General features: G+C 43.1%; 1 protein-coding gene across 1 annotated transcript; it reads left to right on the forward strand.

Moving 5' to 3' along the window:
* The first annotated feature begins 215 nt into the window (after nt 1-215).
* On the forward strand, nt 216-86571 carry ENG (endoglin). Its single transcript, XM_077478715.1, has 15 exons — nt 216-612; nt 36976-37130; nt 40863-40994; nt 42041-42197; nt 45024-45201; nt 49766-49892; nt 55557-55734; nt 57526-57638; nt 61281-61424; nt 65100-65129; nt 66701-66805; nt 69768-70013; nt 73754-73817; nt 76552-76653; nt 79674-86571. The coding sequence occupies exons 1-15, from the start codon at nt 558-560 to the stop codon at nt 79790-79792; spliced, it is 1905 nt and encodes a 634-aa protein (XP_077334841.1). The 5' UTR covers nt 216-557; the 3' UTR covers nt 79793-86571.
* Nucleotides 86572-125859: the final 39288 nt, after the last annotated feature.

The raw sequence follows: 125859 nt of genomic DNA on the forward strand, positions 1-125859 counted from the left end.
TGTTAACTGACGAAAATAGCCCATTGTCAGAGGCCACACAGAATACAAACAGAACAGAACTTCAGAGTGACAAAAACATCAAGTTGATCCTCCTCAGTGGGGGTCCCAGTACACCCCGCCTTCTGGACGTGTGTGAGGAGGAGGGGGGTCTGTTTTTCTGGTATTTGGGCTCCTTAGAGAATGTCTTTACTTGTGTAAAAGGCATTTCCTCCTCAATGCTGTCCAGCTGCATAAGACCTCCCTTAGTCCTGCTTATTTCCTGCACAAGGCTCATCACACACAGTGTTGTGTGAGCACAGCAATCTGCACAGCTGTCCATTGCTATCTTTGCTGTCACTTCTCCAACTTCCCTTCTCTTCTTTATCTCTTGCTCTCTTCTTACTTATAAGCTGAGAACTCTGCTGTGGAGGAACAAAACCTGGAGTTCTCTGACTCCTTGCCCACACTCAGCTCTGTGTCTGTCTGTCCAGCTGTGCCTGTGCTACGCTGCTTGCTGAGGGCTTACTGGAAGCCAGCGCCTTTGGATACCGGCTGAGGAAGGGCAAGGCAAACCCAGCATGATGAAGGCTCTGATGCTGCTGATTCTCAGCTGTCTGAGAATGGGACAGCCAAGTAAGTCCCTTTTCATTTCTACATGTGTAATCTCAACTGGAGCTCAGGGTCTTTTGTTTCAGCCTTGACCTCCGCCTTGATCTACAGGGACCAATTTGAGGTTTTGGTGCTTTGTACCTTGAAAGTGAATGGGTCCCCGGTTTTCAGTTTTTACTAACTGTACCAGAATATTCTCTATCTTCAGCTTCGTAGATTTGTTATGTATACTTTTTTCTGAAGAGAGACCAGACTTTTTTGTACCTTTATGGTTCTGACCTCTGACAACAAAGCCTGTCCCATATGGACTTTTCAGAATTGCATTTCGGTGAGAAATGTGCCTGGGCTTCCCATCTCCAGACCATTAGTATATTAGCCCAATGACACTCTAACCTCTGATCACTATCTATATATCCAAATTTTTTACAATAACTGTTACTACTCAAGAAAAAAAATAGCTGTATGGTTTTATTTAATTTTTTTCCTTGTTCTTCTTTTGACTGTGGTTTTCAGAATCATTTTCACAATCGTATATCTAAGGAACGAACCCAATGGGTCCTGAAAGCTTGTGTATTTAATAACTTAAGTAAGCCAATTAAAATCCAAGTATCATTTAAACTCTAAACTTTCTGAAACATCTATTTATGATAGGCTAGCCTTTTTGAAGATCGTTATGGACATCAATTGTGTAAATTAATAATTGTATGAACTTGGGATCCCCTGTAATCATCCAGGTCAATGCTAAATGTGTTAGGCTATGAAAATAAAACAATTTTATTGTTAAGTTCAAGTTTTCCAGAATACCCACCCAGACTGGCGATCTTGCATCTCCATTGTAATACTACATGGAATTTTATTCCTAGAGCCCCTCTATTTTATCTCAAATCACCTGGAAACTTTACGCATTATAATTAAATTCATTCATATAATATCACTTTGGGCCTCAGGATTTTAAAAAGGCTTGAACTATAATATATTGTTAGCCAATAAATGTTACCATCTACTTTATTTGTACTGTTCTACTACTAGTTAACATGATACCAAATATTACTGCCACAACAAAGCATGGCAGCTGAACGTACTTGGAGTTTTAGTTTGAAATATTGGTACGTGTACTTTAGTCCGGTCTACCCACCAAAGCCTGACATCATTTGTTCTCAATACAATCGTGTTCCTTATCTAAGACTAGCCATAAACTTTGATTTTTAAGGGATATAAGACTATTGATAATTAGAACTTATCCACATGCTGGAAATTTCTTATCATTTTGAGGCAAGGGTTCTGAAATCCATTTATCACCCAAGACACTAAGTCCAGCTCTGAAATCGCTTTATTTTAAAATGAATTATTTGTCACAAAGGTACTACATCACCAAATATACAGTGCCCTGATGGGGCTGGGTCAATTACAAAATACTCGTCAACTAGACGTTCCAAAAGATCAATCCATATATGATGCAAGATTCACACCATGGCTCAGCAAAATGAAGTGGACACATTAAAGCAACTTTTTAAAATGACACTGCTGTGTGAATTTAGCTTGTATGGTTCTTCAAAGTAGGCTATACTATATATACACACAATATTTTGTATAGAACTGCAGGTCCCAGCATGTCTCGTCTGTCAGAGGCTTTTTAAAAACCCAAGAACATATTTTTTTTCTCGATTCTTACTGCTTTTAGTATCCTTAGATGCTCTGTAGGTTAACCGTAAGCATCTGTAAACAAGCGTTCATCTTGTAACCAACTCTATCATTATCTGATTGGCAGCTGTGCCGAAAAACTGTGGTCAGATTACTGCTGAAATCTCATGATTAATGTGGGGGTTCCACTGCTGCACAAGGTGAATTTAGGCAACATTCCCACTTCTGCATTATGCATGGGGTAAAGTTTGAATTGCATTATAGGGGCCTTTTAGGAAGGTTGCATAGATGTTTAACATGCATTATCATTCATTGCTATAAAAGGTGCAATTTGCTGTCAACTACCCCAAAAGGTGAAGTAAGCGTTTTTTTTACTGCTGCACTAAAATGCAAACATATCAATGCAACCTTATCTGAATGGCAAACTTTTTAATATATAAAATCTTTAACTATGAAAGTGTTAAACATTTTTTATATCTAATTGGGTGTTCAAACAGCTATGTCCAGTATTTTTTTTTTTTTGTAGAGTATGGGGATGCTGGAACCATTGTCAGCTTTTCATTGCCGTCTGTGCCCCTGTTGTAGATTTGTCCTCATTTCCTGCCTAGTGAAACTGCTGTCACCATCGCAGCAAGTAAGATGTGGTCTTACTAAAGAATGTCAATGAAGGCCTAACAGGGGTTCTAATCCTTCACCACTTTTTGCAATTTTTATTTATTACAGGTATTTATATAGCGCTGAAAATTTACGCAGTGCTTTCCATAATGTACATTCACATACTTTCCTGCCCGAAGTGAGCTTACATTCTAAGGTCCCTACCTTATATTCATACATACACATACTAGGGCCAATAATAGAGAAGAGACAATTAACCTACCAGCTTGTCTTTGGGGTGAGGGAGGAAAGCGGAGTACCCGGAGGAAACCCAGACATCCACAGGGAGAACATGTAAACTCCATACTGGTAGTGTCATGGTTGGAAGTCAAACCTAAGACCCTCGTGCTACAAGGCAGAAGTGCTAACCACTGAAACGTTTTGGCTGTACTTACACTTTAAAGGTTATTTATCTATACGTTTTTTTCTTCATTTTAGATCTGCTTGATTTGATTTTGATTTAATGAAAGTTTTGCAATTCAGCAAAGGTCAATAGGCCATTGTTTAATAAGTGTGTGGGAAAGATCTGCTTGAAAACTCTGAGTCAATTGACCATGCTGTGGTTTTAATGCCAGTCCCACACAGCGAGTGACATCCTGTAAGAGGGGAAAACCTGGCGCCAAGTTCACAGCTCGTACACAGACTACAAAATAGTCTAGGTGTGTGTTGGGTACAAAAAGGGACTTTTGTTGGGTGGATTGTTTTCTGATGTGATTACTGAAGTCATTGCCTGTGACCACCAGGCGTAAATTTGGTATGGCTGAATGATGTATATGGGTGAATATGTAACATCTTTAGTGAACGTCAAAACAGAAGAAATAAAAGGATTTGGGTGGCTTATTAAGTGGAGATATATTGCTACACGTGGCTTACTTCCTGCCTATGAATCCCTTAGAATAAGACAACCAACCATCACGTTATTGCCTTCTTTTCCCGAACATGGCCGCGGAGATGGAAAACTAGCACAGCAAAGTTATATAAAAGTCCCATAGTTCAGAGTGTCTGAAGATCTGTGTGTGTGTGTGTGATTGTGTGTGATTGTGTGTGCTTCCAACATCCGGAAACCTTATCTGTCAATCTCAAGTTAACCCTGCTCATCAACCAAAGTCACCACAAAATTGTCTCAAGCATTTTTTAAATCTGTAACATCATTTGATTGCATCATGCACCTAAAAGCAGACCATACCCATTGCATTTCAAGTGTACAACCCTTTTTACATCTATCAACAGCTATATAGTTTGAGAGTACACCTGAACGGATAAAACTGAATGGATTGTGTAATTAGACTCTTACATTACATGGTTTTGGAAAATCCAAAGAATACAGAGTTTGTAAAATCAAGTTGTATTATGCATGTTAATCTTAACAGATCATACTGTGAGTTACTATACATCAGTTCTTTAGGATGGCTTATCTCAATATTTTTAGAATATTGGAACCCCTAAAATACATTTTAGACTGCAGGGAACCCTCAGTAAGAATTATTATTTCTACAGAACATAGGACATTATTATGATCAGTGAGTTGTAGATAGAATAGGAAATAAGATCATTAACAATGGAGTGCACCTAATGTATGTAATACAAAAGATGACCATTTTGTATTACATCATTGATCTATATGACAAAATGTACTAGTGGTCTACAGAGCAGAACCCCTTTACAATGGTAATCAATGGAGAAACACCCCTCTTACATTGGAGATCAGTGGTACATTAGAGGTCATGTCAACAGAAAAAGATCCTCTTACCTTGGGGGCCAGTGGAGAAGGAACCTTTTACATTGGTAATCATGCCCCAATGCTCTTGAAAATAAGTTGTCTGCAAAGAATGGTCCCCTTACATTCATGATCATTGTAATTCCCTCTAATATTGCTGGTCAGTAGAAATGTGCCTACCTAAATTGGTGGTCAGTGGGAGAAGTGTTCCCTTATATCATCGGTCAATGGAAAAATGCCTGAATACATCAGTGCAGTGCTTCTTTACATTGGTGGCCATTGTAGTTCCCGCCTTATTTGGTGGTGAGTGCAGAAAGTCCTCCTTACATGGGTAGTCAGTGGAGAAGGCCCTACTTACATGGTTGGTGTTCAATTGGTGGTGAGTGGAGAAGGGCCCCATAAACTGATACTCTGTAAGGGAAGTGCTTACATGGGTAGTTAGTGCAGAAGGGTCCCCTTAGATTGGTGAGAACATTCTGAGAACAGTTCTCTTGGTGGAATAGGAAATAATGATGTCTTAACATTGTTGGACAATTTAAAGAATGCTCCCCATAGACAGCTAAATGGATCACTGGTGTCAGTGGTTATTTACCTGAGAGTTGAGAGGCACCACTGGTCCCATGCATCTGGCCTTATCAAGCGAGGCTTCTAGAACTATGCAGGCACCATAAACCAGGTGATCAATTCACTACTTCTCATTGCTCAGAGAACCCCTAGTAAATTCTAGAAGAACCCTAAGGTTTCACAGAACCTAATTGAGAAAGGCTGTCCTAGAAAGTGTTCTACGACTCATTGGCTGCTTGCCATATAGAATGCATTCCATTCCAGTTATATAGATATGCAACACACATATGGACTCTAGTATTTCCAGGATGTTACAAAATTTCTTAACCCTATTAGTCATTAAAGGGGACCTAGCTAATGGAAAATCAAAGCAGATATCTAAGTTGCACACATTTTCAAATACAAGTGGTACTGTACATTTCTGTATCATGTGGTCTACGCTTATTAGGGCACCAACACTTATGCCCTGTACACACGGTCAGACATTCCGACAACAAAATCCATCGGATTTTTTTCGATGGATTTTGTGCCAAACTTGTCTTGCATACACACAGTCAGACAAAGTTGTCAGACTATCCAATCGTTTGTAACGTGTTGACATTTGTTGCGTACGACGGGACTACGTAGAGGCTAGTAGCCAATAGCTTTGGTCTCGTAATTTGATCTGAGCATGCGTGGCACTTTGTCAGTCAGAATTCTCTACAAACGATCGGAAAAAGTCTGATCGCATTTTTTTGTCAGAAAATTTTAGATCCAGCTCTCAAATTTTTTTCCGATGGAAAAAGTCCGATAGAGCCCACACACGATCGGATTTTCCAACAATATAATCTGATCGGACCTTTTCCATCTGAATTTCCGACCATGTGTACAGGGCATAAGACATAATATAGCACTGAATAAACCGGAGGAAAACTCATCTGGAGGCCACACATGTGTAAGCTGCATGCGGTAGAGGTCCCTTGACACAGCATGCATCTTTCACATCTTCCAATGTATTTTAAATTAGGAACAGATTTTATGTGTCCTCTTTATTGCCTAGTGGGTCTGTTTGCTTGAAAATGTTACCCTATACTGTATTATGCAATAGACAAAGTACCCCTCCCATCTTGCACTGACCTCGTTAGTTATATATTGATTGAGCGGCTGCCATTTTTACTGTCAGTTCCCAAGCATTCTAAATCTCCAAGATTTCATATTCTTGTAGTCGCAAGCCCTATTTTAAAAGAATGTTTGGAGAATGATTATGATCACCAAGGCGAAATACCCAAGAGGACCAGGCAATGCATGCAAACAGATGGTTTATAGATTGGGAAGAGGTTTTCGCCTCTAAAGCCAAAACAGGAACAAAATACTTAAATGAAGAATATTTCTCCCACGTTAAATCCTGACCGCTGCTTTATAAGGGCAGAGAGGACCTTGTTGAGGTTTTAATTTATATCACTTTAGTGGGAAATTGTCCATCAGTGATACAAGAAGGCCTAAATTCAGTTAGGGAGCCATTAAAGGAAGCCTGAACTCAAGAAAATTATGGAGCTTGTCATTAGGGACTGAAAATTCTAGTTGCCTGACTATCTTTGGCTTAGTACTTTCCGAGCTGCTGATCTGCAACATGTATGCAGACCCAAAGTGTGGACCGCCTTGATTTCTCTGGTTGCATACTTGCAACAATGACTGAAAAAACCGAGACACACAAATAGCATTTTGGTGTGCGGTGCAGTCTGGCCTGATCAGTGCAGTGCTCATGCGCTGATCTCGGTGAATTGCACTGTTCCTTTTTTTTTCTTACACAGACACCTCATAAAGTTCAACTGCTGGCCACACTGACCACGGTGCAAGGCGATGGATTGCCTTGCACAGCACTGTGCTGGACAAACTTACTGTACGCAGTACTATTTTTTTTTTTAAGAGTAGACCTTACGCCCTCCACCTCAACACAGTGGTGTGAACCAGGAAAAATAAGGAGACAAAGCATTCTGCCCTGTCATGTGATGGGACTGAAATAGCCACCCAGCATAGTACCACCAACTGGTGTGAATGGGCACTCAGTAATGGCCCAGAACCCACACTTGCTGCAAGTTCTCACTTGGTTTCCCATTGTTGCTCATTCCTTAGCCTCCTCCACAGGTAGTTGTGGTCAGATCTGAGAAATGTTAACATTTATCACAAACAGATCTGTCGCGAAAGACACAAGAGCTGTCCTTCATCCTGAACAGCGATAATAGATTTTAGGATAAAGGGGGCCATATGCTAGAAGAATGTCATTCTTTTGTTTCAGGAATGTTTGTTTGATTTTCAAATCAGTGGGGTAAAATTGATGATCGTTTCCAACCGCAGTGATGAGAAAATTTGAAGGAGCAGGAAGGAACATTTTTTTTCAAATGAACAAATGTCCAACAGTGATGGTATTCTTCGTTTGGGAAATCAAATTACTTCCAAAATCAAATGCTAACAGCAAACTAAATTTTGAAGTACTTTCAAATTACATTCGTTAGGTCATCAAATGTACTAATGCATTTTAGGATGAATGTTCGTATGAACGGTCATTCAAAAATTTCATAGTGTATGGCCAGTTGTAGGATACATGAAGATGACAGCTAACCTTGTACCTGTGGGGGCTTGCTGCCGAGCTGGATCATCCACTATGGAACTTAGGCAGGAGTTTAAGGCTCAGTACATGTCCAGGGGGCCCAGCTACAACATTCATGCTCCTGCAGTAAACCAGGGGGATAGGGCAGTTGGCCGATGCTTCGAAAGGTGAAGATGCATTTGTAAGTAGTTGGTGTTCAATGGAGTAATATCAGTACAGATAGGAGCTGCTTTTCTGTGCCCTCTGCAATCCTTCTAAACTTCAATTAAGGTGATGGCAAACCAAAACAGCTACCTTGCCTAGAGCCTCACTGTTTCAATCACTATTGTCCCCTGACAGTGCCTTCCCTTTTCGTCCCCACTGATTAACAGTTGTAAGATCAGAAGAACCAAGCATACAAATTTATGGAGCTCTAACGACAATTAAGCATAATTCTAAAGCATGCACTTCTAACCCCCCCCCCCCCATCTGCATGTTGGGCACCGTAATTATTAAATTGTACGCTACATGGGATCCTAGCAGGGGCAAGCCCTATTTGTCTGACTTAATGTAGTTCACTCTGAATAAATTGTTCTCATTTGGACTCTGGAATATGTCATTCATGACAACATCCAGATCCCATAGAGCTCAGGGACATTACTCATGTCTGCCTGCAACGTGCTCCCCATTTCAGAGACTAAGCAGATCACGGGAGAAACTGCTCTTGTATTGGAAATGGGTGTATAAGAACTGCTGGTATATATTTACTTAAAATAGAACCCATGTTAAAATGTCACAATTTAAAGTAACATCCTAAATAGAAAGCTGGCAGTGAAAAAATATCAGATTGCACCTTCCAATACAGCTCATAGGTCTCTTGTGCCTATGCTGATAATAGATTTCAAAAGTCTGTATATGTATAGGTGTAGCTCCCTGGTCTCCTACATGCCAATGCCAATGACTGTTTATAGGCCTCTTAGATGTACAAGGGGTGTGCCTCTGCTCCACTGTCAGAGTGCGTATAACCCCTAACACTGAACCTCAAGCTAACCCCAAATCAAATTTGTAACCTAAACTATATCCCTAAATGTAACCCTTAACCCCAGCCTAACCCCCTAACCTAATCCATAAAGCCAAATTTAAACCTAACCCTTCATTCCAACCTAACTCTTAACCTAATCCATAAAGCTAACCCTAAATCCCACCCTTAATCCCAACCCAACCCTAACCTAATCCATAAAGCGAACCCCAACAACCTAAACCCTTAAACTAATCCATAAAACATGTGTATGTTTTGAATCTGTTGAGCTGACTTTGAAGCTAATGCGGATATTTAATAATTGTTTCTAGCATACGTACTTCACTGTATCTAGCTTTACCCATACCTTTATTTGTATAGTGCAACTGTTGGTTAAATAAAGGAATTACAAAAAAAAAAAAAAAAATCCATAAAGCTAATCCTAATCCCACCCTCCATCCCAACCTAACCCAAAATCCAACTCTTCATCCCAACCTAACTCCTTACCTAATCCATGAACCTAACCCTAAATTCCACCCTTCATCCCAACCTAATCCCTTAATTTATCAATAAAGCTAACCCTAACAGCCCATAATCCCAACCTAACCCTTAACATAATCCACAAATCTAACCCTAAACTCTTCATCCCTAACTAATCCATAAAGCATCCCATAAAGTTAACTCAGCATCCCTAACTAACCCTTCACCTTATCCATAAAGCTAACCTTAAATTCAACCCTTCGTCCCAACCAAACCCCTAACCTAATCCATAAAGCTAAGCCTAGATCCAATTCTTCATCCCAACCTAACCTTTAACGCTGAACTCCAGGTAGAAATAAAGAAGACAATAATGCAGCTGTGTTCATAGAATACGTATCGGCCTAAACTGAGGAAAATTTTTTTTTTTTTTAATATATTTTTTTGGGGGTATTTATTATAGCAAAAAGTAAAAAATAATGCGTTTTTTCCAAATTGTCACTCTGTTTTTGTTTATAGCGCAAAAAAATAAAAAAACACAGAGGTGATCAAATATCAGCAAAAGAAAGCTATATTTGTGGGAAAAAAAGGACGTTAATTTTGTTTGGGTGCAATGTTGCACGACCGCGCAATTGTCAGTTAAAGCGTCACAGTGCCAAATCCCAAAAAGTGCTCTGGTCAGGAAGGGGGTAAAATCTTCCGGGGCTGAAGCAGTTAAGGAACACAGGAGGTGTTATCAGCATGGATGCCATTTAGAGCAATAAATGCAACATGTTCTCTGATTAGACGAGGTGGAGAGTGTGACACCGCCGCCCCCTTAAGAAAATGCTTTGTATTCATTGAGAAAATGTAAAGTGTTCTCTGAATGGAGTTTAGACTAAGAGAGCAACCTTTGTGTTCACTTTGCAGCAGGGCAGGCGATGGGCACAAGAGCTGGAAGATAGCAGCAATCACTGTAGAGGTGGAGCCTGCTACAGTCATTTCCAGCTTCTACAAGGACCGACTAGGTATACTATAACACATACTGTACACATTAACATTGGTCCAAAATAGTTCATGCCCAATGTTGCCAAACTCTCGCAGCATTTTTTAATTACAAAACTTGGAAAATTTACTGATAGAGCATATTTTTTTACTGACAAGTGACAACCTGCCAAATGACAGAACTATTAAAAACTAAGACAACTGATATCTAAACAGTATAAACAAAATAAGGAAACACTGAAAATACCCATAACAAATAATCTGCCTGGTTTACACTCAAAAAGTGAACACAGCATGACAAAGTATCAGCCCCTGATATTTACAGACAGTTGCAGTGGCAGCTGGTGCTCAAATTTTTTTTTTGGAGGGGGGGAGGGGTTCGGGTGAAAAACAAACCTGCCCACCTCACTTGCACAAACATGACCCCCAATCACCCCCCCCCCCCCCATGGGAAACAGATGGGAAGGCAGCGATCAGACGGCGGTGGGCCGTGATCGGAGGCATCTCCACCTGCTGCAGTTTGCCAGGCCATTGCTTCTCCCCCAGGCTGAACAGGAAGTGGCACCTGAGACCCAATTGGCCGGGAGTCCTAAGACTCCCTGGCCAATCGGGTCTCAGGATCCGCTTCCTGATTGGCTGGGAGGAGAAGCTGGAAGACATTAGTGAATATTAATTTGCTAATGTCACACAGCTAGGGTGGGCTCTGGGTGCAGTGCTCTGCGCCATGAACCCACCCTTTTTTGAAGCCAATTAGAGCCTCAGGCTCTAATCATGCACGCTTCAAAAAAGAAAAAATATTGAAATCCATTCATTCGGTGGTCTGCATGTAGATTTGGAGCCGGACGCAAGGATTAGCACAGGGGGCAGCGCCCCTGTGTCCCTAATGGAGCAGCCACCACTGGACAGTTGTAAAACTCACAGATTTTTATAAACTGTTCGTAAATTTACTGACTCATGGCAACCCTGTTCATACTTAAACTTCAGATTTAAAGTGGTTCTAAAGGCTGAAGTTTTCTTTTTTATCTTCATATATTCTAAAAACCCTCTGTGTACAGCAGCACCCCCCCCCCCCCGCTAATATTTAACTGAACCCCCTCTTGATCCAGCGACGTGCAAAAGAGCATCAGCCCTCTGAGGGCTCTCCTTCCTCATTGGCTCCCCCTGCTGTCATCCACAGCCAGTGAGCCAATGAGGAGAGAGAGGGGTCAGGGCCGAGCCATGGCTCCGCGCCTGAGTGGACACACAGAGCAGCAGCTCGGGACCGTGCAGACTTGGGTGACCCCAGTGCAAGCTGCTTGCTCTGGGTGCACTCGAAAGGAGGGAGAGACCAGGAGCGCCGGAGGGACCCAAGAAAAGGAGGATCGGGGCTGCCCTGTGCAAAATCACTGCACAGAACAGGTAAGTATAACACATTTGTTATTTTTTTTATTATTGTAATATCACTTTAATGCTGAACCTCAGAATTTATGTTCCTAGTGTAGATGATATTATGTTGATGACAATTATATGATCATCTTTGCCATTATTAACTACAATTATGCTGCAAAATATTTATGTGCCAAAACAAATATACGGTGAAATAGGGCAAGAATAAAAAATGCTGGCCCTGACTTACCATAGGCCAGGTTATTGGAGCACACATCAGAGTGCCTGCTGTGCTTAGTGGGTTCTTCCTTACATTTATATATGTATCAGAATAGGACAGCCATATAGGCTGCTTTATATGGGGGGATGATTGAGATTCATGGAATAATTGTTAGGGAGGATGCTGGATAAGTGTAGAGTTCCGATCCCTTAACCAGTGCCAGTGATTAAAATACTGGCCAGCCACATAAAAACACCGACCATGAGAGTCCTTCACACTCTGCATCTGATGGCTGTAATTTTTGCATCTCTGACGTCACGCTTCGCAGCAAAGCATAACAGAAACACAGGATGTCACCAAAAATAAACCTTTTTTTTCCCGAATAGGCTGCGGTTTTCCTGTTTACTCTATCAACACTAATACTATAGGGGATGGTGGATTTTTGTCTTGGCATCACCCTGGCAAGGCCGGTGCTTTTTTTATTTTATGGTGTGGTTTATGAGTTTTTTTTCCAAACGTAAACCCAGAAAGCTGCAAAAGTCAGAAAGAGAAAGCAAGCAACCTCAAGATTTCAACTAGGTAATTTTGTCCTTGTAATTAGAAAAACAAAATTACTTTATTTTGAGTGTTGGCTCTCTCTCTTATTGGTTATTACGGTCCAATAATACGCTGCTCCAGGTTGGTCCATCTATACCAGCGATGCCATGGCAAACCTGGCACCCTAGGTGTTTTGGAACTACATTTCCCATGATGCTTATCTACACTGCAGAGAGATGGGCATCATGGGAAATGCAGTTCCAAAACATCTGGGGTGCTAAGGTTCAATCACCATCACTGGTCTATACTCTGGCCCCCAAATCCCCACAGAAAGGTGCTGGTCCGGCTTCCAACCCTGGAAACTTTAAAAAGAGAGGTGGATACATGGAAAATCCAGAGGCTTTATCAAAGTAATCTATAAGGCTGCTTTCACACTGGGGCGAGAGCAGCGTCGGCGGTAAAGCGCCGCTATTTTTAGCGGCGCTTTACCGTCGTTTTAGCGGCGGTGCGCGGGCGCTAGCGGGGTGGTTTTAACCCCCGCTAGCGGCCGAAAAGGGGTTAAACCCGCCCGCAAAGCGCCGCTGCAGCGGCGCTTTGCCGGCGGTATTGCCGCGGTGTCCCATTGATTTCAATGGGTAGCAGCGGTATAGGAGCGGTGAATACACCGCTCCTTCACCGCTGCAAAGATGCGGCTGGCAGGACTTTTTTCACCGTCCTGCCAGCGCATCGCTCCAGTGTGAAAGCCCTCCGGCTTTCACACTGGAGTTAAAGGGGCCGGTTTTTTTCAGGCGTTACACAGGCGCTATTTTTAGCGCTGTAACGCCTGAATACCGCCCCAGTGTGAAAGCAGCCTAAGTAAAAAAACAAAATCACAGCCACTCAAGAAAAGGAACAAACAATGACACATGTCATGCTTAATCAACGCCCATCACCTGGTGTTGCCCTTTGAGGGTCTTTGGGATCCCCAAAAGTGAGTTATATTTGTGATATCTCTATTCTTTCCCCTACATAATAGTGACAGACCTTGCTTGGGAGGGCCCGTTGGGTTCCCAACAACCAGTGGCAAGAAAGTAAACAGAGTAGGGGAGAGAGAGGGGTTTCAGTACTGAGAGCGTTATTTATTGCTCATAGATGATACATAGATGTACAATAATATATTTCAGGCATACCATCATCAAAAGTCTGACTTGATGAAAGGTAGGTGTGCCTAAAACAATGCCGTATATTGTTATTTATCTACGAGAAATAAATTACATTTACATTATATATATATATATATATATATATACACACACACACACAGCAAATATATATATTTGATCTTATCCAACAAATAAAATTCTAAATACTAACAACTTACAAAACCATCCACAACTTGGCCCCCAGCTACATCACTAACCTAGTCTCAAACTAACAACCTAATTGTTCACTTCACTCCTCCCAAGACCTCCTTCTCTCTAGCTTCCTTGTCTGCTCCTCCCATACTTCTCTTCAGGACTTCTCCCGAGCATCTCCTATCCCCTAGAACTCCCTACCCCAATCTGTCCAACCATCTCCTACTCTATGGACCTTTAGGCGATCCCTAAAAACCCTTCTCTTCAAGGAAGCCTATCCTGCCGCAAACAACTGTATTTTTATTTTCTCCATCAGCTGGTCCCCCACAGTTAGTACCTTATGTATCACTTGACCATTCCTTTTAGATTGTAAGCTTTGACAAGCAGGGCCATCTGATTCCTCCTGTATTGAATTGTATTGTAACTGTACTGTTTGCCTCAACATTGTAAAGTTATGTGCAAACTGTTGGCCCTATATTGATCCTGAATAATAATAATAATAAAAAATATATACAGTATGTTATATATTTCCATTAGCAGAAGTGTGCTCAAATTTTGCATAGGATGTATGGGCAATCCTATTGGTATGAATATACAGCACAGGAAGGTATACAGATAGCAGTGGTGCAGACTGTCATTAACAACTCAGTATAAAGAACCCCAAGGGGCAGACTATGTAAGGCAAAATGTACAGTACAATGCACAGAACATAATGGTTTAGCCCAGGAGGATAAGGAGATACCGCTGCTTGCCATAATGCAAACAAGATTTCCCACATTCAGAAAGTAAGGAGAAATTTATTGGAGGTGAAATAAAATGAGTTAGTGACTCATTAGGTAGTATACCTTGTATCTCGGATAACAACCCTGGTGCCTGCATCATTAAATAAGCAGCGACAGCCCCCATATTTCTATCTATCCTCACAACTTCACTTAGTGGGCTCAGTCACTGTATTTTCTGAGTTTCCAAGTTCCCACCTGTACTGTGCCACTACAAGAGGAAATTTCTTTCCAAAAAATGAACCTGAACTCCCACCGAAGAGAGCCAGGGAACACATTGAGGGAATATTGCCTGTAGATTCATTAAGGAATATAAAAAACAAAGGGGTTCATTAGCCCACCCGCATACATCTAGGAATTTTGGGTGGACTGATCCTATCATCATTACGTAGTCAGGTTGAAAAAGACACAAGTCCATCTCGTTCTACCAATAAACTCCTACAATCCCATATACACAATCTTATACCCACATTTGATCCAGAGGAAGGTGAAAAACCCCAGAAAAGCGTGACCCAATTTGCTACAGCGGGGGACAAAAAATTCCTTCCTAACCCCCCCAAGAGGTAATCTGTTTTTCCCTGGATCAACTTTACCTATAAATGTTAGTACCCAATTATATTATGTACTATCCAGGCCTTTTTTAAAGCAATCTACTGAGATGACCAGAACCACCTCTGGAGGGAGTTTATCCTTTAAAGTAAATCTGACAAGAATTACATAATGGAGGGGCTACTGCTTGTGAAGACACCAGTTTCCCGACTGGTAAGCTATCCTATGGCTTCAATGTTTTCTGGGAAGTTGGAGAAATGTTAGAAGTCCTTATCTGCAAAATGGTTTCAGATCGGCAACTTAAAATACTGAAGCCAGAGTTTTATGTAAATTGGCAGGAGGATAGGTCAGCAATGGCAGTTTCCATATCATATTATGGCAAATCCTTTTAACTCAGGATGGAGCTTGCCAGTAGACCTTGTATGACCAGTTATGTCAGAATCAAATTGGTTGTTATAGCCAGTGGAGTCAATTTCCATTAAAAACCCCTCAATGTTGGCAGATAATCATATTATCAATAGGGAATAAACTGACTGAGCATATTGTGGTACAAACTAAGTCCAGCTGCATTATGAAATGTAGATGTAAGATCACTTGACATGTCCTAGACTGTTTTGTGTGCCGTAGCTGAGCGACTGATAAATAACAATGAGGAGAGGATATGAAGGAGGTGGCGACATAGCGGAGCCTGAACCAGCTTTGTTTAATTCACTTGTAATTTGTCAAATAACGTCAATGTGTTTACTCAGAGCTTTGGAGCAGATGGTGCGGAGGAGAGGCCAACGATACTTAAGGATCCTCAGAGACAATGAAATAAGAAATACATTCTTGTAAATTATCAGAATCTAATGAATAGCCACAGTCGTGTATGTGTGTCTGGGCGATTCACAATGAAATAGCCCTATGCACAGATTCAGGCAAATTAGGCATGCTGGGTTCAACTTTTACTGTAATGCCCCGTACACATGATCTCACATTCCGACAACAAAATCCATGTTTTTTTTCCGACGGATGTTGGCTCAAACTTGTTTTGCATACACACGGTCACACAAAGTTGGTCGGAAATTGTGAACGTCAAGAACGTGGTGACGTACAACACGTACAACAAATAATGAAGTTCAATAGCCAGTGCGGCTCTTCTGCTCGATTCCGAGCATGCGTGGAACTTTGTGCACCAGAATTATGTACACACGATTGGAATTTCCGACAACGGATTTTGTTGTCGCAAAAATTTGACATCTCAAATTTTGTGTGTCAGAAATTCCGATGGAAAATGTCCTACACGCGGTCGGAATTTCTGACAGAAAGCTCCCGTGGAACATTTTCCGTCGGAAAATCCGACCGTGTGTATGGGGCCCAAGAGAACAGACTTTTTTTCTTTAAGCCCAGTGTGCATGGAGCCTAAAGGTGGATGTGCTCTCCCCCCGCTGCCACCTTGCAGGGCTCTCTATTGGTCCTTTAATTTGATGGACGGCTTTACTAACAGCAAAGTCTGGGAGAAAAAAGGTAAAGCATTTGATTTTTACAGGTTTATTGGAACAGTTAAAATTATATTTCCGTTGAGTCAATGGTAGGTTAAATCGCCCACTGGCTTGCTTGGTATAAACATAGCTCTATCCACAAACAAAAATATTTAAAAAAAGGGTAGACTCAATGGACAATTGATATTTTTTATGCTATGGAGTTGATTTACTAAAGGCAAATAGGCTGCTCACTTTGCAAGAGGATTTTTCCATAGCCTAGCGAATGTTCTTTATTCATTAAGGTAAAGGAAAATTCCCTAGCAAAGTGAAAAGCCCGTTTTTTTTGTTTTTGTTTTTTGTTTTTTTTTTAGTAAATTAACTCCGGATATCTTTTTCTCTGGCTTTATAATTGCTACAGTCCTTTGCTAGCAACAAAATTGCCAGGGGCGGAATCGCTAAGAGCCTGCCTGTTTGTCCCTATGAAATTGCTCTCCAGAACTCTGCATAAACCTTTATAGCTAGCCAAGAGGGTGACAGCCAGCAAGGGAGCACATCCATAGGGACATTCAGGCAGCCTCTTTAAAATTCTTCCTCTTGGGATTGCAACCAATAGGCAGCAGCAGAATCACTAGCAGCAGAGTCCATTGTTTGACCTTATGGCATCTAAATTGTTAAAATTAAAATTCTACCTATAGGAAGAAATTGTGTAAATGCTTACCTTTCCTGCTGTCTATGCCAAATGCCTCTGTGATGAAGAATTGTCTTTGCAGGAACCGACACTTCTGGGAGTGTCGCTGCCCTCTGCTCATAGTGCTAAGTGGTTCCTCCTGCCAACCCCTGTGCCCTGTTGTGATCTGGAGTTTGGTGTCATGAACCACTAAGCACTGAATGCAGAGCTGCTTAAAGCGGTTGTAAACAGCTGGCCTTTTTTTTTCTTACCTGCAAGGCAAAGGCATAATGAGCACATTATGTGAAACTTACCTAAAAATTAAGCCTTCCAGTGATGCAATGCATCTTCACTCGTCTTGCTCCTGGGTTTGCGAACTCCGGCTCTGTGACTGGCTGTTGGTCACGGCACAGGGCTCTGAAGGAATGGCAAAAAACAGCTGCGTGGCAATTCCTTCAGAGTGCATGCGCCAGTGATGTCACTGGCTACACTCCGAGTCTTTTCAGTACTCCCGATGATTTCATTTAGTTGCGGATTTATTGGTTCTGCTATATCTGTTCACTGTTTTCATATATTGTACTCAGGGGGCAGTGGCTGCTGCTCATGCAGGGCTCCCCCCAATCCATGCGCCCGGCCCCTGATCTACATGTGGGGCGCCGGATGCAAGGATTCCTATGTTTTTGTTTGTTTTTAAGCAAATGATTAGCGCCAGAGGCTCTAATTGGCTTCAACCCAGTTGTGTGACATTAGCGAATATTTGCGAATGTATTCCTGTTTCTCCTCCTGGCCAATCGGGAAGCAGGTCCTGAGACTCGATTGGCTGCCAGTCCTAAGTCCTGACTTGCCAGGAGGAGAAGCGCCCGCCGGTACTCGGAAGGAGATGCAGGGGGAAGCCACGACCTGGATGGTGTAAGCGTGGGGCTAGCGGGCAATGAGCGAGCACACATGGAGGGGAAGCAGCAATTGATTGAGCGCCAAGAGGGGTGAGGGATTGTTTGGTTAACTGGCTGATGTGGTGGTCACAGGTTTTCCCCCCAAGAAAAATTGAGCACCAGCCGCTATTGTCAGGGGCTATGGGCTGGTGTGGTTGTAGCCCTACTGTTTTATATGTACCTTGTACTATGACATCCATATCATATGGCTGACTCTATTCTATTTTCTGTGTTTTTTTTTTATACAACCAATAACATAGGTAACATAGAAAAATGTTTTAATGGGACCTGCACTTTATTATACATTTTTAAATGTAAAGTAAAAATAAAGTTTCACCAGGCCTGACATTCCCTGACTTGTTGGCTACACCAATTGCTATCATTCTTCCCAATTACAGTACCTCTAATAACCAGTAAAAGATTAATAGAACTTTGCAACTTTACATTTTGTTATAAAATGGATAACAATTCAAATTGATATTTTATAGATAGGCAACTCCTATGCTCATATTGATTAGTGGTTTCAAATTAACAATAACTACTGCAGTAGGGAACAGACACAAAAGATACGCTCAGCATCTTTCCAGATAACTGTTGTCCTTTATTATGACGCATTTGAAGGGTTTTATACACATGATTATGTAGGTATCACATTAATATTACAATTGTACGTTTATGGTAACAAGGGGCATTACATAGGCAGGCTGATTCTAATCAGGACTCGAAAGAATGCAAAACATGTACTGAAAACATCATTAGTGCCCTGTGCACAGTGAGGGCATTATGCAATACATATAAAATAGAATACAATTATATACAAAACAAATTTCCATTACACAATTAATTGACACCTTAGGGGCCAGTGAATATGTTCAGTAAAGCATAAAAGTGTTTTTTTTTTTCTTTTTTCTTTGTCCCTATAAGGATACTATCAGGAGATGAAGGAGATATGCCCTCACTTTCTGCCAAGGTGATGTGTCTCTCACAGAACAGGAAGTGAAGAATATATCCTCTATGGAGATACAGACAGCATTCATGTCTGATGGAAAAAAAGTTTTAACCCTTTGCAAATCTGTCTGAAAATAAAAAAAAAAGTTTGTTGGAGTTTAGCTTTAATCCTGATTAGTCAAACTTACTGCTGTTCAGAAGAATTCAGTGGAGACAAGCAGCTTGTTCCAAGCCCGCGTCCATCCGTCTGCCTGGCTCCATCCTGTTAACATTAACTCGGGGTTGAAGTGCTCTTCTATCCTGTTTCTTGCTCAGCTCTGGGGATTGGGAGTTAGATCTACAGGAACCGGCCTAAGTTCCTGAGTCTCGCATACCGGCTTGGTTAAACCTTCTACAGCCAGCAACGCTTTAACTAAGTTTCGTGGCTTTACCTGCTGGAAAAAAGGGAGGTTATTGTAGGACTAGTCCATAGAAAAGGACAAAGACTTTTCATGTGTGATCTGCAACCGCTATAAGGACTTGGCACACACAGGTCAAATGATCGTAGTCTTGTTTCACATCTATGTGTTTTTTATTGCTTATTTCAGAAACGCACTACAGTCCATTCAACATGGTTTCCTATCGGACACGTTCACAACTATGCTTTTTTCAGTCGCTGAGTTTTTGTAAAGGGTCAGGGACTTTTTTTAAAAGCAAAACGGTGCATTATTGGTTTTATAGACTTCAATGGAGAAGCTGCAGAAAAGCATTTAGTGCATTTTTGTAGTGATTTTTGTTTTATAATCTACCCAACCACATATTGGCCAAAAAAAAAAAAGAAAAAGCAAAACGCATCAAAAAACGCACAGAAATGCGCCAAACCTAAAGACAGATTCACACTCCCACATTGTAATGTGTGATAATAAAGGGTAATAAAACCTTAGCAATGACCTTTTATTTGGCCCCTCCCTTGTGGTTTGCTAAAGCATGACTAAAGCTACAAAAAATAAATAAATACATATATGCTTCAAGGTTTCATTCTCAATTGTTTCAACATGTTTCTTAGAAAATCTGTGTACATTTAGTCCCCATGCATACCCAAGAATTGTTTCCAGAGATTTACAATTCCTTTATTCCTCTGCCTACAATTATTCATATCTCTAAATAACTCACTTTGTAGCCAAATATTCAGATGCACTAAGAGCAGAGAGTGTAAGTGATGACAATTGATGAGCCTGAGTGAAAGAACACAACCCTGGCATTCCTGTAGAGCAGCATGTTCCTTTCTGCTGACCAGTGGATGGTGCAGATTTTAGCTATGCTGTGCCGATCAGTTGCTTGATTAGGGTTCTAGAAGCAGGTCGGATAGAATGTAATCAAGAAACTGACGGGCAGACTGCATAGCTTTATCCCTAGACTATGCACATGTAACAGGTTCCTAGGGATGCGTTTGTTCACATTTGCAATCAGCAGTATTCCGATGTATTATAACCCCCTGCTGGCTGCTGTGAAGAGCCAAAATACAAAAAAAAAGCAGTCAAAGCTACAGGGAAGGACACATTTTCAAAGTTAGAGCCAGTGATTAATGTGCATTATTAATACAAAGAATGCGACTTTAGTTCTCCTTTAAATCTGCCATTGAAAAATGAATATCTCTACAGTATATAAGTGGAAAAAATACTTGTTGATCCAGCATGCCTAAGGTTAATTGCTGCCTGACGCAGCCAATTTTGCAACCCTCATGCCACCCCAATTTTGGCTCTCTTTGGTTGCTAGGGGGCTGGCACAGCAACCAATAATGCTGTGACCCAGCCACCAGCATCTTAGCAACCAATGACGCTGTGCAGTTGTGTGTCATTGGATTCCAGGATGCTGGCAGCTGGGCTATACAGCATAATTCGTTTTTTTGGTGCCCAGCTCACAGGTTAGTAACAATGCGCTGTGTACACTAGACAGCGTTACTGAGATTTAATAAGAATGCTGGCCTAGCTTACTTTTCCCATGTATTGATATTGTCTCTGACTGAACCTAGCTGCTATTGCCATTCTTGGTGTTGTTTTTCTGCCTGGCTCTAGGGAGACACTGAGACGCGTCGTGACGCTGGATCCTGTACATAACAGGGGGAGGGGAGACTGTATTTATTTTTGCTTCTAAAGAACTTCCCTTTTACATTTTCCTCCCTATCTGATCCGCCGAGCGCCTCTCTCCCGGCACCCGCCAGCGAGACTTTATCTGATAATGACATAATGTGGTGCCAGCTGGCCTCTAAGTGACGCAGGGAAAAGTTACAGGATCTCAAGGAAGCTGTATTTACCACCTGACTGCCCAGCACCAGCCACTTTACAGGCTGGGGAACCACATACACAAAGATCACAGCCGTATAAATGGTACCTTTAAAGAAATTATATATATTCTTAAAGGATAAGTTCACCGTTAATAACAAAAAATAATAAATGCGCGCTAAAAAGTCCACTACTGCTGAAAAAGCAACAAAGTTACTGCTATGTGCCACCTTTCCACAAATAAAATACATTGCAAACAATGAAAAATCAAAGTGCTCAGAATATCTTCTTGGGTTGACAAAAAAGGCCCATGCGCCATTAGAGTATGGATATCACACAAGATTCCCGTTATTTTGACCATTATTGGATCAGAGGTACAGTATCCTGCAAGATTCCCATTATTGTGACCACTATTAAAATGGGGATTCACCCTACGTGAGTTACCTTGAACGTTAAAGCTGACCAAGCGTATCACGCGTGAGAACCCCTTACAAGAGGACAGACCAGTCCTATACTGCACGAAAGACTGCGGAATGGGATTACTCAGCCCAACAATCGAGTTGACCTACCGTGCAGACCAGTCACCTGGTAAATACTCTCTCAATAACCTAATCGGTACCAAGTTAATTTATGACTGTTGACTATTCATGTTCTTGTTCCCACTACAAGTGAAAAACAAAAAAGGAACGACTGGAGTATTACATATCAGCATTACCTACAGCAAATGTTTATCCTCTCTGTTCATTTTCATTTTTTCTCATTCTTTTACTGTATATCAAGCTGTAATACCCTATAAATAAAGATTGTTTAAAAAAAAAAAAATAGGGATTCATATTAGACTAGGGGTATCATGCAAGATTCCCATTCTTGTGGCCACTATTGGAGGAGGGATATCACAAGATTCCCATTCTTGTGGCCACTACTGGAGTAGGGATATCACAAGATTCCCATTCTTGTGGCCACTATTGGAGTAGGGATATCACAAGATTCCCATTCTTGTGGCCACTATTGGAGTAGGGATATCACAAGATGCCCATTCTTGTGGCCACTATTGGAGTAGGGATATCACAAGTTGCCCATTCTTGTGGCCACTATTGGAGTAGGGATATCACAATATTCCCATTCTTGTGACCACAATTAGATCAGGGGTAGCCTGTAAGAATCCCATTTTGGTGACCACTAATAGATCAGGAGTGCCATGCAAGATTCCCATTTTTGTGGCCATTATTGGAGTAAGGGTATCATGGAAGATTCCCATTCTTTGACCACTATTAGACTGAGGGAATTACGCAAGCTTTTCATTCCATGGACCACTATTAGAGTACGGGTATCATGGAAGATTTCCATTCTTGTGTCCAGGGTTGAAGTCCTGGCTGGCACAAATAAGCCGTGTGGATATTGAATGCACTTGGTGCTTTCTTTACATTTTTATGGAAGAATAAAGTATTTAAAACTGTGATTAATGCTTAAAAGTGTAAAGCCAAAATCTATTTTTTCATTATGTTTGGCATCATGTCTCACTGTATAAAGGTTCTCTAAGAAAATTTTTTTTGTGAATTTGCTGCAAAGTTTCTCATCTTAAAGCGGTTCTTCACCCTAAAGGGGAAGTTCCGCTAATCTGATCCCTCCCTGCTTCACTTCCCGATTCCCTGACAGAGGATGGCGGCGGTGGCAGCAGCGAGACGAGCGATCGCTCGTCATCTGCCGCCGACATCGCTGGACCCTGGGACAGGTAAGTGTGATTTTATTAAAAGTCAGCAGCTGCAATATTAGTAGCTGCTGGCTTTTAATATTTTTTTTTTAGGTGCAGAACCACTTTAAATATCAAAACTTCCTACTTCAGGCTGGCAACACTAAGTTGCTGCCTTACTATAGTAGCAGTGTAGTCAGCCTGCTACGTGTGCTCCTTCAGTAGTGATGGCCGAACGGTTCGCCCGGCGGTCGTTTCGCGGCGAATTTCCGACTTTCGCCGTCCGCGGGTTCGAACGCCTTTTTCCGTCGTTCGCCCCGGCGGACTTACGTGTTTAATGTATACAAGAACTTTAACCTTTCGTGACACGTTTATCATGTGTTACAGGACAACCAATTGAGACATGACAGCTCATGGACACTTGGACATTCCCCCTAACCTATAAATACACCCGATCCGGTGGCCATTTTACATTCTTTCTTCTGTCACTGTAGGGAAAGGATCCTGTGTGGAGTAGGGACAGAGAAAACGCTAGCTATTTGGTACACAAAAGTTCTTTTCAGGACTGGTATAGGTGTTAGGTCAGCAGCCTGAGTTTCTTTTGTCAGTTTAGATAAAGGGACAGAGCGCTGTATGCTGCTATTTTAGGGACAGCTCAGCCAGATTAGTCTTTCTTCATCATCATCATCATCATCATCATTAGCTGTTACTATCAGGTCCACAAAAGAGCTGTTCCAGCTAATCGTTCCAGCCTACTCTTTTTTGCCAATTTGTATAGGGACAGGCAGGAAGCAGTGTGTCAGGCAGTGAGGATAATTTTAAAGACTTGCTGTTACTATTAGTTCCACAAAGGTTCTTTTCAGGACTGGTATCAGTGGTACGGTAATAGGCTTGTACACGTATAATATTCTTTCTTCCAAATATAGAAAGAATATTATACTTGACTGCTGCCCTTCTGCTGCAGTCTGCTAATCATTCACAACTCACTTGTTCCACAAAGCTCTTTATCAGGACTGGTAACTTGGTCTGTCTAGGGTGCTACGGTACATAGGCTTGGGTGCGGTACAGTCTGCTGTTCTGTAAGGACCGCTATCGGTCCACAATACATAGGGTTGCCGTGCACTACTGCTGACCGCTGCCCTATACTGCAGCAGTCCTTCATTGGTATAGGGACTGACGTACAGTCTGCTAATCACTAACACACAACCTGCTTGGTCCACAAAAGTTCTTATAAGGACTGGTAACTTGGTATAGGGTGCTACGGTACATAGGCCTGAGTGCGTTACAGTCTGCTGTTCTGTAAGGACCGCTATCGGTCCACAATACATAGGGTTGCCGTGCACTACTGCTGACCGCTGCCCTATACTGCAGCAGTCCTTCAGCGGTATAGGGACTGACGCACAGTCTGCTAAACACTAACACACAACCTGCTTGGTCCACAAAAGTTTTTATAAGGACTGGTAACTTGGTATAGGGTGCTACGGTACATAGGCCTGAGTGCAGTACAGTCTGCTGTTCTGTAAGGACCGCTATCGGTCCACAATACATAGGGTTGCCGTGCACTACTGCTGACCGCTGCCCTATACTGCAGCAGTCCTTCATTGGTATAGGGACTGACGTACAGTCTGCTAATCACTAACACACAACCTGCTTGGTCCACAAAAGTTCTTATAAGGACTGGTAACTTGGTATAGGGTGCTACGGTACATAGGCCTGAGTGCGTTACAGTCTGCTGTTCTGTAAGGACCGCTATCGGTCCACAATACATAGGGTTGCCGTGCACTACTGCTGACCGCTGCCCTATACTGCAGCAGTCCTTCATTGGTATAGGGACTGACGTACAGTCTGCTAATCACTAACACACAACCTGCTTGTTCCACAAAAGTTCTTATAAGGACTGGTAACTTGGTATAGGGTGCTACGGTACATAGGCCTGAGTGCGTTACAGTCTGCTGTTCTGTAAGGACCGCTATCGGTCCACAATACATAGGGTTGCCGTGCACTACTGCTGACCGCTGCCCTATACTGCAGCAGTCCTTCATTGGTATAGGGACTGACGTACAGTCTGCTAATCACTAACACACAACCTGCTTGGTCCACAAAAGTTCTTATAAGGACTGGTAACTTGGTATAGGGTGCTACGGTACATAGGCCTGAGTGCGTTACAGTCTGCTGTTCTGTAAGGACCGCTATCGGTCCACAATACATAGGGTTGCCGTGCACTACTGCTGACCGCTGCCCTATACTGCAGCAGTCCTTCAGCGGTATAGGGACTGACGCACAGTCTGCTAAACACTAACACACAACCTGCTTGGTCCACAAAAGTTTTTATAAGGACTGGTAACTTGGTATAGGGTGCTACGGTACATAGGCCTGAGTGCGTTACAGTCTGCTGTTCTGTAAGGACCGCTATCGGTCCACAATACATAGGGTTGCCGTGCACTACTGCTGACCGCTGCCCTATACTGCAGCAGTCCTTCATTGGTATAGGGACTGACGTACAGTCTGCTAATCACTAACACACAACCTGCTTGGTCCACAAAAGTTCTTATAAGGACTGGTAACTTGGTATAGGGTGCTACGGTACATAGGCCTGAGTGCGTTACAGTCTGCTGTTCTGTAAGGACCGCTATCGGTCCACAATACATAGGGTTGCCGTGCACTACTGCTGACCGCTGCCCTATACTGCAGCAGTCCTTCAGCGGTATAGGGACTGACGCACAGTCTGCTAAACACTAACACACAACCTGCTTGGTCCACAAAAGTTCTTATAAGGACTGGTAACTTGGTATAGGGTGCTACGGTACATAGGCCTGAGTGCAGTACAGTCTGCTGTTCTGTAAGGACCGCTATCGGTCCACAATACATAGGGTTGCCGTGCACTACTGCTGACCGCTGCCCTATACTGCAGCAGTCCTTCATTGGTATAGGGACTGACGTACAGTCTGCTAATCACTAACACACAACCTGCTTGGTCCACAAAAGTTCTTATAAGGACTGGTAACTTGGTATAGGGTGCTACGGTACATAGGCCTGAGTGCGTTACAGTCTGCTGTTCTGTAAGGACCGCTATCGGTCCACAATACATAGGGTTGCCGTGCACTACTGCTGACCGCTGCCCTATACTGCAGCAGTCCTTCATTGGTATAGGGACTGACGTACAGTCTGCTAATCACTAACACACAACCTGCTTGGTCCACAAAAGTTCTTATAAGGACTGGTAACTTGGTATAGGGTGCTACGGTACATAGGCCTGAGTGCGTTACAGTCTGCTGTTCTGTAAGGACCGCTATCGGTCCACAATACATAGGGTTGCCGTGCACTACTGCTGACCGCTGCCCTATACTGCAGCAGTCCTTCAGCGGTATAGGGACTGACGCACAGTCTGCTAAACACTAACACACAACCTGCTTGGTCCACAAAAGTTCTTATAAGGACTGGTAACTTGGTATAGGGTGCTACGGTACATAGGCTTGAGTGCGGTACAGTCTGCTGTTCTGTAAGGACCGCTATCGGTCCACAATAGATAGGGTTGACGTGCACCACTGCTGACCGCTGCCCTATACTGCAGCAGTCCTTCAGCGGTATAGGGACTGACGTACAGTCTGCTAAACACTAATACACAACCTGCTTGGTCCACAAAAGTTCTTATAAGGACTGGTAACTTGGTATAGGGTGCTACGGTACATAGGCTTGAGTGCGGTACAGTCTGCTGTTCTGTAAGGACCGCTATAGGTCCACAATAGATAGGGTTGACGTGCACCACTGCTGACCGCTCACCTATACTGCAGCAGTCCTTCAGCGGTATAGGGACTAAGAGTTTTGTCACAGGGTCATTTAAAAAATGACATGCAGAGGAAGAGGCAGGCCCTTCCGCAGGGGTGGTAGGGGTAGGGCAGGAGCAACAGGCTTGAGCCAAAGTGGGAAGTTGCAGAAGGTGCGTTCAATTACTTTAAAGGATGCACCAGACTTGGTTGAGTGGCTCGCTCAGCCTTACTCTTCTGCACCCTCCTCATCCTCTCGATCTGCACCCTCTTCTTCACTCTCTGCTATGTGCACCCCCAAAGACACTACCACCAACAACACGACCACCACCACCACCACCACATACCTTCCGCTTGAGTCACTGGAATTATTTTCCGATCCATATCAAGAGGACATTTCTGATGCGCAGCCACTCTTGGTATTGGATCAGGAAGAGGAGGTAGCAACAAGCGCTACTCAGCAGTCTGACGCCAGTACCCAGATCAGCCCAAGGAGGAGGTTGGTCCCCGGTGTTGCTGCCTACTCTACTTATAGCGGTGGGGAAGGTGACGTTGATGATGACGTGTCTAGTGATGTCACGTGGGTGCCCACAAGAGAGGAAGAGGAGGGGAGTTCAGAGGGAGATATGGACCAGCAGATAGGGAGGAGAAGCAGCAATGACTTACATTGCACAGCAGGGACAAAGCAGACTGCAAATGTATCAGGAGCGAGTCATCGACCATGTACGGTCACATCTGGCGCTCCCAGGACACCGGCACATGGCTCCGCAGTGTGGGCTTTTTTTAACGTGTCCGCTGCTGACAATAGCGTTGCCATCTGCAATCTTTGCAGTCAACGCGTTAGTCGCGGTAAGCCCAATACTCACCTAGGGACGACCGCCTTAAGAAGGCACATGAGCAGCCATCACCGAGCCCAGTGGGAGCAACGGAACACACAAAGCCACACTGCAGGCTCTCACCGTCCAGCCTCGTCTTCTACTTCTCCTTCTCCTCTCTCCTCACAATTGTCCTCCACTCCACCTTCCATCACGCCAAGCTCACATTTTTCTGCAAAAAGGCAGGCTTCCGTGGGCCTAATGTTTGAGCGTAAAAAAATGATGACGCCGGATAACCCTCTTGCCCAACGGTTGGCGGCTGGCTTGTCAGAACTCATAGCCCGCCAACTACTGCCATATAAACTGGTGGACTCGGAGGCCTTTCGCAAATTTGTGGCCATTGGAACACCACAATGGAAGGTCCCAGGAAGGAAGTATTTCTCAGAGAAGGGCATCCCAGAGCTATATGGCCATGTTCAGCGGCAAGTGAATGTATCTCTGGCACACAGTGTCGGTGCCAAGATACATCTGACCACAGACACGTGGTCTAGCAAACACGGGCAGGGAAGGTATATCAGTTTTACTGCCCACTGGGTGAACCTTCTGACGGCCGTCAAGCATGTAACCCGTGGCACCCGTGTAGATTTGGTTTTACCGCCACGGATTGCATGCAGGCCTGACTCTTCTTCTCCTCCTCCTACTCCATCCTCCTCCCTCTCCTCCTCAGCTGCCTCCTCCTTTTCCGCTGCTAGCGTCTCTTCCACTGCACCGCCCAAGCTCCCCAGAACCTATTCCACATGCCAGGTGAGACGTTGCCATGCCGTGCTGCGTCTGTTGTGCCTGGAAGCAAAGAGCCACACTGGCCCGGCACTCCTTTCAGCTTTGCGTTCACAGGCAGATGAGTGGCTAACACCGCTCAATTTGACAGTTGGTAAAGTGGTGTGTGACAACGGTGCCAATCTGCTTAGCGCATTGAAACAGGGCAAAATCACGCACGTGCCGTGCATGGCACACGTCTTAAACTTGGTCGTGCAGCGATTCCTTGTCAAATACCCTGGGGTCCAGGACATCTTGCGGCAGGCAAGGAAAATCTCGGCCCATTTCAGAAGATCTTACACGGCCATGGCTCGCCTTGCTGACATTCAGCGGCGACACCATCTGCCGGTCAGACGTCTTATTTGCGATTGCCCGACGCGATGGAACTCAACCTTCTATATGCTTGATAGGCTGCTCCAGCAGAAACGTGCAGTTAACGTCTACCTGTATGAACTCTGCGAAAGAAACGGTTCTGGGGAGCTGGGTTTTTTTTCACCGCGCCAGTGGCTGCTCATGCGCGACACATGCAGACTTCTGCGGCCATTTGAGGAGATCACCAAACTGGTCAGTCGCAGCCATGGCGCCATCAGTGACATGGTACCTTATGCCTTCTTTCTGGAGCGTGCATTGCGTCGTGTCATTGATCAGGCTGTGGAGGAGCAGGAGCGGGAAGATGAGGAAGTCGCAATGCTGGATGAATTCCCAGGGGGGGCTACTCTATCTGAGACAAGTCAACAACAGGAGTCTGATGAGGAGTCAGAGGAGGATGGTGCCGGGGCGGATGAGCAGGAGCAAGAAGAGCATGCTTTAAACCTTTCTGGGATCCCTGTTGTGCGAGGATGGGGAGAGGAGAATGAAGAGGACGACATTATCCTGGATGATGAGCAGGAGCCAGGCCACCACACCGCTTCCACTTTAGTGCAAATGGGGGCCTTCATGCTCCAGTGTTTTAATAGGGACCCCCGTATAAAAAGCATGAGGGTCAAGGACCAGTACTGGGTGGCAACGTACTTAGACCCCCGGTACAAACACAAAATGGCGGAAATGTTACCGCCGTCGCAGAGGGCTGTCAGAATGCAGCACTTCCAGGCCTTGCTTCGAGAAATGCTGCATTCTGCTTTTGCGTGCGCTGGCAGAGGAGCAATTCCCACTCCCAGAGAAGGATTTGCGGGTACCAATCCAACAGCGCCTGCAAGAAGAGGCCGGTTTGAAGATGTGTTGGTGACTTCGGATATGAGGTCATTCTTTCAGCCGACCCATCGACAGGTGTCATCCGGATCCAGCATCAGGGAACGCCTAGACCGTCAGGTGTCCGACTACATTGGGTTAACGGCCGATGTGGACGCTCTGAGGAGTGATGAACCCCTAGACTACTGGGTGGGCAGGCTTGACCTCTGGCCAGAGCTTGCCCAATTTGCAATCGAACTGTTGGCTTGCCCCTCATCCAGTGTCCTGTCCGAAAGGACGTTCAGCGCAGCAGGGGGGATTGTGACCGATAAGCGTACTCGCCTAGCTCACCACAGTGTTAACTACCTCACATTTCTAAAAATGAATGAGGCATGGATCTCGGAGGAATTCAACACATGTGATCAGTAGACCATGTATATGTCTATAAACAATTTTTGGAATCAAGCACACAGACCTTCTTAATTCATTTGGCTCACTTCCCTGACCCAAAAAAGCACACCGTACTATATGCCCCTACCCTCCTCTTTGAAGAGGTTGAGCGGTGTCATATTTCTACTGGGGCTGCTTATTATGAGGGGTTCCCACCATCCCTGTGCTGTGCTGACTTCCTCCTGGGTGTTCTTATTATGAGGGGCTCCCACCATCCCTGTGCTGTGCTGACTTCCTCCTGGGGGTTCTTATTATGAGGGGATCACACCATCCCTGTGCTGTGCTGACTTCCTCCTGGGGCTGCTTACGGTGCTGCTGTCAGCGCTGTATGTCACGGAGCTGCTGTCAGCGCTGTATGTCACGGAGCTGCTGTCAGCGCTGTATGTCACGGAGCTGCTGTCAGCGCTGTATGTCACGGAGCTGCTGTCAGCGCTGTATGTCACGGAGCTGCTGTCAGCGCTGTATGTCACGGAGCTGCTGTCAGCGCTGTATGTCACGGAGCTGCTGTCAGCGCTGTATGTCACGGAGCTGCTGTCAGCGCTGTATGTCACGGAGCTGCTGTCAGCGCTGTATGTCACGGAGCTGCTGTCAGCGCTGTATGTCACGGTGCTGCTGTCAGCGCTGTATGTCACGGAGCTGCTGTCAGCGCTGTATGTCACGGAGCTGCTGTCAGTGCTGTATGTCACGGAGCTGCTGTCAGCGCTGTATGTCACGGAGCTGCTGTCAGCGCTGTATGTCACGGAGCTGCTGTCAGCGCTGTATGTCACGGTGCTGCTGTCAGCGCTGTATGTCACGGAGCTGCTGTCAGCGCTGTATGTCACGGAGCTGCTGTCAGCGCTGTATGTCACGGAGCTGCTGTCAGCGCTGTATGTCACGGAGCTGCTGTCAGCGCTGTATGTCACGGAGCTGCTGTCAGCGCTGTATGTCACGGTGCTGATGTCAGTGCTCTGTATTACGGTGCTGCTGTCAGTGCTCTGTATCTCCTGCACCCTCTTGTTTGCCTACCCTGGTCCCTGACCTTCCCTCTCCTCCATTGCCTTCATTAGCTCCATAGTCCTGAATTGTCAGAACAATTTCCCAAATAAAAAAAAAATGCTTGTAGTTATCGATCCCAAATTCACCTCATACATGTATTATGCTATTGTCCAGGTGGTGGGACTACGTGCTACCCCCTAATAATTACCCCGTGGCCGCAAATTCGACCTAAAGGTTTGCGAAATTCGCCTCCCATTGAAGTCAATGGAGCCCGCGGCGAACGGTCGTTTTCGCGAACGTTTGTGTCCGTTCGCGTTTCGCGTTCGCGAAACGTCCCGTCGGAAGTTCGTCCATCACTATCCTTCAGTTGGTCGTAGGGATATTTATAACATACTTGTGCACAATGGAAAATTCTGTTTCCTTTAGTTTAGTTTTCATTCGTAAATGCCTTATTTCGTTATAACGAAACGATTCATTATCGGATAATTCAGTATTTATGTATGTATATATATTTGTAATAACAATTCGTAGTTCAGAAAATTGCTTGCTTATTGAATCCATTAATCCATTAATACACATGTAGCAAGGTCCCAGGCCTCCTTCGGTCTGAGAACCTCCAGGGCCAGAGATAGAAGCCATTTTTCTGAATATGGTGGGTGCAAAGTAGTGAAAGTTATTGGGCACCAGACACTTCTTGAATGCAAAAGAGATTTTATTTCTCTTAAACAGAACTTTGGGAGAGAGGGTTAGGGCCAGGATACCCTTAGGTAGTTGCAAGATCAATTGGCAGACAGACTTCAACAGGAGGACAGCCATGCAGGGAAAGACATCCAGCAAGACACCACATCTGAATGTGCAGGAATGCTGTCTCTTACGGTAACAGTCACTAACACAAAGCGTAACAGTTTTCACTTCCACTACAATTACTCCTTGTAGTTCTTCAGCCCACTGAGCTCCCAGTCTCTCTCACTAGACTAGATGATTCACTGCCACTGAATCCCTCAAGCTCCTCCAATCTTCATGATGGTATCTTCCTCAAGCGTCACCCCAGCATCTCTGCTGGGTCCCTGGCTTAGCACTCAAGATACGTCTCAAGCTTCACCCCACTGGCCTGCTCGGTCCCTGGCTTGACACACAAGGCTGCTCTGCAAGCACCATCTCCGCTGGTTTAGTCCCTGGCTTGATACCCACTGCAGTTTCCCAATTCTTCACCAACCCCTTTCAGCGAGAATACTGCTCCGGTCCTTGCTTCAATTACTCACTGTGGGTCCCTGGTAATAAGGCGATTGGTCCCTTAGTGGCAACAGCTTCCCCTCCATCTCCGACCACGACAGGTTCTTCGGCCGTCAGAACCGTCCCTTCTGGTTGGACTGCAAGCCGCAATCCCAACCCTGCGCTGCTCTCTTGCTTCTGGATAGACCCTCAGATAGCCTAGCAGCCAGATGTGCCCAGGATAGGCCCCAACTCTGGCCTAGCAGCCCGTGCAATACAACACACGTCCACCCAGACAGCCATCCATCCAGGTGGCACAGAACATAGATCACTTGACTGTGCCTGAATATATAGGCTCTCTCAGCAAGCAAAGGGATCAAAGAAAACACCTGCCCATTGGCTGAGACACCCCACATACCCATAATCTAACCTTGCATGCCCTTCTCGTATCTAATACCATCAGGTACCTGGCCACCTAGCAGTAGAAGTGAAAAGTGCAACAAGGCCAGACTTAGAGATCAATTGGTTTCTCCCTAACAATTAGCCAAGATGACTATTCCTGTTGAGTGGATTTTGGGAGCAACCCTGCCTAAACTCCCAGGTTCTACACACACAATGACAATATCTCTTCTCCTATTCTCAAATACAATACTCTTCTCACTCAGTTCTCAGGAATGCACTTTGCCAGTAATCCAACCTCTAGTACAAAATGAATCAGCTGATTGGATGGTAAGATTTACTCAAAGTTGACCTTTTCTTTCATTAGACTTTTAACAAATTAACGAATCATGTCAAACGTATTAGTTATTTTTGCTATAATTTCTTTCGTATCAGTTAAAATTCCTTATTTTTTTGTTCAGACATTCGGATGCAAAATTGGGCCGAATTTCGTTTTGTTACAAAGTGAATTGCACAAGTCTAATTAGCCGCTCATTGGCCAAATTAAAGAGCTTAGCATTGTCAATCTGCAAATAGGAAGTGCTTGCATTAGGGAGTTCAGGGAACACTTATTCCCCCGACAGCTGTCTAAGAGGGTAATTCTCACCTTGCAAAGACATCCTCTCACTTCCCGTTGAGTCTACAAAGCAGAAAGTAAAGGGAAATCTACTAACCATTCCCTATTTTATCGAAAATGTAGATATGATGTGTTGTGGACAACAAATAATCCTTAACATAGCAGCCACTCGGAATACAGATCTCATGACACTGTAGGCTTCCACAAGTTACATCTAATTTGTTATGATTTACACCAGAGGTCTCCAAACCTTTCAGTACGTGGTCCACATTGTAGATTTTGCAAATATTTATGGGCCTAAAAAAAAAATCAGTTTTATAAATGAATGATTCAATCCCTTATATCAGGACTACCTTCAGAGTCCCCATCAAAGTCCACCTTACTATAGAAACACCCCCTACATCAGAGCCCCCCCATTCCCATATCAGATTCCGTCTTTACACTAGGGTCCCTATCGGCAAAGCAAATTTGGCATGTTTTCCTTCTCTCTGCAGCACAGTCAGACCTGAAAAAAGGATATACCTGGAGAGAAAACAGGTGCATGTAGCAACCAATCAGATTCTCTGTTTTATTTACCAATAGACCGTATCACGCCAGCAAATGCGTCAATAGCAACAGACTGCCAGTCACAGAATCACTTTGTTTTATCTATGGTGTCACTCCCTTGCTAACAGTTCAGACTCTTTAGTGTTTCTAATATTGATGTTGTGACGTCCATGATGGTTGCATTGTGGTGATGGTGTCAACAGGGTCAGAAGTGCTGCTGTGTCCCAGCCGGTAATGCAGTAGGAACATGAAAGGGTCTCTATGAGCTACAAAATCTCTTCTTCCTTCGATCATGAGGCCTTGTCGTAATAAATAAGCCTGTGTAATTAGCAGTGTGTCCATACAGTGTGCTGACTCAGAGTGTGGTCTAGTTCCATTCTCAGTATATGGATCCTGCTGCTACAGAGGCCATCCACAGAGTCAGTCTGTTCTCCATAGATAAGGGTTGTTTTTGGTGCCGGCAGGAAGCTGCGCACAATGGTGACTGCTCAGGTCTATGACCCACTGCAGAGCTTGGATGTAAGCCCCACTCATTAATTAAAGCTTCTATTAATCTAGCGTGGAGCTTCCGTGTGTCCGTCCTCACCCCCTCAAGGCAGGAAGCTGCCCACACATCCAGAGGGCAGACTGCTATTTTTACTATGTGTCTGACTGGAGAGCACGTGGTGACACACAGGGGAACTCCGACTCCCTAAGACTGACCCTCCTGCTGCTGAGTGATATGGTGGGACAGTCTACGACTCAGTGACACTGCTCCAACCATGAAGGTTTGTGTAAAGAATGATTCCTTTCTAATGAAAAAATAAATACATTGGACAAAAAATGTAAACCTGTTAAAGAGAACTTTTTTTTTTTAAATGTATACATACTGTATTTGTCCCTGGCAAGAATGAGCAGAGTGATTTTAGGAAAATTGACTTTGCTGCAACTTTGCAGGGTAATCTCACAACAGAATATAGCAACCCTACAGGAAGACCTTGATAAAATAAAGGGGTGGGTAACTGCATGGCAAATGAGGTTTAATATTGATAAATGTAAAGTAATGCATCTGGGGACTAAAAATATGAACGCATATGGGGGAGACCCTCTGGGCTAATCCAGGTTGGAAAAGAATTTGGGGATCCTAGTAGATTATAGGTTCAGAAACAGCATGAAATGACAAGCTGCAGCAAGCAAAACTAACAGACTATTGGCATGCACGAAAACCACAACACAACCACTTTAACATCAAAATCATGACGTACATTCCCAGTTAGGCGAGAAGCTGTTATGTATAATACCACGATTATACAAGGCGCTGGCCAACGAAAGGGCAAATGTTCAAGTGTTCATCTAAGCACCAAAACAACCAAGGACTACCAAACTATAAACTCACTGCAGCTAATAGCCAAGTTTTATTTCTAATTTGAAATCAAGGGACTTGTAAAGCCAATAATTTATTTTGTTTATTATTTTGTAGAGCATACATATTTTCTTTTTAAATTAATAAAAATAAATAAAAAGTTTTACATTTTGCATGTAATGTCATATCCTGCGATGTTCAAAATATATAGACTAGGGATTTAGCAAACATCAATATTGCATTAAAATGACTTTCTGCTTAGAACATTTATGTAAGAAAATAGTCTTGTAATGGTTCGTTGCAAAAATCTTTCAAAAATGTTTTAAAATGCAGGACATGCAAAAAGAATTTCTGAAAATGTTCTCAGCATTAGTCAGAAACTAGTCAGAAACATATTGTAGCAACATTATTGATACTGTATATTGTATTTACTTTGTTTCATTCATCTTCTTCAAAAGAGGGTAGAACTGTGATTTACCTATATATATATATATATATATATATATATATATATATATATAAAATAGAAATAAAGAAATAAAAACTAAAACTTGTTCCAGGTTCACTCTCATGCGAATTGGATGCAGGTTAACCCTTAGTTATTTTTACTCCTTTCTTACCTTTCCCCTTTAACTGTTAAGTTTCCACTGTTTTTATTTCTATTTTGTAACCATTAATATTTTCACCTTTTTTTCATTTGGAGTTATTTTGCTCATTATCTTTTTTTGTAGTATTTAAAAAAAAAATAAAGACTGAAAGGAAAATCTTTATATCATTTGTGAATACAATAACTTCCATACTTTGTACCAGAATCGTAATTTTAGTGTCATTTCAAGCAAGTCAAGTTATAGAAAGACGTGTATACTTTTTATCTACAGTAACACTAATTGCTAAACACTAAAACACTAACACTGGTCAAAGTAGAATTTTTTTTTGGTTTTGTTACACATTCTGTCGATAGATTGCATAGCAAATAAAAGTTTAGCAAGATAATATCACCAAAAAATCCTTGCGTATCCCCCCCCAAAAAATAGTATTTGTATTACTTTGTCATCTTAAGCAATGACAACGCTTTTTGCCAAATCAATGGGCCCATATTGAAAATCCAAAAATTACTCTGGTCCATAGAGGTGTGAGAGATGAACTGGTTAATATAGTAAGTTGCTAAAGTATTGCAAGATAGAATGATGGGAGTTATTGGTCCTTCTAGTCAATACTGAAAATCGAATGCCGCATACACACGACCAGACTTCCCGGCAGACTAGGTCCAACGGAATCAGTCCGAACAATCCGAACATGTGTGGGCTAATCCGATCATTTTTCGTAAGAAAAAAAAAATCAGACAGACCTAGAAATAGAACATGTTTCAAATCTGTCCGACAGACTCAATTCCCATCAGGAAAAGCGTTCGTCTATATGCTGGTCAGGTGGACCAAATACGACGCAAGGCTACTGGCTGTTGAACTTCCCTTTTTAGTCCCGTTTTACGCCATCACGTTCAAAACAAACGGACGTTCGAACCGGCTTAGTCCGTTCATGTGTGGCCAAGTCCGTTCGTTCGGAAAGTCCATTGGAACTCCGCCAAAAGTCTGTTGGGAAGACCATTGGACCTAGTTTGTCAGAAAGTCCGGTTGTGTGTGCGCAGCATGTCCTTGAGTCTCAGAAACACATGGTAACGAATGGTTTGTTCCAGTGGTGGCGTTGCATATCTTTTTTTTGTTTTGGGGGGGGGGGGCAGCCAATTAGAGCCTCAGGCTCTTATGTGCTTCTAAAAAAAAAAAAAAATCCATTGGAATCCATGCATCTGGCACCCTTCATGTAGATTAGGGGCTGGACACATGAATTATGGGGCCTTGTATAGATGGGCCACCACTGGTTTGTTCTAACAATGAGTCTCATTTCCATTCTTTCTGTTACAGATCCAGTCCCTGAACGGTGTGAAATGCAACCTGTAGCTGACAAAAATGAGATATCCGCCTTTGCCCAGCGTTCTCTCATCTTAAAGGGCTGCATGGCGAAAGTTACAAATCAGGAAGTGTATGTGCTCAATGTTATCCATTCCAAGGTTCTACATGTAAGTCTTCTTCAAAACGCTTTTTTTTTTTTAGGTTATCCCTTTTGCTGCCAGAGCTTTTTTTGTAATATGTTTTTTGCACACGTTAAATGCACATTTTTAGGCCTGAAGATTAGATAAAAACCCCAAAAACTGCATAGTTTATGAACACAGAGACCCTAAATAATAAATGTTGGTAGTTGCAATTTTATATGTCAAATGATCAAATGTCAAATGATATTAGCGCAACAGTTTATCAAACCCATATTTTATTAAAAAATAAACTTATATAGTAAATCAATAAAAAAAAAAGAGCATGCACATATGAATGCAAACATATGCTTCCGGTGTGCCTTTATTTGAAAACGATTCCATCACACATATTAGGTATTTCTGCAAATGATGGAATGAGAATAATTCCAGGGTCATTATGCACAGTTCATTCCAAGCTGATGAGCTGTAAAGGAAGTAAAAGTGTTGCCTATTTGGGTACTAAAGTTTGTCACATTTTTACACACATATTAGGTTGGACATGCTGGTATCTATCTATTCAATGCAAACATTTTTATTTGATTTTAGCAAGAAAATAAATAAAAGGTAATATATTATGTCTGTTTTCACTTAACTTTATTGCCATCACATAGGGGGCTTGCACGTTAGTACAATGTTGATTGAACTGCAGGTTGCTGGCCTCAGGTTTCAGTAAAATGGACAGTCTTAGCCATGGCCTTAGGGCCAGCCCTGGGTGCCAAATCCCTGCCTCTTAGGGCAATAAATGTATCATAAGAACCTCTGTCTTCTCAGCCCAGGATGCCTGTATACATACAGTATATAATGAATGGTCCAAGTACTAGAAACCTCAATGTTAGTCATTATATAACCCCAACTTCATATACATTGTACCAGCTCTGTAGTTGACTAGAAGTTGGAACCACAGAGCGAAGCGAAGAACACATGTATCCAATACACTCGAAAGTTTCAAACTCTGAAGGTCTTAACTCTTGAAGAAAAGTGTGTTTGAGATCATTATTAGGAATTCTCTTTTGCAAGAATTTTTTTTTTTAAGTGACAAAGTCACTTTCAAGGTCTGTGTAAGCATACTATAGCTATACAGACAGAGAATAAAAGTAGAGTCAACCTTTAATCCATCCTGTCTTGTGTCATTGTATTTTTACTGATGTGTGCTTTTAGTGCACGGAGTACAGTATGCTGGGTGGGAGGGGAAGCACCATTCTTGGCCTGCAGAAGAATTACTGGAAATGGACCTTAAGTTACCATCTTAATTCAGTTCACGTGAAACAATGTCTGAAAATTCACGGGGTAAAAATAGAAAGTAAGCCGAATCACCAGGCGGCATCATCCAGGGCGACATTGTGTCGATAGAGGATCTAGTTCGCTGGGTCAGCGTGGTGACAAAACGCCCTTCTTTGTAAGGGGTGGTAAACTCACCGCTACCGTCATTCAATTTAAAGGATTTTTTTTTTCCTCAAGAATTTCTCGTTTAACTTTCACCACTGTAAAACAATCCTGTACTCAAGCTTTTTTTATCTTCACATTTTTGCATTTTAATCTTAACTAAAAACAAATGTTTTGGCTACACTGCAGGAGGCCTGAATGAGGATAAACTATTGAAGCAGAGACGTGCGCCTGGAATTAATTTAATGATATTTTTTCCCAACATCAATTTATTTTACTTAAAGTACAACTCTAGTGCTACCCCTCCCAAGCCCCCCTAAGCAAACCTGCCCTAATGCTGACCTACAGTAACTTGAATGGAGCCATATACCAAGAATCTCTGGCCTTAATATTCAACCCTATGCAAGTCAATGGGGACTCATAATTTTGTAAGGAAGGCTGTGTAAACAGAGGTAAGTAAGCAGCTAGGGTGGAGGGATTACTCCAGCTTAGCTTAGTAGGGCCGGCAGGTGGGTGGCTGAATATATATATATATATTAGTGGGTATAGAATTGTGGCTTTTAGACATGTGCGGTTTGTTTCCTATGAATCGAAAATTCATATGAATTTCTGAAAATTCATACATTCGAAAGCATCCGAAATACAAATTTATATGCTTCCAAATTGTATACAAAATTTCGTTGACGAATTTTGGATCCAAATTCCGTTACAACGGAAACATGACTGGTGTTTTGTTGACCAGAGGTTTTCTCCTGCTGCTGAGTGAGGGTTGGGAAAATTACCTTTTTTAATATGGGAGTGGGAGACTGGTACTGGTAGTCAATGGGAGATTCAGAATAGGACAAAATAAGAATGTTCATTAATATAGTTTTATTCTTGTCATAATAATTATGATTATTCGTCATGATGAAGTTAAAAACCCAGGAAGTCAGCACAGCACAAGGATGGTGGGAGCCTCTCATAATGAGCACAGCACAGGGATGGTGGGAGCCCTTCATAATATGCACAGCAGGGGTACAGCCCCAGGAGAAAGTCAGCACAGCACAGGCATGGCGGGAGCCCCTCATAATGAGCACAGCAGGGGTAGAGTACCCGGGAGGAAGTCAGCACAGCACAGGGATGGTGGGAGCCCCTGATAATGAGAACAGCAGGGGTACAAATCCAGGAGGTCAGTAAGGCACAGGGATGGTGGGAGCCCCCCATAATGAGCACAGCAGGGGTACAAACCCAGGAAGTCAGCACAGCACAGGGATGGTGGGAGCCCCTCATAATGAGTCGACGACTGCCATATTGAGAAAGGTATTTTTTGCTCTTTAAATTCATCATAACGAACGTTCGTTATTGTTACGAAAAGTTAATGAACCTAACGAAAATTCGTATTTCTTATGAATCCAAATTGAATTTCGGACACGAATTGCGAATTAACGGCTAATACAAAACGGAACGGAATGAAACTAAACAAATTTATTGACGGCGCACGTTTACTGGCTTTGACAAATTGTTCTGCCCTAAAACTATGCAGTCAAATGGGAGGTTAGTAAGAAACCACTATCAAAGTCTGGAGGGAGACTAGTTGAGAATGGTCGATCTATGATGACCTCCTTTGTGTCTCCATTCTCACTTCTTTGTCATTGAATGGCTCAGAGCCTACCTCTTCTCTCTTTCCTCATCCATGATCATCTCTTGTTTTTCCAATGAATTGGTCATCTCACTCATGGTCTCCTCTTGCTTTCCTCACTGGCCAGATCATACTCTGCTTTTTCTTCTTTTCACAATGTCCCATGATCAACTGCTCCTCTTCGCTCTCTTTATGCTCTTCTGTTATGATCAGCTTCCAACCTGTCTACTCTGTGTTCCCCATAGCCATGGACAGCCCATGGCCAAGCTCATTTCTCTCATAGGCTATAATCAAGCTCCCTCTCTGCCTCCTTTACCCCGCAGATCATCAATCAATTTACACTCCCCCAAGAACTGTTGTCATATATAACATGGAACACTTGACCAAATAATACATGCCTATAAAATATTTTCTGATTGGGCAGTGATGTATACCAGTATGTATTTATTCACCTGGCCCTCAAAAAAACATCCAGTGTACAGTATATTAAAAAGTGTATTTAAATAAATAAAAAATGTAATATATTACAGCTTACTAGCCCTTGGATATGGTGGCTTCCCTTAATTTTCGCCTGTTGAGATTGCCTGTAACACTTCCTGTCCTAGGGTGACACCGTTTGTTCACTATATTGCATCTATAGAGGAGCAGTGGTGTTACATATGAATGGCACACGTTTGCTAATAATGCCAATAACAACATTTTTCCATCTTTCATCCAAGGCTCTGAATTTGGACATCTCAAGGGAAGAATCAGAGGGAAAAGCCTCAGAGAAACCCCCTGTGCTCATTGTCAATGCCAATGATACTTTGATTATTTCGGTCATTGCCAAAGGTTTTTCAGTTATTGTTCATGTAAGTAAGCATTATCAAAGGCGTGTATTTCACAAATCATAAGAAAAATATATCATGCAATTATAAAAAAAAATATATTCCTTTCCATCCTAATATAACAACATCATTTGTCCCACAATCCCATTGTCATTTACTCACCACACTAGTATTTAAGGTCGTGCCAGAGCAATGGTGTCTTTGGTAAAGAATCTTTCACAATGCTTAAAACTGAACTTCAGGCAAACAAGTAAATGCAGTTGAAATACATACAATAGAACTCTTTTAGCTGTCAAAAAAAAAAAGTCATTCTGTTCACCCAGTCCTGAGATTTACACAGCCAGGATTGAGAACTGAGCTTCTTAAATCAGCACTCTAGCTCCATCCCGCTCATCACCATTTATCAGGGAGCCAGGACGTAGTAAACCTAAAGTAGCGATCTACCTGGTGGTACAGTGTGACTGATGTATGTAGACTCAAGACTGGCATGCAACCCCTTTGATAATCCTGCAGCAGATAAAACCGTTTGCATATACAGTATGCACTTAACTGCATTTAGCGGTTAGCCTGGAGCTTTATTTTAACCAATAACCAATAGGAATAACAGGATTGGATTTAATATTTAATCAGTTTGCAGAGGACTGATCAGTTAGCGGTTGGTTGGTAGACAAGGGTTACTACACTATAAGAGGCTGGCCAGACAGGCTGTCTCTTGGTCAGCTTGGACATAAACTTAAACAATCCCAACCCGCTGCAGATATACAATTAGCCGAGTGTCTGCCATTTAATAGACTATGACTGCTCATGAGAACAGATTGTTATCACACAGTTATAAACATGGGCAAGGATAAATCCAAGGAAAAAAACAAGCTTAACTTACAGACCAGCCCGCAGGCAATCAAGTAAACCTGTCTAACAGTATGCGTTAAAAGCTGGGGTTGCATTTGCAAATACATGCGTAAGCCACAGAGCCTCATCAAGGCACCCTGGTAACAGTAATTTTCCACATTGTACATTCCCATGTTCACTAATAGAAGTCAAATGTTACTTTTTTTTTTCTATTATGTTAGCACTCCAAATCAGTTTTCTACTCCAAATCCCATGCTTCGCCTTTCGATGCGAAGCAGAGTGAGGAACTTTTACAATGGGCAAAGCAAAATTACGGGGAAGTCTCCCTCTTCGCTGAGCTGAAAGATGAATCAAACATTCTTCTGAAGGTGGAGAAAAGTAAGTGATAGAGAAAATCATATCCTATATGGTGAGGGTGGTAAGGGGTTATAACATGTAGATGCGTTCCCGCATTATCTCTGTTTTACAAAGACAATATTTTATCTGGGCTGTATATCAGCTCTACTACCCTTTATTATATGATGTGTTCAAAGAACTCTGTTAAATTTACCCTACAGGGCAGCCATAGTCTGCCAATGGCATGGGTATAGAGACTGTGTACCTAGCACACAATATTCAGAAAGATCCAGACTGTAAAAGAAAATGTTGAAATTTTTATCTGGCAGGTGACAAATCCAAACTTTGCTCTCTTGTGATGCTATGGATGCTGTTAGTGTCCAATACTTCCAGTTGTAGGATACACAGCAACAGGCAGGACAGGCCCTCTAAAAGTTTAATTCTAGAAAGTAAGACATGTGAATGTATTTGGGAGTGGTCAAAACTGCTGTTTGCCTAGACCAGCCATCCACAACCAGGGTTCCATAGAAACATCAGAGTTCCTCCAGATAGTGCAAGGGGCTCTGTTAGCTGTGGATGACTGACCTCTTATCCGATTGTGCCTGTATAGTTCCGGGTCTAATGCCATTTGGCAGAGCCAGCGACATGACACCAATGTAAAAGGTGTGTAAGGAGGGCATTCTGACCACCACTGTAAGGGGGCATTCTTCACACTGACAATTAATATAAAAAGCATTTTCCCTATGATTGTTTTTTTCTTCCCTTAGACTTTTTTTTTTTTTTTTTTTTTTAAGGCTTCCTTTTGGAGTAAAAAGTTTGATAATGGTTGGTCTAGACTCTGCACTAAATTTTAGACTGGGGAGAGAATTTAACTTCTTTCAACCGCTGACATTTTTTTATATATTTGACAGGGGTTATATAGTCCATCCAGTTCAACCCATATATAATAATAAATCATAAAAACACACACAAATCGAAAACTTCCATATACACTACCCTTTACACAAAGTTGATCCAGAGGAAGGAAAAAAAAAAAAACACAAAGCATGATCCAAATTGCTCTAGCAGGGAAAAAATCTCCTCCCTGACCTCCTCATAGGCAATCTGCGATATTCCCTGGACCAACTTTACCTATAAATATTAGTACCAAGTTATATTTTGTGCTATTAGGAAGTAATCCAGGCCTTTTTAAAACATCTACTGCACTGGCCAGAACCGTCTCTTGATGGAGTCTATTCCACATTTTCACAGCTCTTACTGTGAAGAAGCCTACACGTTAAAATGAAAAGTGAGTGAGGGAAAATATCCCCACGTTTTTTTTAATACTATGTTTTCTAGCACAGCCTTTCTTAGCCATTTTACCCCCAAGAAGCCCTTAAAATAAATGCAGTGCGCCCTAGGCGGTTGCCTAGTCCGCCTAGTGGTAGCACCAGCCCTGGTTGAAAATGGTGGTTCTAGTACAATGAAGAAAAGTTAGAACCTCTGTCAGGATTTTATTGCCGTGGACCTACTGGAGGTGGCACCAAGCGGTTTTTGAAGTTCTATAATGTTTATGGGTCATAATATTTTTTGAAGAGAATAAAAAAAAAAGAAGGAGTTAATGCATTTCAGCGGTTTTCAGGTGGCCTCAATTATCATGGTGACAGCATAACAAAGGATTTACAAAGCCAATTAAATAGATCCTTTCACTAACTTAAATCACTGCAGGTAAGAGCACAGAAACCCATGTCTTTTTTTAAATTCTTACATGCAGGGTTTTTCTTTCAATACATTTTTTTTCACTTTGCTTGCAATATACTTTTGAACTTACTAGAAAATATGACCACTCCAGGAAGAGTCAATTCCATAGTTTAGTCCCTTCCCTCTTTGTAGGTCATAACCATTTCCTTTTCTGGGAGTGTCTAATCCAGCCACTCTCAACCTTTTTAATACAGAGGAACCCTTGAAATAACTTTCCAGTCTCAGGGAACCCATGATAAAAATTTCAACATCTACAACTCATGGTACATTAGTGTGATGGTCAGTGGGAAGAATGCTCCTTACACTTGTGGTCATTGAGAAGAATTACCCCTTATAGATTGCTAAAACGATCAATGGTGTCAGTTAGAACTTATCCGAGAGGCAGAAATTGCTCATTGCTCATGGAACCCCTAGCCACCTCTGGAGGAACCCCAGGGTTCTATGGGATTCTGGTTGAGAAACCCTGGTCTAATCGCTCTCTGTTCTGACCCAGGTCCTCAGCCCCTTTGTTCACCTCTTTATATAACCTTTTGTGTAGGTTTTGGAGGTTTACACAAAGGATGATTTTACAGTTACATAAGATGCATAAATAAACTAAATGCTAATTTTTTTGCATTGTGTAGATTATTTTGTTGAAATTCATGGTCTGGTGAGAGGATTTCTTTAAGGCTGGGTTCACACTGCTGCGGGGGGAGATCCGGATGTGATTCGCACAGCAAATCACATCCGATCTCCGTAGCACTGGGAGTTCAGCCATACAGATAGTATGGCTGAACTCGCAGCTGTCCCGCAGCAAACTCGCACAGGACCCTTTTTTGGGTCCGCAACGGAATCGGATCGCATGGGGGTTCACACCATGCGATCCGATTCCTGTGCGAGTCGGCAGATCGCACTGCGATATGCCGACGGATCTGGGGGTGTCATTAACATAACATTGACACCCCCAGCCGTCCGCATAGGGCAGTGTGAACTGCCGGCGGGAGGTATGCGATGCGGGAAAACGCCGCGGATTTGCGGCGTTCCCGCATCGCAATAGTGTGAACCTAGCCTAAGAAGGATTTTTATATAAAATTTTAAAAAGTTTTGGCTGGAAATGTGTTTTAATATGGAGATTTTTATTCCTCACAGGTAAAACTGGACCCGAGTCTTGTGTTCCACAGGCAAATTACAACTTTGGGGACAGGCTGCAAGTAGAAAGTGAAATTAAAGATATAGAGAGCTGTAGTTATAAAGTTTCAGCACCAAACTCAAAGACTAAAAGAGATGTCTACATTGTTGAAGTGACCCACACTGAGCCTCCATCAAGGTATGGGTAACCTTTAATCTTTTATTGTTGTATGTGAACGGACCTTTTTTGTTAACTTATTTTCCATGGAACATGAATATACAGTTGTGCTCATTGGTTTACATACCTTGGCAGAATTTATGATTAATGACCATTTTTCAGAGAATATGAATAACACAAAAACTTTTCTTTCACTCATGGTTAGTATTTCGCTGAAGCCATTTATTATCAATCAACTGTGCTTACTCTTTTTAAATCATAATGGCAACAGAAACTACCCAAACTACCCTGATCAAAAGTTTACATACCCTGATGATTTTGGCCTGATAACATGCACACAAGTTGACACAAAGGGCTTTGAATGGCCATAACAGGTAACCCTCCTCACCTGTGACCTGTTTGCTTGTAATTAGTGTGTGTGTATAAAAGGTCAATGAGTTTCTGGACTCCTGACAGACAATTGTATCTTTCATTCAGTGCTGCACTGAGATTTCTGGATTCTGATTCATGGGCAAAGCAAAATAATTGTCAAAGGATCTGTGGGAAAAAAAATAGTTGAACTGTATAAAACATGAAAGGGATATAAAAAGATATCCAAGGAATTGAGAATGCCAAACAGTGCTCAAACTCTAATCAAGAAGTGGAAAATGAGGGGTTCTGTTGAAACCAAACCACGGTCTGGTAGACCAACTAAAATTTCAGCCACAACTGCCAGGAAAATAGTTTGGGATGCAAATAAAACCCCACAAATAACTTCAGGTGAAATACAGGACTTTCTGAAAACATGTGGTGTGGATGTTTCAAGATGCACTTTAAGGAGGCACTTGAAGAAAGATGGGCTGCATGGTCGAGTCGCCAGATGAAAGCCATTACTATGCAAATACCACAAAGTATCCCGCTTACAATACGCCAAACAGCACAGAGACAAGCCTCAAACCTTCTGGCACAAAGTCATTTGGAGTGATGAGACCAAAATTTAGCTTTTTGGCCACAACCATAAAAGCTACATTTGGAGAGTAGTCAACAAGGCCTATGATGAAAGGTACGGAGTGGATCGCTGATGTTTTGGGGATGTGTGAGCTACAAAGGCGCAGGATTTGGTCAAAATTGTTGGCAAGATGAATGCAGTATGTTATCAAAAAATACTGGAGGAACATTTGCATTCATCAGCCAAGAAGCTGCGCATGGGATGTACTTGGACACATTCTAACATGACAATGATCCAAAATACAAGGCCAAGTCGACCTGTCATTGACTACAGCAGAAGAAAGTGAAGGTTCTGGGGTGGCCATCTCAGTCTCCTGACCTCAATATCATTGAGCCACTCTGGGGAGATCTCAAAACGTGCAGATCATGCAAGACACCCCAAGAATTTACAGGAACTGGAGGCCTTTTGCCAAGAGGAATGGGAGCTTTACTATCTGAGACGATAGAGAGCCTCATCCACAAATACCACAAGAGATTTCAAGCTGTCATTGCTGTTAAAGGGGGCAATACACGATATTAGGAACTGGGGTATGTAAACTTTTGATCAGGGTAATTTGGGTAGTTTCTGTTATCATTATGATTTAACCCCTTCCCGCCGAGCGTACACAGATGTGCGTACTCGGCTTCCGGGGGGTATACCGGGATGATGCCCGCACCGGTACCGTTTTCTTCAGCAGGCGATTGGCTATCCAGCCATAACAACTGATGCGGCTAAAAGCCGCTCGGCTGTTATGCCGGAGGAGCGGGAGGGGACGCCGCTGTTACCGGTGCTCCCGCTCGATCGGGAGCACCGATTCACTTTCCGCTGCCTCCGGCTGCTGGGGAGGAACTGGAACGAAGCCGTAACCAGCTTCGTTCCAGTCTCCTCATAGTAAACACGGAAGCGACGTCATGACGTCACTTCCCATTTACTCGGCTGCCAATGGCGCCGGTTTTAAAAAAATATCCGGTATTCAGAATCGCAGTTTTCGGAAATCTGAATACATTGAAGTGTAAAGGAGGGGTGGGGGGTCTTTTAGACCCCCGATCCCTCCATAAAGAGTACCTGTCACCGCCTATTACTGTCACAAGGGATGTTTACATTCCTTGTGACAGCAATAAAAGTGATCACATTTTATTTATTTTTTTAAAACAATTTAGTCATTTTAAAATAAATAAAAAAAATAAAAATAAAAATTTTAAAGCGCCCGTCGTCCCCGCGAGCTCGCGAAGCAAAGAAAACGCATACGGAAGTCGCGCCCGCGTATGTAAACGGTGTTCAAATCACACATGTGAGGTATCGCCGCAATCGTCAGAGCGAGAGCAATAATTCTAGCACTAGACCTCCTCTGTAACGCTAACCTGGTAACCGTAAAACATTTTTTAAAGCGTCGCCTATTGAGATTTTTAGGTACCGTACTTTGTCGTCAATCCACAAGTGCGTGCAATTATAAAGTGTGACATGTTTGGTATCTATTTACTCGGCGTAACATTATCTTTCACATTATGCAAAAAAAATGGGATAATTTTACTGTTTTGTTTTTTTTAATTCATGAAAGTGTCCCTTTTCCCAAAAAGTTGCATTTAAAACACCGCTGAGGAAATACCGTGTGACATAAAATATTGCAACAATCGCCGTTTTATTCTCTAGAGTCTCTGCTAAAAAAATATATATAATGTTTGGGGGTTCCAAGTAATTTTCTAGCAAAAAATATGGATTTTAACTTGTAAACACCAAATGCCAAAAATAGGCTTAGTCATGAAAGGGTTAAAAAGAGTAAACACAGTTGATTGATGAAGATAAATGGCTTCAGCCAAACACTAACCATGAGTGAAAGAAAAGTTTTTGTGTTATCATTCATATTCTCTGAAAAATGGGCAAGAAATCATAACTGTGGACTAGGAGCTCACACCAGGAGTTACAATGCGCTGAGCATTCTGATGGGATCGCTGCTGTGCCAATGCACCAATCTCTGCACATCACACTGTTCACTTTTATTTAAAGAAACTTTATTAAAATGTCACAGACATTTTCATTACATTCAACTGGCCATCACAGTGGATTACCTAGCACTGAGCTGCACTGAAAAATTACCGCCCACACACCACCGCAATGCAGTGTTGTGAACCAGGCACAGATGGCATTTTGCCTTGTCTTGTGGCGAGACTGCACTGACATAGCCACCCAATGCAGTCTCACCACACCTGGTTTGAATGGGCCCTCAATACATGTATGCTTGTTCTGGGGCAGTGTCTCAAAAGTTATTGAAATTTAGAAGAAACAGCAAGTGCTGGGTAACGTAGCAATATAAATATAGGCTAAAACTGCTGTGAATGGTTAGAGAATGTCACATTCAATGCTTAGTGCCACTATAAGTAATATGCATACCTTAACATTTTTTTATATACATATTTGAGAACATGTAAGGCTTTTATTTGATACACTATTTACAAAAAAGAAAACCTAGCTCTTTTTTTTAAATATAGGCTGACAATTGCGTAAAGATTTTAAAAAAGTTTTCTATTTTTTATTTAATGAATAAAAAAAAATGCAAAAAAAATGTTGAATTGGTGCAACTATTAATAGATAGCAACACTATTAATAGATGGTATCACAGATGACCCAGTAGCTGGAAAGTGGCAGTTTTCATATGCAAGCTTAAGGCTGTTATTTAGGTCAGGAGTTTCTAGCCTGTATGTGGTCCCTATGTCAGAGGTAACACATTGGTGATATGATCAGGAGCCACACTGATCAGCAGTGGGGATTGAGAGCCAGAAGTCCCTTGATGCGTAGGCTATGTGCTCTCAATGGGGAGGCAGGCAGAGGGCATCCGGCTTTGGAGCAATCGGAAGGGTTTATGGGACACGTGATCTGAGAGAAATGTACGCTGCCACTGCTGACCTTATTCTGAAAGCTCTGTTTTCTAGGCTGATAGGATAACTTTAAACAATTTATTTTAAACCCCAAACTTTACTCAGATTCGGAATTCTATGTAAAATGGTTAATACTGAGACTCACTCAAGGTAATTATTTTTACATACAATACCAAGTAATGCTTGGGGCTACACCCAAAATGTTCCAGGCAAAATCCAACCCTCTCTCTGTCTGATGATACTGGAAGCACTCTGCTTTGGGCACTTCCTGGTTCACAGTCACACTATAGAACACACTTATCACACTTCCACTGTCCCACAGTTACTGTAATTTGCCCAGATTACAACTGAAGGTATGCAACATAAATTACAGGCACATTAAATAGTGCAGATCATATGATTCCTTTCACATCGCTATCTTGGAAGAAAGGCTTGCTGTGAATCCAATAAAAGGTCTGCGTGTTGCTGTGCTTGTACGTACCGCCATTGATGTGTTTCAGGCCCACGCCCCTTCATAAGAGTCTAACGATGATGACTTCACAGCACAAAAAAAAAAATATAGAACTGCAGTCACAGGGTCTACAGGCCACAGAAAACAATTGGCAGGAAAACCCAACGCATTATTAAAAAAGAAAGACAAACTCAGTCAGCAATGATTACATTTTCAGACAGGGGTCATGTTTCCTGCACTGTCCACAGTAGGAGCTAACCAATGATATGAAATGCCTCTCACTCTGTTTTCCAGCGACAAAACAATAGATATTCACACCAGCATTGTCAATGGATCATGTGTCAAGGAACCCATGTTATTCCTGATAAGTGACCCTGAGTACAAATGGAATATGCTAGCCATGGCCGATTTGAGTATAGAGGTAAGCCAATAGTCATATGTCTTTATGTATCACTAATGCCGTGTACACAGGACCGGACTTTGACGGACTGAATTCCGTCTGTCTTTGATGAAGTTTTGACGGACTTCCGGCGAATCGGACTTGTCTAAACACAATCACACCAAAGTCCGACAGATTCGACCGTGATGACGTACGACCAGATTAGAATAAGGAAGTTCATTGCCAGTAGCCAATAGCTGCCCTAGCATCTGTTTGTCCGCCGGACTAGCATATAGATGAAGGGATTTTTCGACCGAACTCAAGTCCGTCGGAGAGATTTGAAATGCTCTAAATCTAGAGTTTGTCTGAATTTGACAGCAAAGGTCCGATGAAGCCCACACACGGTCGAATTGTCTGACGGATTTGGTCCATCGAACCTTTGCTGTTGAAAAGTCTGGCCGTGTGTACACAGCACTAGTTTAGACTTGTGGAAAATTTGGATTGCTTTTCAGAGATGTTTGACAGGCAATGGGGAGGCCTAGCCCTGTTTTTTTTTATCTATGTGGGCTGGGAGTGGCTCAGAATGGCTCAGAGCAGGCTGGTGATTCACAGGGAGCATCATCTTTTGGTTATCTCCCTCTGGCTTCTAGAGGATTCTAAGAAGCCCTGACCAATTCCCAACCTGGATTTGCAGGGGACAGGCCTCCTTAAATATCTAGGGTTAGCCCAGCTGGGGAAGATACTTCAGGTGGAAGAACTGGGAGATGGTGTATCCGCTGTCAGGGCCTTTGAGGGAACTCCCCATTCTGGGGGGGGGGGTGACCCTGGGCCTGGAGCTCGGGAGTGGAAGGGACCTTCGTACACACCACAGGGGTGTTCTGACCAGGAGCAGGAGAGGGCAATGGAAGGTACTGTCAGTTAGGCTCCATGCACACTGAAGCTCAAAAAAGCTATTTCTGGACGCCAGATTGCTGGCACAAAACGCTGGTTTAAAAACCTGCTTTTAACAGCGTTTTATACTAGCGTTTATGAGCGTTTTACAGCGTTAGCGTTAATGGGCGTTTTTTATAAAAATACACAGAGGACACTCCAAAAATCCCACAATGCATTGAAAAATAGAATGCCGAACACTAATGAACGAGCGTTTATGAGCGTTTACGAGCGTTTATCGGCGTTTGTCGTTTTTTGGCGCTGAAAAACGGCACTTTGAACGCGAATTTCTGGCGTTCAGAAAAAAGCCCATAAACTCCACTGCTCATTAAAGCTGAAAAACGTCCATGTGTGCATGGACACATAGGCTAACATAGAGTGGAGTTTATGAGCATTTACAAAAAACGCCCAAACTCCAATAAACTGCAGTTTATCAGCTTCAGTGTGCATGGAGCCTTAAAATTTAATTTAACAGAAAGTCAGATTTACATGCAACAGTACCTAGTCTATATGATGGGGTGCTGTGATTGCACTGATGGGGCTCTGATGGCACACAGGATTTTGCCAGTTCACGCTGCTGCTGTGTTTGATGACAAGTGATTGCTTCGTCATTAGACGGCGTAATCAAGTGGTAAAAGGCCACTGTAATTGGCCCTGTACCCCGATCTGTGAAGAGCTGGGTTCTACAGACCTAGCCATCACGGACACTTCCGAGAAGTGCGAGACTGGGAAGCCTCCCAGAACTAGCCAGCAGTGATGTCGCCATCAATCGGCTATAGCGAGGTCGACAAGTGGGAGGAACTTGCCCTGAGCTGAGTAAACATACATAGAGCAACCAATTAAGCCAGCCTGCCACTCACATTACCTAGATTTACTATTAACATAGAACTCATCAGCAGGCAAAGTGGTACCTGAGTCTCTTATTCCTTCGTGCAGCACTGGTGGTGTTGGTCAGGTGATGAGTGGGTACTTGTGCTATGCTGTCATGTGATGTGCTCCAGGCCTTCCAGCCGGAAAACCTGCTCTGCTCCACTCCCTAACCCATACACTGTTCTGGCTCCCCTGCACAAGCCATGCCCACCCCACTCCAAACCAATGCTGCTCATTCCGCTCCCCAGCAGCAATGTACACAGGAGCAGGAGGAGAGGAGGTGACACAGGCACTGTATGCTGGTCTGGAGACTGAGGGCAGAGACTGTACCGTGGCGGCAGTGTCTTTCACAATGCTGGCTGCCTGTTGTACCCACTCGGCCGGCAGCTGCAACACTGAGGCTGAGAGGTAATGCCATTATCAGGTGGCAGTTAGCGATACTTCTCTTCTTCTTACACACACAGTGGTATCACTAGCGTTGGTGTCACTCGGTGTGGTAAAACATGGTATCACCCCCCCTCCACCAACTATAGTTGCCCCTCGGTACAGACCCCCCTCCACCAAGTATAGACCCCCTCCATCAGTACAGACCCCCCTCAGAACAAACCACCCCCTCCTCTATTGGTACAGAGACCCCCTCAGGGCAAACCACCCCCTCCTCTATTAGTACAGAGACCCCCTCAGGGCAAACCACCACCTTCCTCTATTAGTACAGACCCCCCTCAGGACAAACCATCCCCTCCCCACCCCCACCACTACAGACTCCCCTCAGGATAACTCTCCCCCAATCAGTACAGATCCCCCTCAGGATAACCCTCCCCCAATCAGTACAGATCCCCCTCAGGATAACCCCCCAATCAGTACAGACCCCCCTTAGGCTAAATCCCCCTCCATTAATACAGACCCCCCCTCAGGATAACTCCCCCAATCAGTACAGAAACACTCAGGATAAATCCCCCCATTCAGTACAGACCCCCCCTCCGGATGAATCCCCCCAATCAGTACAAACCCCCCCTCAGAATAAACTTTCCCTCAGGATAACCCCCCCCAATTAGTACAGACCCACCTCAGAATAAATGACCCCCTCAGTACAGTCCCCCCTCAGGATAGATCCCCCCCTCCATCAATACAGTCCCCCCTCAGCACAACCCCCCTCCCCCAATTATTAGACACCCTTCAGGATAAACCCCCTCCAGATAACCCCCCCTCCGGATAAATCCCCCCCCCAGTCAGTACAGACCCCCCTCCCCTAATGCACTTTTGCGGCGGGTGGAGAGAGTATTCAGTTTGCAGCCGCACGGAGATAAATCCCCCTCAGGACACCCCCCCAATCAGTACAGACTCCCCTGAGGATAAATCCCCCCTCCATTAACACAGACCCCCCCTCAATCAGTACAGAGCCCCCTCAGGATAAACCCCCCAATCAATACAGATGCCCCTCAAGATAAATCCCCCCTCAGCATAAACCCCCTCGCCCCAATCATTACAGACCCCCTTTAGGATAAATCCCCCTTCTCCGGATAACCCCCCCCCATCAGTGCAGACCCCCTCAAGATAAATCTTCCCCCTCCATCAGTACAGACACCCCTCAGGATAAATCCCTCCTAGTCAGTGCAGACCCCCCACCCCCTTCCCTCATGCACTTTGGTGGCAGGCGGAGAGAGGATTCAGTTTGCAGCTACACGGAGAGTTGTTTGCTCAGACTGTCACTCCGGGCGACACGCTTGTGACAGGTCAGGAGGCAGCAGTAAGAGTGAGGAAGTCTCACACAGGGCTAGCGTGGCACTGGCACTTTCCGGCTGAAGAGCCCTGCCTCCAAGACCCTCCACTGCGCCCGGGATGGTGTCCCGCCCCTCAGCGACGTCACTGCGCACACACACACTGCATTTCCAGCGGCCGGTGTCTTGTCAAATAGTGTCCTCCATCAGATAGTGTCCCCTGCGTACTGCGCATGTGCAGTACACAGGAACACAGATTCCGAAAATTGCCGAGGATGAACGGCGCCTGCGCCGTGAGTCCAGGTTCTATCCCCACAATCCAAGTGGACATAGAGTTAGAATAAAAAAGAGCCGAGCGGAGCGAGGCCGAGCCCAAAGCGTGGCGAGCGAAGCTCGCCCGCGAGGGGCCCTCTAAAATTCACAACCCTATGTCCGCTTGGATGGTGGGGCTACCACCTCCACTCACGGCGCAGGCGCCGTTCAGCTTCGGAGATTTTCCGAAGCTTCGTCTGCTCCGTACTGTGCATGCGCAGTACGGAGCGGACACCATTTGATGGCCGGACTCTATTAGGCAGAACACCGGTGGTGGCAGGAGTCGGGACATATAGAGGTGGCGGTGGGGCCGTCTTGGTCCCATGGCAGGGCCGGCCTTTGCTGGCAGGGCCTGAAGAGGACTGACTGGGAGCAGTAGTCCACCATAGGTCAGCAAGCTCCAAAGACTTTGACTATTTTTGCTGCTACATCAAAGGGATCCACGGTTCCTGCCTGCAAATGGCCATTGCTAAGGCCTGATTGTGTAATTCGGGCCTAACCATGTGCTATCTGTACCTTCAGTGAAGCGTTGTGCAGGAGAGAGAGAGAGAGACACAGACACACAGTCTGCAAGCAAGAGATGTGCTGGAGGAGACTGGAGTAGTAAAGTGTACATAGAGGTTCCAATTGATCATATATTGATGCAATTATTAATCTTTGGGCATCCCATAAACCCCTTTCCCATCCAAATTCAAATCCCCTCAATAAAACAAAAAAGCAAGCATATGACTGTTCATTGTCTCAAAAGTGACTGAGGGGGTACCGCTACATTAGCATGACCATTTCATTTCCAGTATTTTATGCATAGGTGCTCCCATGTAGGCATCCAGGTGCATTAAATCATCTCTTTAATTTGGAGAATGTAGACTTAAAGTGAACCTGGGCTTTTCCCATGCTGGACAAGGTAACATTTACTGTAATTGCCCTGACCAGCAGCACATACCTTTCCTTCACTTCCATGCATAGGATAGTACAAGCATATGATGGGGATGTATGGTATGTTAAAGCAAAAACTGTTGCTTTGCTCTAAACATCTAAAGTGCAAGTTTGTTTCAATCCTTGTATTTGCATAGCATGACCTGCCCCTCACTGTTCTGCCAAGGTTGATGACAAAAGCTGTATGGGTATTAAACCCACTCAATCAAAACATAAAAGACTTTTTTTTTTTGTTTTAGTTGAGGTTCCACCTCAGGCCCATGCCACATGCGCAATCCTGTCACTGACAACTCACCAGGGACAGGCTCCCCAACAGACCACCTATCTGTTGGAGTCACTCACTCGGATTCTCTGCAAGAGAAGAATACATAGACAAGCTAACCAACTCACCTAACCTGAGAGCCCCATAAAAAGCTGAAGCGAAGGCCCGTCCGGAACAGTTTCATATTCAGAAGAATACACAGCACGCAGTTGTATGAAAAAGGATTGTAAAATGTCAAAAGTGATTGGCCGGCAGCCGTCCGGCCTCCGGGAACCCTTCCAATAACCCCTGCAGTAGAATCGCCCATGTGACATGGTCCTAAGGTTGGCCAGACAAGTTAAAATTTCTCAAAATTTTTTAGATTCCCCCATCCCTGCTAAACAGTGTAGATGGAAGAATCTTCCCTTCCAGGTATTGTATGCTGACATCCACAGTTCCTGCTGACTGGCTGTAGTCACTAATCGACTGACAATTTCTAGACCAAAGTTTGTTGAGTGGTACCAGCAAGCCCACCCATAGCGTGAGTTTTGTCCAATTTTGCCAGAATCGGCTGACATTGAGCTGTGTATAGCCAGAATTACTCAAGAACTTTTTAACTGGTACACTTTGTCTTTTTTATTTTTTTTCAAAAGACCTTTGAATAAGTTTTAGTCCTTACTGAATTTTTTTTTCCCCAAGGCATCTGGAAAAATTAAACTACCAGGTATGGAGTCATTTACTGCCCTGTTGGAGACATATAATACAATTGGGGAGACACGTAATAAATATGTGGAGAAAGCTGAGAATATGACCTCGGATACCATAACGCTAATACGTGTTGCTGATGCCAGATCTGTAAATATATCTATGTCATGTGGTGAGTTCTGACAACTCCATCTGTATAAACTATATGTATTTAAAGGCAATGTTTAATTGTTCTGTATACATTTTATTGTAGTTAGGGGAAAGAAAAATATTATATATTTTTTTCCAGGTAACTAAAATATTGGAAATTTCACATTCTCATTATGTTGTTCACATAGCTCAGTAGCTAAAATACACAAACACACACACACGTAAATGAGCCAGAACAGCAACTCTGCCTCTTCACTGCCTTTAGCAGGCTCCATAGAGGATTTCAGCTTCTGCTGCGCTGTTCCCTTACAGAATCCATACTACTCTGCCAATGCACTGTATTTGTTTTGGCGTTCCTTATTTTAAAGCAGATTTTCTTATAATTGGCATAAAAAACAGCTATTAACATTGGCTTAAAAATGCCTATATACAGCTAAAATTAAATTGACCAGAAAACCAATATAGTCAGTGCTGGGACAAGGACTCTTAGCAACCAAAGCAAAAAGGCTAAAGTGCACCCTTCTCCCCCATGAGCTGTGAACATCTTCCTCAGCAAAGGTTGCAAGCCTTGCCCTTTTTTGCACCCCTCTCTGCTCCAGTACCACTTCCATCAACTCCATGGCCTGGCTCTGATTATTTTTAACATTTTCTCACAAGACATAGTTGATTTTTGCCTTTTGGCACACCTCCCTACTTTGCGAGATGAGAAAGATTTATTGGCAGAAAGTATGTAGCCTTCCCTTCAGTTCCATGGACCATGAAGTATTACTACACACACGCACACAAAAATAATAATTAAAACCAAAAGTGCCATATTTTATACTCACATGAAATAGTAAAACATTATGGTATTTTAAAGCCCACCTGTTGGCATCAGAAATAGACCAATGCCATGGGGCCTCATTAAGTCTCTGGGTAGAAGAATAAGCTGCAATACTCCTACCTTATTCTTCATTCCAACATAATTCCTCCATGCTTTGCGACTGGTCCCTCAAAGCTTCTTCTCTTTAGCGATCCAGCCAGTGATTGTGCTCTGGCCTCACCATATACAAAGCAGGAACAATTGCCCTGCATTGTAGGCGAGGACAGCAAGGGCCCATCCCTATTCTGGAGCATCGGAGGGAAAAGTTGAAAACCAGAATCCTGCCAAATGTAGTGAATAGTAGAAAATTCTCTAAGCTTTTTGTTCTGCTGTGCAAGTCTTGTTTTACTTTCACCTACTGTCCTGAAGAAAAAGTTGACAGTGTAGCAGGAAGGGAGGGTAAATCTCCAACGTGGCACAGACAACATTAATAAAATAAAAAAAGCCGCCAGATAGTCTAGTCCTGCCCAACTCTTCTCCTTTTTATTGCCATTGTGTCCCTGTTAGAGAGATTTTTCCCTTACTTTCTGGAAGTAACAGGAAATATGGGAATTGTGTTGTTCCCAAGACAGGAAGTTACAAAACAGGGTCACAAACAAAAATATATAAATATAAATATAAATAAATAAAATATTACAGGGATTCTAACCGTCCTCTACTTTATCCAAAACTAAAAAAAATGGCTAGAGGTATACTTTAATCAAAGCTACCAAGCAGACTCTTCCAATCTATTCTCTTACCACTCTCAAGAAACTAACTTAGGGCTCTAAATTGCTTGGAATGGGCAAGGATCAGACTCTCTTTGTGTGTAGGTGGCTATATACTAAAAAGGCATATGAAGTTGGGAGCAGGTCTCTTTGTACTTTAAAGGGGGTTTGAGTTGAGGAGTTTGAACAAGCTGTGAGTAAAATGGTTCCTAAAGATTTGATTGTCTCCCTTCTTATATGACAGTAAACCAGAACCAACCAACAACTCCAAGTGCACCTGAAAATCAGTGTTTCACGACGCGGTCGGTGTGCACAGATGAGTACTTGGTCATCAAACTGGAAAAAAAAAACCAAGAGGTAAGGCCTACTAAAGAACAGACTTGCTGTCCAGTGGAGAACTGAAAACCTTTGGCCTGGTAGTCAAACACATTCAAGTGAGCATCTCGTGATAGGGACAATTTTCGATGGGCAGCTTGTTGGTTTAGTGATTAGCACTGGGGTACTTTGATGAACTCCCACTTCTGGTGCATGTTTTCCCTGTGCTTGCGTGGGTTTCGTCCCATGCTCCAAAGATATGCTGAGTATTTTCTACTAAGTTTGTCTGAGATGGCCTCCTCACACTCTGCCCCAATAGCAGATAAAGGGAGTCCTCAGTGGGAAAAGCTCCATAGAGATGTAGCACCCTGGTGTTTAGGCCAGGTTGCTCCTAAATTTACCTGCCAGGTATAGCTACCTTGGCTTATTGTTAGAGATCAATTGATTTCACCCCAAGTCTAGAATTGCTGCACTTCTCTCTTTTTCTACTAGGAGGCCGGGTACCTAGTGGCATTAGATAAGACAAGGGCAAAGCAAGGACAGATGAGGAGTATAAGGGGTATCTCAACCAACGGGCAAGGTTTTTTTTTAAATCCCTTAGCCTGCTGGGAAAACCTATATATTTGGGTGAGGTCAGGTGATCAGCGTTCTGTGCCACCTGGACAGCTGTCTGGGTGGACGTGCGTTGAACTGCCCAGGCTGCTAGGCCGGAGTTTTGGCCTATCCTGGGCACATCTGGCTGGGCCTATCCAGAAGCAAGAGAGCAGTGCAGGGTTGGGATTGTGGCTTGCAGTACTACCAGAATTGACGGTTCTGCCAGCCCGAGAAGCTGTCATGGTGGGAGGTGGACGGACCAAGCACCTTATTACCAGGGATCACAGTGAGTAGCTGAAGCAAGTCCCGGAGCAGAATTCTCACCAACCATCAACGGTGAAGAATCAGTAAATTTCAGCAGATATCAAGCCAGGGACTCAGCCAACGGAGGAGAAGCTTGCAGAGTAGCCTTGTGTGTCAAGCCAGGGACCAAGCAGACCAGTGGGGTGAAGCTTGAGCAATATCTGGAGTGCCAAGCTAGGGACCCAGCAGAGAGGCAGGGGTGACGCTTGAGGAAGATACTACAGTGAACATTGGAGGAGCTCAAGGGATTCAGTGGCAGTGAATCATCTAGTCTACTGAGAGGACTGGAAGCTCAGTGGGCTGAAGAACTACAAGAAGTGATTGTAGTGGAAGTGAAGGAACAGTTACGCTTTGTGTTATAAACTGTTAAAGACTGTTGCCATAGGAGACAGCATTCCTACACACGCAAATGTGGCATCTTGCTGGGTGCCTTTCTCTGCGTGGCTGTCCTCCTATAGAAGTCTCGGAGTTTGCCAATAAAAGTTGCAACTGCTTAAAGCGGAGGTCCACCCTAAAGTGGACCTCCGCTCATCGGAACCCTCCCCCCCTCCGGCGCCACAATTGGCACCTTTCAGGGGGGAGGGGGGTGCAGATACCTGTACAGTACAGGTATTCTGCACCCACTTCCGGGATAGCTCTCTGCGGAAAGGGGCGTAGATTACGCCCCTTTCCGCAAGTGCCCGCCCCTTTCCGCAAGTGCCCCGCTGCCTGCTGGGAAACACACAGATCCCAGAGGCAGCGGGGACCGTCCTTATTGCGCAGCGCGATTCGCGCATGCGCAGTAGGGAACCGGGAAATGAAGCCGAAAGGCTCCATTTCCTGATTCCCATACCCAAGATGGCGGCGGCAGCACCTTACAGACGATCTAGAGATCGGCTTCGGGTGCCGACATCGCGGGCGCGCTGGACAGGTAAGTGTCACTATTTTAAAAGTCAGCAGCTGCAGTATTTGTAGCTGCTGGCTTTTAAAAAAAAAAAAAAAAATGCGGAGTCCCGGTGGACTCCCGCTTTAAGGGTGTTCTGGTCCTAACCCTCTCTCCTAAAGTTCTGTTTAAGAGAAATAAAATCTCTTTGCATTCAAGTAGTGTCTGGCACCCACGATTACACACACTATGTCTCACAACCCACTCTGAATGGAAGCAGGTTAGCCGTTCTGAAGGTTCTCATTAGGCTAGAGGAGGCCTGGCACATTGCTACAGAGTGATTGTTTAATCAAAGAAATTGCACCATATAAAGTTTGCCATTGATTGGTGGGCATGGTGAAAGCTGGGGGTTCCTAAACATGTTTGGAACATTTTTTTACGATCGATTGGCTGCAGCCACTGAAAATGGCCAGAGCAGGTTTTAGAATACAGAGGTGTCAGATGGGGAAATCCTCCATCTACCTGCTTTGTGTGTATGAAGGAAATTGTCTGCCGGACGAATGAAGAATAACTTTGTGTATGGCCAACTTTAGTGCCACCCCCATCAGATTATTACTAGTCTAGGGGCAAATGGTCCACTACCACAAAACCATATCCTCCCCTGCTACTGTCAAAAGTCTTTAAAGGAAAACCTAACTTTTAGCTCCAACTGTCCAGCTATAGCAGCTTAAGCAGCTCTTTATGTTATACTCCGACTATGACTAGAGCTTGTGCCATAGACTTGGCACTCTGCAACCCAGTCCTCTTCTGGGTTCATCATCATCCACCATCATTCAACCCAAGTCATGGGGACAACCCTTGCAGTACATCAAAAAATCTGTTCATGAAATGACGGTGCGGCTCTCGTTCTGGGACACCGTCATATGACGGCGCGGCTCTCGTTCTGGGACACCATCATATGACGGCATCCCAGAATGGGCACTCTTGAGGACACGCAGCATGGCAGCTGCGCCAATCACAGCCGGTCACATGTAAACATGGAGATGCCTGTAATCGGCGCTCCTCGCCTCACACCGACAGAGTGTGTGGTGAGGAGAGCCGATCAGCAGCATCTTCACGCAGGGGGACATGTAGGCTTGTAATCAGGGAACTGATCATCAGTGCCCTGATTACAATATACATCCAACAGTGTCACCAACAGTGTACATTGCCCACCAGTGGCAGCAATCAGTGCCCACCAGTGGCAGCAATCAGTGCCCACCACTGCCCACGAGTGCCAATCAGTGCCCATTAGCGATGCCAGTCAATGCTGGCTATCAGTGCCGCCTATCAGTCCCCATCACTGCTGTCGATCATGCCATAAGTGCGGCATATAAGCGTTTCCTCATCAGTGGCAATAAGTGCCGCCTCATCATTGCCCACCAAGTCAGCCTATCAGTGCACATCAGTGAAGGAGAAAAAAATACTTGATTACAAAATTTACTGACGGAAACTCAAAAGAAAGCTCTATTTGTGTGAAGAACATGATAAAAAAAATTGTTTAGGTACAGTGTAGCATGACCGCGCAATTGTCATTCAAGTTGTGTACAGCGCTGAAAGCTGAAAAATGGCTTGGGCAGGAAGGGGATGTAAGTGCCCTGTAGGCAAGTGGTTAAATACCAGGATTGCATTACAGAGTACAGAGTTCAGGGGGGTTACATACAGAGTGCAGAGTCATGCACCCCAGCATGCAAAACTAGGATTGCAAACTACCCTCTCCCCCAAAATGTGGCAGTGGGGGGGGGGGGGGGGGGTTGTGCAAACAAGTGGAACTCCCCTTTTGGGTGGAGCTCCGCTCTAGGTAGGCTCATAGTAACATCACATGATACAAGTTTTGTTTAGGGGAAGAACTGAAGCTCAAAAAAGTTAATGTTTTTGTTTTCTAGCCTAGTTGTCAGCTTCCAGCACCCGAGAATGTGCATCTCGAGGATCCAAAATGTACTGCTAAGCTGGAAGAGAACTCACTTGTGCTGGTTGCTAAAAAGAGCGAATGTGGGTCTAATGACATGAAGGATTATATAATGAACTCGGTAAGTAAATAGGGGAGCTATAAAAGGGAAAAGTATAGTGTATGTTTCGTGTCTATAGAAACTCTAATGCCCTGTACACACGGTCAGACATTCCGATGACAAAATCCGTCTGATTTTTTCCGATGGAAAATCCGATCGTTCAGAACGATGTGACGTAAATCACTTACGACGGGACTATAAAGAGGCCAGTAGCCAATAGCTTTCTTATCCTAATTTATTCTGAGCATGCGTGGCACTTTGTGAGTCGGAATTGTATACGCCCGATCAGAATTTAAATGATTGGATTTTGTTGTCGGAAAATTTTAGATCCAGATCTCAAACTTCGTGTGTCGGAAATTCCGATGGAAAAAGTCCGCTGGACGCCACACACGATCGGAATTTCTGACAACATAGTCCGATCACACATTTTCCGTCGGAAAGTCAGACTGTGTGTATAGGGCATAACAATACATGCCATTGAAAGGGTTTTTATTATATCTATTTCAGAAGAGCAAAACAAAGCTGTCCAACCAACCAAAAATTAAACTGATAACAGTCCAAAGGGCACAGGAAGTTATCAGCTGGGATTGTTATCACCATGGACTACAAAATAACTGCCCTATTATGAAGAGGAGAGGGAGGCACTTTGTAGTCCTAACATACTTCCTGTCCTAGGGTGACAGTGCTGCTCAGTATAGTTGGCACTAGGGTTGCACCGATACCAGTATCAGTGCCAATACTAGGCATTTCACGAGTATCTGATACAGGAAGGGATGTCAGCTTGACTGCCTCCTCCTTCCCTCCGGTCAGTGCCATCCCCGCCTTCTCTTCCCAGTTGCGTCGCTAGGGGCAGGCCCGTCTGGTGGGCCGGTCTGCCTGCCGGTTCTAACAGCCCACCAGCCTTGTTTCCTCACTGCACACCTTCCTCCCCAAGCTCTGACACTTGGCCACACAGAGCGCTGGATCTGGGCTCTCCCTGGATGGATGCTGAGGCAGAGAACAGGAGGGGCTCTGTATGTACGGGTATGGCGGTATCCTGTTGCACTGTGCTGTCTGGCCAGCTCCTCTTGGGAGACAGATGCGCCCTGCTCTCTATGGCTGGAATTATGGGGTTTCGCTCCAGATTTCAGTTTTGGCCCCCCACCATGGACATTGTAGCCACAGAGCTTCAAGGAGGAGGTGCAGGCTCTCTCCCATCCTGTTAGTGGAGCGCTCTTCTATAGAGCGGAAAGAGGTCTCTTGTACCATGCCTGCAGTCTCTGATAGTCTCCTGTACAGTGCCTGCAGTCTCTGACAGTCTCCTATTCCATGCCTGCAGTCTCTGACAGTCTCCTATTCCATGCCTGCAGTCTCTGACAGTCTCCTATTCCATGCCTGCAGTCTCTGACAGTCTCCTATTCCATGCCTGCAGTCTCCGACGGTCTCCTGTACCATGCCTGCAGTCTCCGACGGTCTCCTGTACCATGCCTGCAGTCGCCGACAGTCTCCTGTACCATGCCTGCAGTCGCCGACAGTCTCCTGTAATATGCCTGCAGTCACTTCTGCCTATTGCCTCCTCCTTCCCTCCACCAGCTGTCACCTCTGCCCCCATGTTTCCCAATAACCCTTATATCCTCATACTCCTTCTCCCCCCCCCCCCCCCCCCAGCAATCACAGCCTTTTCCATCCCAACTCTCCCACCCCATTTCACCCCACGCTCAACTGCCTTGCCCTTACTTACCCCCTCCCACCCTGCCCTCAGGTATAGTGATTGGTGTTGGCGAGTACCTGAAAAAAAGTATCGGTCCTCGTATGCGTGTTTAAAAAAAATGGTATCATTGCAAACTTGTCACCCTAATAAGTGTGTTAATAGCAGGATTACCAGATTTCCTTTATTACCAGATAAAGTTCTATTTTTTTCAAGCTTTTGCATTCTTTTTTCACCTGGTGATCTGGCCAGTAACTCACCACCTGTATTAGAGTTCCCCCACTCTAGATTAAGGAGGGACAGAGACACTTTTGGACAGCAGCAATATTAGTCTAGGCGGAGGGGCGTTTTAGATGTACTATCAGATTTAAATACACTAACAAATTGAAGCTAAACTCTAGTTAACATTTTTTTTTTAGCAATAGTTTTTATTATTTTTAGTAAAACAAAGAAAAAAAAGATTGTTTGGTAGAGTAGAAAACAATCCTCGCACGCCCCAAGCAAGGAGACAAATGTGGGGTTTAATAGGCATGAAGACCATAACAAACAAGTTAGGTCTGCCTTGAGGCCCACAACACACTTTAACTAGAATATAAGGCAGGACAGTTTAATTATAAAAATACTGAAAGAACGTTTCAACCATCCAACTAGCTACCTAGGAGTTACAGAAATGTTTTTTTTCCCAATTGGGGATACAGGTTTTACATAAATAAAAGCTGATCATTGTAAGCACTTGGTAGTGGCAAATGGTTTGTCTCAACCCTCCAATTGCTAAATCTGCAGTACAGTGTGTTTTGTTAAAAAACAACAGGCATGCAGCAGAATCACCTGCTGAAAATGAATTAAAGCCTTAAAAAGAAAACAAATGCAGCCATCATGTCTAAGAACTGGTAAGCTGCTTTGGCTGAGTGTGATCCCCCATCCCGCTCACGTCCTGGTAGGCACTGGCTCTTCCGGAGTACTAATTGCATTTTATGGGTTGACATCCCCCTCCCCCATAATAATACACATATTGGGGGGGTAATTGCAGATGACAGATCACAGAGATGCAAGGGCGACTGTGGTCACCAGAGCTCCCCCCACAGTCCAAATGGGCCTCTACGGACCCTGATGTAAAGGGGAACACTGCTGACTGTAATGTAAGGAAGGAGGGGGGCTTTGGTGACCAGAGACCACCTTACATCAGAGCTCCCCTCTACATCAGAGTCCGCAGAGTTCCCCTTTACATCATGGTTTCCAGTGTCCCTCTTACATCAGAGTTCCCCTTTACATCAGAGGTCCGCAGTGTTCCCCTTTACATCATGGTCCCCAGTGTCCCCCTTACATCAGAATTCCCCTTTACATCATGGTCCCCAGTGTCCCCCTTACATCAGGGTCCGCAGAGGTTCCCCTTGCACTGTAAGGAACCATGCAGATTCTGATGTAAAGGAGGAATCTTAAAAATTGATGTTAGGGGAACTCTGAGGACTCTTGTGTAAGAGGGGGGGAGGGTCTGGTGACCAGAAACCCCCTTACATCAGAGCTCCCCTTTACATCACAGTCCGCAGTTTTCCCCTATACATGAAAGTCCTCATCATACCCTTTCACACATATAAAACAATTTTTGTAAATCCGGCCCTAATAATAAATGTTAAATTTTGGGTTTAATACCACTTTAAATAAAGAGCCATGTAGGCAAGTCACAAGTCAAATGGGCCGGAGCAGTTACCAGAACAACTGACCAGATTTCCTGTACGATTAGGAACATTAAACCTGATTGGTAAATTAAGTACGGCAGTCTTGAATACTAATGCTGCCATTATGCTTGAAAAAGCAAGAACTGGGTGCATCGAAATAGAAAAGACAATGACAATGAGGCACTGACCATCGTAACATATAACAGGTGGTGTCATCTTATTCTTTTTTTATTCTATCTTTATATGGTTTTGCTACACATTGTATCATAACAGTATTTATAATAACTACATATACTGTATAACTTTATTTGTTTTACTTTTCTTCTGTTTCAGCTGAATATAAAAGGCGAGGAGAATCCTAAGGTATGTGACCATGCATTTCATAAAACCTGTCTACATTAGAATTGGTACCTTTGATCAGCTATAAAACATATGTTTGGTTTTACTATGGAATTTTTTTTTTATAATATATATATATATATATATATATATATATATATACATATAGTGTTAAGATTTACTTACCATTCACCACCATGTCATGTACGGTACCCTTTTTCCCAAATAAAGGAGGCCTTACTCTCTTTTGCGACTTGCCAATCTATTATTGAACGATGTTTGCATATTTACCATCTGGAAATGGCTGGCCAAATAGATGGACAATTTGTTTAGGACTTCTAGAGAACAACTACATTGAGTGTGAAGTTAATTCATACACACTCTTATCTAGGCAGGGCCGGCCTAAATACTATCCACTATACTCTATAGTCTGAAATATTTACACATCATCAACCTGTAGATGGTGACATCCCAACACAGGCAATGCGCTCTATTCACGGCCACAACCAAAAGGCCTAGTTGCTCACCTCTAACATTAGTTGGTTTCCCTGTTCTCGAAGAGGGCTATTACATTACATATACCTCTACCTGCACCTATACAGTTTCATGTCCCACACTCTACCCTACTTGCTTATCGGTCTAACGGGTTGACCGTTCCTTTGATAGACCACAAGTAATAATGGATGTGAATCCAATGCATTTGCAAAGCTCTACTCTCCAACTTCATGGTGGACAACTTCAAGGTAACACAATGACAGCGTGTGTATAATTTTGGAGCACAGCATGTTCCATACTTAGCTTCTCACTTTGGTGTTTGCCTGTGGTCAGCACTTTTCCTCCAATCGGGCACACTGCTAATTCTATCCCCAATTTCAGTCCTACTCGGGCTGTCAGCATCTCACCATGTATTGTCCAGCTGAGGAAAACAAGACACTAGGAGCTTTAAAAGTTGAAGGAACGGCCCACTAAGTCCCATGGGGGCAAACTACAGGTAGAGCTCCTGTCGCCTCCTTCTCTCCACCAGAATTTCCAATATATATTTTATAGGAAGGTGCCACCTAGGGGCCAAAATAGGAATATCCCCCCCCCCCTTACATACCCCATTTCCCCAGACTCTGATTAAAATATATATGTTAGTATTATGTGTGCACTTGCTTCATTTGTGCTGCACAGTTAGTAAGGTTGAATAAAGACACCAGTCCATCCAGTTCAACCTGAGTGTCTACAATTGTCCCTATCCCTGTACATTGCACACTCACATCGGTCCCTACCCTCAAGGAGCCCACAATCCAAGGTCCCCATTCATATACTATTGTCAATTTTGGGCAGAAGCCAATTAACCTACCTGCATGTCTCTGGAGTGTGGGAGGAAACCAGAGTACCTGGAGGAAACCCACGCAGGCACAGGGAGAACATGCAAACTCCAGGCAGGTAGTGTTGTGGTTGGGATTTGAACCAGTGACCCTTCTTACTGCTAGGTGAGAGTGATAAACACTACACCACTGTGCTGCCTTCGAATGTTGTATGCATGTGCTGGTTTGAAAGACAATGACTGGCTGAGATGAGTTGTCAATTGCATTTTTTTTGTTCATCAGGTGATAGCTTGTCAAAGTCCCAACATCCAAATAGAATTGCGCCATGGTGATGATCTCCAGCTGAACACAACAACTCTGGATCCAGACCAGACCATCCAAGTGAAGGTAAATTTTTTTTCATTTTTTTAGGGCAGCTGATCCTAATGAAAGCAGTCCTGTCAATTCCTATATAAAACACAAATTCTAGATTCCACCATGGTGCTTGCAACTATCAAAGCTGTAATGTGCCATAAGATGAATTATAGGAGGGGCACACAGCCACCCACACTAAATGATGAGCAGCGACACATTTCTGTGCAAGATAAAAGGCTGGGGCTGCTGCCCTGCATGCTAGTGCAATCTGACAAAACCCGTCATTGTTTATGCTCAGTTTGTACATTTTGTACTATGTACAAAATGTGCAAAAATGTACAAAATGTGCCATGAAAAAGTATTCATACCCTTAGAATTTTTCCTCATTTTGTCATGTTACAACCAAAAATGTGTATGTATTTTATTGGGATTTTATGTGATAGACCAACACAAAGTGAAAGGTAATTGTGAAGTGGAAGGAAAATGATAAATGGTTTTCAACATTTTTTACAAATAAATATGTGAAAAGTATGGCATGCATTTGTATTCAGCACCCTGAGTCAATACTTTGTAGAACTACCTTTCACTGCAATTACTGCTGCAATTCTTTTTGGGTATGGCTCTACAAGCTTTGCACATTTAGAGTGATATTTTTGCCCATTCTTTGCAAAATAGCTCAGGCTCTGTCAGATTGGATGGAGTGTGTGTGAACAGGTCTGGACTTTGACTGGGCCATTCTAAGCCCTTGTACACACGGTCGGACATTCCGACAACCAAATCCGTCGGATTTTGTCCGAAACTGTTGCATACACACGGACGGACAAAGTTGTCGGAAAATCCGATTGTTCAGAACGTGATGATGTTATTTCGTTACGAGGGGACTACCATCAGGCTAGTAGCCAATAGCTATGATGTAGGAATTTGATCTGAGCATGCATGGCACTTTGTCCGATCGGAATTCTCTACACATGATCGGAGTATGTCCGATCAGAGCAATTTGTCGGAAAATTTTACCAACAAGTTGGAAAACTTGGTCCGTCGGATACTCCGACGGAAACAGTCCGATGGAGACCACACACAGTCGGAATAACCGACAAAATGGTCCGATCAGACACATTCCATCGGAATCTCCAACCGTGTGTACAAGGGCTAACACATATAACTTATTATTATTATTATTCAGGATTTATATAGCGCCAACAGTTTGCGCAGTGCTTTACAATATGAGGGCAGACAGTACACTTACAATACAAATCAATACAGGAGGGATCAGAGGGCCCTGCTCGTTAGAGCTTACAATCTAGAACATATGGATATGCTTTGATCTAAACCATCTTACTGTAGCTCTGGTTGTATTTTTAGGGTTATTGTCCTGCTGGAAGTTGAACCTCCACCCCAGTCTCAAGTCTTTTGCAGACTAACAGATTTTCTTCTAAGATTGCCCTGTATTTGGCTCCATCTTCCCAACAATTCTGACCACCTTCCTTGTCCCTGCTGAAGACACGCATCCCCATAACATGATGCTGCCCCCACGTGTTTCCCAGTGGGGATGGTGTGTTCAGGGTGATGTGCAGTGTTGGTTTTCCGACACACATAGCACTTTGCTTCATTTTACTCTCATCTGACCAGAGCACTTTCTTTCATATGTTTGCTGTGTCCCCCACATGGCTTCAACAATGGATTTCTTCTTGCCACTCTTCCATAAGGGGCAGATTTGTGGAGTGCACGACTAATAGTTGTCCTGTGGACAGATTCTCCCACCTGAGCTGTGGATCTCTGCAGCTCCTCCAGAGTTACCATGGGCCTCATGGCTGCTTCTCTGATGAATGCTCTCCTTGCCCGGCCTGTCACTTTAGGTGGACGGCCATGTCTTGGTAGGATTGCAGTTGTGCCATACTCTTTACATTTTCTGATGATGGATTGAACAGTGCTCCATTAGATATTCAAAGTTTTGGATTTTTATTTATAACCTAACCCTGCTTTAAAAGTCTCCACAACTTTTTCCCTGACCTGTCTTGTGTGTTCCTTGGCCTCCATGATGCTGCTTGTTCACTAAGGTTCTCTAACAAACCTCTGAGGGCTTTACAGAACAGCTGTATTTATACTGAGATTAAATTACACACAGGTGGACTCTATTTACTAATTAGGGGACTTCTGAAGGCAATGGTTTCCACTAGATTTTAGTTGAGGGTATCAGAGTAAAGGGGGCTGAATACAAATACACGCTTCACTTTTCACATATTTGTAAAATAATTTGAAAACCATTTATCATTTTCCTTCCACTTCACAATTAAGTGCCACTTTGTATTTGTCTATCACATAAAATCCCAATAAAATACATTTATATTTCTGGTTGTAGCATGACAAAATATGGAAGGGACATGAATACTTTAAAGGCACTGTACATTGCTCAAGCTCTAGAATTGTACACCATGACCTGCACTGCTAGCAGAGTAAGCCAACAGTCTGCCTTTCCACCTTTATTTCCAGTGGTCAGTTCTAAGTTTACTGAAGCAAACTTTCTTGCAGCTTCTTCATTGTGATGCTTGGCATAACTTGTGTGCCATCTAGTCCCAAGTTGTCCACACACACACTATGTACATTTTGGAAATTTCCTGATTAACCAGCCTAAATTTGCTGCATGGGTGGCTCTGTTGCTAAAATCCGGCCTAAAATCCTTTGATTTTAAATCAAAGGACTTGGGCCCCACCCTCCATAGATACAAAGTGCAGTTTATTCCCCCCGTTTCTCCTCACAGGCTCCGACTGACAGCAGTTGGAGCCAATGGCAGTGAGGAGAGAGCAGAGAGCGCGCTGGATCGAGATCAGGCTCAGATAAGTATTTGGGGGTGGGCTAGGGGGTTCTGATCACAGAAGGTGAGAATGTGGAGAATGCCATTAAGGTAAAACAAGTTGTGCCTTTATTGTTTACAGAGCCTCCAGTGTGGTTTTGCGCTCATCCTGCCTATCATTTATTGAATTCATTATTTTTGCAGACATCGGTCAGCATTCAACAACAAACTCCTGAGAATATCATTCAACTGAACACGTGTTCCCTGCTGGTGCGGGACAACAAGCAAATCCTGGGCAAAGAGAAGAGCCCAAATAAAGATGCTGAGAGATTGGTCTGGACACTTAACACAAGACTCCCAATGGTAGAAGCCCAAATCTGTGCAAAACTCACATGTACCTTCTGTATGACCACACATTTAGCCGTCAAGGGAAACTTGAGTGGATTTCCAGTAAGCATGGATTTTGAGTTATTGTAATGTTTGCCCTAAAATAGTAATTGGATGTAACTATTACATGTTCACGTGCTTTCTCAACCATATTTGTGTTATTGTTTAACAGATGTTTAGATGTTCTGGGGCCATCCGATATCACTGGGTCACATAATACATGATGTCTCAACCCCCTTACCCACCATGTTATTTTAACAATGGTCAATGGAGTACAAGTGAGAGGATTACCACACTTGTATTTCATTGAGAACTAGTCCATCTGCCATGGGGAAGAGGCAGGTTGCATAGCAACATGCGACGCCCTGAAAACATGTTGCAAAAAAGGTTAGCCTTTATTGGGACAGTCTAGAGATATTTTGGTTTAGGGTGAAGCCTGGCGTTCAGAGTCAACCCCTCCTGCCTATTCAGACCCCTGCCAAAATTCTTGTTCACCTGGGAACTTTGGGTTGTTCTTGCCAACCTTGGTGTACTTCAGCTCTTCCTATTGCATTTTCCATTATATAAAATAAGAAATCCAGCAGGGATGGTGAGAGGTTCTCATGTTGGCTACAGCCAGTGTACAGACCGAGGAACTCAGCATGGAGATCTACCAATAGAGTCTCCTGAGAATTATAGGAGGTGGTTTAACTCTCCAGCACATACGAAATACAAAATATCAGTTTTGGGTTAACTAACCCTTTAAACTTTTTTGTCAGAGTAGAGTGTCTTTGATGACCTAAAAAGGTATCTAAATTAAACATTCAGAGACTCTCTATTCATTAACTACTTGAAAAACATCTGCAGTAGTTCTTATCCTGTATGACATAATATAAATTCCCGATGTCCAAGTCCCTACTGGATTCATGCCTTTAATGCCCCGATTGCAGCCCGACATGTTTCCTCTAGTCATTGTAAAAAATTTCACAATTACAGCCCACTTGCACCAGTGTGAGCGGTTGCAATATTTTCACAGATGCACATTAAAGCCGAACTCCAGGATTTTAGCCACTTTCTAAAATGTGCAAAATTAACTATGGGTTAAGTCCAATGAGGCACATGCCACCTCTTGGACTTATCTCTTTAAAGAGAAACTGCAGTTTGCTCACATAATATGTAATAAAAACATCTTTGTCGCTTTGAAGCTTCCCTCCAACCACTTTGTATATTATTTTATATATACTGTGTTTTTGAACTTGCCAAATATGCCGCAGAAATCTCCCTGCACTGAATCTGGCTGCAGCCATTTCAAGTGTGGGCAGCTGAAGCTGTTGCCTGTTCACTTCCTGGATTTACACAGAGGCACACCTCCAGCTCTGCTATCATTGGCCCTCTTTTAAATCATCCCCCCACTCTTCCTGGCAAACTCTGACCAGTGAGAGGGAGAGCTGTGCACAATGTCATAAGCCTAGGCTAATGACCATTTAAGAAACAGGAAGTGGGCTTTATAAGGTATTTACTGTCTGAAAAAAAAGGTTTTATTTTTCAAAGTTAAAACAATAATGGCACAAGATTTAATAGATGGAAAGATGAAAAAAATACTTAAAATCAACTTTAATTTACAATTTACAGTTTTACAGTTTGCCAAGAGTACAGTTATTACTATACCTCCAGTGCTCTGATGCTGGACCTTCAGGTCTCATCTTCTACATCTGCAAAGTTGTCTGCAACAGCCCTGCACTCTCTGTTCTCCCGCCAGAGTGCTGGAAGTATAGCAATAGCTGTAGTCCCGATGCTAAAAACAAAAACTGTCAGTAAATAAAATAGATAAGTCCATGGTTTAAATTAATCAAAAGGGGAAAAAAAAGTGACTTAAACCCTTGAGTTAAGCATTTAGGCAGCCCATTTATTTTAATTGGTTTCTCAATGCCCAACAACCCATTAGTGCACTGCTACACAGATGTTTTGTGTAGGTGTGTTAAGATGATATTCTAACTTAATGGCAACACAGCACACTAATGTATGGACCCCGATGTAGCCTCATTTAGATAAAGAAAGCATTATTTTCAGTAAGTCTTTAGGCAGTCAAACAGATACACGTATTCAAGCTGTTTTACCTGATAAAGGATTTGTGCTTCTGTCAGCACAGCCCTATCTGCCAGGGGAGGAGACCTGATTTTTTTTTCTGCTGCAGTTAAGAAACACCCACAGGTCTTGTCCCTCCCCCAGCCTGTGAATGGACAGTGAAAGCAGCACAATGATGGGTTCATCCATACCTCTCAACTTATTGAGATGGGAATGAGGGACACCTACTAGCAAACGTATGTAGGCATAGGACACACCCCCTTCCACACCCCCTTAAAGAGGAATTAATCTAAAAAAAAAAAAAAGATTAGTTAAACCCACAAGGGCCTTTTTTTACCACTACTATTCCTTTATATTGGCTTTTGAAATTTACAAATGCAGCAATTTAGATTTTGGATAAAAGGTTTAGCACTGGGGAAACACTTTTTGAGAGATACAAAGTGCATTTTATATACAACGATAAAGTTCAGACCAAAATGAGGGACAAATGAGGGGGAAAGAGAGACAAATGAGGGGGAAAGAGGGACAGAGGGACATTGCTCCAAATCAGTGGCGTCACTAGGGTTGGTGTCACCCGGTGCGAAAAAAAAATGGTGTCACCCCCCCCACCAACTATAGTCCCCCCTCAGTACAGACACCCCTCCACTAACTACAGACCCTCCTCCCACAGTATAGACCCCCCTCCCTCAATACAGACCACCCTCCATCAATATAGACCCCCTCCCTCAGTATAAACCTCCCCCCTCAGTACAGACAGCCCTTCAGTGCACACCCCTCCATCAGTACAGACACCCCCATTGGTACAGACACCCCCACCTCAGTGCAGACCCCCCAGCATTACAGACACCCCCCTCAGTGCAGGCCCCCTCAGTACAGACACCCCCACTCAATGCAGACCCCCCTCAGTACAGACATCCCCCCTCAGTACAGACACCCCCCAGCAGTGCAGACCCCCCAGAATTACAGACATTCCCCCAGTGCAGACACCCCCCCAGTGCAGACCCCCCAGAATTACAGACATTCCCCCAGTGCAGACACCCCCCATTGCAGACACCCCTCCATGCAGACCCCCCCAGTGCAGACCCCCCCAGTACAGACACCCCCCTCCGTGCAGACCCCCGCTCAGTGCAGGCCCCCCAATACAGACACCCCCCTCCGTGCAGAAACCCCCCCAGTGCAGACACCCCCCCTTACATACCTCAGAACAGCAGAATATCATACACACACACAGCGGTGTGTGTCCCTCAAGCTCGGCTCCTTCTCCTTCTCCTCTGTGGGTGCAAACAGAGGAGGGGGAGGCGGCTTCGTTCCGCTCCACTCTGAGGGATACAGCCATGACGCGGGACAGTACAGAGGGCATTGTTAGTGGTGGCGTGGCGTTACCCACGGGTGTCACCCATCTGGCTGGTGTCACCCGGGTCTGCCCCGCACCCCCATAGCAATGCCACTGCTCCAAATCAGGGACAGTCGGGAGCTATGGTTCATCTCTCGGTCATTCTATGCTCTCCTGTCATTAGCAAATCTCTTGCAAGCACTGCAACATAACTGATTAACCTGAAGTTCAGCTTTAGGTTACTGGATGCGGAAAAGGAGAGAGAATGCAGAGAGTAGGAGTGATCGACACAGCAGGATGTTTGTAGTCTCTATGGATTAAATATTTTGCTTCTGTAACTAAACTGCAGTTGAGATGTCCTCTGTGCATGTCTGTGAACCAATGCCTTTGCTTTCTTTTTTGCCAGAGTTGTCCAGTCCATTTTCAAATGCAGAAGTCATTGGACTTGGTTATAAGACCTCCAAATCATAGTAAGTAATTATAAAATGTCTGGTTGTCAGAGCTTCAGCTGAATTTGTGGCCAGTCCAGTATCAACATACTCTTAACAAGCAGTATATGAGTAAAAAAAAAGCCCTCTCTGACTTTTGTAGCTGCAGGCACTGTGGGGCATGTTCACAGCAGACACACTGAAGTTCTTCAAGTTGTCCTCTAAGCAGCTCAGCTCCCCTTGCTTCCTCCTCCCGGCAAACACACAGCAGCTAAGACCCACCCTGCACCATATACCCAGCTGTGACCCAACACAACCACAATCACAAGGTAGTAAATATACCACCCCCTTGGTCTTACAATTAGCAAAGTGCGCTGCTTTAAAAGGTCTTCTATTTGGCAACATGCATGAGGGTCCCACCTGTATGTATTGACAGGAAGTACAGGTTTATGTGCCTTTGATTTTACAAAGATCGTCACGATTTTCACCCCTAACTTCCCTTTGGACAATACAAATCTGCCTAGATTGGCATCCATGGATAGAAGGTACCAGTATTTTTGCACTATATTACGAATCTGATTGTGTTGGTTGGAGTAGGGTAGTATTATTCTTGTTACATTTAAATTTTGAGCATCACATTTTTGTTTATGAGAATACAAAAGTTCATCTCTCTTTTTTTTTTTTTTTTGCAAGGATTTTTTATAAGCCTTTTAAAGGCATGTCATTGAATACCCTTTGAAACTTTTTAGCTTTGATTTGAAAAGTTCTCATCGGAGCAATTCCTTCTAGTGCGCAAATATTGGCTATAAGGTATAGCAGTTAATAAAGGACGTGGGTGAAAACTATATGCATGAAGTATGGAGTTTCCTGCCGTCTTCAAACTTTCTTGGTACTACGGTTGAAAAAAAAAATGTTGATTTGACCTTGCTATCCTTTAGAAAAGTGAACAAACATTCCCAAAAAGTTTTTTTTTCTTTTTTATTAAATTCTACTGTTGTATGGCAAACTTTAGATCTCCCATGCAAAGACACAGACAGCAACAGCATGGGTTCTAGCCCTTCCACCCCAAATCCAAAACAAAAAAAAAATGGTTTAGATTGGGGCTATATATTACCCATTATAAACAGAGGAAGCATTAGATACAATCTGTGGGTCTTCAGTTTAGCTAATCCTGCAATACTAACCACCGTGCACAGCGATCATGTTTAGAAGCAATGTAGGGGTCTACAGTGCACAGAAAGTTTGTACTCCAATGACACTACTCTGTTTATTTAGCCATAGCCAACAAGCAACAAAACCCTGTCACTCTTCTGTAATATGTTTCATCCAGTAGGGCTTAATCATAAATGGGTTTAAGCTAACTTGCTGCCTATGGCTAAATAAACGGAGATGCCAGTGACATCATTGGAGTGCAACCTTTAAGCTAGGTTTAGACCTGCATCTTAGCGGACATTCCTCTGAAGAGCAATCCTTGTTCATATAGTTTTCCTGGAGCCATTTTAAAGGTGGTAAAAAGGAATAGTGATACCTCCTCACCGCCTGTTTTAATCTCTTAATTGTCATACAAATGCAATGCATTGCATTCAGTTGTGAGGCGTTTGCAGCACTGCCTCTTTTACTTGAACGGGTCACGTTCAGTGGGCTTGCTGCCCACCCAGATAGTAATTGCCACATTCGTTGCTATTGTAGCTTAAGAGGGGGTGGTTGGGGACACTAAAATTGCAGCTCAAATGCATGTTTTTATTGCCTCCCCAACCCCAACTTTAAACAAACTCTAACTTTTATACATGTGGAGTGTGAATGGGCTCCTGGGATTGGCACCCGGAATTTACAGTGAGGCTTTTAGCTTCTGAGTCACTGACAAGTACGTGGCAAAAAAGCCCAAGTGATGACAGAACTATTGATCTGACTTTTTTTCAAGGACATGGACTTAAAAAGTACTGAAGCCAAGCTCTCATCATTCCAGACAGGGAACATTTTCAGCAGGACAGGTTATGTGTCCTCCATATCTCTTCAGTACTGGTTGACAAAAGAACTTAGCGTGGTAGAACCGTGATTACAGTATGTCGCCCGTAAAGTCTATTTGGAAAAGTCTTGAAGGCGCCTTTGAAAACACTGAGACTCGAAGTCATATTTGGCAAGCAGTTTTTACAATGGATCAGTATTTTGTCACGTAACTATATCAGTTTGAAAGATAACACAATTATTTGGTTACAGTCCAGATGGGACTGTTATTGTCATTAACCTTGGGGACAAGCTGCCTCCCCTCCTTTTTATCACCCTGGGCCTAGTAATGTTACAGACAGGGAGCAGATTGCAGGGAGTGCAGTCACTGACCTCAGGAAGGAGTGTGAGGTGACCCCAGAGAACGTGGAATGAGGGAGATGAGAGGACAGGAAGGAAGCCACCGGAAGCCAAAATAAACATGCAGCCATTTAGAGAGGAGAAGGGAAAAGCCACAAGGACCCATCAGCTAGAAAAGAGAAGGAGGGTGTCAGGGGCCTTGAATAGATAAGCTGGCTGGCAGCACGTTTAACAAGGATCACGCTAAACGCATACAGTCCTCATGAACGGATACACATTAACACACATAAATGTTTATTTTGGTAAACCATAGTGGCCAGTCAGATTCAAATTTACTTAAAATCAGTGGATACAGATTGGTTGCTTTGTTCTATTTTTGCTTAGCCCGTTATATTTAACAGCCAAAAAACATTTAAAAGTGTAAAATTGTTCATTTGAAAGAAAACTGGTTTAAACGAATGTTTCTCTTCAGAGCAGGGACTCGGGATGGGATCTGTGCTGGGGATCACATTCGGAGCATTTGTCATTGGAGCGCTTCTCACAGCCGCTTTGTGGTACATCTACACGCACACACGTGAGTAATGAATGCCGTTTATGCTTTTGCTGCTGTGTGCACCTCACTGAAACTTTCCTTGACGTGACTCTTGATGCTTTAATGAAATGGTGGGGCACGGTGTACTAAGTCAGCCTCTGGCTTCTTATACAACCTCAATTCCAAAATAGTTGCAAAATCTACATAAAAACAAAATCAATTATTTGCAAATCTCATGAACTCATATTTTATTCACAATAGAAAATATATCAAATGTTTAAACTGAAAAAATGTACCATTTAAGAAAAAAAATAAAGTAAGGTCATTTTGAAACTGGTGGCAGCAATAGGTCCCAAAAACATTTGGACAGGACAGCAAAAAGCTGGCAAAGTAGTACTGACAAGTAAAAGCTGGGAGAACATTTTGCAACCAATTAGGTCAAATTGGCACAGGTTAGTAACATGATTGGGTATAAAACGAGCATCTTAGAGGGTCAGAGTGTCTAAGTAGTAAAGATGCTCAGAGGTTCACCAATGAAAAAGCTGCATCTAAAAATGGTCAAACAATTTCAGAATATTGTTTAAGATTCCGAGAATGTGGAGAGATCTCCGTGTGCAAGGGACAGGGTTCGAAATGCAATACTGGATATCTTTGGGTCCTCAGACAGCACTGAATTAAAAACAGGCAATCACTACATGGGCTCAGGAATACTTTCAAAAATCACTGACACATCTAAAAATGATCTAGAAACGCTGCCATCTTCTCTGGACCAAAATGTTTTGTTGTAAAGGGGAAAACTGTTCTGTGGTTAGACAAATCGAAATTTGAAAAATCAGTTTGGCAACTGTGGTCACTGCGTCCTCCAAAGTAAAGCGGAGTGAAACCTTCCCCCTTGTTAGTGCTCAGTTCAAAAGCCAGCATCTCTGATGGTCTGGGGGTGTGTTAGTGCATATGGAATGGCCAGCTTGCATATCTGGAAAGGCACCATTAATGCTGAAAGATATATCCAGGTTTTACAGCAGAACATGCTCCCATCCGGACTTCTTTTCAGGGAAAGCCTTGCAGATTTCAGCAGGACAATGCTAAACCGCGTACTGCATCTATAACAACAGCATGGATTCGTAGTAGAAGAGTCTGGGTGCTTAACTGGCCTGCCTGCAGTCCAGACCTTTCACCAATTGAAAATATTTGGCACATCTTGAAAAAAAATCTAAAAATACAACGAAAAAGACCTGGGACTGTTGAGCAGTTAGAATCCTATATCAGGCAAGAATGGCACAACGTTCCTCTCCCACAACTCCAGCAACTGGTTTTCTCAGTTCCCAGACATTTACAGAGTATTGTTTCTTATAATTGTACATTTTCTCAGTTTAAACATTTGATGTTTTCTATTGTGGAAAAAAAATATGGATTTGTGATATTTGCAAATCATTGCATTCTGTTTTTATTTAGATTTAAAAGTGTCCCATTTTTTTTGGAATTGAGGGTTATGTCTTAGATACTCCACCTGGCATTTTGGGGGTTCCCTCTCCCCCTTTGGCATCCCAACCCACATACAGGGCATTATTGGGTATTTATCTTTCTTTGTTCCTTTATTAACAGAGCGGCTATGTAGTGAAGGTAAGTATTAGCAGCTGTGGGGTCAGCAATAAAGTGAACCCATTGCTTTGCCTGCTGAGACACAACACAGGTTTACTTTATGCATATTAAAAACTCTTCTACACCATGATCCTCTGCACCTACAATATGCAGCGTCAGAACATTCTGTTTCTCTGTAACGCTAGGTTCAACTTGCTCATTCTATGGGGCCAAAACCATGCTGGAATCCCAAAGTAGTAAAGGAACCTTCCCCAAGATTGCACTATGCATTGATGTGAATGGGCACTATTGAAAACAATGCGATTTCCATGGTCATGTGATTCAGTGCGACTCAAGTCACATGAAATTGCACTAGTGTGAATGAAGCTTTGCTCTGTTGGATTTACTATGTGTCCAGAAGAGGTATAACAGAGAAAGCTAAAAGCTTCAATTAAATTCAGGTCAAGCTAATGCACCAGGTTAAGGATACTTATTTTAAAATGACAGTGAAGTTGAATGAGGTTTAAAGATCTAGTGTCACCTAGCTAAAATCAAGATCTTTAGTCATGTGTTAATGTTGTGAATTAGGCCTGAAATGTATTTCTGTGGTGCCTCATCAGCCCCTAGGACCCTTTTCGGACCTATCACTGGCATTTCAGAAATGACCCATGCATGTGTGTGTTGTGGTGCCAGTCACTTTCAATGGAAATGCATGTTTTTTTTTTTTTCAAATGCAACACACATCCAGCCTACACGCATTGCAGTGTAACACAACCCATGCACTACCATGCATTATGTTACTATGGCAAAAATTGTGCATGCCCGTTTTATTTTTTTTTATTTTTTTTAGTTTGTTTCCTAATTAGTGGGCTGCTTTAATGCAATGCACGTTAATGCACCCCAACGGACAGCACAGATCTGAACAATGCCTTAAGCCCCGTACACACGTTGAAATTGTTGGTCAACTGAGCATCTGATTTTTGTTACAAGGGCGTGTACCTGAATCTTATCTTGCATACTAACAGTACACAATTGTCGGCCAACAAACACAAATGTAGTGACATACTATGAGGAATTTCAGCTCTTGGGTGCCACCCTTTGGGCCCATTCTGCTAATTTCGTGTTTGGTGAGCATTGATTCAGAGCGTGCGTGTTTGTACTTTCAACTTGTGTGACAGACTTGTGTACTGACCATCAGAAAATCTGACAACCAACCATTGAAAATTTACTAGCCTGTCATCCAACATTTGTTGGCAGAAAGTTGGACAACAATTGTCAAAAGGAGCATACTAATGGTCAGATTTTAGGAAAACAGTCTGTCAAGGGTTTATGGTAGATTTGTTTCTGGTATTGAACCCTTTCTCCAATTGTATAATCTCACTGACCTGTCTAATAAGATTCTGGTCAGAAATATAAAATAAAGATGAAATTATGGTAACATTTACATTTGTTTTTTAAACTGACCATTGTTTCTCTTCATATAGGCTCATCGGTTAAAATGCAGCCAGTGCCAACGCTAACTGGAGGCTCAGAAAGTAGCAGCACAAACCACAGTATTGACAGCACACAGAGTACCCCGTGCAGTACCAGTAGCAGAGCGTAACGTGGCTGCATCTTGTCACAGGGACTACAGACTTGGGGGATGGGACATAAGAAGGGCCCTAAAAGCCCCAACAGCAGTACAATGACTTAATGTTGGAATCCATCTTGAAAACCTGCTTTGCCTATTTCGGCATACTGCAGAGATCGGTTAAAATACAAGACAAGGACTCTCAATGACAGATCACTGATGGCCATGGACCCCCAATGACCTATCACTAAAATGGGCAGGGACCAATCTGTAAAAACAAAAAACGGACTTGACCCAAGTGGCATAGTTTGTTGGCAAAACTCCTGAGAGTCCAAAGCAACGTGGGAGGGGAAGTACATTTTTTGCAGCAACATAAAGCTATAGACATCTTATATATGAAATTATCTATCCAACCTACAGTTATTTGCTTTTACACATAGTTAAACTTGACAACAGAATGTATTCTGAACATGGTTTTATTTGGACCCCAGGGTTATGAAATTTTCCAGTTTTTATTCCTTTTGCCGTGATGACTTGCAGGTCTAAAAGTGACAACTGTAGCAGATACAATGAAAAATACCTCAGGAAAATGGCAGGGTTCATGCATTACGGCACTAGGCTGGGGACTGGTCAGACCAAAGCTGTACAGTGGAACGTTCATCCTGACTATACTTTCAAAAATCTTTTCTCATTGAATTTTCATGCCATTTTATGCCATTATCATTTTCTAATTTGTTCAGTGTTAATAATCCTGATTGCTGATCAGGAGCCCAAATGTTAACTCACATGACTAGATGTGGCCATAGACATGAAATGATTGTTGTCTGTTGCAACCAAATGCTAATCTGGGCTATACTCTCAATGGACACCTGAAGACTGCAATAGTTATAGAATCCTTGCATTCCATACCATAAAGTGCAGAGATAGATATAACACAATCAAAATATCAGACCATACCTGTACAAGATCAGAGTTCATACCCTATGAGACCATACCTATACATGATCAGACTGTACCCTCATTAGGCCATACCTATACATGTTCAGACTATACCTATACGTGATCAGACCATACCTAATGAGACTATGCATAATCTGACCATACCTATACATGATCAGACTGTGCCTTTTGAGACAATACCAATACATGATCAGACCATATCCTATGAGGCTATACTGAACACAAGTAAAACCTTCCAATGAAAGGGGACTTTAAAGGCACATCAGACAATGATACTTCAAGGACGCATATAAAAAGCTATATATTTTATTAAACAAAATAGAAATGTAGATAACGATATGAGTGAGTGACTTGTATAGCGCTACCTATGCAAACTGAATCGCTTCAGGGCGCTTTCTTCATGGTAAGTAATTAAAAGAATGGCTTATGCATAAGTGCCACATTAAATTGCTGCAAAGAGCCTTCAACATGGGTTAAATATGCTGCATATTTAACCCATGTTCAAGGCTCTTGGCAGCAATTTTCTGTACTATCAGTATATATATATACAGTGTATATATATATATATATATATATATATATATATATATATATATATATATACACCATTCTTTTAATTACTTACTATATCATTATCTACATTGTTATCTTGTTGTTTAATAAAATGTATAGCTTTTTATCTGCTGTCTTGGAGTATCGTTGTCGAATGTACCTTTAAAGTCCCTTTCATTGGAGGGTATTCCTTGTGTTCTGTCTCTATTGGGATGTTGGCACTCTCACAGCTCTCTACCATGTACAGCACTATGAGACTATATCTATACACATTCAGACCATACCCTATGAGACTATGCATGATCAGACCATACCTATACATGTTCATACCATACCCTATGAGACTACGCACGATCAGACCATACCCTATGAGACTATGCATGATCAGACCATACCTATACATGTTCATACCATACCCTATGAGACTACGCACGATCAGACCATACCCTATGAGACTACGCATGATCAAACCATACCTATACGCAATCAGACCATACATGTTCATTGTTCAGACCATACCAGGTTCCCGTGGCAGGTCTGATGCCAAACATACTGAAATTTTGATTTGGGTTTACATACTTTTTAAGGCTTTGTTAATTTATTATTGCCATGACAGCACAAACATATTAAGAAGAATAAACATGTTTTCTTCAAAATAAAGTTTCATTCACACAGGTCACATAAATCCTTGCCCCGTGTGAGGGACATGTTTACCTACACTGGCGTGCACAGGTGTTCCATGCATCACTATGCAGGCAGTGCCATTCATGTCACGCACGCATGTCATACACAGATGCAGTGATATCTGTGTGGGTGCATGACCCTGAATACATCTACGAATTAATACTCCCTGTGTTAATGAGGTCTAAAAATGACTATGCCAAAAATAAGACAAGACTATATATAGAGCTCTAAAAAAACAAAAAACAAAAAAAAAAACTGTTACATTTTTATTTTTATTTTTTTTACTATGTAAAAGCTTCTTTTTTTCTTTACTTGAGGTTGGATTTGTGTATTAACCAGTAATGCTATTTCTTATGAATATAATAATTACTGGGGTAATGATGGCTGCTGACTACAGCTGGGAAGGCTTGTTCGCCTTTCTTCTGTAATGAGATCAGACGATGGTTGTATATATTTATTCATGCTTATGTATTACTTGTAAGGTTATAGAAAACAAAATGTATTTTAGTGTGTTTAGAGTATATGTCTATATATGTATGTTGGATGTTGGTACATTATATATGGATTATAATCGCAAAGTTGCACTTGATACATACATCCCTTATAAAGCTATGTGTGACGCCATTTTCTGTAAAGGAAATGGATTGAAAATAGATATTGTTCTTTCCCATTTACCACATGTATATGGTCTATTTAGCCTATCTGCAGAGTGACCAAAGTGAGGTAGGCCTCATTTATTGAAAGGTCAGAAGGTAAACACTCTTGCTATGCAACTAATGCAATGCCAATTGTCTTTTTCTCAGCATGGGTTCAATTATTATTCTCCTCCGAGAGGCAGCACACCGTTTCTTTAGGCCAGTGGTTCTCAACTCCTGTCCTCAGGATCCACTAACAGGCCATCTTTTAAGTATTACCTTGGGGAGATGCAGACTAGAAAACTGCAATCACTGAGCAGAAAATGATATCACCTGTAATGTATTTTAGTTATCTTGCAAACCTGGCCTGTTAGTGGGTCCTGAGGAGAGGAGTTGAGAACCACTGCTTTAGATCATATTGATAAAGGAGACCAAAATTTATTGATGTGGCTGCCATGCCTCAGACTACAAATAAGCGCATTCAATAAAAAACAATTATATGTTAAATCCAGTAGACAAATATATTGCTAATCCAAAAGAAACAAAAGTATTTAAATGCATAAATATTAGTGACAACACAATTTCAATTACTGTAAATAACTACACAATTTTTCCTGTGTCAGGGTGTGATAAGACAAAACAAAGTGATCTTGAAATAAATGTGCCCAACAATGTGAACTCCACTCTACCACTGTGGCAGACATAAAGGTATCCCAGAGAGCCATGACCCCCGTTTACTGAGTGGTCAAAATGCATGTAGATGTAATAAACATCTTGGGATCAATATAGACAGCAGCTTCCACCACGTCTTCCTTTACATCGCCATGGTACACTCCTGTGGGCTCCCTATGAATGATGATATTTGTGAAGAAATAAGTAAGGTAAATGTTGAGACGTCATCACGTATGTTGAAGTGTACTGATCAGGCAACTTTATGTTTCACACAGTGGGGGAGTGGAGTTCACATTGCTGGGCACATTTATTTGAAGATCACTTTGTTTTTTCTTATCACACCATGATACGGAAGGATTGTGCGATTTCACAATGTATTGCCGCAAATATTTATTTTTTATGAACTAGAATACTTGTGTTTTTGGCTTAGCTCTACACTTGTCTACTGGATTTAACATACTGATATGATGTATCGCATATTGTGTAAGCAGCTTTTCAGATAAAACTATTATCATTTTCACTTTTTTTTGGTGACCATAAGCTCAATTTCATTTTAGTTTTCAATAATTATATAACAGGCAAAATGCACCTCAGATTAGAGGAAGATTCATATTGACTGGCTGTGACTGCTGATTTCAGGGCATTGTTCTTTGACTATATAGGAATGCATAAAAATTCTGCACAGTTGTGTATGTCGTTTTGTGATGTCCCTCTAAATTCTGCCTCTGAATTCCATACAGACACCATCAAGGCCTAAATAAAAAGCTGACCTATAGTGAAATTAGATTCCCCACAACAGCCTGGCCACCAGTAATAAATAAAAGCACTGTAGGACTTATCTGTCCTGCAGACAATGCCCTAAACCTTCCATGATAGCCGGCCACGTGATCAAATGCCTAGGCATTTTGCCACATGGTTGTACTTTTTATTATTACAAGAAGGCAGGATGGTCAGGATAACAGGGGGTACTTTTACTATATGCTTGCTTTGAGACAGAGTAATGTACAGGGGATGTAGCGATCCAACATAACGTACTGGTTTCCTGTGAGAAACATTGCGGTTTTCATTGCTGGCCTCCCATTCTGCAAAGGCTAACTGCCTTATTGCCATGCCGATCCTCTTAACACTTTTGTCACCGACTCAGAGTATGCAGATATGGACTTCTACTCTGAACTTTCTGATCTGCACCAGTTCCAGGTCAGAGACTCGGAAAATATGGCCTCTAGCTGTGTCTGGCTTCAGTATTTCTAAAGCTGGCCATACACTATTAATTTTATTGTTGAATGAATCTAGTGGATTTCCCAGCCATTTTATACATCACTGCTGGACAAATTCCCCTGCTGGATTATCATATTCTGATAGCCAGCAGCAGTAGATGTCAGAATAGAGGAACAGCAGCTGCATCAGATTGGAAGCAGGCACTGTATGGCCCACAATTTTCTGTCCATCGCCTTAAATTTTTCAATCAAATGAAGTTGGATGGGAGGGGGACCAGAAATTAGCTGAAATATGAACAGTGTACGGCCACTTTAATTTAATGGCACAGGGCAAGCATGAAGCCAAAGTAAGTCATAAAAAGGTCACTCTTAATGACTTAGGCTACATTCACAGCCAGGGGCAGCCACCAGCATGAATCAGTAGATTTTTGCCAATAGTTGTAAATGCTGTCTGCACAGCAACCAGCAGCAGCTACCAGAGGGACCTGTCAAATTTGTAATCTGTACAAATCAATGGCCAGCGCCATTGCTGTTTGCATTTAACCGCTCGTCTGAGTGGGTCAGCTTTTCTGCAGACTTGGGCCCCTTTCACATGGGCTCTCCGATCAAGGTCCACCTGTTCGTTTTTCAAGCAGTACTGATCGGACCCTCCAGTTTCTTGTATGGAGTGGCAGATGTCAGTGTACACGTCTGCTGACACTCGCCGTCATCCAATCCCATCTGTCTGGCAGATCAGATGGAGACGGACAGGCGGTCCATTTCCTATGCAATTGCCACATAGAAGAGAGCAGGACTGTGTCTTTATATAGAGTGGTGGATATGGACCTGCCATCTGCCTACTCAGTGCGGATCAGCAGAGAAATCCCCCGCTGAGTGAATTCCACTTAGCGGAGGCACCTGTGTGAAAGGGGCCTTATGGATGCACGCACTTCATATCGCTCAGTCTGTATGTGGCTGTAGTACAGAGTTTTGCTAAACCCAGAGGCAACATTTAGCAGCCTCTGAATGCAGCAAACTATCTGCCGATCTGTACCCATGTGTATGTAGCCTTAAAGTAAAGTACTAAAATGCAAAGTATTAGCATAACAACCAGGCACTAAGAAGGAACTAAGCACTTTCAGAAGGAAGTGAGCAATACCAGGTCCCATTATTTTATTAGCAAGGTTTATTTAAGGGAGTCTGTGAGAATAGGAGTATGGAAGCTGCCATTTGATATTCAAAGGTGCAGGTTCCAGACCAGTCATCCTGGTCCTGTCTTCACTATCTACTATCTAGTGAGTCACTGCCCAAGAACAAGCATGCAGAGACTGAAGTAAGACTTCACTGGCCACATCTTTGTTCCAAGCCGGCAATTGAAGCTTCCAATCCCGTTTTCCATTATAACAGAGTGAAAGCGAATGAAATTCCAAAATGTTGACTTATCACCAGAATAGGAACAGAGAGAAAATCTTTCAATGGGCATACTAATTGTGGTGATCCTGCATGGAATTGTGTATTTTCAACCTATGTGACTGAGATTCCCTCACTCTAGAGAGATTTCCTCTCACTTCCTGTTTTGGCTTTGGGCCAGGAAGTGAAGTGAAGTGAAATCTCCCTAGTGAGACACCGTTAAAAAAAAAAAAAAAAAAAAACACTGACAAGGGGGTTATAGGTTAACCCTCCCCTACTTTTTCAAAATGAAAAAAGGTTTTGCCTTGTAGTGCTTCGTTAAAAGTAAATGTCAGATTGCTGAAATATGATGTAAATAAGGTGTAAAGTTCCCCCTAAGCACAGTAATTGGATTGATTCATGAAAACTGACAGGGAATAAGGAAGTACAAGCGAAACAGTTTCTCAAAGCCATGCTCTGTTCAGAAGCAGAGGCCTAGTCTGGCCATAGCACACGGCACTTCTTTGTTCTCTCTTCATGGATCAGCAGACCTGTGACACCTTCACTCCACTGGCCAGTAACTATTACAGTCATGTTAGATAACTATGTGAAATGCAGATATTACCGTTATTTCAATTGGATGCGTTATTACAACCATTTCATGTGTAAAGTGTAACCTGATAAATAAAGTTTTTCAATCCATGCTCTAATGGATCAAGTGAAATGATGATCTCCTGTTCTTATTTATTTTTATTAAAAGCAAGCATTCTAGAGCATATATATATATATATATATATAAAATCAGTCAAGGTAAATTCATATATGTGTAGCACACCCCCCTAATGAGCTACAAATAGAAAGGGACTCCTACCCTGCACAGCCAGGCACACTACATCTTCACAGCACACTTGAGTCAGAAGAACAGTCCAGTGCTTTGTTTTTATGTTTTATTGAGGGGAATAAAGTTGAAGGGATGGGGAGATTATGAGATGCCCACTTGATCAAGGTAGTAGAAGTCTTCAGGGACACAACTATATACAGTTCTTATATACGCTTCTCCTTTTACCTCCAGCGCAAATCTTGATTGTAAAACTACAACTTCCAGGACCAGCTGGCACTGTATGGATGGTCTGACAAGAGCGCAATCAGCTTTGGTTGTGTAGCAAAAAAGTCCTAGTGCCCAGCTGTCCTCCTCCTGTGGCTACTAATCCCAGTACGCAGCTGTCTATTTCTCTAGCCCTCCTGGCTACTTCTCCAGTCTTCCCAGACTGACTCTGCATCATCCCAGTCTGCTTGCACCCAGTCCTCCTGGCTGTAATACTCACCAGCCCACCTAGCTGTCTTCCTCCCTGGAGGTTTGCCCGGCCATGTTCTCCTGCTGTCCTCCACTTGCTCCCGTGCCTCTGGTCAGGACACCTCTGTGTGTCATAAAGAGGGTTCCTGCCACACCTGAGCCCAGGCCGAATGCCCCCCCCCCCCCCCACCAGACTAGGCAGCTAATCTCAAGGGCCAAACTCTACTGCCCCAGCTGGGCTGACCCAGAGTATTTGAGGGAGCCTGCCCCCTGCCAACCCATCTGTTGCAGGCTGGTCAGGGCTCTTAAAATACTCCAGGAAGCTCCTCTTCTCATCTACTCCCATTCTTCTAGAAGTCGGGGGAGGTTTTAGAGATGCTGCATGTGAGTCATCCAGCCCTCCCCGAGTCACTCAAACCCTGATCCAGAAAAATACACAGGTTTGGCCGCCAGCCAAGCCTAAACAACTTACCTACTCTAACCAAAACAATCTACTTCTAGCACACTAGACTAGATGGTGCTACATATGAAATCCAAATATAAACACATGATAGTAATAAGATTTCATGCATGAACTCAACACGTTTCTTGAAAATTAGTCCACTTCCTCAGGAGTAAATGCAAGGTGTGTATCTGCAAAGAATAAATAAATAAGTTGACAGCAGTATAGTATGGTAATATTACTTAGTCCAAAAGCTCCTCATATCAAACAGATGCGCGCGCCCCCCCCCCCCCCCAAATACAAGTCAGCTCAAAATAAAACATGGTGGTACTGATGATTGAGGGTTCGTGGGGGATGTCTAACCCGGAAGCTATGGTTGTATGACCCATGGGGACCAAAAGGCAGAAGTGGAGGACAAGCGGACTTCCAAGAGAGTAGAAACCACATGTGATAATCGATAGTGATATCACAATATTGCCAGTGGTATCTATGAGAAAAATGTGCACAGCTATGACAGCAAATTTACACTGTTACACAAGCTGTACACTCACTACTTTACATTGTAGCAAAGTTTAATTTCTTCAGTGTTGTCACAGTGGTATCTCTGACAAAATTGTGCACAGCTATGAGGTCCTAGAATATATATATATATATATATATATATATATATATATATATATATATATATATATATATATATATATAAAAAAACCCTGAAGAGATAACACTTTGCTACAATGTAAAGCAGTGAGTGTACAGCTTGTATAACAGTGTAAATTTGCTGTCCCCTCAAAATAACTCAAAACATCCCCAGTGACGCATTAATATTACAAGGTCTCAGGGGTGAATGGGGAGCAGGTATGTTAAATTTGGTGTTATTGCTCTCTCTCTCTAATACTGGTCACTGGAAGTTCAACATGGCACCTCATGGCAAAGAACTCTCTGGGGATCTGAAAAAATGAATTTTTGCTCTACATAAAGATGGTCTAGGCTATAAGAAGATTGCCAAGACCCTGAAACTGAGCTGCAGCACGGTGGCCAAGACCATACAGCAGTTTAACAGGTCAGGTTCCACTCAGAACACTCCTCTCCATGGTCGACCAAAGAAGTTGAGTGCACATGCTCAGCATCATATCCAGAGGTTGTCTTTGGGAAATAAACATACACAGCATTACTGCAGGAGGTTGAAGGGTTGGGCGGGGGCCTGTCAGTGCTCAGACCACAAGCCGCACACTGCATCAAATTGGTCTACAGGGCTGTCATTCCAGAAGGAAGCCTCTTATAAAAAGAGAATGCACATGAAAGCCTGCAAGAAGTTTGCTGAAGACAAGCAAACTAAGGACATGGATTACTGGAACCATGTCCTGTGGTCTGACGAGACCAAGATAAACTTATTTGGTTTAATAAGATGGTGTCAAGCATGTGTGGCAGCAACCAGGTGAGGAGTACAAAGACAAGTGTTTATTGCCTACAGTCAAGCAAGGTGGTGTTGGGAGTGCCATGGTCTGGGGCTGCATGAGTGCTGCTGGCACTGGGGAGCTACAGTTCATTGAGGGAACCATGAATGCCAACATGTACTGTGACATACTGAAGCAGAGTATGATCCCCTCCCTTCGGAGACTGGGCCGAAGGGCAGTAATCCAACATAACGACCCCAAACACACCTCCAAGATGACCACTGCCTTGCTAAAGAAGCTGAGGGTAAAAGGTGATGGAGCATGCGTGGGGCATCCTCAAAACAGAAGGTGGAGGAGCGCAAGGTCTCCAACGTCTACCAGTTCCATGATGCCGTCATGGAGGATTTGAAGAGGACTCCAGAGGCACTATGTGAAGCTCTGGTGAACTTCATGCCCAAGAGGGTTCAGGCAGTGCTGGAAAATAATGGTGGCCACACAAAATATTGACACTTTAGGCCCAATTTGGACATTTTTACTTAGGGGTGTACTCGCTTTTGTTGCCAGCTATTTAGACATTAATGGCTGTGTGTTGAGTTATTTTGAGGGGACAGCAAATTTACACTGTTATACAAGCTGTACACTCACTACTTTACATTGTAGAAAAGCGTAAATTTCTTCAGTGTTGTCACATGAAAAAAAGATAATAAAATATTTACAAAAATGTGAGGGGTGTACTCACTTTAGTGAGATACTGTATGCCCCGTTGGGACTTTACCCTAGCTAGGATTGCGAAATGCCTGCCATCGTATCCATCCAATTGCTTCTGAGGCTGCCCAGATTTGGGGGATATGAAACACATATAGTGGACATGTCCTAAAGTCCGGAGGTTATGGATTAGGGTGTATACACTGGTCAATACGGTTCTCCACGTGAATCTGCAGAGAGATCCATAGGAGGCACTTTTACATAAACCTATCGCAGACGTACTCCAATAACTCGCATTTTTATGGCGACGAAACAAGCTATAGCGCGTAGACATGTGCAATTTGTTTTGTTCCAAATTTGACAAATATCTGAATTTACAAAAACCTGTTTAATAAATTTTTCCGAATATTTGTAAATTCTAATATTCGAAAATTCTAAATTCTAAATTTAAAAATCTGAAAATTCGAAAATCTGAAAATTCGAAAATCTGAAAATTCGAAAATCTGAAAATTCGAAAATCTGAAATAACTTAAAGCAGAGTTCCACCCTAAAGTGAAACTTCCACTCATCGGATTCCTCCCCCCCTCCGGTGCCACAATTGGCACCTTTCACTGTATAATCCAGGTATCCGAACCCATTTCTGGGAATAGCTAGCCACAGATTCCCGCGCCCCCCCACCTTGTGTTCTGGGAAACACACAGTTCCCAGAACACAACAGAGACCAGTGAAGACATGCAGCGCGCTCACGCATGCGCAGTAGGGAACCGGGCAGTGGCGGGGGCAGCCAACGGATGGCGGCGGGGGCAGCCGAGAGACAAGCAATTGCTCATCATCTGCTGCCGACATCGCGGGCACTCTGGACAGGTAAGTGTCCATTTAGTAAAAGTCAGCAGCTGCAGAATTTGTAGCTGCTGACTTTTAATATTTTTTATTTAAGGTGGCCCTCCTCTAATTATAGGTATTGGAATTTCCTTTCAAATTTGGCTGTTAGTGAACATAACGAATACTAATTTATCGAAGTTACGAATTTTCCGAAATAACTAATGAAATGTAATGAATTAATAATAAACAACAATAAAAACTTTTTATTATTATTAATTTGTTTAGATGCGACATTCTTTATTTCAGATAAATTTGTAAACGTTTTGTTCACCAACAGCCAAGTTTGAAAGGAAATTCTAATACCTATAATTTAAGTGTTAGTTAGCTAGTCAGTTATTTTGAATTTCCAGATTTCAGAATTTACAAACTTTCCAGATTTACAAATTTTTTAAGTTCTGGATTTAGAATCTTCGATTTTAGATCATAACAAATTACCCAAAAAACAAGAAAACGAATGAAACAAAAATGAAAGAATTTTTCAATAGTGCACATGTCCGCGGTCATGGAAGACACCACTTCTTAGCTTTGAAGAGATTAATAACCGGGTGCATGGTACGCTTGCCAATGAAAGATTTACGGTGATCCTTGAGGTCAAGTATGGCAAATTCCATCGGATTTGGTAGGCCTGGATAGACCACTTCCCGCTCTCTCAATTGACCTCCCAATTTCTAGACCTGTAAAGGTTACATGTGATACAACTTAAAAAAAAAACAAAAAAAAAAACCACACCTCTTCTTCCCTCCCCCCTCCTGTTCACGCTCTTTTTTCTGTCTTAATTTTTTGGCCAGGCCCCCTGCCCATATCTTTCATTTGTGTCATGGAACAGTGAAAAAACATTTGTGGTTTTGACTGCACGATATTGCCTTTATAGTCTGGATGATGTTCTTTCCTGGGCATCCTTTTTGACACACATGATCCTAAAGCCTTAGATGACCATTTCACTCTCAAATTTCTGTTCTGTAAATTTTGCACTTCCTATATTCTATCACAGTATCGGACTGTTGTCATTCTTACTTTGTGCTTGGAGAGCAAAATTTGTACAATGTGTACTGTTATTCTCAGTGCACATTTAGTTTTTGTATTGCTTTATTTCTCTTGTTATACCAGAAAACTTTAATCAAATTTCAGTAAAAGAAAAGTGTGGCGTGCATTTGTATTCAGCCCCCTTTACTCTGCTATCCCTACACAAAAATATCTCAAGCTTTGAACATCTCACAGAACACTGCTCAATCCATCATCCAAAAATGGAAAAAGCATGGCATAAATGCAAACCTACCAAGAAATGTCCAGCCACCTAAACTGACAGGCCGGGCAAGGAGAGCATTACTCAGAGAAGCAGCCAAGAGGCCCATGGTAACTCTGGAGGAGCTGCAGAGAGCCACAGCTCTGGTGGGAGAATCTGTCCACAGGACAACTATTAGCCGTGTACTCCACAAATCTGGCCTTTATGGAAAAGTGGCAGAAGAAATCCATTGTTGAAATAAAGCCATAAGAAATCCATTCACAGTTTGTGAGAAGCCTTGTGGGGGACACAGCAGACATATGGAAGAAGGTGCTCTGGTCTGATGAGACCAAAATCTTACTTTTTGGCCTACTAGCTCATTATGTAATACTTTGTAATACCTGATATCGAAGCCCTTGCTGCGGTGCCCGTACACAGCACTGGCCGGCGACATCACTACTGGGTGTTACTTCCGAGTATCGCGGCTCCGGCACTGTGATTGGCCGGAGCTGCGATGATGTCACTCCTGCACATGCGCACGGGAACAGCACACTCACTGAAGCAAACGGCACATATGTGCCATTGCTTCAGTGCGCATGTGCCAATGACGTTGGCACATGCAAAATAAGGTGATATCTTCTAAACAGTGCAGGTTCAGGAGATATCCTGGGTAGCTACAGGTAAGCCTTATTATAGGCTTACCTGTAGCACAAAGTGGTCTGTAAGGGTTTACAACCACTTTAATCAACCACAGAACCTGTGTAATTAATATGTGTTCAGTTTTAAAGGGATGAGGTGGCAACCCTATGTTGCGGGATACTTTTCTTCAGCAGGGACAGGGAAACTGGTCAGAGTTGATGGGAAGATGGATGGAGCCAAATACAGAGCAATCTTAGTAGATAACCTGTTGGAGTCTGCAAAAGATTTGAGACTGGGGCAGAGATTCATCTTCCAACAGGACAAGGACCCTAAACATACGGCCAGAGTTACAATGGAATGGTTTCGATCAAAGCATATTCATGTGTTAGAATGGCCCAGTCAAATTCCAGACCTAAATCCAACTGAGAATCTGTGGCAAGACTTCAACACTGGATTTACTGTATAACCCTGACACTAAACACGTAAAAATATTTGCAAGTGTGACTGTATATAACATTAGTACATACGACTTCACCAAAGGACATATATAGGATCCACACAGCATAACTTTTATCATCAAATGAATCAACAGGTCTCTAGAACGATATACAAGCCCTCGCTCATCTCGAGGGAATTGTTAAGCAATCTCTCACCATCCCCAGACATACATGTTATGCATTGCATTACATATCAACCATAAATTACAATTTTAATCAGACACCGTGGATGTACTGTTCAGCCAACCACCCCACACTTTCTCAAACTTGTTTTAGTTTGCCTCTACTAGCATAAGTAGCCTTGTATAAGGGAATGGCCTTGTTTATAATTGCCTTCCATGCCAGAACAGACGGAGGGGCAGACTTTTTCCAGGGAAGCACTATCATCTTCCTAGCATAATAAAATAATAATGTCAAAAGAGTTCATGTCACTCTCTTAGGCTGGATTCACACCTATGCATTTTTAGTGCTTTTTGCATTTTGCAGATTTGCACTACAGAATGTGTTCCATAGGAAACCATGGTAAATGGACTGTATTGCAAATCTGCAAAATGCAAAAAGCACTACAAATGCATAGGTGGGAATCCAGCCTTAGGAGCCAGGGCATCAACAAGCCCCAGGAGACACATTTCCCATACATCATCCCAGTCATCCCCGTCAATATGAGGAAAGACTGTCTCCCAGGCCGTTCTACATCACGCGAGAAGCCCACCAACATCTGTACTTTTCACATATTTAGTTGTAAAAAATTTTGAAAACCATTACATTTCCTTGGATCGCATAAAATCCCAATAAAATACATTTATGTTTTTGGCTGCAAAAGGACAAAATGTGAAAAAGTTTAAAGGGGTGTGAATACTTTTTCAAGGCACTGTAGTGTTGGGCTGGATATCCCTACATTCAGTGCTGCCTTCATAGAACACAGCAATGCACTCTACAGTCAGAATTTGTTTGTTGTCCGTTAGGTATCACTAGACCTAGGGGTACTGGGCAAGGGAGTCAAGGCATGTACCCCTGGTGTGGGACTATAATACCACCATTAGGGATGAGCCGAACACCCCCCGATTCGGTTCGCACCAGAACTTTCGAACGGACCCCAAATTCGTACGAACGTTAGAACCCCATTGAAGTCTATGGGACTCGAACGTTCGAAATTAAAAGTGCTAATTTTAATGGCTAATATGCAAGATACTGTCCTAAAAAGGGTTTGGGGACCTGACTCCTGCCCCAGGGGACATGGATCAATGCAAAAAAAACTTATACTCAGAACAGCAGTATACAGGCGGTGCAAACAAGACAGGGACTGTGTAGGTTTGTTGTGTTAAGTTGAATCTGTTTGTAATTTTCAACTGGTACATTTATAAAGTGTAGCTCCAGTCAAAAAAACTATTTTTAAGCTTTTTGGAAAACATAGGTAAGGGTTATCACCCCTGTATAATTTGTTTTGCCGTCCATCTTTTTCAGAACACGCAGGCAGCACGCACAATCTCCTACCGCTGACTGCAAGCTCTATTTAAAACGAGCAAGATAGTTAGCTATATAGGTGGATATAGCGGTGTATACTGCGTTCAGAGTACGCAGACAGTACGCACAATCTCCTAACACTGACTGAAAGCTCTATTTAAAACGAGCAAGATATTTAGCTATATAGGTTGATATAGCGGTGTATACTGCGTTCAGAGCACGCAGACAGCACGCACAAGCTCCTAACACTGACTGCAAGCTCTATTATAAAAGATAGATATATCGCTAGCTATATAGGTGAATATAGCGGTGTATACTGCGGTCAGGGCATGCAGACAACAACCACTACAGAAGAGCAAGAACGAAAAATCGGCCGATAACGATCGGTGTATACTGTGTTGAAGGTACACAGAACACCCACTAACTGATACAGATGCCAACACACTACACAAGGCCGCCGCACTGGCGGCCTTATATAGTGTGGGGCGTGTACTACACAGCCTGAGCTATGATTGGCCACAGGCATCCTGCCTGTGGCCAATCATGGCTCTCCTCGCTGCCGGTGCTGTGATTGGCCAAGCATGCGGGGTCACAGTGCATGCCGAGAGACAAGCAATTGCTCATCATCTGCTGCCGACATCGCGGGCACTCTGGACAGGTAAGTGTCCATTTAGTAAAAGTCAGCAGCTGCAGAATTTGTAGCTGCTGACTTTTAATATTTTTTATTTAAGGTGGCCCTCCTCTAATTATAGGTATTGGAATTTCCTTTCAAATTTGGCTGTTAGTGAACATAACGAATACTAATTTATCGAAGTTACGAATTTTCCGAAATAACTAATGAAATGTAATGAATTAATAATAAACAACAATAAAAACTTTTTATTATTATTAATTTGTTTAGATGCGACATTCTTTATTTCAGATAAATTTGTAAACGTTTTGTTCACCAACAGCCAAGTTTGAAAGGAAATTCTAATACCTATAATTTAAGTGTTAGTTAGCTAGTCAGTTATTTTGAATTTCCAGATTTCAGAATTTACAAACTTTCCAGATTTACAAATTTTTTAAGTTCTGGATTTAGAATCTTCGATTTTAGATCATAACAAATTACCCAAAAAACAAGAAAACGAATGAAACAAAAATGAAAGAATTTTTCAATAGTGCACATGTCCGCGGTCATGGAAGACACCACTTCTTAGCTTTGAAGAGATTAATAACCGGGTGCATGGTACGCTTGCCAATGAAAGATTTACGGTGATCCTTGAGGTCAAGTATGGCAAATTCCATCGGATTTGGTAGGCCTGGATAGACCACTTCCCGCTCTCTCAATTGACCTCCCAATTTCTAGACCTGTAAAGGTTACATGTGATACAACTTAAAAAAAAAACAAAAAAAAAAACCACACCTCTTCTTCCCTCCCCCCTCCTGTTCACGCTCTTTTTTCTGTCTTAATTTTTTGGCCAGGCCCCCTGCCCATATCTTTCATTTGTGTCATGGAACAGTGAAAAAACATTTGTGGTTTTGACTGCACGATATTGCCTTTATAGTCTGGATGATGTTCTTTCCTGGGCATCCTTTTTGACACACATGATCCTAAAGCCTTAGATGACCATTTCACTCTCAAATTTCTGTTCTGTAAATTTTGCACTTCCTATATTCTATCACAGTATCGGACTGTTGTCATTCTTACTTTGTGCTTGGAGAGCAAAATTTGTACAATGTGTACTGTTATTCTCAGTGCACATTTAGTTTTTGTATTGCTTTATTTCTCTTGTTATACCAGAAAACTTTAATCAAATTTCAGTAAAAGAAAAGTGTGGCGTGCATTTGTATTCAGCCCCCTTTACTCTGCTATCCCTACACAAAAATATCTCAAGCTTTGAACATCTCACAGAACACTGCTCAATCCATCATCCAAAAATGGAAAAAGCATGGCATAAATGCAAACCTACCAAGAAATGTCCAGCCACCTAAACTGACAGGCCGGGCAAGGAGAGCATTACTCAGAGAAGCAGCCAAGAGGCCCATGGTAACTCTGGAGGAGCTGCAGAGAGCCACAGCTCTGGTGGGAGAATCTGTCCACAGGACAACTATTAGCCGTGTACTCCACAAATCTGGCCTTTATGGAAAAGTGGCAGAAGAAATCCATTGTTGAAATAAAGCCATAAGAAATCCATTCACAGTTTGTGAGAAGCCTTGTGGGGGACACAGCAGACATATGGAAGAAGGTGCTCTGGTCTGATGAGACCAAAATCTTACTTTTTGGCCTACTAGCTCATTATGTAATACTTTGTAATACCTGATATCGAAGCCCTTGCTGCGGTGCCCGTACACAGCACTGGCCGGCGACATCACTACTGGGTGTTACTTCCGAGTATCGCGGCTCCGGCACTGTGATTGGCCGGAGCTGCGATGATGTCACTCCTGCACATGCGCACGGGAACAGCATACTCACTGAAGCAAACGGCACATATGTGCCATTGCTTCAGTGCGCATGTGCCAATGACGTTGGCACATGCAAAATAAGGTGATATCTTCTAAACAGTGCAGGTTCAGGAGATATCCTGGGTAGCTACAGGTAAGCCTTATTATAGGCTTACCTGTAGCACAAAGTGGTCTGTAAGGGTTTACAACCACTTTAATCAACCACAGAACCTGTGTAATTAATATGTGTTCAGTTTTAAAGGGATGAGGTGGCAACCCTATGTTGCGGGATACTTTTCTTCAGCAGGGACAGGGAAACTGGTCAGAGTTGATGGGAAGATGGATGGAGCCAAATACAGAGCAATCTTAGTAGATAACCTGTTGGAGTCTGCAAAAGATTTGAGACTGGGGCAGAGATTCATCTTCCAACAGGACAAGGACCCTAAACATACGGCCAGAGTTACAATGGAATGGTTTCGATCAAAGCATATTCATGTGTTAGAATGGCCCAGTCAAATTCCAGACCTAAATCCAACTGAGAATCTGTGGCAAGACTTCAACACTGGATTTACTGTATAACCCTGACACTAAACACGTAAAAATATTTGCAAGTGTGACTGTATATAACATTAGTACATACGACTTCACCAAAGGACATATATAGGATCCACACAGCATAACTTTTATCATCAAATGAATCAACAGGTCTCTAGAACGATATACAAGCCCTCGCTCATCTCGAGGGAATTGTTAAGCAATCTCTCACCATCCCCAGACATACATGTTATGCATTGCATTACATATCAACCATAAATTACAATTTTAATCAGACACCGTGGATGTACTGTTCAGCCAACCACCCCACACTTTCTCAAACTTGTTTTAGTTTGCCTCTACTAGCATAAGTAGCCTTGTATAAGGGAATGGCCTTGTTTATAATTGCCTTCCATGCCAGAACAGACGGAGGGGCAGACTTTTTCCAGGGAAGCACTATCATCTTCCTAGCATAATAAAATAATAATGTCAAAAGAGTTCATGTCACTCTCTTAGGCTGGATTCACACCTATGCATTTTTAGTGCTTTTTGCATTTTGCAGATTTGCACTACAGAATGTGTTCCATAGGAAACCATGGTAAATGGACTGTATTGCAAATCTGCAAAATGCAAAAAGCACTACAAATGCATAGGTGGGAATCCAGCCTTAGGAGCCAGGGCATCAACAAGCCCCAGGAGACACATTTCCCATACATCATCCCAGTCATCCCCGTCAATATGAGGAAAGACTGTCTCCCAGGCCGTTCTACATCACGCGAGAAGCCCACCAACATCTGTACTTTTCACATATTTAGTTGTAAAAAATTTTGAAAACCATTACATTTCCTTGGATCGCATAAAATCCCAATAAAATACATTTATGTTTTTGGCTGCAAAAGGACAAAATGTGAAAAAGTTTAAAGGGGTGTGAATACTTTTTCAAGGCACTGTAGTGTTGGGCTGGATATCCCTACATTCAGTGCTGCCTTCATAGAACACAGCAATGCACTCTACAGTCAGAATTTGTTTGTTGTCCGTTAGGTATCACTAGACCTAGGGGTACTGGGCAAGGGAGTCAAGGCATGTACCCCTGGTGTGGGACTATAATACCACCATTAGGGATGAGCCGAACACCCCCCGATTCGGTTCGCACCAGAACTTTCGAACGGACCCCAAATTCGTACGAACGTTAGAACCCCATTGAAGTCTATGGGACTCGAACGTTCGAAATTAAAAGTGCTAATTTTAATGGCTAATATGCAAGATACTGTCCTAAAAAGGGTTTGGGGACCTGACTCCTGCCCCAGGGGACATGGATCAATGCAAAAAAAACTTATACTCAGAACAGCAGTATACAGGCGGTGCAAACAAGACAGGGACTGTGTAGGTTTGTTGTGTTAAGTTGAATCTGTTTGTAATTTTCAACTGGTACATTTATAAAGTGTAGCTCCAGTCAAAAAAACTATTTTTAAGCTTTTTGGAAAACATAGGTAAGGGTTATCACCCCTGTATAATTTGTTTTGCCGTCCATCTTTTTCAGAACACGCAGGCAGCACGCACAATCTCCTACCGCTGACTGCAAGCTCTATTTAAAACGAGCAAGATAGTTAGCTATATAGGTGGATATAGCGGTGTATACTGCGTTCAGAGTACGCAGACAGTACGCACAATCTCCTAACACTGACTGAAAGCTCTATTTAAAACGAGCAAGATATTTAGCTATATAGGTTGATATAGCGGTGTATACTGCGTTCAGAGCACGCAGACAGCACGCACAAGCTCCTAACACTGACTGCAAGCTCTATTATAAAAGATAGATATATCGCTAGCTATATAGGTGAATATAGCGGTGTATACTGCGGTCAGGGCATGCAGACAACAACCACTACAGAAGAGCAAGAACGAAAAATCGGCCGATAACGATCGGTGTATACTGTGTTGAAGGTACACAGAACACCCACTAACTGATACAGATGCCAACACACTACACAAGGCCGCCGCACTGGCGGCCTTATATAGTGTGGGGCGTGTACTACACAGCCTGAGCTATGATTGGCCACAGGCATCCTGCCTGTGGCCAATCATGGCTCTCCTCGCTGCCGGTGCTGTGATTGGCCAAGCATGCGGGGTCACAGTGCATGCTTGGCCAATCATGAGCCAGCAATGCACTGCGGCCCATAACGTTCGGAATTCGCCAAACGGGCGAACACGAAGCTCATCCCTAACCACCATCATATGCGACAGTCATTTGCCTAGAATACTGCTTTAGCTTTAAGGCCCCATGTACATGGGGCACTGCTAAACGTACGTTCGGAGGCAGCTGGGCGCTTTTTTTCAACTGCCCCTGAACTCATTCAATGTTATCCTTTGTGACCATGTACACAGTCTCGTTTATTGCATTTTTTTAGGCAGTTGCGTTTAACAGCATTTCTTCTAAAGCAAAAAATGGGTTCAGGCGCAGAAGTTTCCGATGCCAAATGCGTCTAAACGTTTCTTTTATAGACGTTTTTCGTTTCTGCCCATTTTAAAAAAATTATATATTTTTTAAACGCTTCTAAAATGCAAATGTGGCATGTAAACGCGGCAAAACTGACATTTTAAACGTGGGTTACCATCTGTCAAGTTAAATCGCTGAGGAGAGGTTGTATAAAACATCCTGTGTACATGGGGCCTTACTCAAGCACTGAACCCAACACCTAATTCTCCAACTGAACTCTAGGTTTAAATTAAAAGGTGTAAAAAGTCTGATATTGTTTTCTTTAAAAATCAGCTATAGTTAAAATATAGTTACATAGTAGGTAAGGTTGAAAAAGACACAAGTTCTGCCTATGTGTGTGATTTTATGTCAGTATTACATTGTATATCCCTGTAGGTTGTGGTCGTTCAAGTGCTTATCTAATATTTTTTTTTAATTAATGCTCCCCGCTGAAACCACTGCCTGTGGAAGGGAATTCCACATCCTTACCGCTCTTACAGTATAGAACCCTCTACGCAGTTTAAGGTAAAACCGCTTTTCTTCAAATTTTAGTGAATGGTCGGTTGTGTGTCTTATTAAAATTCCCTTTTGCGGAAAAGCTTTATTCCTATTGTGGGGTCACCAGTATAGTACCGTATTTGTATATTGAAATGATATCCTCTCTCAAGCGTCTCTTCTCCAGAGAGAATAAGTTCAGTGCTCGTAACCTTTCCTCAGTCCCTTTATTCATCCTCCAGTCCCTTTATTCATTTTGTTGCCCTTCTCTGGACTCTTTCCAATTCCAGCACATCCTTCCTGAGGACTGGTGCCCGGAACTGGATAGCATACTCCAGGTGCGGCTGGACCAGAGTCCTGTAGAGAGGTAGAATTATTGTTTTATCTCTGGAGTTAATCTGCTTTTTTAACGAATGCCAATATTCTGTTTGCTTTGCTTGCAGCACCTTGGCATTGCATCCCATTGTTGAGCCTGTCATCTATTACGAACCCCCAGGTCCATTTCCATTCTAAATTCCCCCACAGGTTCTCCCCCTAGTGAGTATATTGCATTCATATTTTTGACAACCAAATGCATTATTAAAAAATTTTCTACATTAACCACTTGCTTACTGGGCACTTAAACACCCTTCCTGCCCAGACCAATTTTCAGCTTTCGGTGCTCTCACAATTTGAATGACAATTACTCAGTCATGCAACACTGTACCCAAATGAATTTTTTGTCCTTTTTTTCCCACAAATAGAGCTTTCTTTTGGTGGTATTTGATCACCTCTGGGGTTTTTATTTTTTGCGCTATAAATGAAAAAAGACCGAAAATTTTGAAAAAAAAACGCATATTTCTTTGTTTCTGTGACAGAATTTTGCAAATTATTAATTTTTCTTCATAAATTTTGGCCACAATTTATACTGCTACATATCTTTGGTAAAAATAACCCAAATTAGTGGATATTATTTGGTCTTTGTGAAAGTTAGAGAGTCTACAAGCTGTGGTGCGAATCGCACAAAATTGATCACATCTGATGTACTGGTGGCCTATCTCGCTTCTTGTGACCTGAACAAGTCAGGAAAGTACAAATACCCCTCAAATGACCCCTTTTTGGAAAGTAGACATTCCAAGGTATTTAGTAAGAGGCATAGTGAGCTTTTTGATGTTGTCATTTTTTTCCCTCAATTTTTTGCAAAATTAAGATTTTTCATTTTTTTTTCTCCACAAAATTGTCATTGTAATAGGTTATTTCTCTCACGTGGCATGTGTATACCACAAATGACACCCCCAAAAAATTCTGCTACTCCTCCTGAGTATTACAATACCACATGTGTGGGACTTTTTCACAGCCTGGCCACATAGAGAGGCCCAACATGCAGGTAGCGCCATCATGTGTTCTAGGAACATAAATTGCACATCTAACTTGTTGACTATTTATTACACTTTTGAAGCACCAGGACAATGACACGTGACACTGATGACAGATGGCACTGATACGTGGCAATGATGACACTTATACGTGGCACTGATGACAGATGGCACTAATATGTGGCACTGATGACACGTGGCACTAATACGTGGCACTGATGGCACGTGGCATTAATACGTGACACTGAAGACACGTGGCACTAATACGTGCCACCGATGACAGATGGCACTAATACGTGGCACTAATACGTGCCACCGATGACAGATGGCACTAATACATGGCACCGATGACGCGTGACACTGATGACAGATGGCACTGATGAGTGGCATTGATGACACGTGACACTGACAACAGATGGCACGTGACACTGACAGGTGGCACTGATGACAAATGGCACTGATACGTGGCACTGATGACAGATGGCATTATGTGGCACTAATGACACATGGCACTGATGACAGATGGCACTTATACGTGGCACTGATGACAGGTGGCACTGGGGACAAATGGCACTGACAACAGATGGCACTGGGGGCAGGTGGCACTGGGGGCAGGTAGCACTGGGGTGGATGGCACTGGGGGCAGGTAGCACTGGGGTGGATGGCACTGGGGGCAGGTAGCACTGGGGTGGATGGCACTGCTGGGGGAGGATGGCACTGCTGGGGGAGGATGGCACTTTTTTTTTTTTTTTACTTTTTTTTTTTTTTTTTTTACTCGAGGCAGAACGGCTGCCGCTGCAGCCGTTCATCTCTCCCCTCTCACACTGTCTGTGGGAGGAGGGAGAGTGGCGCTGAGAGATGATCTTATGTGTTTACATATGAGATCATCTCCCATTGGACACGCCGATCACGCTGTAAACGGGCGCTGTGATTGGCCGTTTACAGCGATCTGTATTTGCCTGTCCCCGGGGGACGCGGCGAACACAGAACTTCCGCGATGCGCGCCCGCGGTGGCGCACATGACGGAAGTAAACATCAGGACGTCCAGGGACGACCACCCGGACGAACGCGCCTGCTCTACGGCCGTCATTCGGCTATAGGGCGGGTGCGAGGTGGTTAAACCTCATTTGCCATGTAGTTGCCCACCCCATTAATTTGTTCAGATCTTCTTGCAAGTTTCCACAGCCTTCGGAAAAGTTATTGCCCTGCTTAGCCTAGTATCATCTGCAAATACAGAGATTGAGGTGTTTATCCCATCCTCCAGGTCATTTATGAATAGATTAAATAGATTGGTCCCAGGACAGAACCCTGGGGGATCCCACTTTCCAACCTGGACCATTCCAAGTACTCCCCATTTAATACTACCCTCTGTACTCTCCCCTGTAGCCAGTTTTAATCCATGTACTCACCCTATGGTCCATGGCAATGAACCTTACTTTGTACAGTAAACGTTTATGGGTAACTGTGTCAAATGCTTTTGCAAAATCCAGATATACCATGTCTATGAGCCATCCTTTATCTAGATGGCAACTCGCCTCCTCATAGAAGGTTAACAGATTGGTTTGGCAAGAACTATTCTTCATGAATCCATGCTGATTACTGCAAAGGATACTGTTGTCGTTACTAAAACCTTGTATATAGTCCCTTATCCCCTCCAAGAGCTTGCATAAAATTGATCTTAGCCCTTGTACACACGGTCGGAGAATCCGTCGGAATGTGTCCTATCGGACTGTTTTGTCGGATAATCCGACTGTGTGTGGTATGCATCGGACTGATTCCGTCCGAATATCCGTCGGACCAAATTTTCCAACATGTTGGAAATATGTCCCGACCAACTGGGCCGGTCGGACATACTCCGATCGTGTAGAGAATTTTGATCGGACCAAGTGCCACGCATGCTCACATTCAAATTCCGACACTGAAGTGCTCGTTCAGGTAAAACTACTGCTCGTAAGCGATATAGCACATTCGTCGCGCTGCAATGTTAAAAATTCATTCATCAAGCGCATTCTCTTGTTCTTTACAATGCTGCAAGAACAAACTTCTTTTGATGCTCATAGTCACACACACTTCTCCCGAACGGATTTCATTACTCTTTTTTAACCATTTCAGCAATACAATTTTATTTTGCGTCACAACTACACAATTTTAAATTAGGTTTTTTCTTTTTTGGATGTTTTTGGGGGGGGGGGGGGATTCCCTAAAAATCTCCTTTAAAGACACTTTTCTCATTTCTCCTTATTTATTTTTTTTGTGTGTAAACTTACAACATTATTGTATTTTTTAGATTTTCTTTTTCTTTTTTAATCTACAGGAGGTTGTTTAGTGTTGTTACCCCTTGTTATTTAGTTCACTTTGTATTTTTGAAATGTACCTGCCTGCTCACAAATAAACTGTACTTTTGGAAGGAAAACACATTACACAAGTATTTCATCAAACAAAAATTTTTTTTTATTTTGTTCGCTAGAAACTAAAAATAGGAATGCAGCACTGGAGAAACTTCTTAACTTTGGTGCAGCCTTTGGCCCCCAGGGCAGACATGAACAAATTATAATTGAAAAAATTGGTGGCCTGAGGAGTAGATATCTCAGGGAGAGAAGTCTGGTCCCGAAGTCCTAGAGAGCAGGAAATTCAGATGCCATTTCTGTCCCCAGGATGTGGATCTTCAAGAGGCTGCATCTTCTGGCAGACCAGACTCAACCCAGGCCATCACTCTCTCATCTTCCTTCAGGTCTTCCCACCAGGCATCCTTCCAGGCTATGGCTGGGCTCCTGTAGCTGGGGCAGGAGAAGGAGGGGAATTGGTCAACCTCCTGGCTGCCACTTGCCACAGCCTCCCCCCGACTGAGGTCATCCTGTGTATGAAAAGGGGACATAGTTTTAGTTTTTTGATCATCAATCACACCATTTTGTGCTCCTGGCTTTTGCTAATTGAATGTTACCAAATAGAACAAACTATCATTCTGAGCCCAGCATTTTTCTTTCCCGTCCCAAACATTTTTGGTCACTACTGTCTATTGAGATGTAAACCACTTTGAGAAATCACAACTTACTGATCAATAAGAACATCTAGTTAACATCATTAAATGTAACACAAGAAATATGTTCAACAATGCAATACCTGTCTCAAGCTGGGCCCCACCACATGGTGCTGCCTGGAAGGCCCAGGTTGAACATCAGAAGCCTCAGCTGGGGGTGAAGGATGCCTTGAAGGAAGCCTGGAGAGTGGTGGCCTGGGTACCCCTTGGTCTACCAGAAAATGCAGCCTGTCAAAGTGAACCATCCTGGGGTAATAAACAGCATCTGGATCTCCTGCTCTCAAGGACTCCAGGTGCTTCTTTCTCTCCCTGAGATATGTTAGCTTCATGTCCCCAATTTTACCATTCAGATAGGCCATGTCTGCCGTGGGGACCATGATCTGCAACAAAGCAAGCAGTTTCTCCAGTGCTGCGTTCCTCTTTGTTCTGTCAATATAAAACTTGTTGTGGAACTGCCACAGGCAGGGCATCTCCATGTACAGTTCTATGAATAGCCCCATAAAGTTTGCATTTGTGAATGGATCCATATTGTCTGCAAGACACAACACAAGACAAATCCTCAAATACTAATAATGCAATTAAAATCCCTGCTAATCTTGTCCCAACATCGGCCTAGATAGAAGCAGTCTAGTCTTGTGAAGCACCAAGTTAAAAATGTTACCTTCGTTTCCACGTTCGTTCCACGTCCGCGCCTCACACTCTCCTCCCAGATCGTACGGACGATAGACACGTGTTGCGTTTTATATACAGTGCGCATGCGTGAAACTCCGCCCGCCCCCGACGTTCTTTCCAGACTATTCCCCGCCCCTTCGCTTCCCCCACAGTGGGGAGAGCACATGGCGAAGAGAACGCAGGTGCGCACTAATAATAGTTCCACTAACGAGGAGGGTGGTGAGGAAAGCCAGGAGCCTGAAACGTCCCGATCCAGGAAGACGAGATTTAAGGCCTCAAATATGTCTTTTGGAGAGATGTTGGAGATAGTCGACATATTGAACAGGACCGACTATGATGGGAAGTATGGACCTTACCCAAACCCAAATATCAGAAAGGCCAAGATCATGAATAAAGTTGTGAAGAGTCTTCTGAAGAATTTTGGGGTACACCGATCAAAGGATCAACTGAGAAAACGCTGGTCAGACCTGAAACTGAGGGAACACGAGCAGTACCTAAGGATCAAGCGTGTTCTTAAAAAAAGTAAGTAGTTGTCGTGTGTTCATATGATTATTCTTGCTTGCATACATGCTCCATGTGCTTTGATTTCATGTTGTGCATTTTAAAATGGCCACTTTCAAGGTCATGGTTTCATTCGTTCGTATGAAACATCGTTCTTCAGGGAAGTATTCCAGCTTAACAAAGTGTCCCCAATAATGTTCTCACCTTGTAACTCGGCCCAAAAACACAATTGTACAACACTTCCAAGCAATGTTTCATATTCCTATTTCTGCCCTCTGTGTGCTAATTAATCTTTGTTTACATTCTCATAGGGGAGAGAAGACTCCGCAAGTATGAGGACACCAGGGACCACACCCCTCCCAAAGAAGGGCAACTTCCAAAAGCAGAAACAGAGGAGCAGGAGAAGGAGGAGGAGGAGGAAGGAGAGATTGTGGAGGTTGGACAATTTGTCACCACAACAGGTGAGTGTCGGAGAACACAGCTTCCGGTAAGCTCATCAATGTATATCACCATATTTGGATTACATGGTGTGTTTGTTTGCTTTGTTTTCTAGGTGATGTGGAAGAAGATTTACGTTTTACCAGTGAAAGTGCCCAGATCTTGATCGGGGAGATAATGGGGTGCAATCAGGATTTGGAAATTGTCCAACAAAACCTCAATGATGTTAAAAATAAAATTAAGAACATCATTGATGTTTTGGGGAGAGTGTGAAACCAAAAAAACTAGATAGGGTTTTATTTTTGCTTTAAAAAAAAAAAAAAATGTTGTATTTTGCAAAATTAAAAATTTGGAAGATGCACAGAGTGTGTAAACATGCACTCTCCCCCATCATGGGGGGATCAATGTACATGTTTTGTGGAAAGTGTCTGAGATGAAGGGGTTGCAGCCCCAAAGTATGTACATTGATCCCCCATGATGGGAGATAGCACATGTTGACACACTGTGTGCATCTTCCAAATTTTGTTTTTTCAGGGGTCACACCCCATGTGATGAAGGCAATATCAGCCCAGTTTGTACATACTCATGTCTGATATTGTCTTCACTTTTCAAAGTTGAACTTTGTAAGTTCCTGTGTTCTGTATTTTACGGTTTGATACATGCCTGTTTACACAAAAACAACAAGGAAAAAAAATCTGATTAAACTCTGTTTTGGATACACAAAATCTCTTGGTTTGTTGTAAAAACCTTTACTAAACGCACATGTGAATGTGCTTGTATTAAAAAGTTGAATTCTCAACAATGTGTGGCTTCCTTTTTCATTGGGCATAAAATGTATTTGTAGTCAAATTTTAGTTTGTGCTGAGGAGTGCGATTTATTAAAGGCAACTCCACTTTGCACTCCAAGTGCAGTGTCAGGTGTACTTTTGCAGTGCACTTGTAGTGCATAGTGGATGTGCCTTTAGTAAAAAGCACCCGCAGTGATCTGTAAATTTGGACAATCATGCCATTTTCCTGCCATGGTGCTGAAAATGAGCAAGATTTTGGGCAGTATTTCACTACATACATTAGTTAACGAAAACAAGGTGTTTGTGTAGCAGACCCACAACATAATAAGATTATCTGAAGAAGAGACTGTCCCCTCATCTCACTCTGAACTTGGGTTTGCACTGTTGGTGAAAAAGACACAACTTGAAAAAAAATGGCAAAGTGGGAGACCACAGTCTGCCATTCCTGTGGCGTTGAAAGACACTGTGTAGTGAAACAAGAACAAAAAATAGTAATTGGACAAATCAACATTGCAAGCAGATTAGACACCCACATTTTTGGGATAAATTCTTCTACCATTTTGGGAACTGAGTATTTAAAGCCTAAAGTATAAGGTCCCCTTATGAGAGTCATCACCCCCATATGATGGGCCCTTGCTAAAAAATGAGGGGGGATGTTTTGGACAGGTAACCCTCTCCACTTGATTGAGCGCTGAATGCCTAAATAATGTGTGATACTTTGGGAAGCCCCGCCTTACTTACACTATTGGCAGCCCACCGGACAGGTAAGAAGTGTCATAATAACTAAATGGAAGCACATTTTGACATTCTGCTAGTACATAGCAAAAAAATTAATGTGTTAAAAGAATAACAAAAACATTTGAAAGTATTGAGGCAGGCCCTTACACTACATGCTTTGGTGAATTCGTACATAAATGTTATCATCAAAAAGGTAGGTAGAGTGTGCATTGGGTTGGGTCAAGTCATCAGATAGAGGATTGCTATCAGCTGAACTAGCAGTTGGGGAGAGGGGGGTTACTAATGAGTCTGGCACAACCCCATAAAAAAAAGGTCACTTTGCATGAATTGAAGCACACACATCACATTTGTCGAGATTTTAGATTTTAAGAGCATGGTGGGGAAGTTAGTGAGGCAAATCTGCATGAGGACAAAGGGGCAGAGTATATGAATTCGAGAATATTGCATTGATGGTAATTAGGGAATGAGGAAAGAAATGCAAGACATTAGCAATCATGAAATACTTAGAATGTGATGTTTAAGGATAAAACTTAGCATAATATAGTCCTTCTGCAGGACCTGAATGATGGCAGAACAGGTCTCTGGAATAATGATCCCCAGAGCCTGGGGGGAGATGCCTGTAGAGAACTTGAGGTCCTGAAGACTTATCCCTGTCGCCAATAAGCGCAACGTGGCAATGAGCCTCTGCTCCGGAGTAATGGCTTGCCACATGCAGGTATCCTGCCTGGTGATATAAGGGGTCAGCAAAGCCAGCAGACGGTGAAAAACGGGGTCCGTCATCCGGAGATAATTCCTTAAATGATCAGGATTATTCTTGCGGATCTCACGGAGCAAAGGCATGTGCGAGAACTGGTGACGCTGGCGCAACCAATTCTTGGTCCACAAATGCCTCCCCTCCCTGTTCATGGACCGGGCTTGTGTCAAAGTAAGAACCCCAACACGAAGCCCCTGCACAGCACAAACTGTACGACGAGTACGTAGACGAAACATGTTTGGAAAACGGTCGGCTCGTCACAACGGACACCAGAAAGCACCGATAAACAGCAAGGCCTGAAAGAACGACCTGAATAGCAGAAGCAAGCAGACAATAAAAAATGCCTTTAAAAGCGTACTATACCAAGATATAGTCCACAATGAGAAACAAATACTTAATGACTGCACACACTGATTATCAGATATGCAAAGACAAGCAGAAACTGAAGAGCAGTAGCGATCTGAATCACTAATCTGAAAAGCGCAAATCGTCTCTCACCAAACTTCTACTAACACGCGATAGACACGAGATCAGAAGGAGCTGAACTTCCTTTTTCTAGTCCCGCCGTACACGGCTTACGTCACCGCGTTCTTGGCAACCGCTAAATGAGACAATTAGGTCCGACCGTGTGTATGCAACAGTTTCGGACACAATCCGTCTGACTAAATCCGACGGACAAAATCCGACGGATTTGGTTGGCAGAATCTCTGACCGTGTGTACAGGGGCTTAGGCTAACTGGTCTGTAATTCCCAGGGATGTATCTTGCCCCATGGCTGAAAAGAAAAATCTGTCTGCTGTTAGCATGCTGTAGAGAAGGACCCTTGCCTCTGTGTGGAAGCTGGGGTCTCTCTGCAAAGGATCAACACACCCCCTATTGATTCAGACTTATAGCTCTGCAATCAGCAAAGCTTATGCTCCTTGATAATTAGCTCTCGCTCAATAGGGGGTATGTTGGACTTGCAGAGTACCACTGTTTTCTCATAATAAGGAAGTGAGCTGCCATCTAGATAGGGGGAGGCCTATGAATTTGGTGTATCTGGATTTTGCAAAAGCATGTGATACAGTTCCCCATAAATGCTTAATCTACTAGCGGAGGTCTGCAGGCATGGACTGTAAGGTTTGTTCTTGGATAGAAAACTGGTTACAGGGGTGCATCCAAAGGGTAGTGATAAATAATGTGTACTCAGAGTGGTCTTGAGTGGTAGGCCGGGTACCCAAAAGGCTCTGTCTTGTGAATAATTACGTTTAATTTATTAATAAATTATATAGAGGATGGGATCAATAGCTCAATCTCAGTTTTTGTGGACAACACAAAAATAAGCAGGGCAATAACTTCACAACAGAATTCAGAAATTTTTGAGAAAGACCTGAACAAAATAGTGGGCAACTACATGGCAGACAAGGTTTAACGTGGAGAAGTGTAAGGTAATGCACTTGGGGGCTAAAAACCAATGCAAACTAATCACTAAGGGCGAGAACCTCTGGGGGAATCAAGAAGGGACAAAGATCTGGGGGTCCGGGTAGAAGACAGACTGAGAAATAGAATGCAATGTCAAGCTGCAGCTACCAAAGCTGGCAGAATATTAGCATGCATAAAAACGGGAATATACTCCAGACATAAAACTATAATCCTTCCACTTTATAAAACTCTGGTATGGCCACATCTGGAGTATACCATCCAATTCTCATCACCAATCCTCAGGAATGATGTGCTGAACTGGAGAGAGTCCAAAGAAAGGCAACAAAATTAATAAGGGGATTGGAGGACCTCAATTACGGGGGAACGCCTACAAGAACTAAATTTATTCTCGCTGGAGAAGCGATGCTTGAGAGGGGACATGACAGGGATTTACAAATACCTCAATGGTGATCCCAGCATAGGAAAACTAAAGATACTTACTGGTAACATCTTTTCCAGGAGTCTTTCAGGACAGCCACCCATGAGAGACCTCCCTTCTCAGGAAACACCGCCCAGCCCAGAATTAAAAGCATGCTTCCCCACCACCTCCTCAGTTCTTCAAGAGCAACTCTGGCCAGCTGGGGAGACTCAAGAACACATCATACACCATAAATTACTTTTTATTGGTTCCTGAGTCAGGAACCTAAAAGGAAACCAACCAGGGTGGATACATGGTGCTGTCCTCAAAGACTCCTGGAAAATACGTTACCAGTAAGGAACTCGTTTTTGCATAGCATCTTTCAGGACAGCCACCTATAAAGAGTATAAGCGAGCACTTACCCTTAGGGTGTGACTATGGCTCGCAGGACCCTGTGTCCAATGAGCCTGATCCCTTTGCTGACAAGTTCAACCTGTAGTGTCAGGTAAAAGGTGGGAGAGCTGAACCGCATTGCTGCTGTACAGATCTTCCCCAGATTAGCACCAGCCTCTCTGAGATCTCGCTAGCATATAGGTTTGGTGGATGGTTAGCTTATGCCATCTCACCCAGGTACTGCTAGATAGATATTATCACTTTAGCCCCTGTAAAGAAAAAGGAAGGAATCACCTTCTTGACCCATGAACTAAAAGTTCAAAGGGAGGTCCCACGAGGGCCTGCAATAAGTAAAATTAGGTCCCACTTGGGAAACCACAGACCTATAACTGGTCCAGCCGCTGTAATGCAAACCCGCAGAACTCTGATGCCATGATTGGGATCTGAACTCATGACCACAGCGCTGCTAGGCTGGTGAGCCAAACACTAATGTCCTGTACACACGATAGGATTTTCAGACAACAAAATCCATTGGATTTTTTCCGACGGATGTTGGCTCAAACTTGTCTTGCATACACACGGTAACACAATATTGGTCGGAATTTCTGAACGTCAAGAGTGTGGTGACGTACAACACGTATGACGAGCCAAGAAACATGAAGTTCAATAGCCAGGGCTGCTCTTCTGCTTGGTTCTGAGCATGCGTGCCACTTTGTGCGTAGGAATTGTGTACACACGATCGTGTATCCCATTGTTGTGGGAAAATTTGAGAACCAGATCTCAAATTTTGTTTGACGGAAATTCCTACAGAAAATGTGTGATGGAGCCTACACACGGTCGGAATTTCTGACAACAAGGTCCTATCACACATTTTCCATTGGAAAATCCTATCATGTGTACGGGGCATAAGCCTTTGTACTGCCCATCACTGCAACATGGATATTACCCGGACTGAGACTCCCTTAGTCTTTTGTGACTCTACCTTAGTAGTAGACTACCAGGTTCCACCTCTCCCCCTGGAGGGCAATGCCCAACGCCCTCAGGACCAAGAACCATGGTCTTTTGAGCCAGTGCGAAGTTATTCCCAGAACTTTGACTGTGGTCCCACACTCCCCGGGCTCTCATAGGTGGCTGTGCAGACAGACGGTATAGGAAAAAAGATTTTCGGTCTCAGGGAGTATAAGAGGACACGGGGCCACACAATCAGATTGGAAGAGAAGCAGTTTAACCTTAAGATGCATAAGGGGTTATTCACTTTAAGGGCGGTAAGAACGTGTCAGCACAAATCGGTGGTGTCAGCGGGGAGTATGGATATTTTTTAAATATTCTTGGACGTGTGTAGCAAGGGCCCCAACCCTTAGAGGCCTAATGGTGACCTCCAGAGTCAGGGAGAGCTGACATCCTTCCATATAGAGTGGGTTGTAAGGCATAGTGCAGGGATATACAATTAGCGGACCTCCAGCTGTTGCAAAACTACAAGTCCCATCATGCCTCTGCCTCTGGGTGTCATGCTTGTGGCTGTCAGAGTCTTGCTATGCCTCATGGGACTTGTAGTTCTGCAACAGCAGGAGGTCCTCTAATTCCATATACTTGGCATAGTGGGTGTAATGCAAGATAGATTCCTGGGCGCCAGACACTTCTTGAATGCAAAGAGATTTTATTTCTCTTGAACAGAACTTTGGGAGAGAGGGTTAGGGCCAGGACACCCTTAGGTAGTGGCAATGTTAATGAGCAAAATCCGAGATGTCAATAGTTAGACAGCCATGCAGGGAAAGGCATCCAGCAAGACACCATGTGTAGGAATGCTGTCTCCTATAGCAACAGCCTTAAAACAGTTTCTAACACAAGTTGTGACAAATTCCTTTACTTTCTCTACAGTCACTTCTTGTAGGTTCTCAACCCAGTCTCTCTCACTAGACACCCAATCCCATTGAGCTCTTCAAATCTTCAATTTAGTATCTTCCTCAAGTGTCACCCCTTCCTCTCTTTCCGGGTCCCTAGCTTGGCACTCCAGATACTTCTCAAGCTTCACCCCACTGGCCTGCTTGGTCCCTGGCTTTAAACACAAGGCTGCTCTGCAAGCGTCACCTCCACTGGCTGGGTCCCAGGCTTGACACCTGCTGAAGTTTCCCAACTCTTCATCTTCCCCGGCTGGTGAGAATACCGCTCTGGTACTTGCTTCAGCTACTCACTATGGTCCCTGGTAATAAGGTGGTTGATCCCTTAGTGGCGACAGCTTCCCCTCTACCTCCGACCACGACAGGTTCTCCGGCCGGCAGAACCGTCACTTCTGGTTAGACTGCAAGCTGTAATCCCAACCCTATGCTGCTCTCTTTATTCTGGTAAAGCCCTCAGACAGCCTAGCAGCCAGATGTGTCCGAGATCGGCCCAACACAGTACAACACACGCCCACCCAGCCCAGACAGCTGTCCAGGTGGCACAGAACCCTGATCAAGTGACTCCACCCAAATATATAGTTTCTCCCAGCAGGCCAAGGGATTTAAGAAAATCCCTGCCCATTGACCGAGATACCCCTTATACATCTAATCTGTCCTTGCTTTGTCCTTGTCTTGTCTAATGTCACCAGGTACCCGGCTATCTAGTGGCAAAAGAGAGAAGTGCAGCAATTCCAGACTTGAGGTGAACTCAATTGATCCCTAACAATGAGCCAAGGCAACTACACCTGGCAGGCAAATTTAGGAGCAACCCTACCTAAACATTAGGGTGCTACACATGCATCTTAAACAACACAACATACAGGGTTATGGAAAATAATTATAGACACTGACACACGTACACCTACACTGGTTGAACTGGATTGGCTATTGTCTTTATTCAACCTTACCTACTATGTAACTCCTCATGCACACTGGTTTATTGTAAACGCCGTTTCTCCTTACAGGAGCAGTGTTTTTTTTCAAACCAGTTTAAGAGAGTTTAGCAGCATTTGGTGCTTGCGGCATTTTTTTATTTTTATTTGGCCAGAATCTAAATTTATTCTGGCTATTGAAACAAATAAACGCAGAAGTGCGAAAAGGCTCCTAGCACTTGGATGCATTTAGAAGCGTTAAGCTTCATTTGGCGTTCTTTATGCCTAAACCCTCCTCTCCTGAATGCGATTCTTCTGAGTTCAGGAGAAGGATCTTTGACTGCCTCTAAACTTATCTAAATCCTATGGGGTTGATTTACTAAAGGCAGACTGTGCAATTTGCAAAGTGCAGTTACACTCTGCAAGAACATTTGCTCCAGAGCTTAGTAAATGAGCAGAAACTCTGCTGACCTCCATCATCCAAACATGTGCAAGCAAAAATGCTTTTTTTTTTTTCTTTGTATGTTGTTGGGTATTCTTTGCAAAGTAAAGCTTTATTTAAGTCTGTTTACCTTTAGTACATCAATCCCTATATGTGCATGGACAACTAGGCTTTTCAAAATAAGATGGGTAAATGGAATGGGGCATTGTATTTTTTAAAGCGGGAGTCCGCCGGGACTCCGCGTTTTTTTTTTTTTTTTTAAAAGCCAGCAGCTACAAATACTGCAGCTGCTGACTTTTTTTTTTTTTTTTTATAAATTTATTTTTATTAAAGGTTTTCAATACATTAATAACAAACAAACATACCAAACGGTCCCAAAAACCTTCCCAACCCCCCCCCCCCCCCCTCCCTTCCACCCTCCACCTCCCCCCACCCAACCAACCTCCCGCCTGTGCAGCCCTCCATCCTTCCGCTTAGTTCAGTCTAAAAACATCAACAGTACCACATATATAAGAAACACATAGCCCGTACCGTAACTAAATAAAGAACCACTTAAAATGGGGACGTAACCAATCCGAGGGAAAGCACCTCCCTGCCCCGCCCCTTGCCTGACCCACAAGGAGAAAACCCCTCGCCTAGCAATTAATTCACAGTATCTGCGGCATCAAGCCAGCACCGCCACACCCTCTCAAATTTGTTAGGGCACCCTCTGCTAAGATAGGTGGCTTTGTATAATGGCAAAGCTTTATTAATTAAACCTTTCCAATAAGAAACCGTAGGAGGTTCGGGTTTCTTCCAACACAACAGGATAGCTTTGCGTGCATAGAACAGCGCCAGAGAAATCAGAGTCCTCTGTGCCCTTCGAGGTGCCAACCCCTCCACCAGTCCGAGCAAACATACCGCAACTGTGACTGGAATCGGCACCACCAGGACAGATTGTATAACCTGTGTCACTCCCTTCCAGAACTCCTCAATCCGCGGGCACTGCCAAAACACATGGTCAAAATCAGCTCGGTCAGCTGTGCAGCGCCAGCACCCCCCCGCGCCAGTACCGTAAATCCTAGCCAGTCTGGCTGGGGTATAATATACTCTATACAGAAATTTAAACTGGATAAGTCTGTCTCTAGTCGATACTAGGGTCTGAAACGGGTGTCCCCACATGTCGTCCCAATCCTCCCCTCCAAAGTCAGGTATTAAAGCACTCCAAACCTCCCTACAGTTCTGAACAGGCTTCGGCCTGTCCGGAAACAGCATGCTATACACAACGGAGAGAGGCTTTTCCAGGTCCTCTGTCCGCAGCACAGTCTCCAAAGGCGAGACTCCCACCCGCAAAACCCCAGGACCGAACTGAGAGAGAAAAGCGTGCCGCAACTGCAGGTATCTAAAAAAATACCAGTTTGGAAGATCATGATTAACCTTAAGCTGATCAAACGTCAGGGGCTGCCCCCCACTCACCACATGCTTCAGTTGCTTAACGCCCACCCAGGCCCATATCACCGGATCTGGTATGCCCCCAAAATGTGGCAATTTTGGATTAAACCATAGAGGAGTGTCAGGAGACCAACTCCCCTCCGGCTGTTTCAACAAAGTCTGCGCTTTTTCCCAGGCCCGTATCGTTGCCCGCATAGAGGCCGTCAGAGCTAGTGAGGCCCCGGAACCTCTATACACCAGATAAGACAGGCTCTCATAGGAGCCCAAAAGGGCCGCCTCCAGTACATTCGCCGAATCCCCATCCTCCCGTGTCAGCCACCGTCTAGCGACCACCATTTGCCCAGCCAAATAATATTTAAAAAGATCCGGCAATGCCAAGCCACCTTGACCCCATGGCTCTTGCAAAACCCGGAGACTTATGCGGGGGTGCGCAGCGGCCCATAAAAAGGATCCGAAGAGACTATTAACCCTCCGGAAAAAAGAGCAAGGAACCCAAATAGGGGAATTACGTAAAAGGTAAAGGAAAACAGGCAGAACCTTCATTTTGAGCAAATTAACCCTACCGATGAGGGACAGCGGCAGATGCTTCCAAGCATCCAGCTGTCCTTTCACCCTGGCCAGCAAGGGAAGGAGATTCAGAGACATAAAGTCGCCCACTTTTGGTGAGACTCTCACTCCCAAATATTTAAATTCTTGCACCCAGGCGATGGGAACCCTAGTAGTCGCCGACTCCCGCGCCTCCTCGTCAATAGCCAGCACGTTGGATTTCTCCCAATTGACCCGGAGCCCGGAGAACTCAGCAAATTTGTCGAGCACCCCAAACACCGCCTCTAAAGATGGCCCTGCATCCTTCAAGAAGAGAAGCATGTCGTCTGCATACAGCGCTACACATTCCCTAATGCCCCCCACCTCCAGTGCTCCCACCCCAGGTGATAGCCTCAGGGCTATAGCCAGCGGTTCTATCGCCAAAGCAAATAAGAATGGGGATAATGACGTGTGCCCCTGCGAACGCCAAATTGGGGTGAAACTGAGTTAGCTATCTTGATACCCGCCCGTGGAGAACTGTAAAGCAAAGAGATCCAGGTCACATAGATCTCCCCAAAGCCCATTTTCCGCAGAACTGTCAACATGTATTGCCAGTCTACTGAATCAAAGGCCTTGGCCATATCCAGGGAAACTACCACTCTAGATCCCCTGTCTGCATGTTCAATCTGTAGGTGGGCAAACAATCTGCGTAGATTAGTATCAGTAGATTTCTGCGGTATGAAACCCGTCTGATCTATATCCACCAGAGTCGTGATAACCTGAGAGAGTCGGGTAGCCAGTACCTTGGTTAAGATTTTTAAGTCCTGGTTCAGCAGTGCAATCGGTCGATATGACGAGCATAATAGGGGGTCCTTGCCCGGCTTCGGCAGCAAGATCACCTGTGCCTCCAGCAAAGAAGCCGGGAGACACCTGTGCTCTAAACAGTAGTCATATAGGTTTTTTAGTCTAGGAACCAATTCTTCAAGATGCTGTCTATACCACTCTATGCAGAAGCCGTCAGGCCCTGGGGACTTACGGGGAGGAAAGGACCTAATAGCTTTTTCAATTTCTTCCGTCGTTATGGCAGCCTCCAAAGAGTCCCTATCCGCCTCAGACAGCCTCGGTATCTGCAACGATGCCAACACCCCGTCTAACTCCGCCATGTCATAAGTCGGAATGGGTGCGTACAGAGTCCTGTAGTACTCCACAAATGTGTCCAGTATGTCCGTCGGGTTTGTCAACAAGTCACCCTGAGTGTTCTTGATACAGGGGATATTAGTCTGTACCCGTTGCTCAGCCACCAGCATGGCCAACAGTTTGCAGCTGCTGACTTTTAAAATAGTGACACTTACCTGTCCAGCGCGCCCGCGATGTCGGCACCCGAAGCCGATCTCTAGATCGTCTGTAAGGTGCTGCCGCCGCCATCTTGGGTATGGGAATCAGGAAATGGAGCCTTTCGGCTTCATTTCCCGGTTCCCTACTGCGCATGCGCGAATCGCGCTGCGCAATAAGGAAGGTCCCCGCTGCCTCTGGGATCTGTGTGTTTCCCAGCAGGCAGCGGGGCACTTGCGGAAAGGGGCGGGCACTTGCGGAAAGGGGCGTAATCTACACCCCTTTCCGCAGAGAGCTATCCCGGAAGTGGGTGCAGAATACCTGTACTGTACAGGTATTTGCACCCCCTCCCCCCTGAAAGGTGCCAATTGTGGCGCCGGAGGGGGGAGGGTTCCGATGAGCGGAGGTCCACTTTAGGGTGGACCTCCGCTTTAACTCCTGGTGCTAAATCAATGTGATGAAATAAAATTGTTTGATATACATCCTTAAAGGCCAAATGGTCCAAATGTGTTAAAAATCATGATGCAATACAGATTTATTGCACGTTTAGTGCAAAACATTTCAACACAAGATACGTATAAGAGACCGCAATGCATTTCAACTCAAAAAGGTTGTAAGCAGTGGTGGCTGGTGGTAATTTTTTTGAGGGGGGGCGGCAAACAGCGCACCACCTCCTGCTGGTCCGGTCGGTCGGTCAGGGCTGGAGCACTTACCCCAAATATGGCAGGCATCACAGGCGGCTTCTCCTTCTCTCCTCTGCGCCATCACAGGCAGTGGGCATCACGGGCAGCTTCCCCTTCTCTCCTCTGCGGGCATTACAGGCAGCTTCTCCTTCCCCTGCTAGGTGGCTTCTGGCTGCTTTATTCTCCTCCCTCCTCCTCAGGCAGCTAATTGGAACACTTCTCCTTTTGGCCAATCAGGAAACGGGTCTCAAACCCGCTTCCTGATTGTCGGGGAGGAGATTCAGTGTGAAAATAGCCAATATTAATTTGCTATTGTCACTCAACTGGGTGGGCTCGGTTTGCAGTGCTCTGCGTCTCGAGCCCATGCTATTTTGAAGCTTATTAGAGCCTCTTGCTCTAAATCAGGTGCTAAAAACAAAAATAAACACCCTCATCATTAGAATTTGTGCATCCGGCTAGGGTCCGGACGGCACCCGTGCACCCTTAATGGATGGGCTTCCCCTGGTTGTAAGTCTTCTTTAGAGGGTTGGTGAGATCAGTAACAAATACATATAAATAGCAAAAAAAGGATACATGCAGCACCCTTGTCCTAAACAGGACTGCTAGTAAATTTAGTTGTGCTAGGTGATGACTAGCCTGGCTAATTTTTAGCTTGGTCAAATGGTTTTCTCCTAAACTTGTTTGACTGTGATTTCTCTCTTCTGTCAATAGGTAGCACTGTTGCCTTTGACATTAGAGTGATAGATTACAGTGAATTCAGGGTATGAGTGAATACGCTTTTCTCAGCCAATCAGGAGTTTATTTAGCCGCTGAGGCTGCTGGCATAGTCTATTTGGAAAAAGTCAGATGACTGGGTTCTTTGCACCTGGGCTGAGGCCTGGGTGGGCAAGAGGACCAGCAGCAGAGGTGTAGGCCTGAAGCCTGGGGCCTAGCGACGTGTAAAGGGGTTCAGCCTGAGGAGGAGCCTGATCATTGCCAGGAGGCATAGAAGAAGAAATTGCCAGAGGATCAACCACTCTTGTTGCCAGGGGCAGGTGTCAAAGGGATGGAGTTCTGGTTCTGAAGGAGTACCAGAGCAGACGCTTCACTAGCCAGGGACAGTGAAGTGGGAAAGCTTCAGCAGAGACTCATCCAGGAATGCAGTGGGTAGCTGTGAGCAAAGCTTGAAGGAGTACAGCGGGTAGCTGTAAGTAGAGTTTGAAGATAAATACAGTGGGTAGCTGTGAGTCAAGCCTGAGAGATCCAGCGGGTAGCTGAGAGTCCAAGGTACCCTGTGGGTGAAGCTTGAAAAGTACAGTGGGTAGCTGTGAGTGAAGCTTGAAAAGTACAGCGGGTAGCTGTGAGTGAAGCTTGAGAAGTCCAGCAGGTAGCTGGAAGGTAAGCTTGAGGATCTACAGTGGAATACTGCGAGTTAAGTTGTTGCCATAGGAGACAGCCGTCGCTGCAAGATACAGATACACAAAAAAAAAATCACATTTTTTTGTGTACTTTTTTTTTTACTATTTATATGCATTTCGTTTTCAGATCCCACCAGCCCCCTGAAGAAGACTTACAAACGTTTGAGTTAAAATGCTCTGGATTCTCTTATACACATCTTGTGTTGAAAAGAATTGCATTCTATATGTGGTAGTTTTGAATGTATCTGTATTGTAAAGTGATTTTTATCATGTTTAGACTATTTGGTCTTTAAGCATGTATATCAATAAACAATTTTATTTGATTTCATCACATTGTATTATATAATATCTGCTACTAAATCAAAGTCCCATTGCATTTACTCATCCTATTTTGAAATATCATATAGAGCTGTGGCACCTGTGAATTTACATTGGGTCCGACGAGGGCTTAGGTAACATCTAGGCTTTTATTGTAGTGCGTCCAGGGGCCTGAGAAAAAAAAAACGCCAAAAGCCCAAAAACGTCAGTTTAGGAGAAGTAGTCTGCATGAGGCCTAAGAGCAAGGGTCTTTCTCTGGCACCCTGCTGGCAGGACACAGGCTGCTCTATTCAGGCTGTGGTTTCTTTTAAAATAAAATTTAGTTTAGGACTTTGAACATCTTTTGTTTAATACCTACAATGTATTTAGCTGATTTAAAGTGGAACTCTACTTTTGTTGAGAAAAAAAAAAAACATTCCCCTCGGGGTGATCTAGGTACATTGCATGGATTAGAACAACCTTTGTTGCAGATTCCTACCTTTCGTTATTCTGAAGAAATCCATGTGTGTTTGTCTGTGCCTCTGTATGGAGTGCGTCTAATGGGAGTGGTTTCATAATTAACTGTCAGGTGTGCAGCTGCAGGACACTAATGAGGAAATATTCTGGGCCTGCATCCCTTTAGATGTGCTACTATTCAAAGTATCTCTCCAAAAATTGCATTTTTGTTGCGGGGGATGCATTCAAATCGGACTTGTATCTTAGGTAGACTTCTGGCAAACTTAATGAGCCAATTACACAAGCAAGACATCATTCTGGGGAGTGGTCAGTACACACTCTGTGTAAAGAACAGCTCCAGGTAGCCATATTGCAGGAATATGCAATTAGCGGACCTCCAGCTGTTGCAAAACTACAAGTCCCATCATGCCTCTGCCTCTGGGTGTCATGCTTGTGGCTATCAGAAACTTGCTAAGCCTCATGGGAATTGTAGTTCTACAACAGCTGGAGGTCCGCTAATTGCATATCCCTGCCATATTGCAATGTATTCTCAGAAAATTACAGTGGCTGCAGATTGAAAAGGAAAGGGCATTTTTAATAACATTCAATTACAATAGGATTAGTGACACAATTATATGTGCTATATTATTTCTTCATTTGCTTTTTTTTCCCACAAAAGTGGAGTTACCCTACAAGTTCAGTTCACATATGAGCTGCATGCAGCTCCCAGCAGGGGTCAGGTGCATGCTGGTTCACCGTTTCAGGTCCGATTTCAGCATCAGGTTTAGGCTGAATTCAGACCTGAAACGGACCAAACCGCACCGGACCTGCTGCGGAGATATGTGAACCGGCTCCATAGGAAGCCAGTCAAAATCTCATGGTATTGCGAATTGGACGCAGGAACGGCTCCATAGAAAGCCGGTCAAAATCTTGTGGTATTGCGAATTGGAATGCGGGATCCCTGCATCCAATTCGCAATACCATGAGATTTTGACTGGCTTTCTATGGAGCCAGTTTACATATCTCCGCAGCAGGTCCGGTGCGTTTTGGTCCGTTTCAGGTCTGAATTCAGCCTAAAACTCATGCCGAAAACGGACCTGAAATGGTGTGAACCCAGCCTTTAACATTTCAGTTCCGGAAGGTTTTAGCCCCTTCCTGACTAGGCCATTTTTTTGTGATATGGCACTGTGTTGTTTTAACTGACAATTGCGCGGTTATGTGAGGTTGTACCCAAACAAAATTGATGTCCTTTTTTTCCACAAATAGAGCTTTCTTTTGGTGGTATTTGACCACCTCTGCAGCTTATTTTTTGCACTATAAACAAAAAATAATACAATTTTTAAAGAAAAATTATATTTTTTATTTTTCTGCTATAAAACATATCCAATAAAAAAAAAAAAAATGTAAAAAAAATAATTTCTTCATTAATTTAGGCCATTTTGTATTTTGCGATACATTTTTGGTAAAAAAAAATAATAATCGTATATTGGTTTGCACAAAATGTACGCAATTTTGCACTTAAGGGCGCCCTGTCCTAGTAAATGTATGCTGGCAGTCCTTAAGAATCATGCAGAGTATACAGCTAGAGAAACAGCTATCTAAGTGAGCAGGATGGGTCAAGGGTGATAACCCTAGACAGAAAGGGACATTTTGATGTTAAGTTGTGGGATGAATTTGGGGTCAGGCACTACAACTAGTAAAGTCAAGAAACAGTAATGAGAGTTAAAACAGAATGCTTTATATGTTGTCAGAGAGGGAAGATGGGATGAGCACTATGGCTGCCCGTCTGATCATAGAAGGTACAGTATGTGAAGTATGGTATTACAATACATTGGATGCAAAGGATATCAGAGCAAAATAAAGAAAAGCAGAAGTTTAAGCAAGGAAGTATTAAAAAAGTTAAAAGAAAGTGAGAGAATGATATGCATGTGTTGTGTACAAATGGGAATAATGTAAGCAATTTTAGAGATATATTTGTGTATGTTTGTGAATGCTGGAACCTTTAGTTCTATCGCTTGTGTGTGTCATGTACGCAAATGTGACCCCCTCCTTTGTGTTCTCCTGAAAGAATGTAGCTGAGATGAGAGGTTGGTGATAAGCTGGAAGGACACCGTGCCAATTTCTGTTTTTTTGACAAAACATTTATAACAAAATGTGCCGGGTTAACGAATCTAATGATAAACAATGTGATCACAATTATTTTTGAATCTGTTTTCCAAACATGGTAAAATGAAGGTTACATTTAACCGTGTCTTACACTAATTGAATATCCTGTGTTAGTGGAAACAGTGCATTAAAAAAAAAAAAAAAAAAAAAGAGAGAGAAATTGAGTAAAATTAAGTAATATGTCCCCCTTTGAGGACATTTATCTGTGCATATATATTAGTGTGTGATATTGAAATTAATTAATTTCTAATATGAGTTTAACAATTTTATTAAATAAATATAGATATATTGAAACTGGTTTAGACAACCTTTGGTTGGAAATGAAATCCAGGTTAATGGGTAAATTGGTAAAAATTGAATTAGTTTAGATTAAGATAACAATTTTGTAATTTTACATTTATTGAGTGGAAAGAAAAAAAAAAAAAAGATTAAGATGAGGTTGTTAATTTGAATACAGCTGCAATAATGTTTAACAAAACCAAGATGGATGGGATACATAAAAAGTTTTTCTACAGAAATTAAATCTTAAAGTCTGATAATACCTTGATGTGCGGTCCATGATGTGAGAGTAATAATAAATAAAATGTAAATATAACAGACCCATCACATCAAGTCCACACACCTTGTTAGGATAGATGCTGCCTGCAGCCAGTTGGTTTATAGTTTTTGATGGCCGAGTGTTTTCTGGTCCATCATACATATTGTTGGTCCTTTTTGTTTTTATGTATTTTTATTTTTGAAATCCGAAGCAGAATGTGTGGATTGTGAAATAATGTGCCCCTTTTCATTGTAAGTGCAGTAGGTATAAGTAGAAGAATACTTAGGGTTTATGGGCATCTCTGCATGACTGCAGGGTATTCTTATTTATTATAATATTGCCAGGAAAAAGTTGTCTTTTTGAAACATGAAACTGGAGTTCTTACACAAACAGCATGATAGAAAAAAGCCATTGTTATATTTATGCAAGCTGGACCCAGTAATGAAGGGTTCACTCTGATATATCAGAGCTGTAGCTTTATGCAAAGTTGCTATTAGACAAAGTTACAGACATTAATTTGGTTGAATATTTAATTTTTAATGGTCCAACATTCTGCACAGCAAATATATAGCCAACTAAATGTTTGTCTAATGAAATGTTCAAAATATGAATTTGTGTTGTTTATGTACAAATCTAACAATGAAAAATGCGTACATTTGGAGACAAAGAAAAAGCACATGTGTTAAATTGATGACATGGGAATCAGCTGCTGTGAGCCCAGTGCAGGACACACTCCCTGAAGACCCGAGTATTTACTGTTTTGTAGTGTTATGCCCCGTACACACGTTCCGATTATCGTACGACAGATCGTTCACATTTTGTTGCATACAACTAAGATCAAATACAACAGTGCAAAATGTGTGTAAGATTTTTGTTGTACGATTCTGGTAAAATCTTCCATTGTGCGTAGCTACGTATTTTAAATGATGTCAAATATGTGTGACCCGTGTGTCCTTCTGGTTTAATTTTTGTGTTTCTGATCATGCGTGGTGTTTGTCGAATGACTTATCAGACGCATACTGTACTGACTACACGATTGTCGTACGATGGGCTGTCATCCGACCAAAGTTTTCCCGTTTGTCCCTTCAGATTTGGTTGGACAGACTGTCGCGGTCGGCTGTCGAAAGCTGCGTACTAACGATCAGATTATCGAACGATCTGTCTGAAAGCTACTTTTGTGGTCCGATAATCGGAACGTGTGTACGGGCATTATTCCTGGTTTTATACCGAGGATGAAGTTTATCACCCAGAAGGATTCCCTGTATTTAGAGTCATTTGATCCTTTTTCCCCAGCCCAAGAAGCAGAGCTCCATGTTTTAGCAAAGCCTGTGAGCTATAAAAATAGTATATATTTATATAGATAGTTGAGATATAGAGAGCTTTTGGTTCCATTTGAAGGGCCAGAAGTTTGCTTTTACTTCGGCAGGTAAACCAATCAAGCATGCTAAGTTAATTTGATTGGCTGTTTTCAGCCTTCCAGGTTCTTGCTGAGGTAGCCATACTAACAGTAAAACTCACACATGGAAGCAGACCAGGCGACTTTAAGGATGCTGCATTTACAGCCCCGGACACTTGCTGGGTCTATGCAACTCACAGATTCCACCCTAGGCCCAGTATAGCTGGGATTAATAATTCAACTTTAAGGAACCCAGAACGAGAAGAACAAGTGGTCCACAGAGGGCAACTTCTTATGAAACAAGAGTTTGGAAAAGGTGATCATTTATGTCTGCCAGCGACTGTTTTCCCTTCAGCTTGACACGTGGACCGTGTCATCAGTCACAAGCAGTTATGGCTGACTTAGTAAATGAGCGTGGGATAGAGCCAGGGTTCACCACAGGTTTGTTTTTATAACATACCACTTCTTGTTTTACCCGTTACCAAATGTGTTACCAAAAGCTGAACATCCCTTCCAGAGATAACAAAAAGATATATCCAGATGCCCAAGTCAGGATCTTACGAGTATGCATTTTGTTTGTATGGACATGTTTTCTGGATGTCCAGTGGCAAATGCTACTGCAAAGGCCACAGTAAAAAAGTGTTATCAGAAGTAGTTTGTAAGTACAGAGTGCAGAATCTACAGAGAGTAACAGAGGAAATAATTTTTATAGGAGAGTCCTTACTAGATGTTTTGAGGTTTTATTTTTACACCCCCTACTGTCTACAATGTAGCGGACAAAGTAGAGTAAGAAACTAGAAAACTTTTGCCTGAATGTTTTATTATATTTTATCAAGCCCGCAAAGGGATGTTGGACTCTCTCCCTATGGGATTTGGTTTGGGAGTGTGTTACTCACTTGATATATTTTGTCTCAGCAGCTGAAGTTCTCCATTCGGATCTCACAGAGAATGTTGCTGATTTTTTTAAGGTTTTTGACAAACTTATTTATGTGTTTTCTCCCCAATTCCAGATCCTAAAAGTTTGGAAGGATCTTAAACTAAAGCCAGGTGACATGTGGATTGTTAAGAGACATTTATATATAAGTAAATGTTTGGAGACTCAATGCAGCATCTATTTCATGTACAGTTTTGCAAAACTTGAAAGAAAAGTCACCTGGATCCACACCAGACACTGCAAAAATGTCTAAATTAAAGAAATCTCTGTGTTTGATTTGTTTCCCTCTTGCGATAACAGTCTAGGGTAATTTTTGATTTAATTACTTTAATTGTAAGGGATATATATATATTTGAAAAGTAGTTTAGCCATGTTGAAGTCATATTTGTCTTTTGTACCTCTTCCATTTTTATGTAGAATTGTCTGTGTTTACATATGCTGATAAGTCAGCATACCAACAATGAAGCTAGAAGGCCATTCTGGCCACAGGAGTGTACAGCCAGTACTCTGTAAATATGTCTTATCAATCATTTGTTTTTCACAGTGAAAAGTCCTTTTGTAATGAAAAAAAGCTGCTCAGCTATCATTTTGTCCACAATGGAGTTTTTGCCTCTTTGGCCAGGACTACCTCCACCTAAGCG

Source organism: Lithobates pipiens, unplaced genomic scaffold, assembly GCF_037356315.1.
Source record: "Lithobates pipiens isolate NorthernLeopardFrog02 unplaced genomic scaffold, aLitPip1_a1.2 Scaffold_1, whole genome shotgun sequence".
NCBI lineage: Eukaryota > Metazoa > Chordata > Amphibia > Anura > Ranidae > Lithobates > Lithobates pipiens.

What these genes read in the sequence shown, in the direction of transcription:
- ENG (XM_077478715.1), top strand. Translation starts at nt 558, where the DNA reads ATGATGAAGGCTCTGATGCTGCTGATTCTCAGCTGTCTGAGAATGGGA. An exon ending in TCTTCTGAAGGTGGAGAAAA is followed by an intron (nt 42,198 to 45,023) that starts GTAAGTGATAGA and finishes TATTCCTCACAG; the next exon opens with GTAAAACTGGACCCGAGTCT. An exon ending in TGGCCGATTTGAGTATAGAG is followed by an intron (nt 49,893 to 55,556) that starts GTAAGCCAATAG and finishes TTTTTCCCCAAG; the next exon opens with GCATCTGGAAAAATTAAACT.